The 127,030-nt window shown below is 39.3% G+C and overlaps 7 protein-coding genes and 1 long non-coding RNA gene across 12 annotated transcripts; 4 read left to right on the forward strand and 4 right to left on the reverse strand.

Annotated features, from left to right (window-relative positions):
• The first annotated feature begins 1,389 nt into the window (after positions 1-1,389).
• Positions 1,390-9,523, forward strand: xab2 (XPA binding protein 2). Its single transcript, XM_014983372.2, has 19 exons — positions 1,390-1,560; positions 1,871-2,019; positions 2,107-2,230; positions 2,369-2,566; positions 2,976-3,110; positions 3,216-3,380; positions 3,533-3,677; positions 3,761-3,912; positions 4,011-4,130; positions 4,233-4,364; positions 5,682-5,813; positions 5,921-6,034; positions 6,141-6,303; positions 6,417-6,607; positions 7,050-7,172; positions 7,260-7,431; positions 8,495-8,621; positions 8,716-8,825; positions 8,935-9,523. The coding sequence occupies exons 1-19, from the start codon at positions 1,525-1,527 to the stop codon at positions 8,994-8,996; spliced, it is 2,550 nt and encodes an 849-aa protein (XP_014838858.2). The 5' UTR covers positions 1,390-1,524; the 3' UTR covers positions 8,997-9,523.
• A 1,217-nt stretch (positions 9,524-10,740) lies between these two features.
• camsap3 (calmodulin regulated spectrin-associated protein family, member 3) lies at positions 10,741-34,058 on the forward strand. Of its 4 annotated transcripts, none has more exons than XM_088007619.1 (17): positions 10,741-11,263; positions 18,245-18,507; positions 24,379-24,519; positions 24,712-24,798; positions 26,074-26,212; positions 27,182-27,321; positions 27,407-27,482; positions 27,589-27,649; positions 27,751-27,806; positions 27,978-28,050; positions 28,132-30,151; positions 30,241-30,365; positions 30,597-30,877; positions 30,997-31,090; positions 31,347-31,471; positions 31,563-31,681; positions 31,771-34,058. In XM_088007619.1, exons 1-17 carry the CDS (start codon positions 11,131-11,133, stop codon positions 32,068-32,070), a joined length of 4,233 nt encoding a protein of 1,410 aa, XP_087863745.1. In that variant the 5' UTR covers positions 10,741-11,130; the 3' UTR covers positions 32,071-34,058. The 4 variants fall into 4 exon arrangements, with proteins under 4 accessions (XP_087863745.1, XP_087863746.1, XP_014838864.2 ...); XM_088007620.1 differs by having other exon boundaries at positions 28,014-28,050; XM_014983378.2 differs by having other exon boundaries at positions 10,742-11,263; positions 27,589-27,631.
• Positions 34,059-34,173: 115 nt separating this feature from the next.
• On the reverse strand, positions 34,174-37,961 carry nr5a5 (nuclear receptor subfamily 5, group A, member 5). The gene is made up of 7 exons (XM_014983381.2): positions 37,543-37,961; positions 37,011-37,126; positions 36,768-36,909; positions 35,252-35,973; positions 35,029-35,148; positions 34,791-34,938; positions 34,174-34,655 (listed from the first exon to the last, which is right to left on the reverse strand). The coding sequence occupies exons 1-7, from the start codon at positions 37,640-37,642 to the stop codon at positions 34,408-34,410; spliced, it is 1,596 nt and encodes a 531-aa protein (XP_014838867.2). The 5' UTR covers positions 37,643-37,961; the 3' UTR covers positions 34,174-34,407.
• Positions 37,962-39,229: 1,268 nt separating this feature from the next.
• soul5 (heme-binding protein soul5) lies at positions 39,230-41,154 on the reverse strand. Its single transcript, XM_014983383.2, has 7 exons — positions 41,047-41,154; positions 40,897-40,956; positions 40,699-40,780; positions 40,383-40,503; positions 39,830-39,966; positions 39,582-39,745; positions 39,230-39,488 (listed from the first exon to the last, which is right to left on the reverse strand). Coding segments are annotated over exons 1-7 (657 nt in total). The 5' UTR covers positions 41,049-41,154; the 3' UTR covers positions 39,230-39,397.
• Positions 41,155-44,393: 3,239 nt separating this feature from the next.
• On the forward strand, positions 44,394-47,734 carry LOC106915653 (retinol dehydrogenase 8). Of its 2 annotated transcripts, XM_014983384.2 has the most exons (7): positions 44,394-44,742; positions 45,895-46,019; positions 46,123-46,284; positions 46,370-46,549; positions 46,634-46,727; positions 46,877-47,060; positions 47,181-47,734. In XM_014983384.2, the coding sequence occupies exons 2-7, from the start codon at positions 45,923-45,925 to the stop codon at positions 47,388-47,390; spliced, it is 927 nt and encodes a 308-aa protein (XP_014838870.2). In that variant the 5' UTR covers positions 44,394-44,742; positions 45,895-45,922; the 3' UTR covers positions 47,391-47,734. The 2 variants fall into 2 exon arrangements, with proteins under 2 accessions (XP_014838870.2, XP_087863748.1); XM_088007622.1 differs by lacking the exon at positions 44,394-44,742 and having other exon boundaries at positions 45,740-46,019.
• Positions 47,735-48,954: 1,220 nt separating this feature from the next.
• notch3 (notch receptor 3) lies at positions 48,955-78,048 on the reverse strand. The gene is made up of 33 exons (XM_014983386.2): positions 77,331-78,048; positions 76,385-76,457; positions 65,744-65,886; positions 65,335-65,670; positions 64,560-64,682; positions 64,242-64,475; positions 63,992-64,147; positions 63,712-63,897; positions 61,883-61,996; positions 60,788-60,901; positions 59,672-59,905; positions 59,426-59,536; positions 59,138-59,330; positions 58,488-58,633; positions 58,054-58,287; positions 57,783-57,935; positions 57,437-57,665; positions 57,154-57,355; positions 56,872-57,028; positions 56,604-56,788; positions 56,325-56,457; positions 55,954-56,211; positions 55,760-55,872; positions 55,119-55,642; positions 54,701-55,027; positions 54,459-54,607; positions 54,132-54,372; positions 53,894-53,984; positions 53,625-53,793; positions 53,186-53,490; positions 52,917-53,064; positions 52,724-52,821; positions 48,955-52,627 (listed from the first exon to the last, which is right to left on the reverse strand). Exons 1-33 carry the CDS (start codon positions 77,389-77,391, stop codon positions 51,155-51,157), a joined length of 7,413 nt encoding a protein of 2,470 aa, XP_014838872.2. The 5' UTR covers positions 77,392-78,048; the 3' UTR covers positions 48,955-51,154.
• Positions 78,049-114,028: 35,980 nt separating this feature from the next.
• On the reverse strand, positions 114,029-119,529 carry rdh8a (retinol dehydrogenase 8a). Its single transcript, XM_014983387.2, has 6 exons — positions 119,395-119,529; positions 116,645-116,806; positions 115,636-115,815; positions 115,370-115,463; positions 115,066-115,249; positions 114,029-114,949 (listed from the first exon to the last, which is right to left on the reverse strand). The coding sequence occupies exons 1-6, from the start codon at positions 119,498-119,500 to the stop codon at positions 114,722-114,724; spliced, it is 954 nt and encodes a 317-aa protein (XP_014838873.1). The 5' UTR covers positions 119,501-119,529; the 3' UTR covers positions 114,029-114,721.
• On the forward strand, positions 119,085-120,152 carry LOC148158048 (uncharacterized). Its single transcript, XR_015763894.1, has 2 exons — positions 119,085-119,349; positions 119,426-120,152. It is a non-coding gene; the product is annotated as an uncharacterized LOC148158048 (long non-coding RNA).
• The last annotated feature ends 6,878 nt before the right edge of the window (positions 120,153-127,030 follow it).

Genomic DNA, 127,030 nt, shown 5'->3' on the forward strand with positions numbered 1-127,030 from the left:
ATCTCACTGTTTCAGTTCATCAAACCAATTTAAATATTAGTCAAATACAAGGAAACACCAAATGCAGCTTATTAATTTAGGTGTTTATTTTTAAAGGAGTACAAAAATCCAAACCTACCTATGTGATAAAAGTGATTTCCCCTAAAACTAATAACTAGTTGGGCCACCCTTAGCAGCAACAACTACAATCAAGCATTTGCGATAAGTTCCAATGAATCTTTTGCAGTGCAGTGGAGGATTTTCGGCCCACTCATATTTGGGGAATTGTTGTAATTCAGCTACATTGGAATATTTTTTGTAAGCAATAAAAGGTCACAACATCTCAACAGGATTCAGGTTAGAACTTTAACTAGACCACTCCAAAGTCTTCCATTGTTTTTCTTCAGTCATTCAGTGGTAGACTTGCTGAAGTGTTTTGAATCATTATCTTGATGCGGAACCCAAGATAGTTTCAGCTCAAGGTCACAAACAGATAGCCAGACATTTTTTTTCAGGAGTTTTGGTAGACAGCAGAATCCATTGTTGCATTCAGCACAGGAAGCCTTCCAGATCTTGAAGAAGCACAACATCCCTAGACCATCACACTACCACCACCATATTTTACTATCAGTATAATATTATTTTTCGTAAACTTGGTGTTACTTTTAAAACAGATGCAATGGGTTCACACACCTCCCAAACAGTTCAGCTTTTGTGTTATCTATCCACAGAATATTTTCCCAAAGGTCTTGTGCATCATCAAGATGTGTTCTGGAAAATTAGTATTTGGCATGCTATTGTACTGCTATCAAAGAAGATTCAATGCTTAAAAGGTGCATATCATAACATAACATATGTTTTTTTCAGTTCAGTTGTATAGGATTAAGGCAACATTATATCTGTAAAAAAAATATATATAATTTATCATATTTAATTTTTTTAAGTAACAGAATATTGGGATTTTTGTAGGGGTGTGTAGAATTTTGAGTACCACTGTAGATAAAAAGAAAAGATACCATGTTCAATAATTGCTTAACTGCAGCTGAGAAATTGTGATAAAAATCTTAAACAATTAAGAAAACTGATTAACTGGTTGATTCTGAAGAAATATGGCTATATGAAAAGGTGTCGGCTGTCTTAATTATATTTTACAGGATAAGAATTATATTTTTCATGAACAATTTTGTCAAAAGGAAAGAAAAAGAAATAACATAGATTTAACGTTTGACTGGAACAAAAACAGACACAAAGATATATTTTTTTAAGATTTCAGTGACATCTTTCTGGTGTTGGCCTTTTTTACTTCATTTCCTTTAAACACCACCTGGTGGCAGTAATAAACCCTGCTGTTCGTTGACAACAAGCCGCAGAAAAACTACAAACTTCCCCCAGGTTTGTAGTTCGTTTTGAATGCGCTTGCGTGCTTTGTAACTGCACCACCGGAAGTTACATGGAGGGCTACACGCTTTGAGTTTGCAAGCTAGTTTAGCTTTTCAAAAGTTAGCACTGAGTTTTAACTCCAGAGTTGATACTGTCTTGAAAGAAATGCCTTCCCTAAATGGAAAAGCTGACGTTTTATTTGTAAGTAATACAAATGAAAATACTATATAATATCTATCACTATATCTAACATTAGTTCTTGCTAGCTAGCTAGCGTAAATCTAGCCTGGCTGGGTACATAAAATTGAAAGAGACAGTTATGTTTTGTGTGTTTTCATGAAGTTATACTTCATGATAACTTTTTATTCCTGTCAAGACATCGTAGCAATTTTAACCGTAATACTTGCCGCAATACTTTATATTGCTTTAGTGAAATAAATTCAAACGTCACTCTTTCGTAGATTTTAACTTACATTGTCTTTCGTGTTTGCTGTTGGTGTTACTTTTTCAGGAGGATGATGATCTTCCCTATGAAGAGGAGATTATCAGGAATCCATACTCAGTCAAGTGTTGGATGCGCTACATTGAATTCAAACAAAATGGAGCCAAATCCACCCTGAACATGATATATGAACGGGCTCTGAAGGAATTGCCTGGAAGGTAACTTTTACTGAAAGATAAAATTGCACATCTTGGTAAAGATGGCCCTCTCTCTTTTTAAACCAAAATTTCCCTTCATTTTTACAGCTATAAGTTGTGGTACAATTATCTGAGAGAAAGGAGGAAACAAGTCAAAGGAAAATGCATTACAGATCCAGCATATGAAGAGGTCAATAACTGCCACGAAAGAGCACTTGTGTTTATGCACAAGGTAGTATTGACTCAAAATCCAGCAATGTAACAGTAAATAAAATAATCATACAGTGAAAACATTGTGGGGTCTTGGCTGTGTTTTTTTTTTTTTTTTTTTTTTAAACTAACCAATATTTTTTTTTTTTCATAAATGTAGATGCCCAGGATATGGATTGATTACTGTCAGTTCGTCGTGTCACAGTGTAAGATCACGAGAAGTCGGAGAACGTTTGACCGGGCTCTAAGAGCACTACCTGTAACCCAGCACCCACGAATCTGGCCTTTGTACCTGCGCTTCGTTCACAGCCTGCCCCTGCCTGAAACAGCCCTGCGGGTATATCGAAGGTACCTTAAGGTGAGATCATGGAGCACAAAGCATTTTTGTACAGCATCTGTCATGTAAGAATTCATGCTATAATTACATGTAGGGAAATTTTCTGTAATTTCACTGTGTGGTCGGTATTTTTGCTTGCGTGGTAACATTTTACGTGAATTCCTGAAAGCTCTTTGCTAAGTAAAAGTATTTGATTGTTTTTTTGTTTGTTTGCTTTGAGAATAGCTGAACTTATGTGTTTTAGTCAACAAAATATGTAGTTTTGATTCTGATTAAAAGAAGTTTAACAGCACATTTTCTAGCATTCTTCTGGTATCTGCATATCGCAACATCGCTGTTGTAAAGGTAACAAAGATTATGCTTTAGAGATCTAAGTGCAATAGTTCTGTACATTTTCCAAAGTATTCTGTCTTCTCTTCATACCTTGTAGCTATCTCCAGAGAATGCAGAAGAGTACATAGACTACTTGCGGTCTGTTGGTCGCTTGGATGAAGCAGCTGTGCGATTAGCAGCAATTGTAAACGATGAAAGCTTTGTGTCCAAAGAGGGCAAGTCCAACTATCAGGTAAAACGACATTTTAGGTCTAGCACCTTCAAATATGTCTCTATTATTCTGATCATAGTAACATACAAATCCTTTTTCTGCGTGTATTTTTACTTTTTTGTTTAGCTGTGGCACGAGCTGTGCGACCTGATCTCTCAGAATCCCGATAAAGTGACCTCTTTAAATGTTGGAGCCATCATACGAGGTGGCCTCACACGCTTTACAGACCAACTTGGAAAACTTTGGTGCTCTTTGGCTGATTATTACATCAGGAGTGGCCACTTTGAGAAAGTACGTTTCACTGAATTGCTTATATTTTTATGTATCAATCAGTTTTTAATTTAGGATTTTAAACCTTTGCTCCATATTTGTGAATTAAAGAGACCATTGTAATGACACATCATGCATCCCTTTTCAACAACCAAAAAAATCTGTTTCTTCAGGCACGGGATGTTTATGAGGAAGCCATACTTACTGTAGTAACTGTGAGGGATTTCACTCAAGTGTTTGATAGCTATGCTCAGTTTGAGGAGAGCATGATTGCTGCAAAGATGGAGACCACTGCTGAGATGGGACAAGAGGAGGAAGGTTTGTGTGAGTTAGCATTAAGGCACCTTTCTTCCACAGTACCACTTATAAATGGCAGATTTTTTTGTCCTTTCTCCAACCAGATGACATAGACCTGGAGCTTCGTCTGGCCCGCTTTGAGCAGCTAATTGCCCGGCGGCCACTTCTGCTCAACAGTGTACTGCTGAGGCAGAATCCCCATAATGTGCACGAGTGGCACAAGCGAGTAAAACTTTATGAAGGAAATCCACGACAGGTAAGTTTAAGGACCTGTATACATTTTATTAAAAATATTTCTATATCTCTGTCTATCACACATTACTGATAAATGGATCAAAAATGTGTCCACTCCAGATCATCAATACATACACTGAGGCAGTACAGACAGTGGATCCAATGAAGGCTACTGGAAAACCTCATTCTCTCTGGGTTTCTTTTGCTAAATTCTATGAAGAAAATGAACAGCTGGATGACGTAAGTTACCAAAGTCTTCCCTTCGGAACTGCATAGATTCTTTGAATTTAGGATGGATGATAGTTTTTCCTTTTAATTTATGTCTCATATTTCCTGACTCAGGCCAGGACAATCTTTGAGAAGGCTACTAAAGTAAACTACAAACAAGTGGATGACCTTGCTGCAGTTTGGTGTGAATATGGAGAGATGGAACTTCGTCATGAGAATTATGATCAGGCACTACGCATCCTGAGGGTAAAATTTTTCTAGTAGATGTTTTTGTTGTTTACAGATGCTGTATCAACATAATTTGTTATTTTTTTCTTCCTTTATTTCTGTTTGCTATTTCTATCTTTTCTTGGATGGGACAAGGAAAATACTAACATGCCAAACAGCAAAGCGTTTGAAAAGCTCTTTAAAAAAAAATAGTAATAATAATAATAATAATAATAATAATTCAGCATTAAGGTCATACCAACATAAACTATTCTTTGGATGTTATGTCTGATTTTTATCAATTCAGCATATTATTAGAACATCATCCAATAAGTCTAATCTATTGTTTCAGTTCATAACACTCCAGTTATAAGTTTATCAGAATATCCAGATTTCCTGTGTTATTTATCAAATCTTAGTGTGTGAAAGTTGTTTTTTCCAGCTCAGACCAACACTTTCTGCTCAGTCAGAGCTGTGAATCATTTCCACTTCATATGTATTCATTTGATGACAGGTAATAGTGGAGAGTTAAGGCTGCCTTGTAACAGAAAACACTTCCAACCAAGCCTGACTTAGGAAATCTGTCTTGACCCACTGGGGATTGATTAGATGAAATTGAGATGAACAAAAACACAAAAGCACCAAACAAGGGAGGAACAGTAAAGAAGTTGGAGTGCAGAGACACTGACATGTTGAATTAATTTTTTTTTAAATGATACATTATCTTAATGTATCATTTTCTGTACAAAGTGTGTCTTAAAATACTATCCTCCTCTGTCAAAAGCAACAGAAAGACTGTTCAAAGATAACTGTTCACACTTACAAACAGGCTATTTGAAAAGCTTCCTTATCCTGCCCCCCAGATGTCTACTAATATGCTATGAAAATATATTTGGTCTCAAAACAAAGAACTAGCAAATACATCGTGAAGCAGTACAAGTAACAAATGCATTGCTGTTCTATAAACTGGGTGCGTAGGGACATCTATTGGCAAATTCAGGAACTACAACAACACAAACGCATATGTTTGTTTCATTTGTCTGTAACAAATTAAAGAAAAATCAGGAAAATGACAAAAGTATATAATTTTTTTATTTGTCTGAAAGCATTGAGAGTGTAACAATATTTCATTGTTTGGTTGGTTTCATTGTGTTCAAGGAGACACCGACAACATTCACATGAAAACTGATTGTTTAGAAGTCATTAAAAAGAAACCTATTGAACACAAATTTGTAAAATATTAACATTTAAGGCAAATACTTCAAATGCATCACTGTAAAGGAAATGAAACTACTGTATTTTTATTACTATTGTAGCTACAACACTAAGTTTATATTTTTATGATTTTCGTATTAGAAAGCTACAGCAATCCCATCTAAGAAAGCAGAGTACTTTGATTCATCTGAGCCAGTCCAGAACAGAGTCTACAAGTCCCTGAAGGTCTGGTCTATGCTGGCAGACCTCGAGGAGAGTCTTGGGACTTTTCAGGTATGTATATAAATTTGTAGAAGATGACAAAGCACCTAATCAGATCTATAGTTTTCTATTTCAGTTCTTAATCCCTTATATCTTATTACTCTGGTTTTGATCATCAGTCTACAAAAGCAGTGTATGACCGCATTATTGATCTACGCATTGCCACTCCTCAAATTGTCATCAACTATGCCATGTTCCTTGAAGAGCACAACTACTTTGAGGAAAGCTTTAAAGTAAGAATGTTTGAACCAATTCAGGAACGTGTATTCTGTTACTCATAGTTGTATTTTTATTTGATCAATTTAAACATATTTTTCATTGTTTCCTTCTGTTCAAAAGGCATATGAACGAGGGATCGCTCTCTTCAAGTGGCCAAATGTTTATGACATCTGGAACACTTACCTTACCAAGTTCATTGACCGCTATGGCGGCAAAAAATTGGAGCGAGCCAGAGATTTATTTGAACAAGCCCTGGATGGCTGCCCTGCCAAGTTTGCCAAGAGTAAACAACCTTTATAGCACACCACAAAAATTTTTCAGTACTACATTTTATTTTCTCATTCTATCTTGTAAACTGATCTAAAACATTATTGTTTTCTTTCTATTTGTTTTTAGCCATTTATCTGTTGTATGCCAAACTGGAAGAGGAGTATGGATTGGCACGGCATGCCATGGCTGTCTATGAAAGAGCAACGCAGGCAGTAGAAACTGAAGAGAGACACCATATGTTTAACATCTACATCAAGAGAGCAGCTGAAATTTATGGCGTTACGTACACCAGAGCTATTTACCAGAAGGCTATTGAGGTGAAGTTTTGGTTACATAAAATAATATTTGGAAGTGTTTCTTGTCATTCTTCTCTTGGGATTCCCAAGAAAGTTGTTTTGTCACAAAATCGGTCAAATAAAGATTGTTGAATTTCTGTTTTCCTTAGAAAAAACATCACAATAGTTGCACATCAAGTGTAATACGTTCAAGACTTGTAATTCTAATTGCAATATTTATTGTATGAATAGTAGTTATTTAAATTATTGTATCTCAAGTTATGTTTCCTACCCACAAATCACACAATCAACTTGTATATTTATAGTTTGCGAACTACTGTGCTGAGCTTGCCTAGAATGATAAAACAAGTCTAAGATTGCAACATTTGTTTAATTTACATAGCATATTTTTATCTTCTAAAAGTGTTGTTTTATAAATGCTGAATTGTCCGACATCTGAGGATTGCCTTTTATACTCCGCCAGGTTCTTCCTGATGAGCATGCGAGGGATATGTGTATGCGATTTGCTGACATGGAGTGCAAACTTGGGGAGATTGACCGTGCCAGAGCAATCTACTCCTATTGCTCTCAGATCTGTGACCCAAGGGTGAAAGAAACCACCTTATCTTAATGTTCTTTTAGTAAAGTGTTCAAAAATATGGCAATTCATTTGGATGTATTTATCGTCTTTTAGGTGACAGCAAATTTCTGGCAGACCTGGAAGGAATTTGAGATTCGCCATGGAAATGAGGATACAATTAGGGAGATGTTGAGAATCAAGCGCAGTGTCCAGGCTACCTACAACACCCAGGTCAACTTTATGTCCTCGCAAATGTTGAAGGCTTCAACAAGCTCTACAGGCACTAGTAAGACACCATATTTGAAAGTTGGGCCCTTAGTTGTGGGTTTCCCTTGGTTTTAGTATCTGCTTAATTTCTTACTCATGAAGGTCTGTCATGCTATTACCGCAGTCAAAAGACTTGCCTTTCTGTTTTACATGTTTTTTGTACTATTGTAAGATTATTAGTTACAGCTATAAAAACAGCTGTAAAACTTGAATATTTTATAAATAAAATGGTGAAAGCCATGCACAGACAGGCTGAGGCCACAGCACAATAGTTGCTATCAGAATTGTTAGAAATATAAGTTATATAACATAGAAGCATTTGATTGTTTATATCTGGACTTCCTCTTTCAAAGTTGGAAAATTATACACTATGGTATTTCTGTGTTCAATTATTTTTTAAGCTATTCAGCTCAAGTTTGATTCTTTAGAAATTTAACATTAACAAAAGTAAATAGTTTAAATAAAGTTGAAAAATGCCAGCACTTATAAAGGGTTAATGTGAGGCAGATTATGTTTTTCCACTAAAATAAGGTAAACACTTTTGTAATCCCCAGAAGGTTAATTTACTTACCAATAAATCTAAGATTGCACCCCAAATTATTTAAACACCTGATAGATAAAGTTTTTAAAATTATTTTTATTTCAGCCTAAAAGGTTATTTCTGGCAGAAATTTAGACAATTTTGATTTATCCGTTTTATAAATTGGTTTCCAAAAGTGATGGAAATCTTTCTTCTTAATTAAAAGCTCCATTATGGGCAAAACTGCAATCAAACCTGTTTTGTTTTTTTATTTATTTTATTTATTTTTATTCTACTTAAACAGATATTTATGATCACAAAAGCAAAAATAAAGCACACTGGGTCAGAGAAAATCCACACATTTTCTGTCCACCAGAGTGTTTTTCCTCTAACTATTTGTCAGTTAATCTACTATTGATGATCTGTAAACTGTGTGGGATATTCAGAGAAATCAGTTATGGAAATTTTACCTTTAAATTTACAGAATGTTAAAGACATTCTTTAAAAATGTGAAACATTAATAAATGATACATTTGTCTCAATATTTTCTATTTGGTGTCAGTTTCAGATCTTGCTCCTGGCCAGATGGGAATTGATGATATGAAAATGTTGGAGCAGAAAGCTCAGCAACTTGCTGCAGAGGCTGAGCAGGACAAACCCAAACCCAAGGAGAAAATTCTGTTTGTCAGGTTTGTGATTCTGATTGACTAAGATATTAATTCACAGGCTTTATGAAAACCATCACTTTCAATGCATCACCATTTTCCTTATCTCTCTGTACAGGAGTGATACTTCTCGGAGTGAGTTGGCTGAGCTTTCCAAACAAGCCAATCCTGATGAGATAAATATTGACGACGACGAGGATGAAGACGAGGATGACCAAGGACCCGATGGTTAGTGTAAAACAAATTAAAACTCTGGTGTGAGGGGGGTGAGTTGCTTGTTTAAACATTACTGTGTGTCATTAAAAATGCGATTTTCTGTGTTTTTTTTCCTTTACAGAGGTGCAGCTTGAGCAGAAGAGTGTTCCAACAGCTGTCTTCGGAGGTCTTAAAGAGGACTGAAAAATGACTCATTAAATTTAGCAAAAATCCAAACTTATGTAATATTTCAGTGGCTACATATTTTAGATTACAGTGAATGTTTAGATGTATCATTAGTTTGACAGAATGATACAGACATCCTTAAGAATCTGCAGGAGAACTTTCCCTTTAAAGTTTTGTTTTTTAGGTGAAGAGCTGTATCTATTTTGACCACATGATGTCAGTAACTTAAAGCCCAGCATGTTCATTTTATCGGGTATTTTTTAAATTATGTTTTGTTGGAGTTGGATACTTGCTCACACTTATTTTTTTGAAAATAAATACATTTAATACATGTTTTTTACCAGAACAAAATTTAAATATGTTGGGGAGGAACATTGTTTCATTAGCTTTGAATGTTACAACTGATAATGTTAAGAATTTGCAAAAAGTTGAAAACTTGTAGATTAATTCTTTGTAGTAATTCAGTTCAAGCGGTGGTTGCATGTGTACATTAAACTGTTTGTTGTTGAATGGTGGAATTACATAAAATTTCAAATAATCATTGATTTAATAGTTTGATTTTTGTTTTGTTCCAATTGCATAATTCATTTTCTTATTATTCATATAGCTGGTGGGTAGCAATGTTATAAAAGTGGATAAAGAGACAAGTATGTAAATCTGAAATAAATAAGCAAACTTGCTCAATATCTCAGATTTAGACACCCCATCATCAGACACAAACTGATGTGTTATAAAGTACTGACTTGAACTAATTGTTTCAACAGATTAAAATAGCTGAGAAGTAATCCTCTTACAAAGTTACAACAGCAGTGCCTGTAGACCATTTTTGAGCATCATGTGATGACATGCTCTTGGGTGTGCTGTTTACCAAGGTTGTAGGTGCTGCAGGAACACAGCTTGGAAAACATCCACGCCTAAGTTAAAGTAAAATGAAGCACTCAAGGTTTTTGGTTCCTTACCTCACACAAAAAAGTGCATCACATTTTAATTGATTTTCTCTATAGTAATGTAGTATAAACTCCAGATTGCTATGTTGTGTTATTGTACACAAATTTGGAGCTGTTTAATCTTGCATTTAAAGGAAGATGCTAGATTAATTTTGTTTCATTAAGATATAGTTTATGAAATTTTATAAATTCTTTAAGATTATATTTCTGTGTTGCTGTCAAATATAATTTGAAAACTTTAGGTAGTAGGGAAAAATACTTTACCATGCAATATTTTTAGGATTAATTATAAAAAAAAAATATATATATATAAAACAATCACCACCAGTTGTGTTGATATTATAATAAGCTATTTTATTTATGGACCTATACATTCACTTTTTTTTTTTTTACCAAGTCGGCAATGGCAGAATTAGACTTATCATTGAATAAAATATTGTGAATAATCTCCAGGAACATAATACGTTTACTATTTTCAGTTTTGCGTAGGAGTGCATTTTGACTACTTTCAGTATGACTTCCTATACTTTTCAGTGTGATTTCCACACTTAAAACTTTTTTTCGTTTGGAGTTTATAAAGCATTGAAATGTAATCACAGAAGAGCAGATTTCGAATAATCTGCACTTTAAGTTAACTTCCAACAGCTTACGGCAATAAAATGCTGTCCCCTCAGGGGTTCATCTACATACCAGATGCACCTGTAGCAAAACTACCACCACACCTCTACCTGCTGTTTCCTTTCACAAGGAGGGCCCGCCCTCGTGGCGCATCCTTAATTCCTATTGGCCAGTTGGGTGAGCGAGCGATGCCAGTGTGGAGCACCTGGTAGTCACTCATCGCCTGGACTAAAGTGGAGCTGTGTACAGTGAACTGACAACACAGCAATGCGGACGAAGAGAGGCAGAAACGATTGGGAATAGTCCGGCTTTCTGAAACATCTCGGTGTTTCTGAGCTGTGTCTAATTGTAAAGTATAACTAAGCGGATATTTCGTCTTCGGGAGGACGTAGAAGAGGACATTAGCTGTCTGGAAAGCCAAACTGGGGCGGATATTTCCCGAGGAAAACCTGAAACCACATCCGTATTCCCAGCCCTGCGGTCGTGTGGAATACTCAACTAAAAGAATGGTTGCCTGAGTATTTTTATACACTCTTGCATATATTTTTTTGCCAGCATCGCTTCCGAATTTTTTTTACAGTGCCGCTATGGTGGACTCTCCCACTAAGAGGAAGACTTTTGTGGTCCCAGACATAAAGCCATTGGATTTGTATGACTGCAGTAAATCAAAAATATGCGCAAGTGTAGGATGGCTGTTGGCGAAGTCCTACGGGAGTTCAGGTAGGTTTTTGTTCGGGCCTGGTGGCTTAAAATCCTGTTTTACTCGGGACCTCCATTCTTTTGTTGTCTGGTAATGTGTTTACATTATATTAGTGAAACGCACATGCACATGCTTATATTGTTCGACGATTTTAGCACAAAGAGCCGCATGTGAAAAGAGGACGCTGGCACTGTATGCATTTTTTTGGGACAGTGACACATGTCATTTATTGTCTCTTTGGGTATGTATGTCAGAGAAACGGGCCTCCTCTTGTAGGCCTCCCTTATCAAGCTAACCACTCTGTCCTAATACCAGCCCTGAGGTCTGAAATGACAGGCTACACAGACATGGTACACAAGGCATTTGTGTTCTCAAATATGTTCTTTCATCTGTGATAATAGCAGCTTAAACCAGGCAGACTGAACTGTGGAACCAATAGGGGTAGATGAATTCCCTTGTTAAATAATATTCTGCATTCCTCCATGGCAGCTTTTAGATTATTAGACATTCTCCAGTCAGCAAAACTCCTGATTGACAAACCATCCAGCCGCTGTGATGCAGGAAACTTCCAACTTAAAATAAGTAGTATTTTTACATACAGCTCAGATATGTGTTTGGGTTGCTTAAGCTCTTGTCAGCTTTGACCCTGATATGTTGACGTGTGGCTTTGTTTTAGAACACCAACTAGGAAAACATTAAAACTCACACAGAGGAAATGAGACACCTAAGTAGTCATGTGTGCCTTTTCATTCTAGTTGACTTTAAATTTTACAAAAACGACTCTCTCATCAGTGAAGTGATATGCAATTGACTTTAAGGTAATTTAATCATATGTACTGAAAGGTTTAGAGAAGACTACAAATCTTTCTCATTTTGCCAATAAAGTTGTTTTATGTATGCGAGCTATTTTGTTACACAGTGCTACACTGATCCTGTGTTTAAGACTCCAGGCTGTTGCCACCTTTGTGTACTCAGTTTAGCACCTCAGCCACACCCTATGGTCAAAGTCATGCCAAGCCACGGGGATATAACAACAAAACACTGTGATCATGTTTAGTTTCTGTCTTAATCAACTCAATGGCCTTGCTGGTAGAATCATGCAAATTCAGGATGACATCAAGTCCTTTCCCAGAAATTCAGCTGGTTAGGACAGATAGCCCAGGATCATTTTAGCTTTTCAAGGGCAGTTAGCTTATTTAAAACGATAGACGACATTTTAACACATTTTAATGGCAGTCTTTAAAGACCTTTCTAAGATATGTACGAAAAGCTTTGTCATCGAATGTATAAGCTCCTCAAAAATAAATCTCTATTTAGTCATAATAATCTGCTTAAAAGGTTGAATTAAAATATTTATGTTGGCATGAAAAAAGGTATTAAGGCTCAGGGACCAGGACAAGCAAGTAGGTTAAACATAATCATTATTCATTTAAGCAAAGGAGCATTCAAGGAAATAATCAAAAGGCTAAAAATACTGAACTAGAATTTTAATTTCTCTTTTACCTTTTGGCAATGACATCTAGATCCGTTGCATGTATTCTTAGAGGACTGTGACATTGTTTCAAAAATGAACTTGGATATTTAAATAGGTAACGAAAACATGATCCACATGGAATGTCACTATGGAAAAATGATTAACAAATCATCTGAGGGTGACTCAAGCTAGTGCTCCATTAAGCTGGAATGAAACTCAAGATTTACCTGTTTAGGCTAGGAGGAAGCTTGTTTTTCAATAAGCAACACTTGCATGCCTTCAGTTTGCTTAAGCCACGTGTTTATGTCTATTTTAATGCTGTTGTATAATAAAACAGTTTTTTTGTTGTCTGGTAACATATTTAAAAAAAAAAACAATATTGCTGGTAATATCTAGGATGGGAGTATTCAACTCCAGTACTCAAGGGCCAATGTCCTGCAACTTTTAAGTGGGAATCAACTGGCTCAATTAAGCATACAGTATACAGTGGAGTTCTACATTGTCCTGCTAACATCCGGGTCATTTGACTCGGGTTTGATGAAGCAGAAACGCATCTAAAAGTTGCAGGATGCCAGCCCTCAAGGGCTAGAGTTGAATATGCCTGGTCTAGAATGTTTGCTTGTTGTTAGTGTTCGGTCAGAAAGTTTAAATTGTGTACAAGGTGATTTTCTTTAAGACCAAGCCTTTCACACTGTTGCTGAATTTTACTTTAAATTTCAGGGACTTCAGGTCAATTTACCCATTTGCCAAATCATACAGCCATTTTGTGCCTTTGTATTCTCCATTTCAAACCTATACACAAATCATTTTGTACCCATGGACTTAAGCCATTTTGTTTTAGTGTAAATGTGTATTTTATTGACGTACTCTCATGAGTTACAGACAGACGTTTGTACAAATTCTCAGATTTTATGTAAAATATCTTTCAAAGATGAGTTAATACCTGAAAATTGACTCCTTATTGTATGAACCACTGTAAGAAAGGTCATTTACCACTCTCTTATAGGGGACTTAGATTTGAAGTGCATCAAGATCTAATTTAGAGTTTGTTTCTATCATCTCTTCATATTGCATACTTGCCCTCTCCTCTAGTGTTGTCCTGTTTACTTCTGAAGCGGTCGTAACGTAATCACTTTCACCCTATAGGATGTAGCTCAGTGTACACTGGCCCTTTAATGCAATTAAGCCTCGCGTGCTGCAGTAGAGCAGTGCCTGTGTTAATGTTACAGGATACAAAGGGCTTTCAGGGCTAGCATGTTCATCGTAAGTGGATCTTTGAGGGCATGTGAAGACGAGACGCTTCATATGTTGTGTTTTCTCTCTCAATCGGATTGTGGTTCAGAGATCAGTATTTGCTTGCTTTCAACACTGTTTTAGTCACACAAAGAAAATGTTTTGTTGTATTTACTTTTTTCATCTTAATGTAAATTAAACTGGAGTTTTAACTTGCAAACCTCGCCGCTGCACATCGGTAATGATGATGATCAATGTGTGGTTTGAATTTAAATGTTCTGAAATATAGTTGATAAAAATTAACTATGGTGGTCTCTGTTGGTGGTGTTCTGAGATTGAGTGGTTACATGGAGTGTGGGCTGCTATCATTGCTCTTCTGACTAGAGCTAAGTTTTGGGACAACAGAACAGTACCTGCTTTGTTCTAAAAATAAAACCCGGTAATCATACGTGTTTGATCCTTTCAGCCACATGATGAGGAAATCTGAAACAACAAGCAGTAATACACTGAATGTCAGTGAATTATTCCCTAAATAACAGTTTTTAAAAGTTTTCAGCAGGCATTTGCCCATCAGACCTTCTTTAAATCTGTTGTTCTTAAACTGTAAGGATGCTGTTCTTTCATTCTGGGGAAACTTTCTTACTTTGAACATTTGAGTGCCAATGTTTTGCACAGAAGCCTGTTCTGCTGTGTGTTATGACCACTTTGAGAGATGTGTTAATGTTCTATGACCCCGCCGGTATACTAGCTCAATCCGTCAATGAAAAGGGACACGTTCCCTGTTATCCAACTGTCCACGTCAGTTTAGATACCAGCTAGCACAAGCAGACCTGACTGCAGCTTTGCTTGCAAATTGTCAGTTCCTCCAGACTTTTCAAAGCTTTTTACAGTTTTTCCATAAATAACTGTTTTGCATATCTGCTCAGTTACCTTTTCTGTTAGCATGAATAGGAAAAGGTCAAAGTGAGCTGCATCTGTTGTCAGGATTTACTGCATTTGATCCACAGATGGACAGTTGCTTCCTTATTTTACCTGGAGTAATCTGACAGTGGTACTGACTGAGTCAATAAACTTTGCAAACTTTTGACTTTTGCCTTCTCACTCAAGCTAATAGATAAAGCACCGACTCATGACCTGTAAAAACGAGAGGTTCTTGCACCAGCCTAGGCAAACTAATATATATATTTTTTTAAATAAAAATGGTTTTAAACAATTGTATGCATTTCAATACCAGCAAATTATGTTGTTTTGCTATGTTATAAGTTGAATTCATATCATAACCTCCCATTTGTTTCACTGTCATTAGGATTTAAATGGCAAAAATTTGACTTCATAGTGAGTTCTTTATGCATCTGCTACTTGAAATGTGCCACTGGCTTTAAATTGATATGTGACGGATTAAGTCATTGTTCATGGTAAGTCACATAGGGAAATTATTCTCAGATCAGTCTTTCTCATCTCGCTGAGTTGTGGTATTTGCATCCACTTTGCCTTCTAGGGGAGATTTTACAGCATTTTTATGTATGTATACATTAACTACTTTAGCTGCTGACAGGTATTTATAACATTAATGTGAGCACTGTTGGAGTTTTAGCTTTTGAGACTTTAATATTGGAACACATATAACGAGTGACGATCAGTTTTAGACTCAAAGGTCCAAATGTTTTCTGGGCTTTCATTGCTGATGTTTCCATTTCTAAAGGACCTTTGAACTCTGAGACACTTATTTACAGACACCATTGGGTGCATTCACACTGCAGCCTGAAGTGACCCAATTCCGATTTTTTTTGTTTGCCGGGGCCGTTCACACTGCCAGTAAATGCGATCTGTATGCGTTCTGCAGTGTGAAAGGGCAAACGACCTGAAAGTGTCCCGCATGCGCACTAGAGGGCGCAATAACGTCAGCGTTCTCAGTGTTCTGTCAACTGCCATAAAAAGAAGAAGTGCTCAGTGTTTGCGGAAGTAAACATGGAAGCTAACGGTGGAGCTTAGCTTACATATTTGAAGTTGTTGTCTGGCCGGAGCAGCATATTAACAACTTAATCTTCATATAGCCGTCATGGTTGTCATTTTCTTCTCGCTTGCGAGTATCAGGACGCAGAATAGTGAGATTTGTTGAGAATCAGTGACGTTCAGTTCGGATGAATGCGACCTGAACGTTAGGTCACATTTGAATCGGGTATGAGTCGCATTCGAAAAAGAATCCGACCTGTGCTGTTCACACTGCCATGAAAAGATCGGATACAGGTCGCATTACGTCAAAAAAATTGGAATTGGGTCACTTCAGGCTGCATTGTGAACGCACCCTATGTTTTTGTTCGAAAACTGCTTTATTTGTGGGTGTGTCGAGTACGGTTTTAACACATTACTTCTAGTGTAATGTTGGTAATCTAGATCTTAAATACTCAAAGACGTGCTTAGTTTTCTTTCTTATTAAGATTTTCAGGAGAAAGGTGTGTCATAACTCTTGGTGCATTAGGTGAAGGTTGGAACTGGGAAGTTATAGCCATTAGTTTGTTGCGTATGCTTATTCAGCAAATTCTTCTTAAGGTGTATTACTTGTAATTTTTCTTTAATGTTTTTTTTTTTCCAGTAAATCTAGTCACTTAAAACTTGCCAAGTTCTTTTGTATCTTTGTGTTTCACTTTGAACCATACATTTAAAATCCAATTATAAGTTAATATGCAACCACAGAGACAAAGAATTAATTTAATGTTCAGACTTTGTTTTTATGTTTTTGAATGTTGCTTTTCTTATTTTTTTGGGTCTGTATTGTTGCAAATACGTACATTGTAACAATACTGTGACTGAAAGATGACTCTTTATTAGCTTCCTGTGGTTGATGAGCAGATGGGAATTTTAAAAACTACACAACAAAACCTGCTGTATAGAACTCTCAGGTTATCTGTACTTTTTTTTTTTTTTAACGGACAAACTAAATTTTTTGATCTCCCCGTTGTCAGATACATTGAACGCTTCATGGTATTATATCCTAAGAGTAGATTCTTAAAGATTGCAACAGATCCTGAAAAGGTAATCAAAAATCAGGCTTCTCTGAAATCAATTTGATTTACTGCCTCTTGGTATTTTGACCTGAGTAAGTCGGGCACCTTCAATTAATATCTGAAAATTGTCAGCTAGTTTCAGAAAAGCACATGTACTCAATAAAAATGACATTGAAAAAAAGCTGCAGGGCATCTCGTAATTTGGGAGTGCCAACTTCTTGAGTTTATCGTTATGTTTGTTTTTCTACTTACTTCTGTAATTATAACTGGGTGGTATAAACAGCAGGCTTAATCTGCCCCTCTATTTGTCTGAAGGCAACTTTTGAAACCAGCTAACTGTTTTGTGTTGGTCTCTACCTGAAGTTATTGAAAATGGTAAGGGTGATAATTTTTTAACACATTTTTTGGGCTTAAAAATATATCAAGCAAATTCTTTTTCTTTACTGTTTTAGTTAATGTATGAAAATAATTTGCAGTTCTACTTAAGCACCAACTTACAATTCAATAAACAAGGACCAAGAATAACTTGTTCATATAAGGCACACATTTTTTTTCTACAAAAGTTTAAACCCATTCTACTTTCCGTATCACTTGACATCCAGGAAATGTTTTTGTTTCCATTTATGCCCTTCCTTGGGAGTTTTTCTGTCTTTTTCTACAAAAGTGTTTTGCCATCTGATATGTGAAGCTGTTTGGTTGTAGACAAATTTTCTCTGTTTACTTCATAAGTGTGACGGTCATGGCTAACCTTGAGTCTTTGGATTGAATGCAAGATCCCACTGTTATACAAATATATTTGTATTATTTTATATCTGCTTCCAGAGCCTTATTTCAAAATCTGGTTTGCACACTTCTGGCTTAATTAAATGTTCCCTCTTCCACTTGTTAAGTCGTAGTTTTGCTCAGTAAGTGTAGTAGCTCATTTCCAAACTCCTCAGGTTTGTTATTTTTGTGCTCAAGGCTCTGCTCTGCTTTGTTTACAGGTGTGGATGAACAGTGCATCACCTCTTAGACATCCGTTTAATCTTCCAGAAGGTGTTTCCTGGTTAAACAGGATTCTAGCTCAACCCTTTTTAATTTTATATTTTAAGTAGTTCCTCCATAACTTTACCTACACATATCCTTGTGACTTTAATATCTTAACACCCATTTAATTTGGGTTATTTATAATTACTCTTGAGTTATTTGTCTGTTATATAACCTGTACCTGCCCTACAAATGACCGTTACCAAACTATGGTTTTAAAATGCTAATTGATCTAATCATAATCTGTTTTTGTCCATTGATAGAAAATGTCCCTGCAGAGCTGCGTGACCCCTTCTACTGTGACCAGTATGAACAGGAGCATCTTAAACCTCCAGTCACACGCCTGCTGCAGTCCTCAGAGTTGTACTGTCGGACCTACAGCATCGTAATGGGGAGTACTGGATCGGAGGCACAGCCCAAAGACAATGTCGCCCTGCTGCAGATCCTCACCCAGAGAGGTGCAGTCGCCAAAGATCAAGGATCCACAGTGACCGAGGCAGACCTGCAATATAAACCTATCAAAATGGTAATGTCTGCCAAACTTTTTGTGGAGCATTTTTTTTTACCTGTTTTTGCAGAACAGGGTTAAATTAAGACTTTAAACTCAACTGATTTTTAGTTATGTTTAAAATATTTAAAATGGGTAATTGCACAGACATCTGCATCACCTCTTTATTCACTAAACTGCCTCCAAAATCCAGCGCTAGGCAAAAATGTAAAGAGCAGTTTTTGCTCAAATTCAGAACAGTAACGTAATGAACAGCAATACGTTGTGTGCATGATATGCTTATTATTTTTCGTGCCTTATGTTTCTCTACTGAAGCCAGTTCTGTTATTCAGAACAAAATAGAAGAGGTCAGATTCACTTTACTGTTATTGGGCCATGTTTATGCTTTGATTCTGGGGATTAAAGGACATCAAAAAGACCCTTACTCACTGAGCCCTTCCCCCAGTGCCATGCACGTCCCTAACTGATCTCAAAAGATGAGTGGTTCCAGCTGCAAGGACGAGGGCATGACTACTTTACTTTCAGGGTGTGAGAGGGAGATGGAGTCCATGTACAATAGAAGGTCCAGATCAGAACAATAGCTAGAGAGTTCTAGTGAAACTTTAGCTGCTGTGTTGAGAGAATACATTGAGCTGGCTCAGTGAGTTTAAATCAAGAGAAACAGGTTTGTCCTCTTAGCTGCTGACAAAGCCTCTCTGTATGTCTTTCACTCTTCTTGTGACATTATATTGCTCACAACTCTTTAGCCTGAAAATGAATTTACTACATATAGAGAAAATATAATTTTTGTATATTATTTGTGTTGGGTAGATGACATTTAAAACGGTTTACTGTGCAGTTTATATAAACCATACCATTTACACCGATCAAAAGCCCATAAAATTTGTGCACACACATGCTGTTTTTGAAAACGAGGCCCTCCTCTGGGATTTGTAGGGAACACTGTTGTGCAGGGACTCATGTTTGCTCCACTGCAGCCGATTGCTTGGTACCACAGCTTGTACTGTACACCTGATGGCAGCAGTCTTTTTTTGTTCTCATTTTCAGCCATTGGTTGCATTTCAGTGACATAAAAATGAAATCTTGCTGTTCACTGAATCCAGCAGAGATGGGTTAATACCATGTCAGTATGAGCTTACACACAACAAAAGACAGGAATGCACAATCAGTGGGACGACAGTGTTGTTGGTTACAGTGCTGTCCTGCTAGCTTCCATAGGCAGCACTTTGGATTTTGTTCCACTTTGCAAAGAATGCTTCTTAGGCATAAGAGTTGTTGGTGTTTGGAATGGGCTAGTTTTCTGATGATGAGCCAAATTTCAACCTTGGAGCAATATGCCCCACAATCAATTGAAGCAGTTCTTGCAGAAAACTGGTCAGTACTTCTTTTTTATTTTATTTTGATTTATGACTATTTGCTCTTTAAAGCTGGATCCTCATTCTAGTATAGATGAGCGGTAAACTGTTTTACAACTGTATAAAGCTTTTTCAACCAAAAGACGCCATGTTTTTGCTATTTACCCTTTCACGTCTTTTTCTGATTATTTACATCCGGCATATTTTCAGCATCATACTTGCACAATAACAAGCACATTGGAGCATCAAGTGCTTTCTTAATCCTCTCAAAAGCTTTTTGATAATTGCCATTTTCTTCTAATTTCATGTCTTGACACCTACTAAAGGAAAGCTAAAAGATTTGTAAATGTAAATACACAGGTATCTGTCATTCATGGTTGTCATTTAATGCATTTAGTGCATCTCTGTTTTTTCCACTTTAGACAATGGCTGTTCTCTGCGTTATCACTTAGACATAAAGCTCTTCTCTGACTGTCTCTGCCACTGCTCCAGTCGCTATTTGGTACTGTAGTGTATTATCCCCCAGTTATGGACCACTTTTGGAGTTTGTCTGCCAGTGACTGGCAGTGCAGCTTTTATGGCAAGCATAGAAAGTGGGTCATGCTGCAGTATTACAAGGATGGAGCATCAGTGTGGTTCCTTGCCAGTAAAACAGCTTTTGCAGCAGTGGCAATCTGCTGCAGGTTGGCTCTTTGTTAAAGCTTCACATTTCTCTCTAGATGGGATTCACAGCTATGCTTCTCTACTACTGCTGCGGCCAAGTAATTTGCTTTTACATTGCAGATTTCATGTGGAAAGGTCAAGGTTGTTGCATTAGCGTTGTTTACTGATTTTTGGAAAATTGGGTTATATTTAAATCCAAACACGGCAGATCAACTAAAGTCGATGTTTTGTTTCTTCTTGCATCTACATCAGGCTGGAGCTTTGGTTATCTGTAATAAAAACAGAGACATAGTTCCCCTGTTAAAGTGTACACTGTTTCTAATCAAGAAAAAATGTTATTTAGTTAAGATGGATCCTACTTTTTTATGTTTTATCTTGATTTTTCTTCATTTAATATTTTGTAAAATGTTCTTAATCAAGTAAAGATGTTTGTTGTTGTAATCAAAGTCTTCTATATTTTAGTCAATGAGGATCTATCAATATTTGGGTTATTCTGCTTGCATCTGCCCAGCCCCCCTTACTCCTCAGATTGAGGATAAAGATCTCTGAAGATTAGGCATAATCTAATATATAGACTGAAGTCGTCTTTCATGATTGGCCGACATCCTAGAGATGACCACTGACCCCCAATTTCACATGTTAAGTGGATGATTGCAGTGCTTTTTGAACAAAAAATGTACCAGAACCATTTGAGTAACTCTGAGCCATGTGAGTTATGCTTGTTAAGATTGTGAAATGAGAGGTGTGACTTGAAAACCATCAGCCTTGTTGTCTAGCTGGCTTCTCCCGCCATGCCAGCTCTGCCTTTTATGTTCACCTTTAGTGAGGGTTTGCCAGGATGGGTGGGTGCAACACAAACTGATTAGTCACACCTTGAAGCAGTTTTACAGTATCTGGTATTGACATTGATGTAATAAAGTTGATCCCAACGTAGCTAGATTTCATTTTTGTCCTGTATTGCGTTTGTTATATCAGACACACTGTCTTAGGGAGTCTTAGGGAGTAGTGCAGGTTTCTGGTTAAGCGAACATCAGTCAAGAACTTGGCTGAAACCGTTAATATAATGATAACCTTATACCATTTATTCTGCTTTGGTCTGTTGCTCTTTAGAAAATAATTGTTTTTATTAATTAATCTTTGAAATGTGCTGCATTTATTTTCGTGTACGTTTATTTTTGAGCTGATTTCCCGTGGTTAAGTGCAAGGTTCATGTACATATGGGTATTAACCTCTTTTCCAAAATCCCTGGCTGGGCCCCAGGCCTGCTTGATCCCCCTGTTTGTCTCCCCATCAAACAGGAACAAGGCAGGGACGGGGGATGGGGTTAAGTCATATTTCAGACGTAATCCCCTCAACATGACTTTGTCTAAAGATCAACATTATTCCTTTTTCTTTCCTTATTTAACAAATATCCTGTAAAAGTAGACTTTGTAATCATGTTTTAGATGTTTAATGTTAAAGTGATTTGTTGTTTATTTTTGCTCTCTGCAAATATATTGCAGAGGTGCAGGATGTTTCAGAGAACCAGGGTTAAGCCAGGAGCACAAATCAGTACTGCAGTCAGGCTTGTACTCAGATGCATTATGGGTCAGCTGGCTGGTTGTTATGGTGATCTGGCAGGCTCAGAGCTGTGTGCTGGAGTGGCTTCTCTCTCTACTCATTAGGGAACCTTGTGATTTAGCTTAGCAAACTCCCCTGGGCCTGCAGTGGCAAATCTGCAAGTGGCTGCAGCTCATTCTTCCTGTTCTGTTTAACTTTTTTTTTTTTAATATCTTAAATCACCACTGTCATTTGAAAATCACATAACCCAACAAAGGCAGAGTTGGCCACATTCGGGGACACATGTGGCTTTTGTTGTTGTTGTTGCCTTTCGTGTTGAGCTGTGGTAGAAATCTAAAGCTAAATGTAGAAATCTGTTATGATTAGAAAGTACTTTGTGTTTTATAGATTTTAATAATATTTTTATACATTACAGTATTTTTTTTTTCTAGAACATTTCCCTTTTTAGTGGAGTGCAAAATGTTTTGAGCTACGTCTCCTGAACAGGCAGATGTGGGAATCTCACAGGCAGAACATTTTTGAAACGTGCAAGACGCCACACTTGCATGTTTCATATTTGTATCTATTTAGTAGTGGGCATTGAGGGAATCTTTAATATTTGCATTTTTTTTCACTGTACTTTAAACGTTGTGGAAAAAAAATTATACGACAAATTACAACTGCTGCTGTTGTGGTCACAGCTTCTGAAGAGGACAGTAATACTCCTGACATTCATATGACGGCTTGTTTATCATTTCATTCATGCACTGTGCAGTAAGTAATATAGATTACATTTAACAGAAACTACCAAATCTATTAACAGATCATTTTGCAAAACACAAGAAGTGTTTTATCTGTTATTAACACTGGTTAATAAAATCATATGCACAATCCTCAAATCTAATAGGAAGCAAAGAGCTGGTCGTTTGCATTTACCAAAAAGGCAAGCTGTATTTCATAACCATGACAGTAACAGCTTCTTAGTTTGTCAACAGTATTTGGAGGGCAAACCAGCTAGGGCCTCAGTTGCTGCTCTGAATGACTCGTCTACAGAATAACCCAATATTATCTGACAAATGTTTCCTAGCACAGCCTGCTCTGCCAGGGGTCTGCCCAGGTCAGCACTTTACTGCTGGGTTCAGTAGGCAGACATGTATGCCAGGCTGATTGTCGGCTACACTGCTACTACTCCGTATCTGGGCAAAAGTAAAAGGGAAAGGATGTCTGGCAAGTGTATTTGTTAGTAGTTAAAGGAACTAGGCAATGATTTTCCCAGATTAAGCTCCAAAGTGTTGATCAACTGGGTAGCCTATTGACAGGAATGAGTTGATTTTGACCAGTCTTTTCTTTTGTAAGTAATTAACAAAAGCAGAACAGCTTTATATGTTTGAGGATGAGGGACAAGCTGTTAAAAGAGTAACCTTATGTGCAAATAATTGTAATCTTACTTTTTAAATGTTTTGTCCTTCTGTAAGGACTTGTAATTATATCTGGTCTAAATAAAAATTTCTTGTCTCTGGGACATTGATGGTAAACCAAAAAAAAAAATCATTATTAAACTTGAATAAACTAGAAAAAAATAGGTTTAGATATATTTGAATTGTAACACTGTAGTGCAAGCAGAGCACAACTACTAATAAGTTAACAGGTTTAAAGAATTAACTTTCTCGCTTTGACTGAGCTGATAAGGTTGGTACTACATTTAATGAGCTCTGTAATGACCTCCTGTGCATGAGGAAATACCCAACGGATATAGCTGCAAATATGAATGTTTTCATTTATATTCTGAACTCACATTCAACACATAATTTAGTCTTAAACCTAATAAGATTCACCTCTTCTTTCATGGGGTTTTTCTTTTTCTATTTGTGTTTTCTTGTTGTTGCATAGCAGCCTTTTTTTTTCATCTGGCATATCCTACATGTGTGTTTTTTACATGAGTCATATGGAAATATTTCACTGTGTAAAAGGTAACACAAAAAAAGGGAAAATAGATGAAGAGTGACGGCTCTAGGATGTGTGTGTTATCATATTACAAGTCTGCTGTCTATTTAATGATTTAATGAATGTACAAACACAGGTCCAAAGTTCACCCACATCTACTGTTTGTGTTTGCCTGCTGAAAAAAGTTTGAGACGTTTCTTTTTTCCTGGTCAACCAATGGGTTATAGTGACCTCTAGAGGATACTCCTAGTAAACAGTGACAGCCCTGCAGTGGGCAGAAATGATATCTATTGATTAAAAACAACTGTTCAAAAAATATTGTATTCACTAATTAGTTGATGATGAGTTTAATTCCTTTTCTTTGTCTTTTGGGATTTTTTTTTTGCAGAATGCCCATCTTGCAGTGATAGATGCCTTGATGGCGGTGGGAGCCATGGAGACTGTGACTGCAGTGAAGTCGTGTGGCTCTGCTGAATTACTGGATGGAGCTGCTAGTTGGGAGGATGCTCTGCTTCACTGGGTTAACGTGGTAAGGAGTAAAACAAGTCTTAAACTCAGATTTCTATTATTTTTGAACGTATTGATTTATTTTTATCCCCCTCTTGTTGGAGACATATTATGCAAATTCAGATGTACTTGTGATGTATGATTTTATTCTATGTTTTATTACAAATATCTATGGTTAGTATGGATTTTAACAGTTCTGATAATCTGTTCTTAGTTAAACCAGAAGCTGCGAGATCGTACTGAAGGAGCTCAGACTGACTCGTCTCAAGCAACAACAGAACCCCAACCTGTTGAGCCTTCTGTGAGTATTGCTGATATCCAGAACAACTCGGCACATGAACCTCTGAATCTTTTCAGGATTATTTAAAAGGGTTATATTTAAACAAGAAGAAGACATTTGATCCGTGCAATTAATTTTCTGTAAACTTTGTAAACTAAGTGACTTTTTTTCAGGTACAGTTAATCTTAAGAAGTCAGTGAGTTTTAGTATTGGCCAATAATTAGCACAATGCTACAAATATTAGTTTATGCCTTTTTGCTTTTGGATGAAACACTCACCTTTTTCACAAGAACTGTTTTTTGTAAACAGACGAAAGTTCAGGATCAGTAATATCTAGTAAAATAAAAGCAACAAGGGAGAAATACACAAAATAGGATGAAAGTGGACTTCTGCAAACTTTACAACAACCTCAGGCATGGAGCACTTGAAAAAGCAAATTTCTTTTGCACTTTCAAGAAGCTGTCCGGTTTGTCTTTTTCCTCCACTATGATCTTAATACCTGTCCCTGTGCTCCTGTTCTCCATTCTCCTCCTTTTTTTCTTTTTTTCTGTTACTCTCTCCTTTGCTCTGACAGTGTCCTACACGCTGGTATTGGAAACTTGTTCCTGTAAGTTCCCTCCTCTTTTCTGCATCCATATCCGTCCATCCTTCCAGTGTCCTCATCAAATTTCTCAAAATTCTGATCAGGTCTGTTCTTTTAATGCCCATGAGCCGGTTTGAGTTTGCATTTTTGCATCAAATCTTTGTTTGCACTGAACAGCACTTGATTAAAAGTATAACAGCAATGCAGTTTCAGGATAGGTCCAGAAGGCATTATTTATGGAGACATGAAGAGTGCATGAATCATTGTTTTAAAAAAAGCTGGACTTTGACTGCCATGTGTATGCCAGTTTCTTAGGTGCTTTTTGTTTGCACGGGTTTTACCATCGAGGAGTTTAGGCAGGTGGTTCCTGCCTTGTTTTGTATTCTGCAGTACTACCTGAAATTTTTTTTCCTCTTTCTCTTTCTTGAGGCTCTCTTGACCCCCTTTTCTCACTTCCTTTTATCTCTGAAATAGTTTTTGTCTTTGCCTCAATAACAAACTCAACCATTCTCACCTCCTTTTGCATGTCCTTAGTTGTACTTTTTATTTGTCCTCTTTCTTTGATTCAAAAGTAATTTCTGACCTGTCGCAAGCAACAGGTGGCCACAAGAGTGCACTCGTGTGTCCTTAAAGAAATGACTAACACGTCAGATTAAGTTATTAGTAGTCATATTAATTAGTTTGATTTTTTTTTTTTTTATCTGTTTTCATAGCTCCGCTACAGGAAGGATAAAATTCAGTCCAAAGTGAAACCGATCTTTCCAGAGGTGAATGAAGTTAAAGATCTCTCCAGTGGTTGTGCTGTTGCTGCTGTCATACATCACTATTGCCCTGGACTACTAAGGCTTGAAGGTACTGACATATATTTTTTAATTCTGTGCTTTAACAGAGTGGCTTTTAGCAGGATACAAATTATAGCTCAACAAGTGGATGATGGTAGCAGCTCATACAGCAAGAACAACACAACACTAAATTCCCATTGAGATTGACAAAATGTTTTTGATTTTAATTTAATTAAACTTTGTTTTATCTCTAGCAAAAAAGGCATGATCCAATTTTTTTTTGGTCAACTGTTTAATTAAATATATAAATTTGGACAAAAAACAATACCTTTAACTTTAAAAAATGTTCCTATTAACAAATAAAAACCTATAAATATTAAAATAATTTGTTAAATGTATTTGAAAAACTCAGAACAGATGAGACTGAACTTCCAATAAAGAAAAATTAATCTTGAGTGTCCTGTTTAGCGAAAAACAAAACTGAGACTTATTCTTGATACTTAATTGTAATGATGGTTATTTCACATGGAATTTAAACTTGGCATACATTTCTGGAATAAATAGACATTTCGAGGCATTTTGAAAACTATTTCTAATTATTATTTTTTTTTTTGGTACGGGTCCTCCTTGGTCTATTAACAGAGAACGCAAATCACCAACCATTTACCTGGTAAATGCCTCTTCGCACATCTGTTCACATGGGAACACTGAAGATGGCATATTGCTTGTAGTTCAGAATGTAAACGAGTGGAACGGCTCTTTAAATAACTATACTGGAATCCACAAGTAGTGTGATAACCTCAGTTCACAATTCAGTGCAATTCAGTTTATATCCAAAGCACCAGGTCACAACAAATGTTGTCTCAAGGCACTTTACAAAAAAGTCAATTCAACCCGATCAAATGTCAATTACATGCATTCCAAATTGACCTTAGTTACTTATTACTTGAGTTAATGATCCTAGTTACTTATTACTTGAGTTAATATAATGACTACAGGTCATGTCTATCAGTTTAACACTTTCACTCCTCTCTGTAAGATGTTTGTATGAAGGACTCCATGTCGGTATCGGACAGCCTGTACAACCTGCAGTTCATCCGAGAATTTTGTGACAGCTGTTTGAAGGGTTGCTGTCACTTGGCACTTGAAGATATGCTATACACACCACAGGAGCTTCAGGTAACCACTCTGTCATTATTTGACTTGTACATTAAAACTACATGATTGTTCTCTAATGTCTGACTTGATGCGTGTCATCCTGTAGCTCAATTTTCTGAGTTTCCTGTCTGAACTGCTTTACTGGTTTGAAGTACAAAGGCCAGAATTTGTTCAGCCAATCGGTGAGTGTCACAGGTTTGGGTTCTTTTGTAAATGTTGAGCATTACTCCGAAGATGAAATCCTAATGGATCTAACATGTACTCAACTGGGTTCTCCATTTTCATCAGATGAATCCACACCAGTGACGCAGAGTAACACCAGTGGTAACGGGTACAGAAATGTTTTGATGTATTTATTTATTTTAAATAAATTTAATAAATATTTATTTTGTATTTAGAGTTGTCCAACAATTAGAGAGCTAAAACTACATTTTTTTTTCTATTTTTCAGTACTTCTCCTAACATCTTCAAGAAGCCTTTTCTCCCCATTTCTTCTTCTGCATCAGGTATTAAGTCAGGCAGTTTGATTCCCCTCAGTCCTTGTTTTAGTTTCAGTTTTGTGGTGTTGTGTCCTTATTTCTACATATATATTTCATGCATATTTTGTTTGGTTATTGTGTGCATCCCTGTGATGTTTGCATGCCTTTACGTGTTTGTCTGTGTCCCATTGTACTCAGGACCTTTGACTCAGTCTACCTCAATGTCTCATATAGAAGGAGTTGGAAAGACATGGAGCAAGAAACCTCTCAGGTAGTGCCAGTACACAGAGTACATAAACGGTTACATCCACCAGTTTGTTTTTACTTGAACTTGCTTTCCTGTTTCTCTTAGTCGGCCCTTGTCAGCAGTATCCTTCAGCATCCCTTTTGGCCTTGACAGTGACGTTGATATAGTGATGGGCAACCCTGTAATAACCCGCTCTATGAGCTCAGATCAACTCAACCCAGCAGGCCAAAGCATGAATCAGCCCTACACTACTCCTGAAGACATTAGTCATTTGGTTGGTAAAGCCCCTGGACCAAACGGTCCTCAGAGAGCATCATGGGCCACACAGGCTCCCGTTATTCCAAGGCTGGCTGAGGAGAACGGACTTGAGACGAATGAAACTGGAGAGGTGCCCACCATTGAAGAGGCTCTCCAAATAATTCACAATGAAGGCAAGATGGAACCTAGATTACACCCTGATGGTGCTCCTGATGGCTTCTACCTCCACTCACCTGACGATCCTGCAAGTTCTAGATATGATGGCAACCTGACCCCCATAAGCTGCTCTGCCCCTACGCACTCAGGAATGATGTACCAGCCTAAAGAGTCCACCAGGGAGCCAGCTCGCACCAGAAACACCTCAGGATGTTCACGGGATGATGACTCAGTCTTGAGAGATGGCAGTTTAGATTCGGATGCCTTAGAAGACCTGCCAAAGGCCCAGTCGACTCCAAACACACCAGCTTCCATTGGCTATGTTAAGGATTCACCCGACAGTGGCGTGAAGATGACCAGCTTTGCAGAACGCAAAAAGAAACAGAGCATGGATTCTCCTAAAGGTAGCGACACGTCTTCCCCTCAGATGACCTCTTGGGCACAAAAGTCTGAAGAAAGCCCAAGCAAGAGCCCACAACTAAATAATGAGATGACTGAACTGGGAGCTCGGCTTGAAGAAAAAAGAAAAGCCATCGAAGCCCAGAAAAAACGTATTGAGGCCATTTTTGCAAAGCATCGTCAAAGACTGGGGAAGAGTGCTTTTCTACAGTTGAAAAAAGAACAGAATGATGTTGACTCTGAGGAGAAAGGAGAAGAAGATCTTTCACGTTTGACTTTGGAGGAACGACTTGCTCGAATGGAGGAGGAAGGGCAGGAACAAGATCAACAGCGCCTCTTCGTGGAGGATGAAATAAGTGGTAGAGGAGGACATGTGCTCAAAGAGGCCAGTCAGACACCTGGTGAAAAAACAGTAGCCCCTTTAGGGGATTATAACAACGCTGTGTCCAAGTTAACCGCAGCATTGTCCTCCCTGCAAACTGACATGCAGCGACTGAGTGAACAGCAGAATCAACTAATCAAGAAGAAACCTGCAGCGTCCACGAACAAATCTTGGGTTATTCCAGCCGACCCTAAGCCTTCCAACTCGGCTCCTCCTTCACGCGTCTCACGAGAATCCACCCGAGGTTTGAATTTAGCCTCTTCTTCTCCCTCACCATCACGCAAAATGGCAAACCCGTCTGCTCCTCCTAAATCTCCTAAAGTTCATCGACGAGCTCAGTCTGTACCCCCTAAAAGTCCAAAACACAGTCGCCAAATGGACACAAAGTTCCCAAAGGATTCAAGGGTTCTCACCCCACCCCAGAATGTGGACCGTATCCCCCATCTTCGTCGAGTAAATCATTTACAATCCCAGGTTCAGACTTCATCCTCCTTCTCTATAGGCAACTCTGAAAGCCTGGATGAGCTACGTTCATTTGGGCCCACTCCCGTCCCCACACCTTCGTTGACTCCTATACCAACTCCACCTCCTCATCCTGCAGCAGACGATGCCCTGTCAGAAGTAGGCTCCAATGATGGACAGAGTATTTTTAGCATGGACATGGAGGCAGGTCGCTCACACAGTCCCCTGGTAAAGAAGGAAGGGCTTGCTAGTGCAGGATGCAGCTCTGGTGCCCCTTCAGAATGCTCCTTCGAGAGTGAAGCCCCAGCTGGAATGTCTAATGGCAAACGGAGTAGTTTAATTGAGATCTCACTCTCTGCCTTGCGAGCAGAGAGGGGAGAGGATGACGAAGTGCCTGACACATTATCAGATTCAATGAGTGATCGAACGGAGCCCGAATCGAAGGCAGGAGTCGGTTTCTTTTTCAAGGTTGGTGCTACATCTCATTGTTTTGGTATCTGGTAAACCACGGTTTAGGTGAGTATGTTAATGGCTGTTCATGTCTACTTTTTTTGTAGGATGACGGGGATCGACCAGAGGATGAGATGGCACAGCGAAGAGCAGCTCTTCTTGAGAAGCAGCAAAGGAGAACCGAAGAGATGAAGAGACGCAAACTTGAGCAGGAGAAGGAAAAAGAATCAAAGTAAGACTTTTCTTCTTTTTTCCACTTATGCAGCTGGTCGTATTACTAAATATGAACAGCAATGGTGCATACAATAAAAACAATTTTAGCAAAGTAGGCACTCCCTAATGACTCAAGTACAGTCATATATGTTTAGATTATAGTTTTTAAATCATATTTGCATTTTTTTATATTTGTATCCCCAGTATTATATATTTTGACATTGTGCTCTCTGTCTCCCTCTGCTCTTAGCAAGCCGCAGTGGATGATCATTGAAGGCTGGGGCAAGAATGAAGAAACACCCCAGACCCCAGGCACCCCTCCGGCATCACGTACCCCACCAGCAGAAGGCACTCCCCAGCGCAGAGGAGACTTCACCAGGCAGGAGTATGAGAGACGACAGCAACTGAAGATTATGGAAGATCTGGACAAAGTACTAAGGAAGAAACCTACAACAGTCCGTGATGTGAAGAAACAGAGACCTAAGACGGTTTTCAGGGATGACTCGGTTTTGTCCAATAGTCCCGTTAAAGGTAAAGGCTTCCGACACCACCACCAAATTTCTAAGTTTTAGAAACATTTTCTCTGCTTTTGCTTGTTTTTTTTTGTTTGTTTGTTTTTTTATAACATGCTCCTGTTGTTTTCTGTGCAGGAAACAGGCTGAACAAAGGGAACTTCCACTCAATGATGAACCTGTCCTCTATGGCTAATGACTCTGGAGGGCTGACTGTCAGGAAATCTCCAAGGTAACATACACGGAGATGATGGTTTAAATTTATTCATGTAGGGGCTTTAAATGCTGGAACATTGCAATAGCCATCAGAGAAAGAGGACCTGGATAATGGATTTTTACAATGAACAAGTGGTTTCATTATTTGTTTGTTTCTCCGTCTCTAGCTACAGTTGCTGTGGTAGTCGTTATCAGTGCTATCAGGTGCAAAGGTGATGGTGACAATTAATGTCTGTAACCCACTTATAGTTTTGTTTTTGGTTTTTTTCTAGCCGATCACACTCTCCCTCTCGGTCACGGCTAATGTCACCAGGGCGAAGGAGTGCCCAGAATGGGGAAAAAGACTGGGAAAATGGATCCACCATTTCCTCCCCAGCTTCCATTCCAGAATATACAGGTAGCTGATAAATTCATGGCTAAAGTTTGTTGTAAAAATGTGAGCATTGTTTTATTAGAACAGCATATCATGTGTGAAAACTGTTTTTCAGGACCAAAGCTATACAAGGAACCGAGCTTTAAGTCCAACAAGTTCATCATCCATAATGCTATCACTCGCTGCTGCCTGGCTGGCAAGGTCAATGAACCACAAAAAAACAAGATCGTCGAGGTAAACAATGCTGCTACGTTACGGTCTCACCATGAGGCCCACGCGCTTACCTGCAAACTCTACGTGTGTGTTTTTGTTTGTCTTTTCAGGAAATGGAAAAAAGCGCAGCCAACCATTTCCTAATCCTCTTCCGAGATGCCAGCTGCCAATTCAGAGCAGTTTACACCATGAACCCTGAAACCGAGGACATGGACCGGCTGACTGGCATTGGCCCACGGAACATCAAACCTGAGATGGTGGAGTCCATTTACAAGTATAGCTCTGACCGTAAACAGTTCACCGTCATCCCGTCCAAAACCATGTCGATGAGTGTTGATGCCTTCACCATTCCTAACCACTTTTGGCAAAAGCGTCCAGGAACACCTAAAAAGTTGAACACCCCAAATTAAAGGCTCGCCTATGGTTGGGAAAGATGCTACAATTCAAGAAATATACACAGTAGACTCATTCTTCTTTTTTGGTTCACTGGCTAGTGTGGAGTGTCGGATCGTTCTGTTGGGGAGGGGGAAAAAATGGAACGACTGCTCAGGTATTTTCCCCGTTATCAGCTTGTACCCTGAGAACCGAAGTAGTGACTTGCCAAGAGAATGAGTCAATCACTCCTTAAATAAGCCACTCTAGCTAAAAGAGTTTATCTCCAGAGCTTCTGACAGGTTCTGAATGATCCATTCAGATTGTAAAATGTAATGGGACAAATTTCATTTGGATAAAAAAGAAAAAACTGTTTCCCTTTTCCTCCTCATGCTTTGCCTTACCCTGCCTTGTCCGAGTCTTGTTTTTTTGACTCGAAAAGGGAGGGGAGGGAGGAATTACACTGCCTTTGCCCGCACAACAGTATTTTGGGTACAAGCAGCTCCCACCCCTCAAAGTTTTGGTTTGGTTTCCTTTCGCTGCCTTTTCTTCTTCCAGGGCTCCGTTTCCCTCCAGTATACTGAGACACATGGCTCAGCTCTCTACTCTGATTGGAAATGAAGGCTGAAATGTATAGGCAGTTAACGCTGCTCTCATATGAATGTAGGGCACACGCTAGCCGCTCCTAGTCAGGACCAGAAAATACCATAGATTTACCAGAGGCTACTTTCACTGCAGATTGCTTTACACACTCAACTGCTTGTGCCCCATATTTTCTGCACTCCACTCCTTCAGCTGTAGACATCTGGATGTTTTTTTTATATACTTTTTGACATGTGTTTTGCTAGCAATTGATCGAGTCTTTGAGAGCTGAAAGAAGAATGAAATATCCTGTGACTTTTCTGTTGTTGTTTTTTTTTTTTTCATGGAAATAATGGTTTGAGCTTGTCTTGCAAGCTCCAGGGAGGGGACAAAGATGAAGGAGAGCTTCGTCATGTTTATCAATACTTGGATAAAGCTCTGTATGACAATGATAATCAATCTTGATTTAATATATACTGAATGCTGAATACTTTTTTTGACGATTTGTAAAAATTAAGTTGACCTTTGTGAGCTACAAATAAGCTAGCCTGCTGCTTAAGCATTAGTGAGATGTATGTTTGAGATGACGGTGAGTGAATGAGAACGAATTTGAATTGTTCAACAGCTGAAGTTCCTGATACTGTTTTAGGATAAATAAATCATGTAGGTCACTGAGCTTGTTTCCTAATGCATTATTCCCTGTTTATATGTCCAGGCATATAAACAGTAGGTTTCTTAACGAAGGATCATTCTGGACTGTAACAGCCCTCGTCTACCCCACAGTCTCTTGAGACTCCTTCATGTACAACTGGGGAATGTAAAATGCCAAAAGCTTTTTCTTTTTTTCCTCAGTGCTAGTAAAAAAAAATGACTCCAGAATTTCTTGATTAATTCAGTGCTGGCAGAAAATCTTGAAAATCAGCTCTTTCTTTGCAGTCTTGCAGCACTATTACAGTGCAGCTACCTTCTTTTAAAATCACAGAATGCCTCCATGTAATGTGCTGTTTGAAGGGGACTCCTGTGGATGATGCAATGTTGAAACCATAAATAAGAAATAAAATGTTGATTAAGTATGTGTGTGGGGGATTACGTGTAGATTTAATAGATGTTTGTATTTATCAACTTGTAAAGCTTCATATGTGGTAGTGAAGACTATATTTTGATTCTGTGCAATTCTCTCTGAAACTCCCCACATCATCCAGAGGTATATTTATTTCCATTTGAATTATTTGACAAATTTATTTTTTAGTTTGAGGTTCTCTGTCCTTTTCTCTCCATTTCTTTTTTTTTTTAAATGAAGGTTATATGTCAAATTGCCATTTCAGAAAAGATGTCATAAGTTTTTTTTCTTCTGTTTTCTTATTTGCCAGTACATTTTGTATGTTCATTTCATTAAGTGACTCCTTGACAACTGGACCAGAAAAATAAAATCCTTTTTAAATCATCCACATTGATTTTTTTTCCATTATTTAATCATTTTTATTTTTCCCCCCCTCATATGCATGTTTTAGAATTTGCATGTGGACTGGAGACCTTCTTTGAAAAGATATACTGCAGAGTGAGAGTGAATAACATGTTTTTTATTTTATATTTACAAAAGTTATTAGACACAAAATTGCTTGACTACTGAATGTATTTTATTACTTTTGTTGAACAGTTTAGCTTTTCCTGTTTACATGAAATAAGATGACACTTGGGTCCTAATTTAACACTGATAAAGAAACCTCATAGCATGACCCATCTTCATCTTAGAACATCTTTGAAGGTGATAATTTTTCAAACTTCAACACCTCCTAGTTGTGCTTAGCGTGCAGCATCTCCGCAAGTAGAGAGTTGCAGGGTAAATCTCCAAGAAGGTGGCGCTGGTACAAATAGTCCTCAACTTGCAAGCTAATGCTGCGCACTTCTGGGAGCCGAAGAAGCAACTGCCCAAACTTGTCCGAGTGTCCCGGGTGGCTCTGCTGGGTATGTTCCATGAGAGCTCTGTTCACCCTCTCCTGAGTTTGCTCTACTTGTCTGCGGTTCTGGACTGACTTCACATCTGATGCATTTAAATAAAAAAAAAGAAAAAAAAAGCACAAAAAGTGGGTTGAACAACTAATAGCAACTGCATTAATGGCAGATCAATAGTTGTTAAACACTTGACTTTAACAACTATTGAATTAAGAACACTAACCTGGATTGAACAGGACAAGGTATTTAAGACAGACAAACTCGTGCCTGTCAAACTGGAGTGCCTTAAGTTTGAAAACAAGGTCTTGGGTTCTTGATACTAAGCTACTTAACGTCGTTCCAGCCTGGGACATAATGGTTGACACTTCAATCTGCATCACAATAAATCACAGTAACAAGTGTGTGAGTGATGAAATTAAGCATGCCTCTAAATCTGTATAGATAAGTGTCTAATACTTAACCTGTTGACCTGTGACCAGATAAATACAACCTTCTTTTCCGTAAGTGACTTGTCTGCAGAGGTGGTCTAGGACCAGCAGCTCACTCCAACAGCTTTGCAGGAGCGACATCTGATCGTCCACCTGTCAGAAGCACCACGGTGTGTAAAGTAAAAGACTAAAACTCTAGAAACTGCATAGATATTATCCTGCATCTGACTGGTAGTGTAGCAAAAAATGTCCTCACCTTGAGCTCTTTAAAGAGATTGCTGTTTCTGGCCCACTCCACAAGTCCAAACAGAGTCTGGTCAGCTATTTTGCACATGATGCTGAATGTATTTAGACAGTCATGCTTCCCTCGATTGGCCTGCTCTCTTTGCAGACTAGCCAAGACTTTGGTGCATAGCTGACCCTCATCTTGTTCACCCTCCAGGAGCTGGATAAGGAAGCTGGGAGAAGGAGTGGTTGGTGGAGGTGTTATCTGAGTACCAGCCTGGGAAATAGCAGGAGCTGAGCTTGGTGTGGAGCAGGGGGAAGATGTCGGTGTGCATGTTGGCGTGAATGAATGGGCTGAAAAGTGTGTGGGAACGGGGTTGTAGCTGAAGCTGGGTTCCCCTTTATCCTGCAAGTATTCAGGGAAACCACAACAAAGTCCACGGAAAGGCACGGATGGAGGTGATAGCACTCTATGATTGTTCATGGTACAGTCCAGAGGCATGGGTTGACAACTTTGCTCCATCCCAGACGGATACATAATGTGGGATAGATGAAAAGCAGCTGAAGACGATGTATTGCTTGTTGAGCCACTTATTCGATGGTCATTTGGAGATTGGGGACCAGGCGTTTGCCTTGTTTCCATCTTAATCCTGTAGGGATCTGTGTTTGCCTTTTGTTGTTTCATCTGCCTGTCGCGTCTGTAAAGAGGCCCAAACTTATTCCTGCCACCTCTCATACGATCTGCTCTTACAGCTGAAGGCAGAAAGAAGTCATAATTAAAAGGGTTTGACACCAACACTTGTAACATCTTTGGCAAAAATAAATAAATACAAATATTTAAATAAACATTACTGGGGGCATAAGTTGAGTAACATATCATATTTGACACACATTTACAAATTTCTTTTATTGACATTTTGCTAATTTAGCCAACTCTAGAATGATTTAGTTTCATAAGGAAGAGATGGACATTTGCACTCCCAAGAAAATAGTATTTCCTCCTTTCAAGAGGTATTTTCTTTTTCTTTTTCTGTTTTTATTTAGTCACACTAAATAAAAACTAAATATATATACTATATAGTATATACCTCAATACTATGTAGTATTGAGATATGTAATATATCTCAATACTATATATCTCATAGTATTGAGATATATCAATACTATGATATATACAAAGCACTAATTTCTAATGATAATTTGAATTATTAAGAGAGAATAAGGTATCTAGCACAGCGGATCGGCCCAATAGATGTTAGTCAGTTGTTTTTTTTTTGTGGAATCATTTATAATTTAATAATAGAGGCAGTCATATCTTTACAAAGAATTGTATTGGTTTTGGAAGGCATTTTTCCTTTGATAGATAAAATCCTAATTTGAAAACTGCAAATTAATATACCTTTTGCATAACTTTTCAGTGTAATTGACATGAAAAATTTAAGTGTGACAAATAAAATCCCTGCAGAAGATATCTAATGATGCTTTTTCACAGCAGTGCATGTGGCAAAGAAGCACAACTACATCAAAAGTGTTGAGAGATCATATACCTTCTTTCTTCATGCCTACAGCCAGACACTTCTGGAAGCGGCAGAAAGGACAGCGTTTTCTTTGGGACCGGTTCATTGGGCAGCGTTGTTGCTCTGAACAGGTATAATGCTTGTTATTCTGCACTGAGCGTTTGAAGAAGCCCTGCGTGAGAAAGAAACACTGTCTGAGGGAGGAAAAAAGCCTAAATAAATCTGGGTCCCCATCATCACAGAAGGACCACATATCAACAACTTATTCCGTACCTTGCAGCTCTCGCAGGTAAGCAGTCCATAGTGGTATCCTGACACTTTGTCACCACAAACCGGACAGCTCTCCTCTGACTCTGACCGACTGTCTGCCTCAGTCTTTTGTTCTCGAGCTACCAAAAGACAGTAGATACATCAAAACGTGTGACTCGATTTTTGACACATACTTCTGGGCAAGGAAATATATTAAAATCAATACCGCTCACATGAAAGGGGGTTTATTGCTCAGCTATTGAGCAGACAAGGAATACTACAGGACCATCCCTCCACTGCAGAAAGTATCTTATCGCTCATCTAGATTTGTTCGACTTTGATAACATGCATGACCCTTACATAATTTCTATCTAGTGAATGAAAACTGTCCCACATACATTTCTGAATCTAAAGTCTTTTAAAGTTGTTTTTTTTCTCTGCAAGAAGGAGTCATTGCCTTGCCAACAACACATGTACATTTCACAAAAAGTATTACCAACAAAATGTTTTAACAAATTTGAAAAAAGTTTCACTTTGCATTCCATGCCGTACTCACATGTTGATGAGCCCTCCTGCGTTAACAAATCCTCCGGATGGCTACCAGAAAAATGGGCAGGAGGCTGGGGCTGTTGTGCGTAATAACCAGGGATGTCCATCTTCTTGGGACATGAACGCCACAGTCAGCTTAGTTTGATCCTCATTGTTGCAAAGACCAAGAGACAAGACAGTCACAGCAGGAGAGCCAGAGAAAAGCCAGGTGGTGGTCAGGCCCAACAGCTCTGATGGACTGACAACTGTTGGAGGCCCACATTTGGACTTTGGTCCATAGTGGGTGTCATAAAACCTCTCCTGACTGGCACTCCTAACCAGTCAGTATATCAGCAAGCAAGCTAGCCCGCCGGCCCCTTCCTGGGGGACAGATAGCCACCTGCTGGAATCTTACTGAAGTGAAATCACTTCTGGATCACTGAACCATTCTGAATCCCGGCAGATAAGATAAGAGTCCATTGAGGAGCAAACAGGACCACTGCTAAACTACAAACATGCAGATTTGACTTTAGATTCTCTTTTTTTTCCTATTTTAAGGGTTGCTAATTGTGGAAAGCACACCTCACACACTTTAACATTTATTCTTTTTTAAAAACGATGATTAAATGACTAAATCTTCGAATTGTGTTCAACTTGAACATTTTAATAATAGCTACTGCAAAAAAGAAAGCACAATATGTGGGTTCAGTTTTCTTCTTGCTTGCTTGATTCTCAGCTTCTTCCTTTTCTATAATTATTACTGGGTTTCAGAGTGAAAGTGGAGTTGTTTCTAAATATCACCAACACTGACGATAAATGTGTTCATGTATTACCGTTCACAATATCATTATAGAATAGCTCACTTACAGATGAATACATAATTTTCCACCTTTCTGGTTTTTTTTATTATTCAAAACACTCAACATTAGTCTAATTGTTGCATAGCTATCAATTTCTGCAACAATCCCCCTCCCCCCCAACAACCTGGTAATAATTGTCTAATGCACTGCCAGCGGTATGTTCTTTATTTCTATTGAACATGAAACACTTAAATTTTGTGAAAAAATAACTGCTTCAATCTGCTGTAATGCATTTGAAAGTATTTATGTAAAACTACAATTATTTATTTGAGGTAAATATATAAAAGGTATATATTTTGTCCTGCATAGTAGTAATATTGCAAAAATAAAGCTAAGGCCCATAATACTGCAGTTAATTCATAAACTGAGGTTTTCAAAAATGTATCCATTGCTTTTTACGGTTAGCTAAAATTGAACAAATCCCCAATTTGCAAATAATTCATGCATTATTACAGTGCAGTGTACAACAGGTTATGTAATAAAAATCTGTATGTATTATCTTAATCTTCCAGACAGTGGTGATAAGATACAGCTGAAACACAATTACCACAAACTGATCCAGTCACACAATGACGTCAAAGTAGAGCCATAACGGCAGCGAAGGTGCATGGTTTCCATGGATACTTTCAAATATTAAACAACATTGCATGCTAAGTTCATTATCTGCTTATGTTAAACTGCATGTTTACTTTGAGGTAGCATATACATAGATTTCATACAATTGGCCAAGCTCTTTCAAGATTTAGTTGCCATTAGTGCCATCTACTGGCTCAGATGTGCAAAGCTTTAATTGTACGTATAGTACATGTACAAAGATCTATCATTCACATATAGATAAATAAAGAAACAGAATGATTGCTGCAAAAAACTACTTTATTTTTCAACAACAAAAAATGAAAACAAAAACAAAATAAATTGTACAAAAGCCTGATAATAATGGCTTTGTTGTCTGTGTGTTCAAACAGGGTTTATGTTCAATTTTGAGCAACGTTCAGCTACAGCACAGACGTTGTGTTCAGTAAACTATGCAGATGGTTGAAGACCTGGATCACACACTGGATCCCCCTCAACAACGTACCACACCTCGCAGTGTCTCTTTTTCTTGGGCTTTGGACTACAAGAACACAAAAACACACAGAGATATTAGAATATGACTTCAACATACTGGGGTTGTTTTAAGCATTTGGACTACTTATCATTTCATCACCTGTCGTATCCAGCTGCGAAGTGGAATCCTTTCGTGTACTGTGCATTGGCAGAGTTGAGAGCTTTCAACAGTTTCTGGGAGTACTTGTTGTCAGACATGGTGCTCATGTAGGAGTCATAGTCGATTACATAGACATTCATAGCAGGCGTCTCTTGGATATAAACCTGCAAATTAGCAAGAATGTTTTATCTGCGGAAAGCAAAAGCAGATCTCAGAGAAGAAGTCTCAAGTTTTATATCAAAGCTTACATATTCGTTAGTAGGTTTTGGTGGATCCATCTGATATTCTGCTGGCAGCAAGAAACTCATTGTGATGACACCCGTCCTAAAAATGCTCTTTTCAGGCAATCCCATCACAACTGGAGCAGTCATAGGGATTTTTTGGTCTGCAAGGGAACAGAAATACTGTAAACAGAATGTGTGTACCAAAACGAAAATATGTACACACCGTCAATACACATGACAATTGGATAAATAAAATTCCACATTTAGATGGAGACCATTTATAGGATCACAATATTTCAGTATTACTAATCAAGACCAAGACAATTACCTTTTTTTTTTAATTGGAAGTCAAGTTTTGAATGAAAGACAGTGAAGAATTCAGAACAATATTTTTCTACGTGCTATTAAAGTCTGCTCTTTGGTTTATATTATACAAACAGTATTGCAGTTGTGTTTGTGTTTATAGGTCACATTGTGTGGAATTTCATTTGCTAAATGTATTTTTGTTTTCACAAAAATAGTTGTAAAAAAAAAAGAAGTGAGTGAAAAAAATGGTAGCATCAAATCACATACTAACTTGCTTCATTTTCTCCGGTGATGTACTTGTACAACCTCCAAAATGCCGGTACCATCATAAATTCCATAGCGAAGCTGGTGTAATTAGTCGTAACCCATTTCACGGAGTCATAATGCCGCACCTGAAAATTATTATTATTATTAATGCAATTCTTTTGTGCCGTTCTCAGGAATGTTCTCCCTCGAATGCTGATGGAGATAGGTGCTAGCCCCTGAGCAACCCTTCAAGAATGAGCAGGTTTAGACAACAAATAGGCACTTCCATGCAAATACAAACCATTTTTATTTTCATTTTATTTGTTCTTGCCGATGCTCACCTCATATATGGAGTTCTTGCAAATCGAGTCAAACAGCAGGCACTGCTCTGTCTCATTGCAGAACTCCAGCTGGGAGGAGTCTCTGTAAAGTCAAAGCACACATAAAATTCTCTTGCATGCATCCATGAGGACATGTTAAAGTAACATCTACTCATACCACATGCTGAATGAAAGTGTCAGTAAGATCATTTTTCATACCCGACTCTGGCTTCAGCTGTTAGAACCAGCAGAAGACCCACGAGACCTGCAAAACAAATCCTGAAACACAGAAAATGTAGAGCGCTTGTTTCAGAACTTCAATGCATTTCTGTTCAGTGAGAATGTAAGTCAAAATGAACGTCTACTTACATTGCAGCTCACTGTTGAGTTCTCAGCTTCTCGAACAGTAACAGTACCGACCCAAAGCAAGCATTTATCCCCTTCTGGTTATGAAAGGAAAACAGGCTCCTCCCTGAACTCCTAATTCAGTCCAGACAACAGAGAGGCAGAACATGTGAGAAAATCTTTACAGAGGCAAAAGAATGTGGGAATACTCACTTGTGTTCTGTAACCTCGCCTTTGTGTAATACAGATGCGAAACTTGCATTTATGTCACACCAACTGATGTAATAACAAAGGATAGATTTTGCATAATTTAATTATAACTCTTTTGCTTCACCTCAGACAACAGGCCACAAAGGTCAGCAACTGTAACCTTGACTGTAACATCATGTGTATACGTGCAGTCATGTAGGTGGACGGGTTACTGAATCAGAAACAATGATTCTCTCTTTGGACTAACAAGAAAACATGCTTTTTCTTTTCTGATTTGTTTTGTTCTGAAATAAATAAATGAATAAAATATATAGAAACATAAAAGCAATACCCCGAGCAGTAGCCCTCAGCTGTTGATCACTGATGGAAAAGCAAAATTTTGTTTGTTTTTTTTCTAAACCAGAAATTTGATCTTTAAATGTATTTTTTTTATTATTTTTATTTGAGTTCATTTTGTTTTTAATTGTTTCCTAATATGCATTTCTTGTTCCTCAGCTGAGACATAAAGGAGTGGACACAGCTTGTTGGATTGACACTTTAAGATAAATAAATATATAGTCTATCATCTGTTATCAGAGCGAGTTAGAACATTGTGTTTTGTCTGATTGTCTTGTTCACACGCAGTTTTGCACATCAATGAATTGCATAGAAACAATGTAAAAAATACCTTGGATTTGGTTAGCAAGCAGACAAAAACTTCCCTGGGAGAGAAATAATGGGACTGCCAAGGGAATTAGTGGCATTGACAAAATCTTTTCTTAAAGCTCTCACGATACCTGTTTTGTCCTCAGATGACACCTGATCTGGGCTGGGAGACAGAATGTTCAGTCACACCCTCTGCATTCAACTCAGTTCAAAATACTTTATCAATCACCAGACAGAAATTAAATGTTGTTATAACTCTAGACAATTTTCTTCAGAGTTATTATATATGCTCACATATTATATATGTCTCCTGTAGTGGTCAGTGTTGCAGAAACCATTTGAAAGCTCTGACTTAAGACACTCAGTTGTTTCATGAGGAGGATACTAAGAATTGTCCATCAATATCGGGATTTTATGAAGAATTAATCTTTTCGCATTCTCAAGGAGTAAAGTTATACAGACAGTGTAATGGATAAAAAAAACTATGATGTAACATTTAACAGAAAATACAATAAATATCACATTAATAAAGGTGATACATTTAAAAAGTGTCACCTAGTTTTTCAAGTTTCATAACGCTGACGAAAATCTACTCAGTCAGCAGAACTGGTTGTGTTGTGAATGTGCAGTCTTTCAGTCATAAAAAAGTGTGGGTGCTTCAAAGGAATGCACATGACCACATTAACTTTTCACTCAAAAAACAAACAAAAAAATAAACCTCTTAAAAAAAGAACAATTGAAATTAAATGATTACCAGGCAGGGTGATACAATCAAGCTTTTTACTTTATTAGGAAAAAAGTTTTAAGTTTCAGCAACAGAATTATTTTTTCCTTGATTCAAAATTATTTCAGGAGCAGAAAAGGATTTGAAAACTTTTGACACAGACACTAAGCTGTTAAACAGACAATTCAGATAAATATGCTGCTTTGTCTAACAGAATGCTCTGCCATTAATCATGAAAAAAAGAAAACAGTTCCAATTGCATAATGGTGCGAGCATGTAGAGGTTATATAACAAGTCAAACAGATGTGAACGATTTTTCTTTTGTCACTGAGAAAAAGGATTGGAGTAAAATGAAACCCTCCCACTGTTGCAAAAAAAAATTGACAGTTTTTTTTTTTATTTTCCTCATAAGAACAAGATGCATCCTTATATAACAAATGAAAGAATAAAAAGGAATCAGTAATGTCATGTAACGTGGTGGTTGTGTAAGTTACTGGATTGTTTTGGCTTTAAGGGAGCAGTGAAGCTGACTCATTATTATTACGTTCCTCTGTATGAGTTTTAGGATGAGAGCTTTATTTTACCTTAACACGTCTGTGTGATTAAATGGACCCTGAAATTATTTATTTCAGTTTCATCTGTAAAACACACATCTATTTTTATGTTTGTTAAACTAATTTTACTTTGGGCTTTGAATAAATGTTTTGAGTCAAGAGTTCTTATTATTCCATAATTTGAATTGAAACAAAGAAGTGGGAGCTATCAAATTAGAAATTATTGTGGATTTTGCTCTAGTTACTACAGAAGCATGAAAAGCTGATTATACATTATTTATTCACCTCAACCAGTTCAAGGCCAGTTAACTTCTCGTTGTGATAATGTGATAATCAGTAGCTGGTAGCTCCTCTTTGCCAACAATAAAATGATTTGTTTGATAGCACGCAATAAGCTGAACAATTCTCAAAACAACGGGAAGGCACAAGGAACGCAGTGAAGCTCTGAAAAGAATTGTAGATTTAAACAAAACATTGGAAAACAACATGATCATTTCAAACAAGAGTATGAAAGGACTAGATATTAATCATTATCATCATTTTGCAAATGTATGACAAATGACTCTAGCTATCATTCTCAGATGATACTAAGGAACATCACAGGAACCACCAAGACTGATATGCCACAAAAGTGAAACTTTTGGTGCTGCTGTTAGTAAAACTAGCTTTACATTTTCGTGGATTGACGGGGTGTGGATGAACCAAAATATTAATTACTTATTACAGTATTTACAAATAATATTACTTTTGAAAATTGGCTCTTTTTTTAAATCCTGACATATAGGTGCATATCACTCGTTTGGACTCTTGTTTTTTTTTTTTTTTTTTACTATTTCAAATGTCTAATTGGATTTCACCGCTCCAAATTTCACATTTTTGCTCTAAATCATTTGTATTCTTGCTCAAAGCTGCTATAAAAATAATGTATCTCGAGATGCAATAAATGATTCATGTTTTAGGAAAACGTACTACCATTAACTGGAAGTGTGGGAGCCATCACTCTTTCTGACCCAAAAGATAATTATGTTTCATTCATGCTGATTGTTGAACAGAATATTAGAGTGACGAGTCTGCCCTCCAGAGGCCAAAACAAAAACTGCAAGACTTAGTTAAAACTAGAGCGGTGTCTTTTTTTATTATTTTTTTATTTTATATAATATACATTGTTAGACATTTAGAAATATATTGGACATGACGATTATTTTTTTCTTCAGAAATTTAACTGGGTAAAAACTGCATTTCATGTGTAGGCGTAGTCTTTAAATAAAATTCCACGAAATGTTGAAGGATATAAAAAAGAAATATACATATAAGAGACGCAGTGAGTAATTCAGGGTAGAACATACCCACCAAGAACAAAAAACAACAGCAGCAATATAAATGGTCCTACAGTTTGTGTATTTGGAGTAAACCGAAAAACTACAACTCCCATAATACATGGCCGCTTGAGTAATCCCTGAGACTTTAGCTGCCTGTCCCGACATTTGAGACTTCGTTATGTTGTTCATTGTTTTTGCAGCAATTCATCGATGCACTGTTGACAAACTGTTTTCCACGTCAGTGAGGACCAAACAGCTCGCTCCGCAGGTGGGTACCGTGTGGAAAACAAACACATCTGCCTCAATATAGAGTCTTTTGTAAAGATTTAGCAGATAGTGACCTTGGTGTAATTTAAGATTATGCATAGATCATTGAGTGGCAGGTCTTGGATATTGTGCTTTTCTAAATGTCAGAAAGAAGTAGCTTTTCTACTTCTTGTTTGCAGACTCTAGATTCAGTTTAAAACCTACACAGCATGACTAAAATAGTTTTTTTTTATTCTATTGTTAACTATGTTATGTAGATGACTGCAGCAGGTTCAGAGGAGTGAAATCAAAAATCTAGAGGGCTACTCAGAATCCTTAGGTAAAATCTGAACTGGAATATTCTTAAGTTGTAAAAGATTTTAAACACCTTGTGGTAAAACCTTTCTCAGGTAAATTTAGATTGTGATAGGAATAATATAAACTGTACCAGTAGAACGTCTTTAATATCAGAAAGAACATCCAGGTCGGACAAACCAATATACTTCACAACAGCTTTTAAACTGGATCAAGTCCAAGTTGTCTGTGATTTTTAAAAAAATGTATTGTCTTATTTCAAAGAACAGCTATTTATTTCACAATAAACTATGTTTTAAACTGTCATTATGCAGTATACTATATTATACCTATTTCTATCCTGTACCATATTTAATCCTATTACAACTAAAAATACAGCTTTTCCCTTTTGAAGAAAAACATTTTAGTATTTCTTCTCAAGGTAATTACGTACAGCATAATTATCTTGTTGTCATGGACATTTTGTAACTACTGTGATTTAAAATTGGATGATATTTCTTTAGTTTTTACTTTAAAAACTACTATTGCTATTTGAATGAGTTTGCTTTTCTTTTGTTTGTTTACCTCAGCGAACTTTCTAGTCTTTTTTTTTAATATGAAAGGGGTTATTGGCCCAACCTGTGGCATCTTTATAGCCTTATTATGCAACGATCTAGAAATATTAGATATTATATAGGGATAGTGATTGATATACTTAAAATATACTATGCAAACATGGCCGTGGTAGACTCTGACTCACTTTGAGCACAGGGAAAACACCATTAGATTTAAGTAAATGTGGCTTATCACACCTTGAAACACAAGAAAGCCATAACAGTGTAGTAAAGATATTTGATCTTTTTTAAAATTATTATTATAGTCCACTAGTAAGTCTTGAGGTCGCCACCATGGGGAGCAGGAGAGTGCTGGTTACTGGTTGCTCCTCTGGTATTGGCTTGGCTGTGGCAGTACGCTTGGCCAAGGATGAGACCAAACGGTTTAAAGGTAAGCTGTTGATGTTCTTTGCTGCACCTTAAAAAAAAATTCAGTATCCAGTAGATAATAAGTAATCAAAGTGAGTGACATACTGTGTGTTTGTCTGAGCCAGTAGTTGCCACAATGAGGGATCTTGAGAAACGTGGCCCTTTGGAAAAAGCAGCAGGTGATTTATTAAATAAAACCCTGGTGATCCAAAAGTTGGATGCCTGCTGTGAAGAATCCATTAAAGAGTGCATCAACAGCATCCCCAACCGACAAGTGGATGTCCTCGGTCTGTTTCCTTTGCATAGGATTATTCAAAATAAATTTCACTTAACAAGCAAACATTATTAAAAGAGAATATTTCATTGTTGTAGTGAACAATGCGGGCATTGGCATGATTGGACCACTGGAGTGCCAAAGTATTACCTCAATGAAAGAACTCTTTGAAGTCAACTTCTTTGGCCTGGTGCGATTGGTGAAAGAGGTGCTGCCAGACATGAAGCAAAGGCAGAGTGGCCATATCGTGGTGATGAGCAGTGTCATGGGGATACAAGGTGGGTTTTATTTTAATGAGCTCAATTTCAGACAAACATAATAATTGTAAAACACTTTGATGTTCTCCCAATGTTTCCACAAAGGACTTCTGTTCAACGACATCTACTCTGCGTCCAAGTTTGCTGTGGAAGGATTTTGTGAAAGTCTGGCAGTGCAAGCAATGAAATTCAACATCAAGTGATTACATGTCCCGAACAAATGAACATTTTTAAAAATGCAGCTCTAGTCCCCAAGTAAAACTTTAGCTATCTAAAAGTCTACATTGGTAAGAATTTACAGCTCAGCAAATGCATCGCTTTTAGATTTACGTACTTTTGTTTTCCTAGGACTACACTGGTGGAACCTGGTCCTGTGATGACAGAGTTTGAAAGAAAAGTGTATGAGGATGCAGAGAACACAGATCTGTCTGAGACAGACGAGGAGACGGCCAGGATCTTCCGTGACATTTATCTTCCATACTCTAGGAAGGTCTTCACAACTTTAGGCCAGACACCAGAGGATGTGGCCGAGGCAAGTAGTGACAGTGTCCTTAAATCTGAGAATTAAAGGTAACACATTTCCTTTTCAGTTAAAATGCATAACCAGAAGACTCCTTTTGATGCAATGTTTTGTTCTTTTCTCACTGTTTAGCAAACACATAAAGTGATTACAGCCAAGGAGCCTCCTCTACGGCACCAGACCAACCGACTGTACATGCCCATGACTGCACTAAAGCATGCAGATCCCACTGGCAGACTTCCTCTGGAAGCTTTCTATAAAATGATCTTTAAACATGACGCTGTTTTTAACGCCACCTTGGGGATTCTGCGCATGATGAATCGGAGGAAGGGGAACAAATAATAATTTAATGGAAGTAGATGCAATAGTTGATTAGGGTTACTGCAGTTATTCTTGTAAACAAATAAATCTTTTGTTAGCTTTGTTACCCTTAGAAGAGGATTTAATGATTTTTCTTTTTTTTTTTTGAAGATATAGACTGGATGTATGTGATCCTTTAAATTTATTGGTTTGATTTTGGTCATTAGAAACTCAGGTGTTTTTTTTTAACCCTTCAAAGCCTGATAGAAGAAATTGTTCTATACTTTTAAAAACTGCACTGTCTATTATATGCTTCTGTCAAATTATGTCTATTTAAATATTCCTATTTTATGTTATTGCATTAATAAATTATATCTTGAAAACTGGTCCTTATTTTAAAGACATTTATTAAGTTCTTATCAAAGTTGATGAAATTCCTTCAGTATATATTGCCATTTTATTTTAGTATTTAAAGTAAAAACTACTTTAATCACAATTGATTCAGACATTGCTTTTGTCTACAGAACATTTATTGATGCTTAATTTAAACCCTGGTTCATGACTTAAAAAAAAAAGAAGTTCTGAAGTTAATTAGTTTAATTTCTGTACCATTAAAAAATGACTTCAAAGGTAAATAAAAGTGGTACAAAAAGGCACAAGATAAGTCTAGAATTAAGAAAAAAACAATTTTTTAAAATTAAAAGTAAAAATTTTAGCAAAAGAAAAGGTCAATATATTAAAAATATACTTATCTCTCTATATATGTGGACCATCATGGAGTTAAATTCTTAGAAAGGTTCTTTCTGGGACATAAAGAATAATTTCGCTTGAAATATAATTTCCACACAGTTATTCTTACATTATGTCAGATCAGTTTACGGTGATAAAATTTGTATTTCTCTCAGATGGCTTGAGGATTGTTTAGATCATTTCTAAAATGTAGGTCAGCACATTTTCAATCTGAGTCTAAATCTGGATGAGAGTTTCCATTGTGTGTTTTCTCAATAATTTTTTTTTTTTACATAAAATATGTGAATGCACAGAGGAAAGTTTTACAATGTTAGCAATGTGTTACATTTGAAAGAAAATAGATTAAGCCTTTACTTTAAACAGGACAAAGGTCTATGGCATTTATCTTCCAGCGCGACTAAGTGAAGTAATCTCTGTCTCATCCTGGTTATAATTACCTCTGTGAAGAATCCATTGAGCCAATATCAGTGTGCTGACACATGGTTGGTCTCATCTTTACACTATATTTAAAGAACAGCTTTTACATTGACAATATCACCCAGTTTTGACTTTGGCAGTAATAAATTATACATGCATGCTGAAGTTATACCAAATAGCTGTGTTTGGTAGTTTCTACTACTTGACTGAGCACAGGTTAAACCTGATCAGTGTCTGATTGGAAAATGTTTAGGATATTATCTGGAAATAAGTTAAAGTTAATCCCTTTAAGATTATCATTAATACCTTGGGAATATGACAGATCTGAACTTGTCATTCAGAACAGCTGCTCTGTATATTAGTGTGATATAAACACACTGCTGAAACACACGGCTAAAAACAAATAATAATAATAATAATAATAATAATGTACTGAAAATTAGTTCCCTGTATTTTTTATTACAAATATATTTAACAAGTTTGATAAAAAAAGAAAAGAAAAACTGCTGAGAAATGTTGACAGTGACTTTAAACTACTTTTGAACAATTGTAGGAATAAACTGAGGATATATCAACATGTGCTGTTGTAACAAGATTGCTAAAAAAATATTCATTAGTCTCAGTTTCAAATAATGCTAAATGAAATACACTTTATTTCTGTCTTTTTAGTACATAACAATCACTTTAGGAAAATAAGACTTCTTAAGCAACGATCTACCCAAAACAAACAATATTTACAATCTGCAACTGAAATTTTGTAACTGAAATGGTGAATGCACAAAACACTTAGTGTGACCTGGCAGGAAAATTTTAAGACCAGAAAATTAGAAAAAAACAGACAAACCAAACATTTTCACCTGCAAATAAGATGCAAACTGGACTGTGAAAATCAACACTTTCCCAGGTCTGAGAGACCAGCACCTGGTTCTATAATGAACAAGATAAAATAGGAAAACAAAAATAAACTCAACTGATAACTCAACTAGACGCAGTGTTTAGGCATTGTCACCGTAAAAACAATAACTAGAAGTGATGAGCTAATTTGTCTCTGCTCAAAAAGCATTAAATGAAAATGCCAAAGTGTCTTTCTTAAAATGTTACGATACAAAAAGTCTGAAATGTGCACAAAATGTTATAGAGAGGCGACCGCCCCCCCAGCCCCCCTGTTCTACATGGCCAGGTTATATGAAAAACAAAATACTTGTTCAGACATAATACAAGTGGTTAGCTAAATGACTTGAGTTTCATCTTAGAATTACGGAACATAAACACTACACAGTAGTGTTGTTTCACCCCCCCCCCCCCCCATTCTTATTTCACTAGCTCGCAACTTCGTGAGCCCTGGACGTGGTATCTACTGTAGATGCAAGGGAATCATTCCTCTGCATGCCATAAAACACCTCCCTGAGGAGTGACAGGGCAGCAGCAGTCACAGTCCAGCAGCCCCACCCACACTGGTCACCACTCCCAACTTGATCTCAGCTGCAATAGTCCATTTAGTCCACTTCAGGTTATTGGGGTCAACAATTTCAAAAGGTTTTGTTGTCTAGTTTGGTTACCTTTTAGTGTTACCTTAAGGCGGTGGTCCAAACACAAAAAAGCCAGAAACAGCAGAGGAATGTTTGAAACAAAGAGTGATATAAAATAGCAGCGGATATAAGCATAGCTTAATACATCTGAAGTGATGTTTGACAAAGAACAAAGTATTTATGCTTTTCCACAAATATACAGAGTATAAAACAATAAAAAATATAATGTAAGGGCAGTGAAAGGCTGATTTTTAAAGGCCAACACATTTTCTTTGAAGCATAAATAAAACGAATGCTAAAGGTAATAGACTCGGCAGTAAGACCATCAACAAATACTCTAGTGTCAATGAATAGTTATATAAAATAAATGCATCACACTTAATATTGTCTCTGATTTTTTTTTTTTTTTTTTAAAGATTATATGTAAAATTCACAGCGATTAAATGCCCCTTATATTATAAATATCCAATCATGCCAAATGTATTTGACAAAGACTTGCCCTTTGAGGCTGGTCAGTTGAAGTGCTTTAAAGACACTCATCTACATTCTTGTTCATAACACTCATATATAAATTTGCTATTTACCACAACTCAAACATAACTACGGCAGAGCAATTTTTGAAATGTCGTTGCTAGAACCATTTTAACATTACAGTGGCAGTCTATATGAGAGGCTAGAACAGAAAAAAAAACTAAAGAGCAGTTCAGATAGATAAAAACAATAAATAAAAATAAACAAATTCCCTTCAACAATTCACTTTTCCTCTGTTCTACTTTTTAAATGTTTGTTAGTTTTCTGGAGAGTTTCCCTAAGTCTTTGAAATTAAAGACTTGGTTTTCTTCATATACTTTTTTTTTTTTAAGAATCAAAAATAGTCCATCCGTGACAGAATTACTTCATTAAATTGTCTGCAGTTTTTTTCAGACAACACACATTTCCCTTTACTTTTTTATTTCTCTGCCGTATTCACTAGCAGACGGTCCTCTTACACATATTGCCAGCCCAACTCCAAAGAAAATCTTGGAAACATGCTGACAGATAAAACATAGACAGACCCAAGAGCCAGTCTTTTTAACCCAGGTCCTTTTTCAGGTCGAGTCCGAATGACCTTCATGCAAACACCTGCATCTTGCCATTGGCCTCTGGGATTTGAGTAATTTGGGTCTGGTTGGGGACAGCGACGGCTGGGCTTGGCGTGGAATCTGACCAATCGGAGACGCAGTGGGGAGAGGGACTGGACCAGTGCTCTGGAGACTCTGGAGAGGGTGTCAGATAGGGGTGCTCACTGGGCAAATTGTGGAAATGCTTGGGTGTGGCATCTAATGTGGATGAATAACTGTGTTGGGAAGGAGGCGTTGGGTAATCCTCGTTCCCTGCAGCGCTACCACTCGGCTGGGAGGAAAGGACCTGAGCTGGCTGGGCTGCTGCTGCTCCTTGGGTGGGCTGAACAGGAGGCTGAGAGGACTGCTGAGGCAGCTGCTGCTGATGTTGCTGGAAGAATGATGGTGGAGGCTGCGAGGTTTGTGGGGTAGATGGAGTGGACGTTCCCATAGGACCCATGCTTGGCTGGTTGGTGATGTTGTGATTAATGAGCTGCTGTTGCTCTGCAATGGAAGGCAGCTTCACTGGGCTGATGGTCGGTGTGGAGGTAACCGGTGTGGGCTGCAGCATTGGACTGCGGTAGAGCTGCTGTTGGTGCATCAGCATGTTCTGCTGCTGCATGGCTGGGCTCTGGACATGCATGCCTGCTTGACTACTCTGCACAATATTCACAACCTGCTGACCACACTGAGAGGATGGAGGCATGCGACTGTGCCAGTCAAACGGCACACTGACAGGACTGACCATGCCCATGTTGATCCCCAGCTGGCCAGAACTCAGCACATAGCCGTGGTTGACATCTGACGCCATAGAGACACGGCCCTGCATGGACATTGCTCCCGCTCCAATGTCATTAATTTGGGCAAGAGATACAGCAAATGGGCCCCCTCCTTCCAACATGCTACTGTGAACCATTGGGGTGTTTGGAACAGACATGGAGGAATGGAAAAGGCCTGGTGACTGCATGGCAACAGGTGACGTTGGATTGGTGATGTAGCCAGCATTGCTAGCTCCCCCGTGCGGTGAGTCTAGGGAGTCCACTGGGGACAGAGTAACCGAGCTATCCAATAAGGCACTCTGCATGTCCAGACTTAGCTTCTTATTGCGAGCCTTTACTGACTCCTTGAGACTTGCAGCATGCTGGGCTCCAAGGCTGGAACCTTTGGCCCCAGGCCGGCGGTTCTTCTTGCTCTGAGGGGTGTTCTTCAGACTAGGGAGGAAGGCACTGGGAGGGCACATGAGAGGAGACAGAGTGTGGCCTCCTGCGAGTTGGTGTCCAGCTGCTCCATGACTCTGGGGACTCCTCACTGTGTTGTATTCATCAAGAAGTTGTACAATATCGTGGTGCATACGCTCTAGAGCAATGTCTCTCGGCAGCCTGTCCATGTGGTCTGTAATTTCTCTGTTTGCAAAGTGAGCGAGCAGCACCTTCACTGCCTCACAACTTCCTTCGCGGGCTGCAAGGAACAGAGGGGTCTCCTCCTGAAAAACAGACAGAAAGCACATAAAAATTAACAAGCTCTCAAATACAGACATATGCATCATGTATGGATTCCGTGCTTGTGTTTTTAAAATTACCTTGAGATCTTGCATATCTTTGTTGGCGCCATTTTTCAGCAGAGCAATAGTTGCATCTACATTATTTACAGCTGCAGCCCAGTGCAAAGCAGATTTACCTAGAAGAGACGTCAACCATTAGGATGAAATATTTTGGTTTTGCTTAAGTATTATCATGAATTTAAACCAAATGATTTGGAGATCTGAGACTTACCCAATTCATCGACTGCATTGACATCTGCATGGCATGTAATGAGTTCCTCAACCATGCCTTCCACTGCCAGTCGCGCAGCCAGGATTAGAGCAGTAGAGCCATCGTACATACGGGAGTCCAGATCAGTGGCGCGATTTCGAATCAAAATCTAAATGAGTGGAAAGAACGGGAAAAAAAACCTTTATAGTTATACCATACATTTTGGGAGAGTTAAAAGTCTTTATACTGCTAATGTCATAAACGAACACAACGTCCTAATAATCGATTACCTGGAAGACACCCTGTGCATCTGCAGCCACAGCAGCATGTAGCGGTGTTCGCCCCGTGTTGTCTTGAGCATTGGCGTCTGCTCCGGCATCCAGCAGGCGCTTTGCAGCATCAGCACGTGCATAGCGAGCAGCCAAGTGGAGTGCTGTCTCACCGGTACGGTCTGTTTGTGCAGCAAGCGACGCACCCTGGTAGATTAAGTCAGAGATAATGTTGGCAGAGCACTCTTCACTCTCCTCCTCCTCTGTCACCTCAGGCTCTAGGCCGCCTCCACAGAATGATGCCAGCATCAGAGGTGTAAAACCATCTGGGATGTGGACAAGTGAAAAAAAAAAAAAAAAGTTAGTCATTTCAAGTGACCACCACCATGATTGGTGAAGAAAGATTAAAATGTATTGTCAAAAGACAGCTTTCACCCTAAAATTAAACTTCTACACCAACCTGGGCCTCGGACATTAACGTCCATGCAGTCACTTTCAAATTCTCCTTGAGGTGGTGTGAGGGCTATTGTGGGTGGTACACGGATGTCTGCAGCTACGAGATGGTGCTGGGTCCACTGTCTGCAGTCCACTGCATCTTCGCTGTCTGAGAGCATGCTTGGCTCCTCAACCTGAATTTATATAGAAATTTGCTAATATAAATTCTCGCACTAGCATCAATTTAAAAGGATGCAAAATATGTACAGTAAAAAAAAAACTTGTGTGACAAACCTTGAGTCGTTTGGCTTCTGGGCAATCTGGGTCCATCCACTGATCACTGTGATCACCGAGGAGAGATTCTTCAACTGTTTTTGGCATGTGTCTGATTACAAATTTAAAAAAAAAATGCAACAGCATAAGTTCCAGGAAAGCCACTGAAACTCAAAACTGATTCCTACGATAACAGCAAGCCGTTTTGCATTAACGATGAACTCCAAAGTGTTTTAAGTTCTATTTACAAATAACTTACTTCAGTCCAAGAGCATCTTGACCCACAGGTTCCCTGCGGTTTTTGTTACTGCTGGGTTCCTTCTTGAGAAAGAAGCCTTCAGGGAACCAAAGGGTGCTGTGTTCACGCTTCCGACGAGTTATCAACATGCCAATCACAAGGATGACCAAAACAAAAATAAACACTAAACATGGCACCATCCATTGGGTAAGTAGATTCGGCCATCCTGTTGGTGAAATGGGATCCATGGGGATCTTTTCTCCTGTTGTGGAACAAGAAAGCTTGGATTTGCATATGCCTCATTTGAGTGACCCATCAATCTTGTGTTAACTCAGAATTCACACTTGCCTCTAACTTCTCGAAGAGGATAAGGGAAGTCGAGCATTTCTGTTGCAGACAGAGCTCCAAGATACTCTGCCGCACTTTTAGCAGTCGGGAAACAGTCTTCTGAATCCCGAATGCACAAACGGTTGTCTATCTCCAGATAGACTATGGACCTACAAAAAAAAAAGACATAGGAAAAGGTGTTTTGTGTACAGAGCAATCCCCAGGTAATGATTTATCGTTTATATTTACAGTGTCTGACTAACCCAACAACTTCATGTTGATGTCCAAGTTCTCGTTTGAGACGTGCCTCTCGACGGGTGTAGGGAAGGATCATTGCGTCTCCATTTTTGTCCAATCTGAAGCGTACTGAAGTGTGCAGGATAGCACTCAATTTCTGCAAAAAAGCTTTGCCAGTGAGGAGAAGCTTGTCTGGAGGCAGAAGGACGACCAACACCAAAACACCATTGGCAAGATCCTCTGGAACCGTCTCTGCACAATCTAAGCCATCCCAACCACACTCTTCTGTGTTGCAGCCCTGGTCACACTGACCATCAGCATAATGGGCGTCGCAGTAACTTGCATATATTGGACTGGAGAAAACAAAAGCACATGGATCATCTTAACTAATTTATGCTACTGTTAAATGAAAGGAATCAACCTTATCAATCAAATCAAACTCACTTGCAAATTTTCTCTTTGCTTCTGCAGTCAAAGTTGTCATACAGACACTCAGGGTTGTTACAGAATTCATCACACTGGCTATTGTTGAAGGCACGCCAGCAGCGGGGGTCTGTGCAATGAGCCCAGGGATTCACTGCCAGGGAGCAGTCACCACCATCCCAACGACAAGGAAGTGTATTACATTCCTTGTCACAGACACCGTCGTTGGCTTTGCCTGGACAGTCTGCCCTAGGGCAGGCGAGAGCCGGAAGCTCAGATTTGCTTTGTTCGCACCACTTTCCCATAAATCCACTTGGACACTGGCAATGGAAAAATGGGTAGCTGGTTTCTTCGGTGCACAGGCCTCCATTCTGGCATGGCTTGGAAGAGCACCCATCATTACTGTGATGCTGACATTGGGGCCCGCCATAGCCTGTCAAACATACGCAGCGTGTTCCCCTCTTGGTAAGGGCACAGCTTCCGCCATTGTAGCAGGACAGCTCCTGACAGGACATGCTCCTTTCACAGTTTGGACCAGCATAACCCTAGAGATAAACATTGTTCAGGAAGTTTGTGATTACAACCTTTTGATATTGTCCTGTCATTGGCAAACTGTAATGTGAAATTAGATGTTTGAATACTCAAAACTATTTTAAACTTACAAGTTGACATGTACAGGTGTATCCCAGAGGGGTGCTGCTAGTTACTGAACAGGCACCCCCGTTATGACAAGGCTGAGATTCACACACGCTGAACCTGTTCTGACACCTTCGTCCTAAAAAAAACAATTTGTCAGTGGTTACGTTTCCAAACAGAATGCACTGTTACAGACCATCAAGAAGGAAGATTGTCTAACCTGTAAACCCAGGCTTGCAGACGCACACGTAATCATTGGACAACTGGATGCAGTCAAGACTGTTGGTGGAACTACAAGGGCTCGAGAGACACTCATTTATGTCTCCCTCACATCTGTCTCCTGTGAAACCCGGTGGACAATTGCAGCGATGACCACCAACTCTGTCTACACAGGTTCCGTTATTGAGGCACTTGGGTGGAACACCTTGTGGCCTCGGTGGTGGCGCACAGTCATCCTCATTAATCTCACAGAGAACACCTTCAAAACAGAAGATTATCACACACTAATGAATATAGGCACTATCTATTCGACACAGAAAGTAAACTCTCTAGTGATATGCATAAGTTTCTATTGCTTTTGTTCTTGCGTACCCAGTGTGCCGGGGGGACAGGAGCAGATGTAATGTCCAACTAGATCAATACAAGTGCCCCCATTCTGGCATGGATGAGACTGGCACTCATTGATTTCAATCTCGCAGGTCTGTCCAGTATAGCCAGGCATGCACTGTAATGATATGATAAGCTCATTATATTTATGTAGGTTTAAAAAAAATTAAAGGGCAAATTTAAATCCCCTGCTAAAATTATCTTTGGTAAAATCTGACACTGAAGAATCGACTTGTTTCAGAATAGATAAGGGATTTGACTTACATCACACTGGTACCCGCCAACATATGACCTGCAGGTGGCACCATTGTGACAAGGTTTGTCTTCACATTGGTCCACTTGTGTTTCACAATAGCTCCCAGTGTAGTCAGCAGGGCATTTACAAATGTGTGAATTGCCAGAGTTGACACAGTGACCACCATGGTGGCAAAGCTCATCTGTTTGGATTCCTAATTTGAAAGATATTTGTAAATATTCGAGTTGCAGTTAAGAGTGCAGGCTCAGCGATCAAGAGCATAGAAAAGTCAAATACCCCTCTTGCGAGCCGCTGTTTCACAAGACATGTTTGGGATGTCACAGTAACGTCCAGACCAACCATTAGGACAATCGCAACTGAAAGACGCATCCTTTTGGCGGCAACGTCCTCCATTCTGGCACAGAGACAAGCGTCGGCACCAGTCAACTGGCGTCTGAAAAGCCAAGAAGCAGAAATCAGAGACAAAAGAAGCAAATCTGAAATACTGAGCCTACAGAATAAATGTTTTATGCCTCAAGCTCCTAACTTTACATTTCAAATGTACTTAAGAGCTTATACCTGGCACCTGCTGCCTTCAAAGCCCTTTGGACAGGAACAGCGGAAGGACTCCAGGGCATCTTGACAGGTGCCTCCGTTTAGACATGGCTGAGAGTCACACTCATTTACTTCATACTGGCAGTGGGAGCCAGTGAAGCCAGAGCGACAGGTGCAAGCATAGCCATTGATTTTGTCCGTGCAAGTCCCTCCATTAAAGCAAGAGCTGTAAAAATGTGGAAAACAAGTTAAATTCATACTTTTTATTAGGAAATTTGGTTCAGGTTTACCTTTAGCACACACTTACCTTTCAGTGCAATCCGGAATGTTGGTTTCACAGTGGATGCCAGTAAAGCCAGGTGGGCAGCTACATGTGTAAGAGTTGACATAGTCTTTACAGGTGCCTCCATTTTTACAGGGGAAACTTTGACATTCATTGATCTCCAGTGCACATCTAGGGCCTGTGAAGCCAGGCAAGCAACTACAGTGAAAGGAGTTCACACCATCTGTACACGAACCTCCACTTAAGCAAGGGTCTGAAAGGACAAAGGGAGAAAATGACCTTGATCAGAACAGTGAATGTAATAGTATTATGACAGACAGGTGCTGACAGATATAATATTTGTACACAATATATTTAAAATGTCACTTACTGGGAAAACAGTCATTGATATCTGTTTCACAAGTCAGCCCTGTAAATCCGGCTCTACAGGAACACACAAAGCCTCCTAGCGTGTTTGTGCAGGTCCCACGGTTTTTGCAGGGATTCGACATGCATTCATTCATATCTATGTCACACAACTGACCTGTAGAGTGCAAGAGATCAACAAAATGAGATATGCTTTGTGAAAATGTAATGTTGTAAAAATGGATTATCTCTCAATAAATTGTAAGTACTGGTGCGACTGAATCGGGTTTTCTAACCTTGCCATCCTGGCTGGCAGTTACACTGATAACCCAGGTAGTCTGGGGTGTGGGTACAGACTGCATGATTGGCGCAAGGGTTAGGGAAGCAAGGTGTGAGGACCTCAGCACAGGTAGGTCCACTATAGGGGAGCTCACACAGACATGTGAAACTGGCAACACCGTCCACACAAGTTCCCTTATTTAGACAGGGGCTGGAAGCACATTCATTGTTGTTCACCTGGCAGAGGTTACCTGTAAAGCAAAAAGGTGACACTTACAGTGTATAATAACACTTATATTAAACTGTAGACTGGAAGTGTATAGCAACACTTACATCTAGCCACAGTCTACAACTTGTGGCTAGATGCAGCTGCACATTTTATTCACCACTAGGGGGAGGCAGACAACTGTAACTTCAGGTTTGTTTTTGAGTGACTTTATCCAGTGCTCACCTCTGAAACCTTGGCGACATTTGCAGGTAAAACCATTAAGTTTATCTATGCAAGTTCCAGCATTTTGACAAGGACTTGGTAAACAGTCATTCCTGTCCAGGTCACAGTTCTTCCCAACCCATCCAGGTTCACAGTCACAACGGTATCTGAAAACACAATAGTACAATCAGAAAGCCACAGATACAAGTTCATAAAAAATGAACGGATGAAGACTAGGGACCTGTACTATAAAGCAAGATCATGGATCTTGTTTTGATAGACCTGCTCCAGAGCAAGTTAGGTTTCATAAAATTAATTTATTTCAATTCCTCTTTTTCTCCAAGCCTTCTGTTTGGCTTTTCTAGAAACTCTGTTGAGTTTATCCTTTAAATGTTAACATTCCCATGTTGTTTTGCTGTAATGTTAGCACTTTTGATCAAAAATATGTAGCTCCAGCTCAGTGACTGTGATTGGGAATCTGATTATTCTTACATAAATGCATTTTATTCATTTTTAGAAAACATGGGTTTACCTACTAAGTTGGTAAGCATTTTCATATCTAGTTAATTAGGATCATCTAAACATACTCCAGATATTCCAAACCTGCTTTGTTGTACAGGGTCTTAATGTATAGTGCGGTAAGCATGTTTTGCTGTTAAAACGATTCATACCCGTTTATGTCCTCTCTGCAGGAGCCATGGACACATGGGCTGCTGCCACACTCATCCACCTGGGAGTAACAGTAAGGGGGTTTAAAGCCTTCAGGACACTGGCAGTGAAATCCATTTTCTTCATCAATACACGTTCCCCCATTTCTACAGGGGCTAGATGCACACTCGTCTATTTCCACATTACACTTAGGACCTGGAATGAGAGACATTAGACACATTTCAGTATTTCCAGTTTGAAATCATTGTTTGCTCCATGAAACTTGTAGTTTTAATTCCAGAGAGACTTACCTGTAAAGCCAGGTTTGCAAACACAATCATAGCGGTTGATGCCATCTTTGCAGATGCCATAATCACAAGGGTTACTGGCACAATCATCAAAGTTTATCTCACAGTTTGTACCTGAGGTAAGAAAAGGGAATCACATTATTCTGTAAAAATAAATAAACCTTTTAACAATTAAAGAATGCAAAATTCAGCACATTCTGTGACTGAACAATTCGAATAACATCTACTGTGTATGGAGTTGTCTCCTACCTGAAGTTCCATGCTGGCACTGACAGATGTACTTATTGACCCGGTCCACACACTTGCCCCCATTCTGACAAGGATTGCTGTGGCACTCATTAAGTTGGTTTTCACAGCGATAGCCTGTATATCCGGGATCACAATTACATGTGTAGGTAGCAATGCCATCGATGCAAGTACCGTGGTGGCATGGGTCTGGTTGACAGTTGTTGACATTTATTTCACAGAGTCTCCCTTCGTAACCTAAAAAGGAAAAATGCACACATGATTAGGTTTCTTGTGTGTAACAGCAAGTCACCTTACTGCTTTCTCCCATAGCTCATTGTCTTTTTTTTTTTTAGTTTATCCATTGCTATGTTTAATTTATTGGTTGTTGTTTTTTTTTTTCATAAAACCTTCTGATGTTTGTACTCTGATGACTATGGTTTCTATTTTACCATGCATTTGTCTGCACACCAAACTGTTGGTTTGTGCTGTGTTTGTAGTGAAATGTTAAGATGGTTGAAGTAATAAAGAGGGCCTTCCAGTCCTGTGCCTTTGTTCTCAGTGGTGCAGGGAACAATAGACAGCACCATGTCAAACAGGGCCACTTCAGTCAACAGAAGGGGCCCATAAACACAGCGAATACCAAGCAGCTGGCCACTGAAACAATGAAGCAGGCTCCTCCATTGGCATAGTTACAAACAAACATGTTAAATTTCAAGACACAGTCAGCAAGCTTAAACAAACAAATTTTACGACAAACTGTATGTCATTGTGAGTTATGTGCCTTTGTGTATGGATGTGACTAAACACAAAAGGGTTGATGTCAAAACTGCAACATAAGGTGTTGTGTGGGGTTTTAAGAAATGAACAGATGTAGGGGTGATGACCAAGGCTCTTTACTAGGCAAACTGCTGGTCCTCTGTGACCTCATGATCCTGACACCCAATGAGAGGAAAAAGGAGGATCAGGGGCCACTTGGCCAGCAGACACCCAAAGAAATAATTCACCCCCCAAACAATGAATACTTATTAAACACCAAATAACTGTTTAAAGATCATCTGCACCACTGTCTGAGGAGACGCTGGTTTGTGTAGAGCTAACACCTATCTACTGAACACAATTATATGTAAAGACCCTTACCTTCAGCGCACCGGCACTCAAATCCATTGGGCCGGTCATAGCATTTTGCTCCATTCTGGCAGGGAGTGCTAGCACACTCATCTATGTCAATTTGACACATGGTGCCAGTAAACCCTGGGACATGCAAACACAAAGGTTAAAGGTCAGACAGACGGTCCAGTGAAAGGGTCCAAGCCTAGGTCAGAGGGCAGCCGCAGAGGCCTGTAGTTCGGTTAGTCATGTCTGGCTAAGGTAGCTTTAAAGGCTTCTTTCTTTGTTAGAGACTAGTGATATTTTCATTGCAACCAACACTTATCTGACCATTACTAGGCGGTGATTAGGTTGTAAAAAGATTCCAACAATTGGAACAATTCTTAAACAAATGAAATAAGGATTCAAATCAATTTTGCTGTCATGCTATTGACATTTCCATTAAGCTACTGTACATATTGTGTGAAGAATCCACATTCGAATATAATAATACAAAAAGAGTTTCCACGCTGAGAGAGTTGAACAAGCTTTAAGTCTTTGAGCACAGTGCCAAGTGATACATTGGTAACACACTGTTCAGTTGATTAACAGTGTCAAAATGGTTTCTGTGTTTGGTTCTTGGGCTACTGAAGGGGTGTTTGGAGGAGACGGTGGGATTGTTTTTCTTTTTCTTTTTGGGACCCCCACACCTCCTCCTCTACTTCTTGCTTTAGGTCCACCATCTCAATAGCTAGCTAGGGGCTGGAGGAGGGGGGACGTCTGTCCCAGATGTAAATTGCGGACCTGGAAAAGAATCTCATTAGCAGAACTGCTGTCCCCCCTCAGCAGCACTACCAGGGCAGGATGAGGGAGAGCTGTCCCTTCCACATTCCACAGAGGAGGGAAGCAGGGGTCACAATGGTGCCTTTGTTCTGGCAGGAGGATCGGCAGTCTTTAGGGCCGGCCTTTTTATGAGTGGTGGCTCTGTATACCAACAGGCAGAAGTAGTGTGTAGCCCATTGGTACTTTGGTTTTTACATATATTTAAACTGAGTTTTTCACTGCTTAATTAGAATTAAAACTGGAAACAGACTCAATGGACCCAAAGAGAAGCAACTGATATTAGATTAATTCATTGAATCCTACCTGGCTGACAGGTGCAAGTGAAGCCGTTAACCATGTCCCGACAGATGCCATCATTCACACATGGGTTGCTCTCACAGTCATCAACGTCAATTTCACAGAAAGTCCCCATATAACCTGGAATATAGAAGTTCAATCTTAATTGCCTACTTTTCTTATTGTTGCTGCAAATTCATAATTAATGTAAAAGTAACTCTGTTTAAGAAAACACGGATTGATGTGAATCCGGAGGAAGATCTAGAAAGAACTCATTAGACGGCCCAAAAGATTCCAAGACCATGTCCAGTGGTGCCACTTCACTGACCTGGAATCACCACACCCAGCTGTCCACAAAAAATGTCACCTCCCTGGGTCAATGTCCCATTCACCAGATACATGTTATACATTCTACATTGGCAAACTATGGCGGGCTAGTCCTTTGAGATGAAACAGAATGTGAATGAGAGTGCTGCCCCTGTGGAGAGGCTAGCGTGGAATCAGAAATAATCAGAAGCTCCACATGAGCTTTGCCAGGCTGACGATGAGAACGGTGATGAGGAAGGTCCTGTCTCTGGAAATGAAGGAGGGGGAGAAGGGTGGGCTCTGGGAAAAAGCCTCTTTCCCTCACCGTGTCTATGAGGGGTGCAAAGTGGAGCACAGAGGGGCCTTATTGTTCCACTCCATTCCCACCACTCTACCTCTCATTAGTATTCACAGCACACTCCTCCCCCTAACTGTTTGCCCTCTCTCACATCCAGTCCTATAGACCAACCTCCCAGTTCTAATTTGTATAGTACCAAAGACCCCACGACATACATGTAGGACTGTGTGTGTTATTTTGACTATGTTTTAGGGTTCAAATAAAACTGTACACAAACTAATACCCACTGGGAGTACAGTGTGGTACAGAAGCAACTGATCTCCTAATGTCTGATGTATTGTGTTACATAACAGCCTACAGTTGAAGTCTTTATGGCAGAACAACAAATTATGTTTAAGGTCAAGTTTAAAAACATTGTTCTCCTTGGGATAATGCTAACCTTATGGTTTACTAATTGTCAATCCAACATTTTGTTCTGAGGGCTAAGGCTATGATGGTAGGAGTTCATGCCGTTACTGGTGGGTTGCCCGGTTCAAACCCCCACTTGGTCCGTCTCAGTTATTGTGTTCTTGGGCATAGACCTTTACCAGCCTTGCCTGCTGGTGGTGGTCAGAAGTTCAGGTGGTACCAGTATATGGCAGCCTCACTTCTCTCACACTGAACAGGGCAGTTGTGGCTACAATGTAGTTTACCACCATCGATGTTTGATGAGTGAATGTGGTTTGAAGTGCGTTCATGTCCAGCGAACTTGATAAAGCGCTGTACAAGTACAGGCCATTTACCATTTGGTCAGATGATTTAGATCCAAATCATCTGACCAAATGATGGTCAGATGATTTGACCATCATCTGGTCAAATCAGACCAGATTTGACCAGATGATGGTCAAATCATCTGGTCAATGATGTAGTAGTTCTTGAAACTACTACAATGTAGTAGTTTCAAGAACTACTACATTGAAATTTTTAGATGCATTCTTCTCTAAATACCTGAATCAAATGAATGGCTCATTATCTCTGCAGAGATAAATGACTGTTGGTGAGACTATTCAGTGTTGGATCAGGAGTGCATCAAAAAGTTGCTGAATGGTAGCTCTCCAAGAATGGACTTGGGCAATAATGGTTTAGATTTACTACCAAAATAATATCTTTTTAAGAACTTTGTTTTAAAAGTTATCAAAATGTAAAACTGTATCAATATGGAACTGTTCTTTTATCAGTGAAGAAAAATATACATGTAAAATAGTATGAATACCTGGCATGCATATGCAAGTGAACTCTCCAATGCGGTCCAAGCAGGTGGCATCATTCTGACAGGGCATGGAAAGGCATTCATTGATGTCAATTTCACAACGTGGGCCAGCATATCCACGACCACACTGACACTGAAAGGAGCCTTCTGTGTTCACACATTTTCCAAAATGCTCACAAGGGTTTGCACCTGTCACCAGAAGGCATATGATCAGTAACCTTATATATTTGGTACAGTCACAGATTGAGACCTTAAAACATAAAAAAGTTAGGAGGAACCTTACCAATGGAACACTCATCCATATCTTGATTGCAGGCACCACCCACAAAACCAGCAGGACAGGTGCAAATAGCACGACCATTAAGGGGATTGGTGTCACACACGGCGCCCTCATTACAAGGGTTGCTGACACATGCATCGTCCAGATGACAAAGCAGACCTGTGAAACAGCAAACAAGAACAACAACATATTCACTTATTTAGCTCACAGATAAAAGGCAGCCACAGGAACAACAATAAGCCAAACAACATACCTGTCTTCCCAACTGGACACTCGCAGAAGAAGGATGCTACACGGTCATGGCACGTGGCACCATTGAAGCAAATAGCTACTGCACAGTCATCGATGTTCTCACTACAGTCATCTCCAGTCCAACCATTGACACAGACACATGTATGACCACCGATGGTGTTGAAGCAAGTGCCTCCATTATGGCATGCATTGGGTTGCATGAGGCACTCATTGACATCTTCAGCACAGTATTGTCCTAAAGTGGAAAATCAACACACTCGTTCAAATACAATCATTGTGTTTTAAACAATACATTTAAAGTATGTATCATAAAATGTACCCGTCCATTCTGGTGGACACTGGCAGTTGTACGTATTGACTCCATCCACACATAGTCCTCCATTCATGCACTTGTGACCTGGGCAGTCGTCCACATTGTTCTCACAGTTGTGTCCCTGAAACCCTGAAAACAATTAACAGAAAACCAAATCAGTTTTAAAAGACACAGCCACACACTCTAGCTGATCAAATGTGAGGTGTCATCCAATAACAATACTAAGCAATTCTACTCCTAAGCACAAGTTACATTTCCCACACAGTAGAGGATGTGGGGAAATGTGGGTAGTAAAAGTTCAGAAGGTGAGTGAATGTTTACATCTATATTTGACTTTTCCCACACAATGTCAGCTACAGGAGTGATTCCTGACTGCTTCAGAGGTCTGACCTACCCTCCATGTTTGCTTGTTTTATAATCTCTCACAGTTTCAATGACTTCCTCCCTGGCAAGAGACATTTCCTGTCAGGTCCCCAGTGGGAAACCAGAAAGCTCATAAAGTAAATTCCTTCTGTGGTGAAAATAGTCGACTGGAGAAGAGAGCAGACATGCAGCCTCTTCAACTTTCCCACTGCCCATCTACCACCAGAAGCCATTATTAATGGGCAGGAAGAAAATCTGAGACACGGGATAGAATCCCACGAAACAACTCTGCTAGCTACATTATATTACAGAGCTAGAGAAATTGATTTAATTCTAGCACCCTGCAAAGAACCAGGAAAACAAAGAGAAACAGATATAGACTGAGTGTGTTGGTTCTATAGAAAGGCAGCTGTTGTACCTGGTAGGCAAGCACATTCGTAGGAATGGTCACTTGTCTGGCGACAGGTGCCCCCATTGAGACACTGAGATGGGGCACAGGGCAAGGTAGACACCTCACACGTACGACCACTGTACCCCAGTGGACACTGGCAGCGGAAGGACCCAACCAAGTTAAGACACAGGCCACCGTTGAGACAAGCACCAGGTTTGCGACACTCATCAATGTCACTGCGGCAATTCTTTCCTTGATAGCCAGGTGGGCAGGAACAGTTGTAATGGTTATTCCAATTGACACAGCGAGCCCCGTTAGCGCATGGACTTGTGGCACAAGCGTCAATGAGGGAGCAGTCTTGACCTGAGGGTCATAGAAATTCATTCAGTTAAAAATTGGAAATTTCTTAAACCAAATTATTGTAATGAAGCCTTACCTCTGAAACCTCTTTGGCACACACATTTGTACTGTGGAATATCATTGACCACATCACTCTTGCAAGCTGCTCCATTCAGACATGGGGATCGATGACAGGGATCCAGGTGTTGACAGAAAGGGCCAATGAATCCGGGACGACATCTGTACAAATACATTGGAATTAATTGTATCTCAATTTCCAGTGTGCTGATCATCGGATAATTCTGTCTCTATAACACCTTGGAGAGGGTGGATATTCGCTTTGCACATTCAGCAATGAATCTGAGCCCTGGAATGATTTGTGATTTGGTGTTTACTGCATAAGTACACATCATGCAATGCATTATTCTAGCAATGACCACATAAACCAAATTTAAACTTTTAAAAACTAAAGACAGCATTTTCAATGGATATCCATTGGTTCATCAAGATTCAAGATAAATCGGTTACTTTAAGATGCAGAGCATAATTGTATCTACGTCATCCAACATTCTTCCACTGTGTCATTTTTTCCGGATCACAGTTTGTACATTTTCCCAGACAGGAGGAAAACACACACGCACACTCACACACACAGATCCTGAAACAGCAGTCTAGAAACCTAACAAATGTCAACAAATCGTGTCTTAAAAAAAAACAAAAAAACAAACAAACATGAGCTATAAAGTTACTTTTGATGAAAAAAATAAAACAGCTGTGGTGTGGGAATGAAATGTCTGAGTTCTGTTTTATTGTAGGTGAGGAAGGTATCTCTGACAGGTGGGTCAATCAGACAAACATATCTTTAAATCATTGAAAACCTCTAAAGGTTAGAATTAGAATTGTTTTATTGTCATTGTGCAAGAAAGGACAATAAAATTTAAAAAACAGCAATTTTTGAAGAAAGTTCAAATAAATAAATATATATAAATAAAGACATTTGTGCAAGCATTTTCTCTGGTGTTTATTTCTGTTACTTGTGTGTTATTACAGAACAAGACTTTGATCACTGCCAAAACATGGGTAGCCAATGTGTTTCATACAAAACCTGCATAGACACAGTTGAAGAGCTGTCGCTAGGTAAACATTGTCACCAAATCTGCCAATTTCAGTATGACATTGGCAAATTTAATCTGAAATGCCAGATTTTGTTGAGTCTATGGTAGAGTCAAACAAAATATTGAATTGCAATCTTCATTGCAATATCATCCACCCACCTACCCACTTTTTTGGTTAATTGTACTTAAGCTCCTCATTGCAGTTTTTAACAGAACTATCACAATTACATATCCTGATATTGGAAACATTACTTTATAGTCATTTGGGACATCAGATACAGTTTGCTGAGCCGTTAACAGTATACCCACAGTTAGAACTGGCTAAGGCAAAACCCTGGCTTTTAAGGCTATTTGATGATAGTAGCTGGACAATGACAGCTGGGTTCCAGCCCGCTGTAGATTTTCTAAATTTAAATCAACTCTTTAGATCAATGCCATTTTCGCTGGCCTTTCTTATAAGCCAGGGCTGTATGAAATCAGAAAAAAATATGTAAATATAATAATATTTCTGAAATGAACAATGACAATACAGATTACAATAAACTCACTTTTTTATTATTTGTTTACTTCCTTTAACATCACATATTGTCCCACCACTTTCTGTGTGCTTTAGCATTTCAACTGCTACATCAGGTATGGATATTAGACTTAGAATGCACTTCAAATATATAATACAACCAAATATTACATAATTAGGGATTAGAATATTGCACTCTCTGATAGATGCAATGATGACTACAATTTAATATATTGTACAGCGACACGATAAGTATTCATTACTAACTGTAAGTTGAACATTTTATCTTGAAAGTTCATATGTAATAACTGAAGTGCTATTATCTCCTCTGAGTAGATGAGCGGATCCAAATCTACAACTTTCTAAAACTGTTTTCTGTCTGAGAAAATCAACAGATTTCTTGGTTTAGTTTAGATTTGGTCTTTCTTGGCTTTACATGGAAGTCAAAACAGGAGAGCAGCAGCGATTAATGCAAATAAGGACATTCACACATTTACACAAAATATAATAAGCCTGCAAATATGAAAATATGCAACATGTTCTTAATAAATGTACTATTTTCTTAATAAATGTACTATTTAAGTAGTAACGAAAAATCTGGGACCAACAAATGCTTTAGAGAAACATTCCACAATAATTTGCCAAAGGCAAGCAGTAAAGAGCTGATAATTAGTTAGGTTGTTAACATGAAGCTGCACTCAAGTACTCGTGCTGAGAAAATGTGTCTGCACAGATACTAAAGCATCTTGTCCCTCCCGCAAATCCTCTCTGAACACCAGCTTGGCTTTTCCTTCCACAACTCCCTCCTCTCACGCGCTGAGAGGTCAGATGTCAGAGGTCCTCTGTCTTATTGTGATGATAATGTCACTTAGGCAGCAGAGTGTGATGTGGTTCTGCTAGGCAGGAGAAATTGCCTTTTATAAGACGCAATTGATGGTTAGAAAGACTTAGAGGTGAAGAGAGTAGTCTGGTCCAACAGGAATGTCATGTCATATTTCCTGTAATCCCTGGTTCCTTGTTCGTTCTGAAAACATGGCACTCACTCCTAGTGCACAATTGCTGTTGCCCTAGCAACCAACACAGACGAACAAGTGAGCCTGATAGCCAACCAATCTCCACCTCCCCCACCCTTCGTCCCCATGGCTATTTGTCATGGCTTGGCTGGGTTTATTTAGAGGTCTGGAATCTGGAGTTTTACAAAAAATGGAACACAAATGTGGCACAAAGAGAACCTTGAAAGTAGCAAAGAGGAAAATTGCTTATAAAGCTGCAAAAATACAGCAAAGACTGTATTTTGGACATTGGATGTTAATAAAATCAAACAGCTTTAATGTTATCAAGCTGTTGTCCCCATTCTCAAATAACCACAATTGTGTTTAGAGCAAAAATGGCAACTCAACAACTCACCCTCAAATGTAACCTGAATGTCAATGCCTAGTGATGTCAAGTCAAAAGTATTACATCAGATGGAAAAATAGGTCTGGCATTATGTGAGAATCAAGTTCACTGGTATTTATTTGTGTCTGCAGTAGCTGACATGATTGCATGAACGTGTGCATGTAGGCCCACAAGAATGCCTGATGAATTATTTGTCCTCCTTTACAAATCCAGCCAAAACACACATTCTTTTGTCTAGACCTGACTCAATGCCAACATGCTACTCCCATAACACACAAATCAGAATGCTATCGGAGTAGAGAAGGCGAAAGACACGCAACTTCCCTCGTATTTCTGTTCATATCACTCTGAAAAATCAGCTTGTCAAGCTCCCTTTAACCTTGTGGATTCCATGGCTCATGAGAACAACAGTCCAGGATCTAGGCTTTTCTCATTCTACTTATTTGTGTCAGATTTTTGCAACAGGTGCAGGAGAGCTATTGTGCAACAGGCTTCTTAGTCATACTTTTGACTTGCCAACATTTGACTTTTGAGGAAGCAAATACAGCAGATGAGACGGAGGTCTGTGAGTGCAGCCTGGTGATGGCCAGAATGGGTAATCTTCCCGTGTCAACACATGTGATTGCTCTTGCCAGCTGCAATCCTGCCATCTGTCCACATCTGTCAGAGCACCTCTGGGTGTCTGGTATTTACATCTTCGGCCAAACTTTAAGCCAAAACAACTGGTCTGTTTTGCCCATGGGACTGAAGCAGTAGCCAAGACTCATAGCTGGAAAACTCAAGAAATGTGGTCTTTCTGCACAGATGCATGCATTAGCTGCTCTACGGTTTTGACGTTTTTCAGACTAGAGGACAAAATCGCACTGCAACATAGTAAAACCATGCAACACTCAGTACACACTCAGGCACAAGGAGGGAAAACTTACAACAAGGCTCAGCCCTTGAGGAGCACGAATGCTTAAAAGAGATGATGAGAGATAAAAAGAAATGAGACATATTAAAGTATGGCATTGAAAGTGTTTGTATTGATGTTTTGAATTTTCTGTGTCAATCATAGAAACCCTGAAAGGCTTTAATTTATGCGAGTGAGTTTTAGCACATCTATGTGGGTAACAAAATGCTAATTTTCCTGCTTTCTGGTTCACTTGAGCAGAGTAACCTGAGCTCATCCTCTTCCACACAATAGTAACTATTCTCCCAGAGGTCAAAAGGTGGCTCACCTGTGGACAAAGAGGCTGTAATCTTTTAGATAGTTCAAACACACAGTCATGCTTCACAAGACAACGAGTACACAAAGAAAAAGAGAAGGAACAAAACAATATTTTCTCTTGGAGCAATGTTTCAAAGTTGTCCATTACATGAGAGGAAGTGATAAATGTTTTGTAAATTACTTTACAATTGCCAAAAAAAAAAGATATTGTAACATCAGCCACTTTTTCACAATGCAGCCTTCTTTCCCACCACTCTTTCCACAAGCAAGCAGTGACCAGTTGTTCTTCTTTATAAGAGACCATACTGATACCACACTGCCAACAAGAGCCCATGGTTGCCCCCTCCCTCCAGCAGTCTCTTCGGCTTGGCTCCTCTCAGCTTGGCTCTCCCTTCTTCAGCAAAGAGCCAGATTGGGGGTTGGGAATGTTTTGTGGCCCAAATAAAAGAGCTAAAGTAGTCAGAACCCTTTTGTATGAAAGTGTTGGGGGGCGATAGCTGTGCAAGGGGGGTGCAGTGACCCAAACAGCTAGTCTTTAAAGGCCTTGGTCGTAGCCTGGCAACAGTAACCCATGGTAAGACAGGTCCCGAATGAGAAAAAGGGGGTGATGAGAGGAAGGGTTTCATAAGGACAGTTGGATCTGCTCAGAGGATTTGTCCATGTCCGAACGCAGGTAGCTCTCTCTGGAAAACGTTAGTGTTGTAATCATCCATAATCATATCCACAAGCATGTGTGTTTGTGTTTCACAGAATAGATAACTAGATTTGTTTAAACACTTGTGTTTACATGCACACTGAAGAAGTCTCCAGAGGCCTTCCAGCTTGTCAAATGGATGAGAGTGTAGCGCGCGCGTGACTTCAAGAACATTTTCTAATGAAAAACTGAATCTGAGAAAAACCAAAAGCTAAAGTTGATTAGTTCCCTAAAATAGCTAAAGAGCAGTCAAGTCAACATGTACAGGAGTGAATATCAGGGGCCTAGCCAAATGGCAGACAGACTGGAGATCACTATAAATCTATCTCTGACAGAAAAGTGAAACAATGTTTTGCTGTGTGCTCAACATAGCTGCTGCACAAATATCCGGACACATGTTCACAATTTCATTACTTCACCATCTTTAAAAATGTGAAGCCAATGTCAATTTGGAAGAGTCCACCATCACATTTTTCAAATAGCAATGCTTTTGCCCATTACCACATTGCATGAATCCTAGAGTCGAAGTCCTGTAAAGCATTCAGAACTGAACTCAACCACAAAACCCCACCCAACCACCTAAACCGAAACAGATTTTTGTTCAACTTTGAAACTTGAAGGACCCCATGGCAGCATGACAACTTTTTAAAATTATGTTAGTTTCACTTAGAACTGTAAAATATAAGTGGAGGTAAACCTCTCAATTATATTCTTTTGCTACACAGGAAAAACTTTCTGTACATTCAAACATCTGATAAGCAACAGTCCACACTTGAATCTGTTGACAGAAACTGTCCCACTGATTGAATGAGACCAGCATAGCCTCTCACCTGCTTATGGTCTTGAAAGAAATGAAGTTTGTTTATGGGGCACTGGCAAAGGTTCCTTATGATAAGCTAAGGAAACCAGCCAGAGAATGTTTACTATCTCGAGAGCTGTCACCCAAAGGAGCACTGGAGATGTTACAGAAGTGTGTGTGTCAGTCATATGTGACACCTTTTGTAAAAATGGAACAAATGAGAATAGAGCTGCAAAGTTTTCTTGTTTTCAGTGTTCCAAAAACATATTAAAAACCCTCTAAATTAAAAAAAATATATAGACTGGGTTAAAGCTGCCTTATTAAGTTAGGTTGTTTATAGAATGTCTGCTTATTTGAACAGTGAATGTCTTCCTGAATCATTTAGAGTTGGATCCATCCCTAAAGGGAGGGGAAGACTAGGGAAATTTTGCTGGCAGAGCTCTCTACTTCTAATCAGACGTGTCTAAATTTCTTTACAGAAGTCACTGTCTTCCAGAAAGTAACAAAAACCCAGTGGATCAGACTTCAAAGGCAGGCTCATCCCTACAAAAGCAAGATGGCCAGACACATGTTGACACCATAGGGGATATTACACAGATTCCAACATGACGTTCCTAAAACAATTAAAAGTTATTCAAAACATTAATTTCATGACAAGCCTTGCTTTAAAGAGATTATATAAGTTTCATCTCTGTATTTCTGATTTACTTTCAGATAACAAAGGAATAGGGAAAATGAGCAGAGTCTAGTCAAAACGTAAGAAAAGGTAGAGATGAAACAAACCCAGGCAAAATTGGAAAATAAAGGCCTCGGTACACTCAGTAAGCTGCTTAAGCTTCTGAGATAAGACAGGATACGCGTAGCAGGGAGGTCAGAAGGCACCACTTCCTTTGACAGGGCCTGGGAACCAGCGCTCCCCGTCTCCAAACACGACCCAGAGGAAAGTCATGTTAAGAGGTTGGGACAGAGCTCATCTCCTGAAGGATGATGCCATTTGAATCTACTCAGTCTGCAATAAATCAGTTTTCCTGGGTAATGACATGACAATGGATCCATCTGCCTGCTGGGGCTCCATGAGTTATGTTGCTTTACAAAATTGTAGAGTAACTAATTGCAAATCAAACAAGTTACTCCAAACATCTAATTTAAAAAAAAAAAAAAAACAGGCTAACGGTATTGTTAAAGGCATTCCTGAAGGGGCAAACAGGGTGAAAGGAGGGGAGACAGAGACAATAACCTGAAAGCACCAGAGGGAGAGGAGGAATCTTCCTCACTAAACATTCCTTTCTAATCCACCATAAAGATGGCAAAGAAAACACTAGCCCTGAGGTGCCGTGAACTAAGCCAACGATATAGTCTGTCCCTTTGCTATGGTCTTTCTCTAAATACATGCCTTGGCATGTACGTATAGTTCTACTGAATTATATAAAATGCATTTTTAGCCTTTATGTAACAAAAAAGCAGTTTTTCCGTTTATTTGTGCAAAGATACACTCTTCCTAAAAGATACTATGCTTTTTTTTCAAGCTATGTAAGCATCTTTTTGTTTCCAAAACTAATCAAAGTAAGCAATGTGTTAGATGGGTGTTACTAAGGGTGGCACGCTGTGCCATTTTCATAAATGTGCCTTATACGTCAAAAAAAGACTTAAAATAAATGTTACTTTGTATTTTGTAATTGACCTATATCTCTTTATGAAGCTCTTACTGTTTCTGACACTCTTGCTTCAGCCCATCATAACAGCAATGCTCCTCCATGATGCCTTTTACAGTTGTTTTTAGGAGCGTTGGACTGAGAAGTAGTTTGTATGATAAGCTCAGCAGATGCACAGTTTCACCAGGTGTTTGCTAATGGCACCTCCCTTTTTTCTCCACCGTGGGGGAGGTGCTCTGTGAGGCAGAAATTCAAGTGGGTACTGCAGCTTCAAGGCGGACCTTTGGGTAACTAGGCGGCGCATTGTATGAGCAAGCCCTTAGGCATCTCCGAATGGCTGCCACAACAAATTCAAGGATTTCTCAAACATGCACGTACGAATCAAAGCAATACTCTAGGTATGTTGATGATGATATCATGACATGATTTAAAGCTCAAATAAGTTGATTTTACATGATACTGCCCTCTTTAAAAGAAAAACAGCTCTCAAAACTGTCTAGCCAGTCTATTCCTTATCAAAAGCCCTCTTTTATCATGCTTTAAAAGGCTGGGAGTTGCTATGGGGTCATGACTAAACACCCACTATTTATTTGCCGCCTCTGCTCCTGAGGCCAAAGATAAGGAATTTGTAAAATAAAGAGGACTACTGTATCCATGTGTCTAAAACAGTAGAGCAGGTCCAAATTTATTTCTAGTCAGCTATGTAGATTTGGGAAGAAATAGCTGTTTGCCGTATATGATCTGATGCTGGACTAAGAGCCTTAAGCCTGAGCTTGGACAACATGCAGTTAGAGAAAAGGAGACCTGGTAGCTGTTGCGCTGTGAGAGAGGCAACATGTGCAATGAAGCCTGTGGGCTACCAGCTTCATTCCTCCACAAGCTTGTCTCTCACAGTATGGGGGCGACTGACTGCTCAATGGCAGCACCTGGTCCTGTGCTTTCTCTTTGTCAAGATCTGACTTCACTGGATTACCATCACAACATCCACCAGCTGTCCTATACGCAGCCCCTCCCGCCCACTACCTCCTCCATCCCACTCAGCCTCCCTCAAGCCAGTCCCTACCCCCCCCACCCCCCCCAGTTCAGTCCCTCCAGCTGGATCCTCTCTGAATGACACCCTCTCGATCTGCCTAATTATTACTCCTCCGGCAATACCGCAGTGGCCCTCTTCACACAGTATTCTCAGCAAAGTTGAGGGCCAATGGCTCTTCAGTTGGACTCCCTGACTGCTCACCTTGAAGGCCACACTATCCATGACACCATCAGCCTTTCACTGTCAAGTTCAACAATCTGAGACCCTGAAGGATAAAAGAATGAGAATACGTGGAGCTCGGCGGAGGAGGCTATGCATGTGATGGAAAAAAAGTGAGTCATGGAAAGCAGATCAGGATAACTGGTATCTTAGTGTTTGAACGTTGCGCAAAGAAGTTTACTTGAACTTTATGCACAATATAGGATTAGCATTGGTTTTATTGTTTCTTCATAAATTTGGCTTTAGGAAGGCACTCCAAACTGTTATGTCTGTTTAAACTTGCAAACTCTTTTGTGGTTTTAAGCTGCAGAATGAATTAATGCATTGTTTCCCCTTTGGTATTGGACCGCAACACCACAATACCACCAACAACTGTACAGTGTGTCGGAAAATAAAAAGATGTGTCCATCAATATTTGTCTACAGTCTTTTGTAAATGCCACCATCACTAAAAAAGACAGGTCAGAAGGCTTCTTATTTCAAACAAAAGAAGTTATTTAAAGTATAAATTAAAATTTAAAGTATATATTTAGTAGTCAGCTAAATATGATATCGTCCTAACTGGGAAAGCAACAATAGCACCAGCCATACCCACACAGCATTTTTGTTACTAGTAAAGCCATTTCCTGTAATGGAAACAAAATACTACAATAGCTTCAAAACAAGACATATAGTCTCAACCAAACAATGTGTGAGGCTTTGAAGCTCAGTTGTACTTTATGGGTTGTTTCAGCTGTTATTTTTATTAGCAAATAAAAACCTAAATCTGCTTTGTTTTCATTTCACTTCATGTTCTTCTCATTTTTGCTGTGGCCTTTCTTCTCTCCTTCCCTTCAACCCTGTGCTGAGGTGCCAAGTTACAGCCAGGTATCTGGGGGAAGAAAGGATCTTTTCTGCTGTTCTGGATCTCCTGTTTCTGCAGGGTCTCATGGGAACGGGTGGGGTGCCACCACCACTCATAGGACTGGTCTGACCACTCTCATGTGTCCGTGATGTGCTCCACTGCTCTCCACAGTTAGGGGGCTCTTCTACTGTCTGATATTTGACATCCCACTCCATGAGAAATACTTTGCCACTCAAATTAGAATATATTCTTTCTTAGCACACAACAATTTCTTACTGTGACTTTAGTCCTTTAAAATATGCACAAGTACATTAGAACAAAAGACAAATAAAATTATACATTTACAAAATGATACTAAAGCGTTTTGACTATAGGTAATGATTGATAAATTGTGGGTAATGGTTACTTGTTCACATGCAGCCAGGTTACACATTGGCCAGCATGCGATGACTACTACAGACAGAATAAAGACTTTACAGAGCTATAAACCACAATAACATACATTCCTGCAACAAGTGCATTTGTGGTTTCAGAGCAACTTCGACCTCTCCAACTTAATAAAGTGAAAATACAAGTTTAAAAAATGCATTTGCTGTTTTGAAGGGAAGCAGCAGGAAACCCAGGGATTTTATTTTACCACTGTATCACCTTCATCTGAAACACTCAATGTTTCTTAAACTAAAGATGAAAAAAAAAAAAAAAAAGAAGGGCCAATGACCCCCAGGCAAAACACTGTAGGCTATTTAACTTGACTATTGCAAAGGGCTCCCACACACCCCCGCTCTTACCAACTGGAAAAACAAAAAGCCTTATCATTGTCAGAAGATCCAAGAGCTCAACGGAGCATGGAGCAGGAAACTGAGACAATTCACCAGAAAGTTCAAAAAGCTTTCGAACAAACTAAATAGGTCCACACATTAAAAATTACATCTTCATAGAAGAAATAAAGTAAAGTTTAAAAAGATTCAGCAAGCCCTTTAACAGGTGTAAAGGATGAAACCTTTTAAGGCTTGGTGATGCTATTAAGTGATTGCCTAATCAATTAATTGGAGCTTGCAGACAGACAAAAGGCTATGACAAGATTTTAAAATGATATGAAAAGATTTTAAGACAAAAAACAAACAAACACTTTCTGGATTTTTGAAAGAACCATCTGACAAAAAAAATAAATCCATTCTTACAAACAACCAACACACTTGAAAGCTTGTCTGTCATCTGTGTCATCTGCATGTCTGTGTCTGTGTTATGTTTTACTTACATGCATCTAGAAGGGGAATCTATGCATGTCGCTCCATTTTGACAGGGCCTGTTTTTATCCACACAGCGGAACCCTGTAGAATTTCAGGAAATTTGTTAGCAAACCACACAGCTAATAAATCTTCATGCCATCCAGCTCAGCTTTTAAGAAGTCCCCTTTCCTGACTAGGATCTGAATAATGAAATAAACAAAAAAATATTTGGATTTTTTATTTTTATTTCTTTTTTTAATATCACAGCTATAGAAAAAGAAAACTGAGCCAACAATTCAGAGGACTCTGATAGATTCACATGCAGTGATTTCTGAGTGCAGGCTGGGACACTCCCGCATGTTTGCTGTTGACTTTGTCCCAAGCAGATAAACTTTACTATTTCCTTGATGGCGGTACAAACTTACAATCGTTAGAATTCATAAAAGAGCTTTCCTTGGCTATATAATTATTCATATTTACCAGACTTCACCCAGACCCACAAAAACTATTTACGATGCCTCTTAAACTCACCTCCTCTACAATTAGGGTTTAGAAGCGCAGCATGGATAATAAATGACCTAAAGTCTTAATTTACTACAAAATGAAAATAGTTTTTCTTTAAGACATGAATCTACTTTAATTCCCAGGAAGTAAAATTATAGCTCATTAAAAAGATTGTGCAATTTAATTCTGTTAACTAGCATGCAATTATCTGTTGCGCTTCTGTTTATTCCAAGAAGTACAAGAAAAGTTAGGCAAGTTTTAAAACAACACACTACTAAGATAATGAACAAACTAAATCATAAAAAACCCTAATATAATCTTCTCGTAAATGAGCTTGGTCAAGAATAGGGCAATTACCCTATAATGGGGGCACCGGACAATGGGTTCGCTGTCCTGACATGCCCAGGCTACCTGTGGATTTAAACACACTTACACATTGTGGGCTGCTGTGAAAGATTTTTTTTTACTCACCTTCACCAATATGAATGCACAATAAAAACGAGAAAATAATCCATTGCATATTCCCTTCCATTTCTGTGGAAAAGTTTCCAACGTTTTGAAGAGCGCTTTTATTAGAAATACATCCTCTGTTTAATTTACAGGACAAAAGTAAGTCTCCAAAAATATTTCGTTAAGTCAGCCGGGAAGCGAAGCGATAAGTCCCAATCCCGTAATATCCTCCGCAGCACGGCCACGGGTGCTGTGATTCTCCTCTCACCTCCAGAAACTTTTGAAAAGTTTTCCTTTCCCAATGATTTCCAGCGTCTGGTATCACTCCGCCTCCTCCTCATCTCCCGTCACCTCCTCCTTCTTCACCTCTCTCTCTCTCTCTCTCTCTCTCTCTCCCAATCTCACTCTCTCCTTCCCGCACCTCCCCGCCCTCTTTCATATCAACACAGGCGCACAAACATTCATGCATCCAAGTATGACAATAGCTAACTTATGAAGTAAAAAAAAAAAATAAATAAATAAATAGAGAGAATCAGCTAAACGCAAGAATTAAAAAAATGACTAATTACAAACCTCCAAAGCGGATGAAAAGTAAGACATATGGTTGTATTCATCACAAAAACACAATCGTGAATCACTGAAAGATTTAAGTCCTACACTTTTTGAGAGACTTTCCACAGGTATTTAGAAAAATGCTAAACTATAACATAAAAACATTACATTTCTTTCACTGCACTAAATGTGGAAAAAACACTCCCACACTGTTGTTTCTATAACGTTGGGGCAGACTGGACTGTGTCCAACACTCTGTAAGCTTGTTTGTTTGTGTGTTTAGAGCTGATTAATTGCTGATAAGGGACTGAATTGTGTTTACATGGTAGCAGACACGCAGTCTGCAGGCAGCTCTGTTGTCCCCATGCCTAGTGTACTGAATCTGAGTCCTAATTTCTTAGTTCATCTCAAACTCAATTCAGCCAGCAGCCTCCAATGAACTCATTTTCTGCAGGCGGCACATAGTGCCTCAGTTGTTCTGCTGCACGGCGCAGAGCCTTTTGCTTTCAGAGACAATAGGCTTGATTTGAATCATAAAAGCAGTGCTGCATTATGACACAGTTTTGCTCTGCAGGGGAGGGTTGCACGCTAATATTCAAGTGCACTGCATCTACGCCACCGTCTCCCCCTTTCTGTTACTCTATTCCTGGACCTGGCCTTGCATAAATTACAGGGAGAAGTTGGGCTATGAATGCAGCAGGCCGATTTGGAGACAGCTTCGTTAGTACATGTGACGTCACCTACATGGGCTTGTTAGGCCTTGGAGACACCTGCTTCCTCTGGCACTCACAATGTGAAAAAGATTTAACAGAAAATGTTTTTGGTAGCTGCATTTAACTTTCCATGCAAATTATTTTGTCCTTTTGTCCTCTACTGTTATTTGAATAATACTGCAATAGAGAAGATCATTATGACAAGTCAAGATGATGCAGTTCTTACTCAGATTAAGGGTTTTCAGCTGAGTAGCAGCAAGTACAAACAAGTTTTATAGAGAAGAGTGTAATTTTCTGTTACTGTTGCAAGTAAGTGTAAGAAGATGTGTGTGTGTGTGTGTTTTTTTTAATCTGGTTGTGAAAATGTCTTTCACCCTGAGAGTTAGTTACTACATGGGCAAAACTCTGGCAAATGTCTTCAGTATTTTGTCTGGCTTCCAGTTGGAGGACATCCCATGGAGAGTGAGTTCATTACACTTGCCAGTCAGTTGCATTTTTAAAAATCTTGCTATTTGTACACAAATACTGCAAATGTGTCATGTGTCTACAAAAAAAAAAAAGAAAAAAAAATTGGTACACATCTCAAGGATTGCTTGAGCATTCACAAAATAAAGACCTACTAGGTGATCAAAAACAACAACAAAAAAACAACCAAAAAAATAAATAAAATAAAATAAAAAAACCAAGGAGCCAAAGTGGAAACTCCACTTTGCATTGGCATTCTCCAATTTCTCTTTAGCGCAATTCTATATCCGAAACTTCCCTTCCAGAAATATGATCACTGTCATTGTTTAAGGAATGAAAGAGAACCTAACATATGATCGTGTCGATACTTCAGGACACCCAGTATTTTCTTTGCACCAATTATTTAGTTTTCCTACTAGCCCTGCAGTTTATATACACATAAAAACTCTGATTATGTAAGGATTTTGTCGTTTTATTTAGTATGTGTCACACCCTTGGACAAACACACATAAATTGAACAAATAAGTTTGTGATTTGTTTGTTCTGGAGGGAACCTGTGAGAGTGAGAGTCTTGGTGACAAAGTTCTCACACAGGACTCCAGGGAAATCTCCGGTCGCAAAAACAAAGAAGAGGCAGGCAAGAATTTATAACCCTCTTCTCTGTTGAAAACAGAGCTGTGCTTCCCTTTGATCAATGCTTGTACTGTCCTTGGATGATAAACACAAAGAGGAAACAGCTATTCTAAATTTAACTCAGACATTTATTAGCAAAAAGCCTTTAATGTATCACCTCTTCATTGCAGTACTTCTCTGCATTTCTGGTTCCAGCTGTACTATACCCTACTGCGAGGCACGGAGATAATGTAAATGCTGCTACTCAAGACTGTAAATGAATGACTAAGGTTTGTGGTGTTAGGAATAAAAGTGGACCAATGCCCATTAAGGGAAGACCACCCATTGGTGAAAAGGAAAATTGTATGTATGTGCCGCCATCGCAACTCTCAAGCCTGTATGGCCTTTTCAACAGCGGCCAAGTGTGTCTACATACATTAGGTACTTAGATCAACTCATGAGATCATATGGTCAAATATTAATTAACATTACATATAGTTACATTTTATGCTAGCTTAAAAAATATTTAAAAGTTCTTGTATCTCCCTTTTTGTTATAAGTACTACAAATAAAGATTGGCACCATCACCAATAAAAAATCAAGTTTGTTAAAACAGATTAACAGAAGTAGCATATAGATGTTAATCACTGGGTGTAATACGCAAAATACAGCTTTTTCATACACAAATCAAGAAGTGGCCATTACCCTCCCTTTGGGGTTGGTGGCCTTTAGAGCGAAAGTCCTCCAAGTGATATGGGCAGTAACTGGCCATGTGTGTGGACACAGTGGACGTGATGACTTTACCACCCAGACCAGACTGATTTATGTGGGAAAAACCTGAGGAGCACCCACAGAGCGTGTGGAGAGGATTAGAGGGCCCTCTGCAAAACGGGTCACGGCCAATCACCAGCCAAGACCCCCTACAGACAGACGTTGGGGCCAATTGAAGACCAGAATCCAGATAAGTTGTACGCTTTAAAGTTTGTAGTGTATTTTCAAATTTTAAAATTTCATGCCTGTTTATTTTAACATTTTTCCATTTACTTTTTTATTTATTTATTCGGTTATTTTAAATATATATATTTATATATATTGATAAAATTAAAAGGAAAAAGTAATTTACTATCACGTGAAATAAAATAAATATTTTAAGAGAGAAATGGGGGGTATAGCTTAAAACTTATTTTAAAATGTATGTCAGGACAATTTTAAAAACCATCTTTTTATTTATTTATTTATTTATTTATTTATTTATTTTTAAATGTCATGTCTTGGCATTGCAGGCACACCATATTGAGGAGCTGGTTTCCTACATGTGCCAGGACACTTTTAGTCTACAAAAAGGAAATCTGAAGAAGGCATCCTAATTGCTTCACTGATATTGAAGCAATTAGAAATTCTGTTCAGAAACAGAATTTTGAAGCAATCTGAGAAATGAATGTAAACTAAAAAAATTTCAGGTTTTAAAACAACTTCAAGACAAAGAGCAGCAAAAATTCAAGAAATTACTTTTATAATACAGTGAAATTGTTACATTTTGTTTTTCCTTTTATTAATTTTACAATTTTAATTTAAAAAAAAATCTAAATATTGTTTCAAACTGTGTAAATTAACAAATCGGTGGGAAAATTTATCTATAATTAATATAGACGTTTCCATCTACTACTTCATTTACAAATTCAAAGCAAATATAAATAAAGCAAACAAAACAAATTACAATAAAGATAAAATAAACTTGCTGTCACTGTTATTAATTGCACTGCTTATGTTTCCAGCTCTGACACCCTCAGATTTATTAAGGAATGAAGACAGACTCTTGATGTTGTCTGCATGTTTGCGAACAGCCCAGCATCCCCCATTGAAGCTCACACCCAACTGCATCCCGGAGCGATAAGATTAGAACTCTTTGGTTCTGCTCTGTTAAAGACAAGTGACCATTTTCACAGTGGAAAAAAACACCTCTGCTTTTCCCAAGATTTTTTGAGAGTTGTTTGTGCAGCCAGCGTCCCACTGCTGTAAGTTTTTCCACACAGAAATACAGAACAAAGAAGGAGGGTATTGTACCAGTTGGCAGTCGTGTATTCGTACAGTTTGTCATCTAAACCATTGCTTTTCTTTCTTAATGTTGTTTATTTTAAACAATTTCTGGACCTGGGTGGCTTTGTTGCATTGAACATGACATTTTTCTTACTCATACTTAACCTGTTATTCCACAACTGAATAATTTGTCATGAGGCACTCTGAAAAAACATTTCTGCAGCTTTGTTTGTATTCATACATTGTGTATCTTCAGTTACTATGAGTCTTTGGTTTCGTTTTTTCCTTCCACCCACTCTGACATACAGGGTAACTTAGAGACTGGATTTTTTTTTTTTTTTGGCCCAAGAGTAAACATACAGGAATGATGGATCTTTCTTTGGATTGTGGGAAGAAGTGTTTGACTTTCACACAAGGTCTCTAAACGGCTATTAAATTGTGAATGTGTGCATAGGTCTTAGTTCTTCTAAAAACTGGGACAGACAGTAGAAAGAAAATATTTTTCACAGGACTCTTTTGTTTTTGTTTTTTTTTTACTACGCGTTTCATGCTAAATTGATGTCCGCCAAAAACACTCCAACATTTTGAGAGTTTATCTTGACCTCTCTAAACTACACACAGCCCTATACCCCCAAAAACCAGAACTATTTTTTTTGGTGGACAGTGGATTCAGAGACAGGTTGCATGCATGTGTATCCAAACATGTGAGAGGCTGCAATCAATATCACTGTAAAGGAATGCAAATCGGAAAGAGCTGTAGGCTCAGCAGCTGGGGGAATTGAGAGCATTATGACTCTGCTTCCGTGTGAAATAGCTGCTTAAGACCACTATAAACAGCTGCTGGGCAGCACCCCCGTCCCCACTTCCACCCTCTATACAATGTTCCAGGTCCTCTCACCCTATATGAAGCTGTAAATCTTAAATAAGAACAGAGGTGTTGGCGACTTGCTGAAAGGGATCCAGGGAGAATCCCGGGGTTCAGAGCAAGAGGTCAGGTCTGTGTTAGCAGGCCCCAGCGCCGAGTCTTTAGTTTGATATCTACTGATGACCTGACGCACACACTTCAGGCCACCGCACTGTCCATCCTAGCTCAACCATGCATCCTGGCCTCTGTTGTAAAGATTAATTGATTTTTTTTTTTTCAAAAATAGGGAACCAGAATCCTATTTGCAACAAGTGGCCTTATCTTAAAAAAAATGCAGGTCACATGTCAGAAAATCATGTTTGAATCTGATCCGTGTGATCTGTCTAACTGAAAATAACTTGAATTTGTTTGCACGTTTATGACAGTAACAGCCTTTAAAAGTCCTCCGGGTGGCATATGCTGCATTAAAAATGTCAAATAAAAGACATGTTGAGAAAAATGAGTGAATTATAACTGGGTCTGATCCCACATTTGCCTCTGAAAACCAGAAGAGAAAGACATGGAGGGGTCCCCTGCACTCTGTTCATCCTCTTTCCCTCCTGAGTCAATTGTTGGTGAAGCATGGTGTCAACCCTGCGCCATCAATCACCCCTTTTCAGTGGAGGGCAGACAAGGCAGGGACCCGCCCCCCAGGACAGGGGGGTGGAAGTTCTCATGCCCTCCCCGCCTCCTGAAGCCCTCCGCCCCTACAGACAGAACTCCGACAGCTGGTCTGGCCATTAGGGATAGGCCAAGACCTGAGGGCCCCCGCACAGCAGCAACAGCTGCCAGCCTACTGCACCCCTCTGCCCCCCCCCAACTCCTCTCTATAAAATTTGTATTTTATAGAACCGATTTTTTTCTTTCCTTTTACATTTCTGTACAAACATTCCTACATATCATAGCTATTTTTTTTCTTTTACTACCCACAGAACAGAGAGTTGATGGAAAAGTTGTGGTTAAAATTTTGTTACACATTACTCAACCACACCCTCAATTAACAATTTTAACAAGTGTCTCCGTCAGCAGGCAGCTGTTCTTCTGTTGTTTTGATGTCAGATTTTCAGTCTCTTCTCTTTTGAGCAAATTAGCTTCCAGGAAAAAAAATACTGAATCATTAGTCAGGACAATTTAACAGAATAAATAGATAATGAGAAAACAAGAGTACAGTACATATTTATTGTACTGTTTTTTTTTATGTTCATCAAGGAAAGTCGAGCTGAGTCCTGCTCAAGTGAAAAGAAAAGCAAAAAATCTGCAATATTATTGGAAATTTGTAATATTATAAAGTGCACATAGGATGATCCATTTCCCCCCAGCATAATATCAGCAAGTTTGTTCTTGAGTGACTTTTCAGCCATAATTTTACGTCACAGTTAATTCAGAGTGATTTGTTTTGCAAGCTTCCTCAGCAAAGCTCTGCTTTTTAACAATGAATTCACTGCAAGGTAATGTTTACCTGGCTGAGACTACATTTACAATACAAATATGTCTTTACGTGCCTATCTGTGTGTGTGTGTGTGTGTGTGTGTGTGTGTAGGTGTGTGTGTGTGTGTGTGGGGGGGTGTGTGTGCGTGTGTGTGTCTGTAAGTTCGGAGCGGGCTTTCATTTGATGATTGCTGTTTGCAAAAAGTGTTGATTGAGATAAATGCATGAGTGTACCTAGTCTTCTGGCTAAATTTATGTGTTCCATTGAGTGAGAGAAAGACAAGAGACAAGAGCGTTAGAGGAGATTACGACACACTCCCTCAGGATCCTTGTTATTCATGCACTACTGGCGGCTCAGAGGTTCCCACACTTATACTCTAAGGTGAGTAGGCTGCACCCACAGCCCCACCTGTCCGACTTCATGTTTCAGCAGAGCCCTCCTGATCCAAGATCGTCATTAGGTAAAGAGCAGGGAAGAAAAACAGACTCAGTGTAGCCAGTGTTTAATCAAAACAAGTCAGTACATAACAATGCAAGTTCACCACAAAGAAATTTGCAATTTTGAAGCAAACACGAATGGATTGATTAACGGGTACCTGCTCTTGCACCTTCTGTCTAGTTTATTTCAAACTATTTTCATCCCATTTTATCACCATTTAACTTGTTTTCACTCAGTTGAAATTTTTGATGTTATCAATTTTTTATTTATTTATTTTTTTACAAGTTTAACCATACAAGTCTTAAATGCTTGCTTTGATAACACTTTGGCTGTATAGAAAGTCATCAGTTATTTTTATTTTTTTACTACATTCAACAAACCATCCTACTTTGTCAGCCAAGCAACATCTTAAAGAAAGCCTCCTGGCCCATTTATGACCAATGAGGTGGTTTGTGATAACATACCCTAATCTTAAGCACATTCAATGGATGAATCTTAATTTGGCAGTTGCAAGGAAAAAGTCACTCTCCTGAATGCATTGTGTCAAGTGTAAAATTTGGTGTAGAGGGAATCATGTTGTGGGACTGTTTTGCATTAGTTGGGCTTAGCCACTTAGTTCCAGTAAAACATGCTTTAGCACATCATTTAATCATATCTCATGATAGTTTTTGCTTGGACAAAAAAAAGAAAAAAAAAACTGCTGCAGACAACCTAGATATTTCAAACTGAGCCAACTGTTCAGCTATTACTCCGTGTTTTCTCTTGACATGGTTTTAAAAGATTAAACCTACAATGAAATCATTAAGTACTTTAAATTGACTGAACCGTGCAGACGGGTTTCCAACAGCAGAATACAAAGTTGACTGGGGAGACGTCACTGTGCAGAGTGAACAAGGATTGAATTCAAACAACTAAGATTTTAGAAAATCTACCAGTGTTGTGTAACTTAGCTATTTCGGATAAACTGAGTTATATCCTGTGCATTTTGTCATAATTAGTGTTATCAACAAAAATCTGTAAAATTAATTCATTTAATGTAAGTGCACCAACTTTATTTGGTGGACTTTATGGTGGACTTTGTCAGGCAAACATTCTCTCATTTCATGATGGAATCTCCCCTGCACCCATCTTCCGAGACCAATGAAGAGGTCTGTGATTACATGTGTGGTATCCTCATCATCGTCACATTTCACTGGTAGAAGCAGGACCAGATCTAGTGAAAGATCCTATTGTATACGGACATGCCAGAGAGGGTGGCTGGACTTCATTAAAGGAGGCCGATGGAGCGCTCTGGTCATTTTGGGGAGTGAAAGCTGGGATCAAGTCCAGATAAAAGGGTGAATGTGGGAAATGGCAGGCTTACTGGACACAGATTGAAAGGTGCATGCACATTCCTTTCTCATTCTCTGCATGGCCTCAGGGCATGCTTAAATGATAAGGAAGGCAGTATTGAAATACAACAGGGCTGGGCTACTGTTGGGGGTCAAAATGGTGTTATGTGCCTGGGGTTACTTTAGGAAGAAGCTTTTTTTATTGTATGCTGTTTGTAATTTAGTTCAAAGACAACATTCATGCTCAGTAAGGGAAATTGTCTGTATGCTAATTGCAACACTGTGTCGACCTTCTTTTGTTTACTGTCTGAAAAAAAAAAACATTGGTCACATTGAATTGTAGGTTCATTTGAAAGGAATTTCATGGCCTGCTCAGCGTTGGTAGAAAATTATCAATATGAGTCAACTGGGTCAATTTTCAGAAACAATAATAACTCTTCTTTGAGACCAGTTGCGGCATTGAGTGGATGAAGTAAGAGGCGGTATCTGCAGACATTCCACACCACACCACCAAAGGGCAAAGAGGAGAAGATGAGTTGCAAGTAATTCCACTTTTATTAAAACATGTTGAACAAAAACAAGCAAGAAAATGACTAAATCTGCATGACAGATCTGCATGGACATCTTATCTTTGCCCTTTAAAGCTCTCAGTTTCCATTCTTATCTTCAAACAATGCATAGAACTATTCAAACAGCAGTTCAGCAGTCACTAATGAGCCCACGACTTCAATCGATCTTAATTAGTTTGTCCTAGCCCACCCGTCCTCTCACCCCCAAACTTTCATGTTGCTCCCTCTCCTCTTCATCTTTTGTGGGCTTTGTAATTGTGATCAAAATGACACACATTTGCTATCTGGAAACCCTGAAGCCCCCCACAAACCCTGTTCCCGCAGCTTAAGGTAAAGGTTGTGTTCCAGGGCGGGTCCCGGCCTGTGTCCTGCTAATCTCTCCTAAATGGCCCCAACATCATTATTGAGGCTGGCTTTATTGTGTAGGCAATTTTACAACTATGTCTTCAGCCACGCTGACCCTGTGGCCTGGTCACTGTCTCTCTGGCAACCAGTAAAGGAAGCTTGATAATGCACCGCAGAGGATTTTCTGGATGATCTGATTATTGGAGCCGTTACAAAAAGAAAAAAAAAATCTGACATTCTCATTTCTTCTGTTCCTGCTGTTCAGTCATGTTTACACCCCCCAGTACGTATTGACTGGATGTGGACAAGTGACGCTTCCAAGCAAGCTAAAAATTCCAAACAAAATCCATGAGGCCAGGAATGCAGAGATATGATACACTGGATTATCTAAGATCCTGTCAAAACTATGACTTAGGTATAGCCATTTTCCAAAGACTTTGCGGAAGAGAAAGGCAGTCCAGACAATCCAGACATTCCTGGGTCTTGTAGTGTTCTCTCCTAGTCTCTAATTTGAGAGCAGCTGTCAGGCTCTGCAGACCCTCCACCATCATAGCTGGGTGAGGAGGTGGGGTTTGTGAGCATAACTGATGCCCCTCCACGCTCTTCTGGTTTGTGGCACTTGCACTCAACTGAGCAACTTTAGAGTGAAGGATGCACAGCAGATTGTAGGCCAGAGAACAGCCACTGCAGTCCTCAGCAGTGAAAACAGAAGTCACACTGCTGATGACGGTCATAACTCCTTTGAAAATTATTTTTCCTCTGCTGTCAACAAGTTTTGAGTAGATTTTGGAATTTTTCACCAAAGACATATATTACAGATTGTTGTTTACAATTTTGACAGCTCTTTGTTTATTCGTTTTATAAAACAAAAGTGGTGTGATAAAACCTCAAAATGTCTTGTTACAGTATAGAAGATAAATAGATAAATGATTAAATCAGTTCCACATGTTAAGCTCTTCTTGTCTGCAACAAACAGACGTTGACTTTTATGCATCCCTGTTCTTTTTTTTGTTTTTTACAGCACTTCTTCTGGTATTACGAATGACAAGCAATGAAGTTTTCCAGATGTTGTTTTATTTTTTTTAATTCTCCCTGCAAACACTTTGTCAGCTGTAAAACGGGACATAGTCTGCATTTCAAAATCAGTCATGATTGCTGGAAAAGCCAGTCCTAAGCTCTTTTCTTTTTTGCTACTTGACGGATTGTTGTGTAATATGTACAGACTGTGGGTTTGCATTGGCCAACTCACAAAGGGCATGGATGTTTTGGATAAAAATGTCCTAAAAACATTTGCACTGCTTTAAAGAATTTCTATTCTTTTCCAATTTTCTGTCATCTCAGAAGAGTAAATTATTTTGGTAAATCAAATGATATGGTCTCATCACTGAATAATGGCTAGTTATGGATGTTTGATCTAGAGCACACAGTGTTCATGTACTTTAAAAACAAGGATGTATCAATGCAGTTTGGGAAATTGGTGATCACTCATGTTCAGGTCAGAGATTTTTTTGCACTGAAATTCCTTAAGCCTTCATAAATCATTTGGGAATATGCACTCAGCAGGGAGAAATAAACATCTTCTTTCCATTGTTTCAGTCATGGATGTTTTCAAAAATGTTTTCACCATTTTTGTAATATTTATAGTGTTGCCAAATAGCAAACTCTATTGTATACGGACATGCCAGAGAGGGTGGCTGGACTTCATTAAAGGAGGCCGATGGAGCGCTCTGGTCATTTTGGGGAGTGAAAGCTGGGATCAAGTCCAGATAAAAGGGTGAATGTGGGAAATGGCAGGCTTACTGGACACAGATTGAAAGGTGCATGCACATTCCTTTCTCATTCTCTGCATGGCCTCAGGGCATGCTTAAATGATAAGGAAGGCAGTATTGAAATACAACAGGGCTGGGCTACTGTTGGGGGTCAAAATGGTGTTATGTGCCTGGGGTTACTTTAGGAAGAAGCTTTTTTTATTGTATGCTGTTTGTAATTTAGTTCAAAGACAACATTCATGCTCAGTAAGGGAAATTGTCTGTATGCTAATTGCAACACTGTGTCGACCTTCTTTTGTTTACTGTCTGAAAAAAAAAAACATTGGTCACATTGAATTGTAGGTTCATTTGAAAGGAATTTCATGGCCTGCTCAGCGTTGGTAGAAAATTATCAATATGAGTCAACTGGGTCAATTTTCAGAAACAATAATAACTCTTCTTTGAGACCAGTTGCGGCATTGAGTGGATGAAGTAAGAGGCGGTATCTGCAGACATTCCACACCACACCACCAAAGGGCAAAGAGGAGAAGATGAGTTGCAAGTAATTCCACTTTTATTAAAACATGTTGAACAAAAACAAGCAAGAAAATGACTAAATCTGCATGACAGATCTGCATGGACATCTTATCTTTGCCCTTTAAAGCTCTCAGTTTCCATTCTTATCTTCAAACAATGCATAGAACTATTCAAACAGCAGTTCAGCAGTCACTAATGAGCCCACGACTTCAATCGATCTTAATTAGTTTGTCCTAGCCCACCCGTCCTCTCACCCCCAAACTTTCATGTTGCTCCCTCTCCTCTTCATCTTTTGTGGGCTTTGTAATTGTGATCAAAATGACACACATTTGCTATCTGGAAACCCTGAAGCCCCCCACAAACCCTGTTCCCGCAGCTTAAGGTAAAGGTTGTGTTCCAGGGCGGGTCCCGGCCTGTGTCCTGCTAATCTCTCCTAAATGGCCCCAACATCATTATTGAGGCTGGCTTTATTGTGTAGGCAATTTTACAACTATGTCTTCAGCCACGCTGACCCTGTGGCCTGGTCACTGTCTCTCTGGCAACCAGTAAAGGAAGCTTGATAATGCACCGCAGAGGATTTTCTGGATGATCTGATTATTGGAGCCGTTACAAAAAGAAAAAAAAAATCTGACATTCTCATTTCTTCTGTTCCTGCTGTTCAGTCATGTTTACACCCCCCAGTACGTATTGACTGGATGTGGACAAGTGACGCTTCCAAGCAAGCTAAAAATTCCAAACAAAATCCATGAGGCCAGGAATGCAGAGATATGATACACTGGATTATCTAAGATCCTGTCAAAACTATGACTTAGGTATAGCCATTTTCCAAAGACTTTGCGGAAGAGAAAGGCAGTCCAGACAATCCAGACATTCCTGGGTCTTGTAGTGTTCTCTCCTAGTCTCTAATTTGAGAGCAGCTGTCAGGCTCTGCAGACCCTCCACCATCATAGCTGGGTGAGGAGGTGGGGTTTGTGAGCATAACTGATGCCCCTCCACGCTCTTCTGGTTTGTGGCACTTGCACTCAACTGAGCAACTTTAGAGTGAAGGATGCACAGCAGATTGTAGGCCAGAGAACAGCCACTGCAGTCCTCAGCAGTGAAAACAGAAGTCACACTGCTGATGACGGTCATAACTCCTTTGAAAATTATTTTTCCTCTGCTGTCAACAAGTTTTGAGTAGATTTTGGAATTTTTCACCAAAGACATATATTACAGATTGTTGTTTACAATTTTGACAGCTCTTTGTTTATTCGTTTTATAAAACAAAAGTGGTGTGATAAAACCTCAAAATGTCTTGTTACAGTATAGAAGATAAATAGATAAATGATTAAATCAGTTCCACATGTTAAGCTCTTCTTGTCTGCAACAAACAGACGTTGACTTTTATGCATCCCTGTTCTTTTTTTTGTTTTTTACAGCACTTCTTCTGGTATTACGAATGACAAGCAATGAAGTTTTCCAGATGTTGTTTTATTTTTTTTAATTCTCCCTGCAAACACTTTGTCAGCTGTAAAACGGGACATAGTCTGCATTTCAAAATCAGTCATGATTGCTGGAAAAGCCAGTCCTAAGCTCTTTTCTTTTTTGCTACTTGACGGATTGTTGTGTAATATGTACAGACTGTGGGTTTGCATTGGCCAACTCACAAAGGGCATGGATGTTTTGGATAAAAATGTCCTAAAAACATTTGCACTGCTTTAAAGAATTTCTATTCTTTTCCAATTTTCTGTCATCTCAGAAGAGTAAATTATTTTGGTAAATCAAATGATATGGTCTCATCACTGAATAATGGCTAGTTATGGATGTTTGATCTAGAGCACACAGTGTTCATGTACTTTAAAAACAAGGATGTATCAATGCAGTTTGGGAAATTGGTGATCACTCATGTTCAGGTCAGAGATTTTTTTGCACTGAAATTCCTTAAGCCTTCATAAATCATTTGGGAATATGCACTCAGCAGGGAGAAATAAACATCTTCTTTCCATTGTTTCAGTCATGGATGTTTTCAAAAATGTTTTCACCATTTTTGTAATATTTATAGTGTTGCCAAATAGCAAACTCTATTGTATACGGACATGCCAGAGAGGGTGGCTGGACTTCATTAAAGGAGGCCGATGGAGCGCTCTGGTCATTTTGGGGAGTGAAAGCTGGGATCAAGTCCAGATAAAAGGGTGAATGTGGGAAATGGCAGGCTTACTGGACACAGATTGAAAGGTGCATGCACATTCCTTTCTCATTCTCTGCATGGCCTCAGGGCATGCTTAAATGATAAGGAAGGCAGTATTGAAATACAACAGGGCTGGGCTACTGTTGGGGGTCAAAATGGTGTTATGTGCCTGGGGTTACTTTAGGAAGAAGCTTTTTTTATTGTATGCTGTTTGTAATTTAGTTCAAAGACAACATTCATGCTCAGTAAGGGAAATTGTCTGTATGCTAATTGCAACACTGTGTCGACCTTCTTTTGTTTACTGTCTGAAAAAAAAAAACATTGGTCACATTGAATTGTAGGTTCATTTGAAAGGAATTTCATGGCCTGCTCAGCGTTGGTAGAAAATTATCAATATGAGTCAACTGGGTCAATTTTCAGAAACAATAATAACTCTTCTTTGAGACCAGTTGCGGCATTGAGTGGATGAAGTAAGAGGCGGTATCTGCAGACATTCCACACCACACCACCAAAGGGCAAAGAGGAGAAGATGAGTTGCAAGTAATTCCACTTTTATTAAAACATGTTGAACAAAAACAAGCAAGAAAATGACTAAATCTGCATGACAGATCTGCATGGACATCTTATCTTTGCCCTTTAAAGCTCTCAGTTTCCATTCTTATCTTCAAACAATGCATAGAACTATTCAAACAGCAGTTCAGCAGTCACTAATGAGCCCACGACTTCAATCGATCTTAATTAGTTTGTCCTAGCCCACCCGTCCTCTCACCCCCAAACTTTCATGTTGCTCCCTCTCCTCTTCATCTTTTGTGGGCTTTGTAATTGTGATCAAAATGACACACATTTGCTATCTGGAAACCCTGAAGCCCCCCACAAACCCTGTTCCCGCAGCTTAAGGTAAAGGTTGTGTTCCAGGGCGGGTCCCGGCCTGTGTCCTGCTAATCTCTCCTAAATGGCCCCAACATCATTATTGAGGCTGGCTTTATTGTGTAGGCAATTTTACAACTATGTCTTCAGCCACGCTGACCCTGTGGCCTGGTCACTGTCTCTCTGGCAACCAGTAAAGGAAGCTTGATAATGCACCGCAGAGGATTTTCTGGATGATCTGATTATTGGAGCCGTTACAAAAAGAAAAAAAAAATCTGACATTCTCATTTCTTCTGTTCCTGCTGTTCAGTCATGTTTACACCCCCCAGTACGTATTGACTGGATGTGGACAAGTGACGCTTCCAAGCAAGCTAAAAATTCCAAACAAAATCCATGAGGCCAGGAATGCAGAGATATGATACACTGGATTATCTAAGATCCTGTCAAAACTATGACTTAGGTATAGCCATTTTCCAAAGACTTTGCGGAAGAGAAAGGCAGTCCAGACAATCCAGACATTCCTGGGTCTTGTAGTGTTCTCTCCTAGTCTCTAATTTGAGAGCAGCTGTCAGGCTCTGCAGACCCTCCACCATCATAGCTGGGTGAGGAGGTGGGGTTTGTGAGCATAACTGATGCCCCTCCACGCTCTTCTGGTTTGTGGCACTTGCACTCAACTGAGCAACTTTAGAGTGAAGGATGCACAGCAGATTGTAGGCCAGAGAACAGCCACTGCAGTCCTCAGCAGTGAAAACAGAAGTCACACTGCTGATGACGGTCATAACTCCTTTGAAAATTATTTTTCCTCTGCTGTCAACAAGTTTTGAGTAGATTTTGGAATTTTTCACCAAAGACATATATTACAGATTGTTGTTTACAATTTTGACAGCTCTTTGTTTATTCGTTTTATAAAACAAAAGTGGTGTGATAAAACCTCAAAATGTCTTGTTACAGTATAGAAGATAAATAGATAAATGATTAAATCAGTTCCACATGTTAAGCTCTTCTTGTCTGCAACAAACAGACGTTGACTTTTATGCATCCCTGTTCTTTTTTTTGTTTTTTACAGCACTTCTTCTGGTATTACGAATGACAAGCAATGAAGTTTTCCAGATGTTGTTTTATTTTTTTTAATTCTCCCTGCAAACACTTTGTCAGCTGTAAAACGGGACATAGTCTGCATTTCAAAATCAGTCATGATTGCTGGAAAAGCCAGTCCTAAGCTCTTTTCTTTTTTGCTACTTGACGGATTGTTGTGTAATATGTACAGACTGTGGGTTTGCATTGGCCAACTCACAAAGGGCATGGATGTTTTGGATAAAAATGTCCTAAAAACATTTGCACTGCTTTAAAGAATTTCTATTCTTTTCCAATTTTCTGTCATCTCAGAAGAGTAAATTATTTTGGTAAATCAAATGATATGGTCTCATCACTGAATAATGGCTAGTTATGGATGTTTGATCTAGAGCACACAGTGTTCATGTACTTTAAAAACAAGGATGTATCAATGCAGTTTGGGAAATTGGTGATCACTCATGTTCAGGTCAGAGATTTTTTTGCACTGAAATTCCTTAAGCCTTCATAAATCATTTGGGAATATGCACTCAGCAGGGAGAAATAAACATCTTCTTTCCATTGTTTCAGTCATGGATGTTTTCAAAAATGTTTTCACCATTTTTGTAATATTTATAGTGTTGCCAAATAGCAAACTCTCATGCCCTTCTATTCCCTCAAAGACATTTCATTCAAAATTACTTACATACTATATTATGTTCATAACCAACCACCTTTTAGTTACACACAAAATTTCTGTTTCTATTTGTAATTTCTTTTTAAACTTTATCGCTAGTGAAGAGATTGAATGAGTGTAGTACTTTTTTTGCACACATTTATGCACTGATATGCAGATCAGCAGGCAACTTGCATTGGTCCACATCACCATGTGCCCGAAGGAAGCTGCAATAGAGCCTTTAACTTTGTTATTGCAAAAACATCAATGAATTGGATACCTATTAAAAATATATAAATAAATAAATAAATAGTTCTCATGGGATCATTGGACTGAAACATATAGGACCTGAATTGATGCATCCCCTGATTAGAAAGTATTGGTTATAACAGCCTAAATATTGTCATTTGTTTAAAAAACCTGCAGTTTTTAAATTTAATTCTTGACACTTTTAGAAATGTCTTGTTGGCAATTTAAAAATATAACTGCAAGCAAATGGGTTTTTCTTCTTCTCCAATAAACTGCGTCAAGTATAGTTAAGCCTGTCATATACAATTCACAATGTGATGCTGTGTTTGGAGCAACTGTGTATTTAGGTGTGCTTAAAGGCTAAGTTCTCACACTACAGCAAACTTGCAGAGACACGAAGTCCCCGGGGGATCCCAGATGTGGGCCACACTCTGCTTTGTACTAACCCCTAATTACACTATTGGGTGCCTTATGGGACATAATTGCTAGGAATATGTCTGTGATTCAAATTTGTGGCTTTCAATTGATTTATTTTTCTTGTCTCTACTTCCAGTGCAAAAATGTACCTTCCCACAAACCCATGCATTTAGGCATATTAGTTCCAAAATAAGAATATGACAGGGTAAACAATTTAGATTGAGCCTGTAGGTTTTCTGTAATAATACAGCTGACCGCTTCAGTCCATAGATCGCCATGTTTATCTGGTTGGGTTCACTGTTTGTGCACAGATTGAATGATAAGTCACTGACAGAGGCTCAGCATTTAGTCACAAGGCATTTCTAAAAATTCTGTTTCAGGTCGGAAACCTTTGAATGCTTTAATGCATCATTCTTCTCAAAGTTGAGAACTCCTGATGAAATTGCAGCACTGACGCTGAACACTAACAGTTTTCATCACAATTACAATGTCTACTTTTTCATAAAATTACCGAAGTGACAATGACAAATTTCCCCAGACTCTGAGTTGGATTTTGTGACAAATTCTTTCATAGTAGTCGATAATTGTAAAGTGGAAGGATAAGGATACATGATTGTCAACATTTTTCACAGATGAAAATCTGCAAGGCAGAAGTTTTATCCAGTCTCTCTGAGAACCGTTGAAGCTGCACGTTGTTTGCGGTATGTCTCAGTAAGCTTTGTTCTCAGTTTTGGTTGAAGGAATGAAGTGAGATGTACAAAGCTTGGGATATTGACTCTGCTTTTGATTCCTTCACAACGTCCTCCCTGACTTGTTTGGTGTGTTCCTTGGTCTTTGGTATATTGTTCTGCTTTGTTTTTACAAATGTTCTCCAACCTTCATGATAGAACTATTTAGGGATACACCAGTAATTGCTGAAACGTGCATGCCACACATTTCAGGTTTTTTATCTGTAGAAATAGATACTGAGAACTGTTTATCATTCTCATTTCCCTTCACAATTAGAGCTAATAAACAGAATCCCAGTAAAGTGCATTGACATTTCTAATGGTATTTGACATAATATTACAAAAGTTCAAGGGGTGTTAATATGCTTTATAGATTATTGCTAAGCACTTTGTGTTATGAAAAATATTTAAATATCAACTAATGTTTAACTGATAAAGTTTCCCTATACATTCAGGAATTATCTATAAAATCTGTTTTTGCTCATTAAACCAATTATTCCCAAAACACGATCACTTTGTGCCTTTAAACGTCCTTCGATTCTAAGTCAGAAATGGACTCAAAATTATTTTTAATCTCAAGATTTTCACAATCTTAAGGATCCAAGCAGGTTGTTATTTTCTAGCGGACTTTGGAATTGCATTTCCCACACATATATTGCAAGGGCCACCTTGGGGGTCTTCTGGACTTGCACTCCCATGGAACTGCTGTTTCAACAGCTTGTTCTAATTCCCATTTCTCCTCTAGGAAAAAAAAAAGGGAGGCGGAAGCACTGAAGGCCAACATTGCAACAATAAGAGTTGCCTCGAGGGCACAAGGAGGAAAAGGGTCAATGGAATCACAGTGGTGCTAGAGGCACAGGAGTGAAAGAGCTACAAAAAAGAGAAGCTGTTAGCTCACACCCTCATGTAGGGATTTCTCATTTTAACACAGAGTCTAGTCTTTTTCCCCTTTTGCACAAGCTGGCCCCCACTTCACAGTAAGACAGTTGTAAGCTCTTGTGAAATTAAAATCCTTGACTCTTCTGAGTGCAGTGGTCTTAACCTCAGATTTCCTTTGCTTTATGTTGATCTCGGAGACAATCAGTTGGAGTAAGCTTGATAAGCAGCGGGTTAACCATCTAAAGCAGCAACACAAGAAAGAAACATCCATCTCTGAAGTCAACTCCTGGATTTACTCCAATTCTTTAAAAAAACAAACCACTTCTCACAGGCCACAATCAGACACAGCCACCCCTGTGGTTGCTGAAATCAAGGCAGCATGAATGAAAGCAAAGCACAGTTTTAAAAAGGGATCACATATGATTCTCTGCACCGAGACATCAAAGGAGGGCAAAATGCATCAAGTCCTTAGGAATCCTTTCATTTCCTTGAAAAAAAAAAAAAAAGAAAAAACAGAAAGTCTTTCCTGTGACACCACTGAAGGGGCCTGGGTGACTAATGCCTAGATTTCCTCTTCAGCACAAGCCACACAAAGTACATTTTCCATCATGTCAGGCCTTATCCAAGCAGGGCTGAGTGGCTTGTTGAATCTACTCAGTGATAGTGTTTGCCTGCAAAGAAGGAGCATGGTAAGGAGAGCGGTTTATTGTGTGGAGAAAAGACGTTTTTGACCTCGACAGAGATGAGGGAAACCTCTGGACAGGTGGTGGTTTCATTGTGAGACAGTGGATTTGGATGTTAGGTCTTGACTCCGCACATCTGTTGCTCACACGGGCTCTGTCTAAGCCCGCTTTAACGAGGCCAGAACCTGTTTCATGTTTCTGTACTGATGAGGGCTGTGGAAATAAAACACTGCCGTGTTCAAAGCAACATCAACTCACGTATTGGCAGGAACGCTGGACATATAATCTCCCTGATGACAGAAACACACACTCCGTTTGGACCAATTACTGGCTTCATGGCAAAGTAGCTCGGCCCGCTCTGCACATGCGAAGATTTTCCAACATCTAGTCACCAGCAGCATCCATCTCACTCCATCCTTCCATAAGCTGTCATCTGTCTTTTCTCAAAAGACATGCCAACTGGGCCTTTTCATGGAGGTCTTGGTAACGCTGATGTTTCAAGGAGTGACCTCTCAGTGTGTCTCGTCTTGGATTTGCAGCTCCACATCCAGATGGCGGGCTGTGTGTATTTGTTTAGGCTGCTGGGTGCAGGGACTTCATGTGGGAAAAAACTACTTTCTGCCACTGGATCGATGACGTAGAGATAAGAATACACATTGCCCTTGGGTCAACATGCAGAAAAATTCTTGTTTTGCGTGAGAACTTTTTCCTCATTCTGCTTTATTTCTTCTGGTTATATAATGCAGCCTGGTCCACTTGCTAAGCGTTGTTTAAAACACAGAGGCAGAGATTTACATAGTTTGTTCAGCTCCACTAGGTTATGTCAGAGGCATCATTGCTCATGCTGTTTATATTTTATATATTTCCAAAACAACTGCAACCAACACGTGACAAAAACGATTAAATGATTCTTTAAGAATACGGTTCCTTCCACTTATAATTGCCTAGTTACAAAACTGCAATTCATGTTTGAGTTTTCCGTTAATACGCAAAGCATTTTTCAACTCAGAGTTACCACCCTTGCTTAAAAAAATAACGCGGATGCAAGTTTCAGTGGCACCACTTTTCATTTTTCTTTCTCTATATGAATTAAAATAGATTCTGAAACAGGAAATTAGCTTTTGCAGTTTGTAATTGTGCCCATCTTCCTTTCCTTTGCAAAGCCACAACTAATTTAAAAACACCACAAGAATCCTGGAATTTGAGAGTGTCCCTGTATTTTTGGATCTTTCCCATCGCTGCTGGTGCTCAGCGTGGGAATCAAGGGCAGCGATAGGAGAATGTGGGAGAAAAAGAACTCTCTGCTCTTCAAACATACCAACATTTAGAAGAAGGGGCACAGACGGGAAAGGCACCCTAACCTGTTTTTTCTATCCGACCATCATAATAAACAGCAAACCCGCTTTGGGCGTGCCAGATCGGATCGCTAATAAGTTTCTCAACAATTGATGTTACTGATAAATGGCCGACCTGTCTATACGTGCTATCAGGCAGATCACTATCTCTCACTTACTACAGTTGAATTCTGAAAAAACACTAACCAAAGACAGTATCTTTGGTGTGCAAAGATACTGTCATGTTATATCTTCCACTGGGACTCAACGGTCTGAAAATGTTTTGTTTGAATCGTTTCTTGAGTTGCTGGTTTCCACACTCACTAGGTTTTCCATCTGTTTTAATCAGCGATGATGTGCTTCTTATTATGTCCAAAGACAAAACTATACCAGCTGAAACAGTCACACATTCCAATGTTACTACCATTGAAAAGCACATAGCAGAATCGGGACATTATTTCCAGTGAAAATAACAACAGAAAGAAATTAAAAAACATCTGTGTTAGAAAGGAAACAAAACCTAACAAAAACGAATAAGATATCGATTGTAAGAACAATATCTGCTGTTTTAAATCGATATATTTACGTTTAAACGAGTAAAAACAAGTCATAATGATAGCATAGGCAAAGTTTGTCAGCTGCTGTTCTGGTCCTCCTTTGTGGTGGTTGAAGAGGCCCTGTGTGTGGTCTGAGTGGCTCCCGTCTTCAAGGAGCGAGCCGAACCCTCAGACACTTCAGGCTGCAGTCTCACACATGGCCACTGTCGAGCGAAAAGAAGAAGAAGAAGTCCAATAAGCAGGGACCTGTTTGATCCGGCTGCAGCCAAGCAGCCTGCCAAGACGCCTTTGTCTTAGAGAGCACACCGCAGACTGCCGTCTACCATTGCTCTCTGCTGCGGTGAGGGGCATCATTCACATGCTGCCGTGCCAGAGACAGCAACAGAGGGAAGGGAAACAAAAGCACGGGGAAGTTGGAAAGCAAAGACGACAATCAGAATGTGTATTGCATCATTATGTGGCTAAATGTTATTCTGTTCTCTGTGCAGTTGCACAAAAACAGTTGTGCAACATGCAGGTGATTATATTGTCATGCTTTTCCAGAGCTATTGCGCTTGGTCCGAGTCAAGCATGCTATTTAATCAGAGCTTCGCTGTGTGGGAGACACTGGAGGGGGGGAAATGAGTTTGTCTTGCAAAATGCAAAGAGATAGAAAGACAGACTCAATAAATCTGATATTTGACGCAAGTGGAACTGGGATATTTTTGACCCTTCTAGACAAAATACTGCTAAAATGTGATTCCTATTGTTGTCAATCTACAAAAGACTGAACTGTGAAATGGACAGATGCAAAAGATGGAGATGCTTCAAAATACTCTGACTTAAATGCTTTCCTGCATGTGTGAGAGGCTCCAATTGAGAGACAGCACTTCTAAAGTCGGGTTTGATGTGTAAAACTATCCCGTTTCTGTTCAGACTGCACAAAACTCTACAGAGAGCTGTGGATCAGGTGTAACAGCATGCCCATTTCCCACAATCGAGACCCAGAACGTAGCTAGATATCTGACACTAATCACCCATTAAAACTCTAATGCTGGTCCTGCCATGCTGGAAAGAGCAGCGCTGGCAGCTGTTGCTGCCACATCCAACTAGGCAGAGAAAACACTTCCCTGGAGGATGGAGAATTTGGGGTATTGTTCTTTTTTTGTGTCCTAAAAATGTTATTCTGCATTTCTGATTCAGAATTTAAGTGTATGAAACTGATTTAAATAAAGATGGACGTATTAATGAAATTAAAACAGACCTTTAAGGATCCAAGATGGAGGAAACACAAAATGTATTTCAAGTTCAACATCAGATTTTGCTCAGGCGTAAGCTTTTGTTGTTTCCAATCTGTTTCCTTTGGTCACCTTCTTGAAGCCTGATCTTTTGCCAGCCTCTCCTCGGGACACAGATAATTATTGGATTCTAACTGCAAGCCTTCAACAGTGCCATTAGATCAGTCTGTGTGTGCAAAGATCAACTTTAAGACTGGGGTTTTAGGCAGTTTAGGAGCACCTGTTAGGGCTCAGCTCAGACCCAGGATTCTGCCAGACCATAGTCGTGCAGCTGTTGGTCCAATCTTTCACCTCAGCCAGGAACATCATCGTCCCGTCTTCTCTCCTCCGTTTGGCTTGTGATCTGAAAACATGCACAACAATGAAGCTGCTCTGTGGGTGCTTTGACCTCAACAGGCCTGTAATCTCATGATATGGAATATGTCGGTGGTGATCTAGTGGGCCCTGGAATGCAACTTGCACAGGAAGACTGGGTTTCCTAAAAAGGCTGGTGGAGCTGTAGTTTTAAACTGCAAGTGAGCAACAAGCCCAGTTTTTGCCAGAATATTCCCTCATTGCTGCTTTCTGGTTGATTTTTTTGTTTTTTTTATTTTCTTAGTGTATATTGTAAATATTAATGGACAATTTACTACGAGAAAGAATTTTAGAACTAAGCAAGTGGGAAAAACAAAATGCTAAAGTTTACAAGTTTATTAGACAGTCTAAACCAGCATTATAAACATTTCAAACATTCACATGGATTCCCCCCCCCCTCCTCCACCCCTGCTTTCTTGCATGGAAAAATGTGTGGCCCCCAGCACCTCTCTCTCGGAGCTCGGGTCTCTTGAGATGGGGAATATTAAAGAGCCTAATGTGACTGGGCTGTCCTTTAAGGGCTGCCTCCTTGTGAATGTCCATTTATAACCAGATTGGTCCAAATAAGCAGAGGAAACGCTGCACTTTCCCACAGTACTGCAGGGGCACAACACGACTTCGCCTTTAGAGTTCATGACTGCATGGAAACTGCACTCCCACTAAGAGCCCACAGAATGGGCGGACTGGTGGAGCGTAGCAGCCCGGATAACTTGACTAACGCTGAATCTGACTAACAAACTTGAAATCAAGTATGCACATTGTGCTCAGCGCTGAATTAGGAAATACAATAGCATGAAGTTAGATTCCCACCATGTTTATTTGTTAATGATTTAGTTCTAAACATATTGGCGCCCTTTCGTTTCTAGTTTAGCATTCATTAGAAGCTAGTTTGACTCCCTCTAGACGCCTGATATTTAAGTCTACTTAAAAGTACAGGATAACGCGAAACGCCTGTGCCGAGTTTAACTGTGTGTTGTTTTTTAAGAGACAGCTTCACCCAGCTGCACTTTGAAATCGTAAGTGCTTTGCAGCCCAGGTAACAAAATCTGACAGCCACCTGCTTCCACCCACTTGATTCCAGCTATGCTCTCTAAGACAAAGCCAGTGTGACCTCTACATTAATAGACCCTCTGTTCTCTTCTCATCTGCATGCCTGTGTCTTTGAAGACCCTTTTGTCGGTTTTTTTTGTGTGTGTGTGTTGTTTTTTTTTTAAGTCCGTTTTGGGTATCTGATTTCTAATGCAGTGGCTTGAAGCCTGTGGCTGGACTTTGACAATGTCGTTCTGCTTTTCAAAACTTCTGTAGTCATACAGCGGGGAGGTTGCAACCTCTGCGCGCATGTGAGTGACAGGAAGGAACAGAGTCTTTTAAGGGGATTTACTGTGAATTAGCACGCTGATTTGATGCTCTTTTCCACTGCGCTGTGTTCCAATCTGTGCATGCCCCCGTACAGATGGGCAGATCTCCGTTCAGCTACTGCAAGCAAATGCATCTAAAAATATAGTTTTATATCTCTGCACACAAATGGAAAAAAAAAAAAAAAATCTACTGTTCCTCCCCGCCCCCCCAATTCTCTGTTCTGAACTGACATATTGTTCGGATTAATTTGAAACCTTTAGACAACAATTGTGGAAAAAAAAACCCCACCACAGTTGTGATTTTTAGACTTTTCTGTAGCTTAAATTGGATAAAAGAGCACAATAGTGGCCGGTAAAGTGAACCAGCTTGCTCTAATCAGTTTTTAGGGCAGCTGTGCAGCAAAGGCTTTGCTGCACAACCACCCAGCTGGCTCAGACTCTGGGAACCAGCAAGAAGGGCTAAGATTCACTTTATGCCCTTACAGACATGCATGGTCTCTGTCTCCGGATAATTTTTTTTCGTACCTTGCACTCCAGCTCTTTCTCTCTGCTTTCACACACACACACACGCACACACACACGCACACGCACACACACACACACACACATGGGCTTTATAAATGTATCAAATACAAGACCACACACACTCACGCACTGAACTTAATTGAAAACCTCGTGGTTTTTCCACCAAATATTGATTTCTGAACTCTCCTTGAGTTAAAACATCATTACTGTTGTTTCTACATGAATATGAACTTTTTTTCTTTGCATTATTTGGGGTCTGAAAGCACTTTATTTTGACAATTTCTCATTTTTTACAAATAAATACTACATTTATTTGCAGAAAATGTCATGTCAGCAGTTCATAGAATAGAAGAACAATGTTCATTTTGTTCAAACATATACCTATAAAAAGTAAAATCAGAGAAACTGATCATTTTAAGTGGTCACTTAATTTTTTTCCAGGGCTGTATATACATACACATACATATACTGTTTATGTACATAGATATATACAAGCACATATGTACGTACATAAACAGCACATCAAGATCACACCATTTCTTCTTCTACTTTTACCCCCTGGTTAAACTGTAATCTGCGGTTCTGTTCCAGGCCTTCTTCCAGCGTTTGCAGCGTCATGTGGTTCAAGATTCCCACATTACAGAGAGCAGCATGTGGTGTGGGCTGCATGTTCCGCTTCCTGCAGATTAACTTTGCGAGCCTCTCTCCTCTCTTTACTGTGACAGACTGCATCAGGCTAATGTAAATAAGCATTCTTAACTTTCAACAAACCGATGGACCCCAAACCCCCGAAAGTCCCTCATGGTTGAAAGTGGGAGAATTCCACCAGGAGAACTAAATTTCCCTCTTTCCCAGATCTCAAGCTTGCTTTTTCACAGATGCCTCAGGCTCAATGAGTTTGACTTCCCACATTTAAGAGTGACTAAAAAAAGCATCCTCAAATTGCAACCATAAGTTGCCCCTCTTTCCCTCCTCCTCCCACACACACATGTTCTTGCAAGCTTGATGGGGGTCCTGTACATTTGGGAAATTCAATTCTCAGTGGAATAAATTAGTTGGATTTCCCATTTCGCCAGCCATTCCCAGCGCAGTAACACGCTGAGAAAAGCCAGCAGTGTTGTTCTGTGGGATGCATACTAAGTTCAAGCCTCAAGGTGGAAAACAAAGGAGGAAGCTGCAGGCTTGCTTCACAAACAAGTAGAGGTCTCCTTCCTGAAGACGTATCAGCTTTTCTATATAAAATGAGAAATAGAAATAATTGTAGTGCAATGAAAGGGTGATGCAAAATTTGAGAAGTTTAGTCTTCCACTGTATGACAATTAATCTGACTGTAAGAAATATATATTTTTTGGATACGCTATGAAGCCATTCTCTTCCCTTTTGTAAATATATCTACATTGCAAGCTTCTTCCTGCTCCAGTAAACTTTTTTTAGGCCTGACAGTGTGGTATGGAACTTGATCTCTGTGAGACAGTTTGACAGTTTATCCCTCACTCTCACTCCAGCAGAGAAAGAGGGGGAATCAAGTGTGTTAGGTGTGTTATTAGTTGCACTTTCAGCAGAAGTATGCTGGCTCATTCACGGGTCCTCTCAGATAAAGGTGGTTGTCAGACAAACTGTTCCACATCCAAAGTCTTATCGCTCTTATCATGATCTGGACCCACATCAGGGTTCATGAAATTGCTTAAAAAAGTCTTTCATGCAACAAAAGCTACTGGCAAGAGAGAAAAGTGAAAATGAACCAGTCGAAGATACTACACAGCACAGGAGGTGTGAGACTTCATGGCGAGCCAGAAAAATGTACATCCTGATATTTGTAATGCAGTGGGACCTCCTTCTATAAACTACTTTTAACCTATTTTCTGCTCTTTTTCACAAATTAAAATCTTTTTAAGTTTTTTCAAATATATTTACTTGTGGTTAAATTTGACAGAAATAAAATTTCAGTCAAATCAACTCAACTTGTTAGAGTAAAATTTGGCTTGAACAGCTAAGCAATGCTACTTTTGCAGAATTGGGCCGAGGGAGGAAGCCAGAACACCAAGAAAGAACCAATGAATGAACAAGCGAACACACAGAAAGTTACCAGACAGGATTTGAACCCACAACCTTCTTATTGCAATGAAATAGTGTGAAACAACGACCCCAACATGCTAACAGAATAATTTTCTTATTCAATGTTGCACTTAAATATTCACTCATATGATTACCATAGATGTTCCATTAAAATCTCTACTTCCTGAATGTTAGTGTAAAACAGAGTAAAATGAAATATTACATCTCATTACACGCAGAAAAGTCACAGACGACCTAAAACCAACATAAATTTGTGCAAAAGCTGATTTCAGCCTGAGAAAAGTGGATAAGTGGTATAGAAAGATTATATCTTCTGGGAGTCATAAATTATATCTAAAGTTGGAAACTGAACATTTTATTATAGACGTGAGAGTTAACCTGTCTCATCATTTTTTGTCTCTTCCCATTTAAAATACTGTGAAAGCTTGAAGCCATGGTACTACTGTCAACAGTCTCAAAAGCAATGTGTCACACATCACTGATGCTGAAAGGCCCCCCGTGTCATACCGTCGGCTGTTTTAAAAACACACAACTCTATGAGGGTCTTAGTCAAACAGAAATATTTAATAAAGTCTGTCACGGTCCATTACTCACAATTCAAATGACCTTTGGAAACCCTGCCATCTTTGTACCTTTATGCATAGAAGTGTACTGCCACAAAACCATTGTTAGGTACATGAAAGCAAAGGAATCTCTGAGGTATGAAGAAGTTTCCTGCACACAACTTAAATCATGCAAGCGACAAAGCAGATTTTCTGCCAGAATAAAGAAATTTAAAAGCACCAAAAAAGATAATTATATTTCTTATTACAGAAAATGATAGCATAATATATACGTACAGAAGTAGGTAGGTAGTGTTGGCAGCAGCTTTGTTACCAAGGAAGTAAAAGAACTGTGTAAACAGAAAAAAACCCAAGCCTTTTAGCGCAGTTCTGTTCTAACGGTTTAACTTTAATTTGTGTTTGAATGAGGGGGTGGTTGGGAGGAGTTGTGGTCCAGTGTTGGTTTAGGTTATAACCTCATTCTTGGCTATCTCTATCAACATTGTGAGAGAAGTTTCGTTCCCCGAGGATCCCTCCTAGTTAACACCCCCGTCAAACCCACCCGCAATCCCTCATTCTAATCTATCTATTAAAATAACTATAAATAACAACCACAATTCACCTCCAACATTTCACTTCTGTCATACGACCATGCTTTGTCTCAGTGGTCTTAGTGAAGACAACTTTGGCAGTAGGGTAAAGTTATGAGTATTGAGTCATGACTCTTTGGGTAAAGGCTTCAAATTTCCAAATGCAAAAACTGTTCAAGCAAGTAGTCAGAGACTCAGACATGCAGACACTCACACCCCTTCTCCTCTCCTTCCCTCTGACCAAAGGGCCAACAACAACTATAAACCTCTCTTGGGCTTCATTAGACGGAAAAAATATAAAAGATAAATAAATGAACTAAAAGTACAAAATTGTTGTGCTTGCGTGGGAGACTTCAGAATGCCCCAAAATAGCAGTTAGTAAGACAAGAGGAATGAGGGTCTGCAACTTTTCACCATACATGGGCCTGTTTTCCATACCCACTTTGTGACCAAAACACTCCACCACCCTCACCACAGTGACCAGGCTGCTGCCACAGACTGCTGTGGCTTGTGCACAATTTCTTTGTGCTTTTGTTCTCAGAGCGTTGTCCTTTGTGTGTGCACACGAAGCCATATTTGATGGGGCGTCCGTTTTTTGTTCTGCAGTACGTTCCTGGTTTCTATTGACTGAAGTGGCTCCTTGTAGGCTGGCTGCGTGGAAAGGCGCTCCTGTTTCTACACGCACATACTGTGGAGCAAACAAAATAATAAAATTGACTCATATCGCCCGGTTTCTGAGAGATGTGAGTCAAAAAGACGGATGGCGACACACGGCACAGGTTTAATGAAAGTGGGAGTGTGCATTTAAAAAGCAAACCGAGGAGTCTTATGACTTTGCACAAGTAGAAGTGAAGCAGCCCTTCACTGTGTGTTAGCAGCCAAAGCCTTCCACAGTCCTGACCTTTTACACAGAAAATTCCTGCAAACAACCAGTTCCCATTATCGCTTGAATCTTTTTGTACGGACATTGCTATCTGCTTATTTTAGGCATGCTTGTGCTCTTTTGCCTTTATAGCTTTCATCAATCAGTCATCCGTTATTTCTGTCAAAGTGTTTTGCAAATATAATCAACCAACTATGATTGCTATGTTTATCTCCTGATGACCTTCAGATGGATCCAACTGCTATCGAAGCATATACAGTTAGAGCCAACAGAAATGCTTGTCAGGCCCAAGAAAGTCAGAAGGGGTAATCCTTCGTTTCTACACCCTCTGACCTCCAGTCGTTTCGCAGTGTTGGCACGTAGCTGGAGCTGTCAGCCCACCATCTATGGGAGATCTGTGTTTAATTTGCAAAAGCGGACTTTGCCAGAATACTGAGGGAGAATAAAAAGAGGGAAAGAGTGGAGGCGGTAGGGGTTGAAGCCAGTACTTTTTCCTTTGTATTTGAGAGAACATTTCTGTGTTTCTGAATGCGCCTCTGAATGCTGATGAGGCTGAGGCTAGACATCTTTGGGGTATGTGACTGAGGTGTTTTCAGTCTTTCAGAAGCTCTTTGAATGTATTGTGCATGAAAGAGTTGTCTATGTTTTGTGCTAAAGTTTGTGGGTGTGTGTGTGTGGCAGGGTGAGGAAAAGAGGTAGTTACTGCAAGTTAGTCCGTAGATGAATCTCTGCCTAGAGCACGGCAGTTCAAAAGCGGCATTGGGACCCCACTTACTGGAAGATGTTTGTCACTAAACAAGAAGTACTTGGCAAGACATTGACGAATATTCATGGTAGAAAGTCAGGTGGGTTGTTTTAATCTCAGTTTCCCTGTCTGTGTCCAGACTTGTGAAGAAGTGTGTAGGTGCGTAATAAGTCTTGGATAAGAGTGACAGGTAACGGTGATTTCTGACAAGTTTTTCTAGTTCTCGGTAGTGAATAAGGAATCAAGCTGAGGCCTGTCCTCTTGCTTCGAGCCTGGGAACCAGAGGAGTGACTCCAGCTTGCCTAAGTGCGTGGATGCTCTCACTGGGAGCAGTTCCCATCCTACTCATCTGTTTATTATTTTCCTGTGAGGACTTGTGTTGTAAGAAGAGAAAGGAAGCGGGGTACGGGTGGTGGAGGTCAAGATGGAGGGAACGTTCTCCCATGTTTCACTGACGGCCCTTCTGCAGAGATGGATGGCGTGTCTTGAATGTAAACGAGTCACAAAAACAAACAGCAAGCAACAGTGACACATGTTATAGGTGCAGCAAACTCTTGACACGGTTAGAACAAGATGCTTGAGAAAGAGGGATTTTGTGAGGAGGTTCCAGTGATTGGATGCATGCGATACATAGAAGAGAATGAACACAAACCCCATCACAAGGAAGCTGGAAATTAACATGGAAAGAAAGGGAATGGCTGGAAAACCACTACCATGAAGTAAAATAGGAATAATATACATAAAAGAGTGTAACTGATCCTGTTTTACTTGACCACAAAAATGGTATACTCTCTGTTTAAGAGAGAGAACTATATTTGGGTAAGAATTCATTGCAGAGATTGTACTCTTAAAAATCAAGATGAGGGTCTTTAAACTCAGATTAATCTTCCCTGTAACATTCTCTCATGGACACATTTGTTTTTTTTAGGCTCAGTACAGGAAGAATCGTATGGCTTTGCTTTAACTATTTCGCACTCCTGCCCTCGGGGGTCTGTGGTTGGAATTGCACCATCATCTGTGGGTTTTGTGCATTGCAGGGAGTGGGCACAGAAGACTTCTGACCCCTGACCTTCCCGCAGCCTCAGGAGGAGAGGCTGTTTTACTGAGAAAGGGAAGACCCTCTTACTGGTCCCACACAGTCCTCGCAAAGTCACATACCAGGGGATGCTTTTCCCACCATATACCAAACACATCATTCTGTTCTCTCCTGGTTTATAGCCAAGGGAGTGGGCGAGCTCATGAGTGGGGTCCTGCCCAGAGCTCATGGTAGACCTGACCTCCTGCAAGTACCACAGTAAGGCCATTCTCTGCAGGTCAGAGAAAATATGGAGAGGGGAAATGTCAAGTGCTGCTAAAAATACAATAGCATTTTGTTCTTATTTTATCAAAACTTTTTTTCTTTTTCAAATGTTTTTATGACCCAATTCTAGGACCTGAGATATCGACATTTAAGGTGTATGATGAGCTTTGTCATGTACGGAATAAACATACGTGATAGAGAGAAAAATGCTTTCAAAATTATACTTGTCATTTTTGCAGATGGGTTTCATTTCTGGGTGTAATTATTCACAGAACTCTTATTGAACAGTGACCAGTATTAGAGGTGCTAATTTTATTTGAAATGTATCATTTTACTGATGTTAAAACTGAAATAGAGTCAGTAAATTTAGATTAAACAAAAAGCAACATAAATAGTTGACGTGGAGCTTTTTAACAATACACAGCCAACACACACTCTAAAATAGTTGTGTCTGAAGGGTCAGCTTGTGACATGGTTTCAGATGTTTCCCTGGCTCAACACCTAAATGATATATACATCCATCCATTCTTCCATCTGTTATCTAAACTCAAAAGTCCTTGTAGGATCACAGGGCCACCGCTGCCTGTCTCCAGTAGGGATCACTGGGCGAGAGGCGCGGTACACCCTGGACAGGTTGCCAGTCCATCGCAGTGCAACACAGAGAAACACTGGAGTGTCTCTGTGTGTACTGTATGTGTTTTTATGAGTGAGATTCATGGTTTCACCATTATTGGCAGCCCTGCTGCTAATACTTTGTGCAAATGACTTTCGGCAGCCCATATTGTTGGAGAATGCAGTGAGAGAAGGATCTTTGATCTCTTTGTTGTCCAGAGTCATGGGTGTGTTCTTATCCTCAGGCTCTTATTGCCGTAGGGGCTGAAATGGAATGTCCTTAACATTTAAATGTGATAAGACGAAAAACACAGACGACATCTCTACAGGGGGAAAATACACTTTTAAAGTATGTAATAACACAGAAAAAAATGCATTACAAAGCAGCGTGAACCTCAACAATATCAGACTTTACCCCTCACAGGCTGCAGATTATGTAGTCTTAGCCTACAGTATGAGGGTGTGCATGCATGGTTGCTTGTTCTGGGTGTCTCCGCTTTGCCTTTGTGATGAACGGGTGGCCTGACCAGGGTGTACCCCGACTGTCACCTAGAGACCACTGGAGATAGGTACCAGCCACCCCTGCCATGCTGCATTGACAAGCGGGTATAGACCATGGATAGTTGGATGGATCTTTTAATGTATGCTGTATTGTGAGCTGTAGTAAATACATTCCAATTTCATTTAGTCACCATATTTACATCAGTTAAATGTAGCCACACTTAATGGCTGGTTTCATAAAGTACAGCCTAAATGTTTTCATTGTTTTGTATTTGCCAAGAGAAAAAAAAAAATACACAGAAAATTTGAACAAAATCACACTTACGGTGAAACCACATTGCTTTTCCATAGAGTACAGTACTTTGCAACTCTTCCCTCGAGCAACAGAAACAGCGCAATGCACAGACAATCACAGTTAATGCATGCCACACCTTAAAATAAACATGTGATGGTCATTGCTGTAAATGTACAAATGCCTGTAGACAAATGTCGGCATGTGAGGCAAAAATAAAAGAATGTGAAAAAGAAGTGAGGAGGAAGACATAAGTTTGCTGTGTTGATAAATACAGAGTGAGGGAGAGGGGAAAAAAGAGGGGGTGAGAGGGACAGCAGCCAAATGACAGAGGCGTGTTTGTGTTCTGATTAGGCTGAGCCAAAAGAAGGCGGCACACCAATAGAGATAACCAACAAAGACATCTCTTCACAAGGGACAAATCTGCGAACATCTTTTCATAGTCAAAAGAGGTGGGTACATTTGTAGTTTTCATGTCGAAAAAATGAAGGAATAAGAATGTATAGAGTGATTTTGGAGTCTGGAGTTCATTTACTGCTCCCATATGTTGAAGCTGGCCCCAAAATCTATGTTATCATCATGTTCTGATGAACCTCCAAGTTGCATATCTATCCATTCTCACCCTGGCTGCCAAGATGGGATGCACTCAAGCTGAATAAACAATGATGTGGGCTCTTTGGGCTAAGGCAGGCTTCCTGGCATGGGTGTGCCTGCGCCCCGTTCAGTTTCTCATCTTTATGGTTGGCGACAGTGAATAGATCAAATCAGTGGCAGTGTGGATCAGGTCCTGAGTGAAAATTTCTCTCTGGCAAGGAAAAGAGACTGGGTTACAGCCAGGGTTGTCTTGCCTGGCAACCCTGGCTGTAACCCAGGACACTATTGGTGTCTTGTCTTTGAGTCCTCTAGGTCTGATTCATACACACATGCCCACAAGCTCCCAGTAAATTCACTCTCACACAGCGAGAGGCATGAGAGAAAAACTGTGCCATCCTTGGGAAACAAATTAAAAGGATGATGTTTCCCTAGTTAAAAGTACTCGTTCGTTGGTGTCGGTTAAAACCAGAAAGGAAAGCATGTTGTAATTTGTCTGTAAATTAAAAAAAAAAAACCCATCATATTCCCAGACATCTAATTATAACATTGAAAGAGAAAAACAACTGAACCGTGGTGGCAGAGGTTGAAAACCAAATGAGAAATGATATGTTTGAGACAAAAATGTGAGGACATAAATGGTAAGAGAGCATGTTTGAGTGTATTGCCATTTAGTTTTATTTCTCTTTTGTTTTCTAGATTTTGTATCATGTTTTCGATTCAGGCATCTTGCCTCGTCTTGCAAAGAAACAGGAATTTCAAGTTTTAAGAAATATTGCAACGTGCTTTCGTGTTCATCCAATGGAATATTACACTCATCTGACCTCATTGGTGGCCTCTTTTTTTTTTTCCAAAAGAAAAGAGATGATCAAATTACCCTAACTCAGATTACATAATCTTTAAATCCTTGGACAATGAACCACTAACCACTCTTCTTTGAGATCTCCAGAGCATTTACACAGACTAAAACCTCTAATCACAGAGTTTCACTCTGAACCGAACTGGTAGTTTTGAGAGAGTGAAAACAGCGAAACAAAACAACACAGTAGAGGGCAAAGCCGAGTACCAGTCTGGAAATTCCTGTTGGATTGTTTATGTTCTGGAAGCGCAGTAGGGAAAGAGAACAGCACTGATGGCGAAATGATTGGGACAATTCAACCTCTGTGTCTATAAAACAATGCGCACGGCTGGCCAGAGGGAGCCAAGCTACTTCTGATTTATTTGTGCTCCAGTCAGCTCCTGAATGACCTTACAAACAAGCACATAGACTGAGAATGAGAAATGATACCTCCTCTATGAACATGTGAGCATCGCAAGCGACCTAGGCTGTATGTCAGAGGTCGCTTGCGATCACGTGGACTGAGGATGAAAAGGAAAAGAAATGGACAGTAAGAGGGGACCGGGGAGAGAATAAGTTGTGTTTGTTTCTCCTTGTGGAGTCTGCTGTCAAAGAGCAACCTGGGCTTCCCCCCATGTTGACTGCGAAAAGATTAATAGCCCCCCTTAGGTCTGGGTTCAACTCTGTTGATGGTAATATGTCCCATGTGGCTACATTTGTAGTCACATTCAGCCGTGCTAAATGATGATTAACCCCAAACTTTTTTTTGTTTGTTTTTTCAATTCTCATTTGTCTTTCCTTTGACATCAGCAAACTGTTACTGGTTATTTAAGCCGATCTTTGAAAACAAGGAAAATGTCAATAGAAACAGATAAGTGGAGTCTTGTTTGAAAGCGTTCTGACCTGGGATCAGTCTGAAGCACCTTTGTCTAGACACCAGCTTCACTTAACACCCAACTCCATATATCTGGTCAATCCTCTGGGACATTTCCCCTCTTCCCGTTAGTCTTTTTTTTGCATTCGGTTCTTATCCATATTCTGACCTGGCACCGAAGAACCCATACGATGTTTTTAATTTTACGACAACATTGAAAAAAAAAAAAAACAATTGCATACTTTTTTTTTTTTTTTTTTTTTGGAAAATACAATATCCTCATAAAAATGCAAATTGCTCATTAGGAAATATGGATGCAGGCAAACGCAATGTTTGACAATTGTACATTATGTCAACCTCATTATAACGAAATCACATTCCTGATTGTAAAACAAAGGTACACAACAATGGTTTGATAAGATATCTTGTTTAAAGAGACTTTGCTGTAACTTCTGTATTTATTCAGTTAGTAAATAGGTCTTCTATTCATTTCCAGGGATCCCAACTCTCATTTTCCCAAGTTCAAAACATCCCACCCCTTACTAACCAAAATTCTGTGCCCACTCCCTGCCAATAGGCTTCCGTGTCCCACTTTGGATCTTGGCACCCCTCAGAGCATTCAGGACTCCTCCCCCACCCTTCTCAGATTCCGTATCCCCCTTCTTCACCAACCCGCACACACACGCATACATGCACACACACACCCGTTTGATTGTGATTGACAGTGTCTTTGTTCCATTGTGTGGAGCTGTCGCCTCTGATGAAGACACATACTCAGAACTGAAGCGCAGAATTCATTGTGAATTAGACACTACAGGTTCAGCAGCAGTTGCACGAACTTTTTGCAATAAGCTCAATGTGCATTCTGACTCAATAAGTAAGATTAGCTTGGGCGTATTCCTACAGCATGAGTTTAAGAACAGAATGTAATGCTGATGTACGCCAAACTGGACGGACCACGCTACGGCGGGGCCACAGGAGTCCGGACCAGAACCAGGAGGTCCGGGCATGATGGGTTAAGGGGGCCAGCTGGAGAGGGAGGCTCGAGGCTGTGCAATGTGTCTGAGGTTGTCATTAGTTTTCACCCCTCCTCGGGGATGGGAACCAGGTCACATTCTCTCACACGGCACAAAGCCGGGTGTATGTGTGAGAGGGTTGGGGGTTCAAGGGAAGGATTCTGATGGGGTAGTGGGGTGGAGGTAGGGGGGCAGGCCATGACCTCTTTATATCCATCAACAGATCACTAACTTGGCCCATAGGCATGCTCCAGCAACACATTCCCAAACACACATGCACACACAGACATTACCATCCATGCAAATACATGCTAATATGTGCGCATGTGCACAACCGGGCCCTCTAATAAAATCCATGAGCAAAGACTAGGATATCCTCTCCTGGTGGCCTAATGTGCTTCTTGTATGAAAATACGTTCCAAAAGTTTTTACCTACTGAGATATAATTTTTTTTTCTTTTGATAACATCTGCTGCTATCAATATTTGTCTTCCCAAATGAATCAGTAATAAAGTTTGTATGTATCACTGCTGAGACTGCATCACCAAAAAACAAGTTGCTAAAAGATGAGTGATTAATTACCGTCTGAGTAAGAATGAATAATGGTTGCAACATAAACATAAAAGCACACACCCAACTATTTCAGAAAACTAAACTCAAATGACAAACATGACATAAGCTATAGTCATGTTGCAATAAAAATGTGTCCATGAGTGCCAGAAATGAGTTGGAAAATAAAGGCTTTTAAACATATAGCACACAATTATAATAAGGCATTGATTTCAAATACCAAAAGTTATTTTCGTTTCATAACACACATACATTTCTGCATGAAAATTTACAGTTTTTAAGTTCTGTCAGGAAAAAAAAAAAAAAGGAAAAACAGTAAAACACTGCCCTCTCTTGGTAAAAGATATGTCCTGCAGGCTGAATTAAACAGTCTACAGGCTGTTTAATTCAGCCTGCAGGTTAGTTTTAACCTAATACTAATCTAGTTTTAGGTTAGTATTGTGGTGACATTTGTAATTTCTATTCTTAATAAAAAATAGTAATAAAAACTTTTGGGGTAAGTCAGAACACTGTTTATTTAAAAAAAAAAAATCCAGCTTGGACCTTTTTGAATCTTTAAAAACCAAAAACATTCCATTTGCCAAAAGATTAAAAACACGATTCAACAGCAGTTATGACCACAACAACACTACATTAAACCAAACATAAAATTAGAGACACAATACATTAAAGGCAAATTTGTTTATGACTCTGTTATTAATGCCATAACTCTGAGTCTTAACATAGCGTTATCTTGACTACAATTTACTTCTAACCTGACGTTTCATATAATGTCACTGTTTCACATATTAACCGAGTTCAGTTTTGTGCTTTTATATTAGTCCATAAGATTTATATCTCATGCTGTTTTTATTCATTTACTTATTTTACCTCTGAGGTTCTCATTTAAAAAAAAAAATAAGTATGGCATTTTTTTTTCATAAAACGTATGCTACAACCAATGTTAGTGTTGTTGTATTGTGTGATGTGTGCCTCTCCACTCAGGGCACTCTGGATATACACCATCTCCTCAGAAGAAAACTTGTGCAATTGCGCATATCGTCTGTCAAAGCTTATCATAGTAGTGTCTTAGATCTAAAAGTAGCCTCCTCGCATTGAGCTTCACGTTCTACATTACCTGCTTAGACCCAGAACCTCAAATAAAGACACAGGGGGCGTCAGATGAACTGAATACTGTATTATTCAGTTGGGAGAGATGGTGCGTCTGCGCAGGCAGCTACACGTCAGGCACTTCAGGATGCTCATGGTGATGTGCATGAGAGGACCAAAATTGAAAAGCAAGTTGTAGAAGGTGTTTACAGACAGGCCGCCGGTCTCATCTGCGTACTTTAAGGCCACGATGGGTGTGTAGAGGCTGTTGGTCAGATTCCTAAAGCGAGGCCTCTCCGACTCAATAACCACCTTTGTGCACTGGAGAGATAAAAGTCCATTTTAGATGAGGATTATTCAGACGTTGTATCCGTCAGTGACTACATAACTCAAACTTTAAACTCTGAACAAGTTTTAGTCGGACTCAGCTGGCTTACTTTAGCTATGTCCTCTGGAGTCTGGCCCATGGCTTCAAATATATCTATGGATGATGGAAGGTAAACATCTTTAAAGTATCGAACTGTGTCTGCATCGACTCCAGGAAAATCCATCTTAGCTACATCTTCCATCATTTTCGTCTCAAACTCGGTGTGAACAGGGCCAGGTTCAATCATGGACAACCTGAGGCAAGCAGATCCAGAAAGGTGCAGGGAAGACAGCAAAAGATTTTTAAAAAATGAGAAAAAAAAAAACAGATAAATTACGATAAACTTGGCGGACAGAAGAAAGAGGTCATTTTACCGGATGTTGAACTTCAGCAGCTGCACAGCCATACTCTCACAGAAACCCTCCATTGCAAACTTAGAGGCTGTGTAAACGTCATTGAACACCACTCCTGGTTGGAGAACAAAGCACAGAATATCAAGATAACATATTACTAAATCAGTAAATTGAAGGTTTAATTTACGCATAGTTTAAATAACAAGAGAATGATCCTCCTCACAGAACTGGTAACAATTAGTCTCTTGGATCGTAATGTCTTTACAAAGAGGTTTGAAAGCACCTACCCTGGAGACCCATAACGCTGCTCATGACAACAATGTGTCCTGAGCGCCTCTTCTTCATGTCCGGCATCACTTCTTTGATCATGCGAACCACACCGAAGAAGTTGGTGTCAAAAACTCTCTTCATTTCATCGATGCTGATGCTCTCCACTGGTCCAAGCAAACCCACACCTGCATTGTTGACTGAGAAGAATCCCAGACACAGATAGCACTCTACTCAGAATTTAAACAGTTTAGTTTGTTTAGCTTGTCTCATAAGAGTAAACACACATTGATCACACGAGTTATTGCTTGCTAATGCCACCAGATGTCAGTGTGTGACAGTTTCAGGAAGGTGTGATGTAACAGGAGTCCTTGCTGTGGGGCCTCTGGGTTTTGAGTAATTATGCGAAGGGGGTGTAATATGGGATGGAAGCAGGTTTATAAATAGATGCTTTATCCGGACTAAAGGTTTTAACAAGTACTGAAAAGATGTTCTTGTTCGAGGATCACTAATCTGAAAACATGCAGCATACTGCACATTAAAATCTGCTATTAACCAAAGAAGGCTTCTCAGTTCTAAAACTTTTTCCAGCTTACCTTTCACTTTAGGGAAGTCAGTTATGACAACAAAGTTGAACCTTTAGGATAGGTGTTTCTATCTATATGTATGATGGTGTACGGCGGCCTTTTCTGTTTGGGTGCAAAAAATATCTGGCCACTGGAATTTCAAGACTTCCAATCCCCTCCTTCCACCCACTCAACTGCAAAACCACAGCGAGTAAAACTACCGTCTCAACAGTCTGAAACACTGCTGTTATGGGGCTTTACAAACTTTAACAACTAAATTGGTATTATTCTATTAAACGTTGACTATTGCAGAAGGAATTGCTCATTTAAGCCATGAACAAAACGTGTGAACTGAGCAGCAAAAGACAAAAACGCATGTATAATAATAAGTTGAGACACATATGGGTAACGGATCTAAGAGACGAGGAGCAGTTTTAAATCCTCCTCAGTGTGTGCCACTCACTCAGAATATCAATGTGGCGGTCCTTAACATTGTTGACGCACTCTTTGACGGACTCGTCGCTGCAGACGTCTAACGGGAGCAACATCAGGGTCTTCCCATATGCATCTCCAGCTGCTTCCAGGAGCTTATCCTTCTTCTTTAGGTCCCGCATGGTGGCAATGACTGTTTGACAAAGACAAACAGCAATACAAAACTAAAACGTCAAAAAAAGAAAAAAAAGAGCTTTTAAACTGAAAAGAAGGATTTCCCTTTAATTTAATATACCTAAACGTTGTTCAAACTTGTCCAATAATGTGCAAGATTGCTTTAATGTGGTTTAATGTTGAAAGCACTGTGGGAACAACACTGCTGGATTTTGGCTTTTTAGCCCTGCAAATCTCTACAAACTTAGCAATTTATAGCCAATAAATATTTTGTTTAGGATGCCAAAAGTGCCGGGACTGGGTTGGGTTACATAAAACAACAAACAAAAATGATTTGGCTTAAAAATGGAGAAAACTCTAGTTGTCCTTCACCAATTTCCACTAAAATAACATTTGTTTCTATAGCGACAACAACAAACCCCCAGTTATATATAACTTGTTTTATTCATAATATGATTTTTTTCCCTCTCTCTCTCCAGTGACTGGACTTCTGTGATCACAGCCTGCAACAGCAGCTATTATGAACGGATGTGCAGGACACACTGAACTAGAAGATAATTACATTCTGACGCTCACAAAACTATTGATGAGTCACTGCAGGTCAGACAGAGTGACACATAGAGATGTGCAAACGCAAGCAAATCAAACTTTCAAAATGGAAACACAAGCAAGAAAACCCTCATACGGGGTCAAAGTTCCTAAAAAAAGGCCACACCTGTTGGCCACCACAGAATTGATTTCTTTTGAACTTTAAACACGGGAGAGCGCTAACCTACATACGAAGCAGAAATCTATCACAGGCTGCAGTTATCAGCACAGTGCTGTCGGGGCTTTGTTGGCGTCTTCCCCGTCCGGTGTTATGATGTTGCTTAACAGGCGAATGAGTGGCAGAGCTGTTGCACAATGACAGTCAGCAGAAATAAACAGCCTTTTAATTCCACATTTATCTAAATCCACCTGTTGTCCTCTGTAGATAAAGCCAAGGTCTTAATCTAATGCCTCCGTGAACATAAACTGGGCTGGATAACCAAGGTGAAAAATGGGATTACTTACCAACTCTATGCCCTTGTTTCATGAAACATAGCAACGGAGGTGGACCTGTATCTTTAGAATTTGTTTATGTGAAAGTAGCATAATTTGTCTGCTACACAGACACCTTGTGAGTTCTACATAAAGCTGTTAGTAGTATTATTATTTAAGATGCCTGTGTGTAATCAACTGAAGGATTTACGTCTTGACTGAGACGTAAACAAGGGATCCATTGTTCTTCTAGTTCCTGAAGGAAATAGTTCTGGGCAGCTCAAACATTCTGGAAAGAGCTGCATTTGAGTGAAAAAAAAAAACAAAACACAAAAAAAACAAAGGTTTTTCAGGGGCCTTCTTAGAGTTTAAAACATGTCACTGCAGCTAATTGTGACTCAATGCACAATGCAATATCTAATCTCTGCTGGGTTTCCTAATGAACAGAGCAGAACAGTCCCATTTCTCAGATGTGGTTTCGCTCAAAGCAGCTCACAGCGAGGAACACACTGGGAGGGAGGGTGCAGTCAACTGTTTTTGTTTTGCTCATCTATTCCACAGCAATACATTTCATCAGATCCCAATGGCTGAAAGAAGAAACGGAGATGTAAAACTAAACACTGCAGAGTTGCCCAAAAGCTGATAGTAATGGCTTCCTTCACCTACGATTGTAATTTCAGGATTCGGACTGTGAGGCTAATGATGAATGGTTTCTCCAGTGACGCGTTTCATTGTGGAGCGACAAACAACATCAGTTCTGTGGAGATTCACAGCTAGCAACAAAAAAATCTTTTCATGTAGGTCTAGGAAAACTCCCACAGTGGTCTCACACACTCGGGAGGCTACACAAAGCAAAAAACAAAACAAAACCAAACAAAACAAACAAAGAAAAGAAAAACAAAGAAAAAAGAAAAAGAAGACTCAGATTTTAGCTGAAATCTCTAAACTCAGATTAATGATGCCTGGGAAGCTGAGAGGAAACACACAGACAGACAATGTCAAAGTGGGACACCGCAACTCCCCTGTGTACCAATGGAGACTTCAAACGAGGCCCTTGCTCTGGAGTGAACCCATGCTTGTACAGGTCTCAAACTTTGTCCCCCCTTTTCACACTCACTCCAGTGTGGGGACTATAGGCGCATTAGACACGGCACTAAACTGGAGCAGGCCCTCTACAATTCACAGCAATAAAAGAGGGCTTTGTGCTGGAGAAGTCACTTGAAAGAGAACTGACAAGACTCCTTTTCTGAATCCTGCCTGGCAAGCGGCATCCTTGCAGAGCCCTACCCTGGAAGCAGCCCTTTCGGATGACAATAGGTGAGCCAAAGGAGGGGGTGGGCTGGATCTCAGCGCTGACTAAACTGTATGTTCCCATGTTGAATTGGGAAACTGTTGCAAAGGGCTTCACAATAAAATCAACGTGTGCATGTAAAGTCAATCAAAACAAACTTTATGGTGGTGCGATAGCAGACTGTTGGAGGACAGTAAACACGGACAAACCAGACTTTAAAACGACTCAAGTCTATTTCAGCCCTGCTACTGGTAGGTCTGGTCAAAGAAATAATGAATAATAAAGCGTGTTTTTACCATGGTAACGCTTCTTTTCATCTTTGGCCAGCGTAACGGCGATTCGTAACCCGATGCCCGATGAGCAACCAGTGATCAGCACAACTTTCTGCCCACTGCTCGCCATGATCCGTCCGGGTAGGCGCTGTGTTTTCCAGCGCTCCTCTGCCCCTGATGGTCGCCGAGCTGCTGCGGGAGCTACCGATCACCGGACTTTTAAAAAACTAAAGCGGATCATGAAGCCATTGCGGCCATGTGAGTGCCCAAGCCAGTCACATGTTCACGCTGAGTGGAATCTGGAACTCAAAACGGCGTGACATAAGACCTCCTGCAGTTTAAAACTAAATAGGTGTCTCTGTGCAAGAAAAGTGCAGCCTTGTTAATCCTGCAGAAAAGTGTGGACGTGCATGCGCGCCAGTGCGCGTTGTGTGAGTGGGCAGAGCTTATTTGATTTGTGAGCTGTTGACCCCACCAACACATAACTGTAATATTCACTCACTAACCCCGCACTATTTCTCTAGCGTGTCTGACATATGATTTTCAATCTAATATTTAGATCAACAAAATGAAAACAATTTTTTGGAACATAATTTATTTTATTTTTTATTTTTTATAAATATGTGCTCGTTTGTTGTGTTCCGAATATTTGTTCTATTTGTAATAATAAAGTGTTGATTTTATCTTAGATTTTTGCATTAGGCTCAATGCGTATTTGTTGTAACTTTTATTTTACTGATTCTGTTGTTTTCAAAGTAGTGATTAAAATGTAACGCAGTTAACTGTGCTGTACCGCCATCTTGTGTTTAGAAAGCGAGTTGCACAGTCAGGAAGCACGTTTTGTCGACTGGTTAACTTTTTCTTTAGTTAGGCCATAGACTACAAGGGGTCACAATTGCAAAGATAAGAACTCAGCCACGTCGACCCTCATTTTCTCCAATGAAATCACATAGACTCCTTAAAAAAGCCTGCCTAGTCTGGACTTGTTGCTAAATGTGATGCAATTGCTTGCAAACTGCAGAACCCAGCCTCTGTCAGACAGCCGAGCTTTCAGTCGAATCTTTGCTAACCAAAAGCATAAATAACTGAATGATCTAAATAATACTGATAATTTATGGTGTTTGTAACTAAATAGCTTTTCTTTTTAACATTATTTTGGGCTAATTTGCTTTCAGCCTTTTTAACCCTCGTTGTTTCTCTGTTTTCCTTGTCATCATCATCAGACTAATTTCTGATTGAGATTTTGTGTGCTGTATTAAAAAGCTGATGCCTGAATATTTCCAAAATCCCCGAGCAAAGCAACCGATTTCTTCCACAGGCAAACATAAAGAAAAACAAAAAGTCTTTCAGATAAGCAAGATTTAATTTAAAACTGACAAGATTCTTTGCAAAGTAACAGGTTCAACCAACCGTCTATCCGTTATCTAACATGCTTATCCTTGCAGGATAAAGAGGGGGGCTGGTGTCTAGCTCCAGCAGACAATAGGCGAGAGGCGGGGTGCACCCTGGACAGGTCACCAGTCCAACACAGCGAAGCAACAAGAACAATTTATTTATCTAGTTACAAATAACAAACTGGGTGATAAAGTCTAACTGGGAATGACACTTGCATAAAAATATATCAGGGGTTGTAAACTTTTATCTAAAGTGCCTTATCTTGACGAAGAGTTCTATCCAGTACAAGAAGCTAAGGATTCTCCATAAACTTCCACCTCTAAATAAGATACAAGAGCAGAGTTTTCCACCGGAGCAACATCCAGGGCATTTGTCTCATGCTTTTTCAAGTGCCTTTAGTTAAAAAGGACAGATGGGAATGGAGATAAGAAGGACTGCCGGACATCGATTGGTGTCCATCAGCCTTCAAGCTACTGCTGAGGAATTTCAGACGTTTGAGACTGTGAATGAGACAGAACAAAGAGGAGTGATGCATGTCCGTACATGCTTTATAAAGCCACGTGCTTTTAAAGTCTTTTTTGAACCTACCCTAAACTTCCTCTGCTCCACTTTCTCTGACACACATTATTTGTCTCACTGAAGTTTTCCGAGACTTTCAGAGAACCTTTCACACTTGCTTTGACATTTCTAAAGGTATTCCAGCAGTGCCTTGAGCTCAAACTTTTTTTTCTTTCAATTTACTTGAGTCTCAGACTCTCCAGTAATGAATCCTCTGACCATCTAAATGCTTTTTCTTTTTTTTTTTTTAGATTTATAGTTTAATTATTAATTTCCTGTATTCTGAGTACTGGCGTAAATGAACAGATGATTCTCAGACTTTACTTTTCTTGCTGACTAGGTCACAGCTAATTGTAATTGGTAACATTTAAATTGGGTTATGTTATTAGAGATGTTGTTGAGGATAAACAATGCAACCGACAAATAAACTGTGCGCTTGCTTAGGCCTTCATGCTAATGAAATCTCTATGCAGTTTTCCAGGAAAAGAGACACACAGTGCCACTGAAAGGATAAGGGACTGGAATAGAGAGAGGAATGTTTGCCACAGTGCAGGAGCAGTTCTTTCTGCTCCTTTGTGTGCAGTCTGCAGATGAGGTGTGGAATGCAAACTTCATGAGAATAGAGGGGTGGAAAGAAACTGAGAGAAAGAATAGCTGGGGGTCAGTGCATGGGAGGACCACTTAAAGAGGGGAGAAGGAAGAAGGAAAACTGTTTCTAGCTCCTGAGGCAGAAAGACATTGCTGAAAGACAAGCACTAGCTGATGCAGCTTTATGCACACAGCAGCACTGCAGTAACTTAAGAGTAAGAACACCGATTTAATATCTAATGCAGCATTTAAAAAAAAAAAAAACATTAATTGTACCTACGCGTTAATGCTCTACAATATGTTTATTGGAAGAGACGTTCAAATTTGTCCTTCAGAACCCCAACGTGTCAATACAGAAGCAAACCCCAAACAGCTGTCATTCATGGGTTGTTAAACAGCTGAAAAAAGAGAGAGAGAGAAAAAAAAACAGAATAAAAAAGATAAAAACAACAGATCGAGGTAATGCAAACCCTCCGAACTGAAACACAGAATATTCCTACTCATTTACAAAAGCCACTGAATTTATTTCTTTTCAGCATTAGAGTCACAACAATGTTTGGCTCTCTGATCAAAAGAAAAAAGGCAAAGAATGTATATTAGCGGATTCTCTCAAGGGCTGTTTGTACAGCCTCTGCAGCATGTTGCAAAACTAATCTGATTAAATCACTTAGTGGTCTTGAAAGTCCTTGTATGCTTTCAACGAATAGATCATTCTCAACAAGAGGCATTTAAAATAAACATTTTCTTGATTCACATTACCATACGTGGCACTTAATAATGTCAGTTTATGAGCGTCAAGGTTTAGAAATACGAGCTCTGTTAATGTACTTTAAGATTTCAATCAGTGTTTTGGACAGGTTAAACTTGTGACCCCACGTTAACTCATTTAGTCTATTTTATTAATCTTCTTAAGCAGGATGAAGTTAAGGTCCTTATAAGCCTATCCTCCATCGTCAATTTTGATTGTAAGTTATCATTAATCTAATTCCATAAGGGGACATTTTTTAGATTTCTAATGCTCCCAAAGCTGGTTAGGCAACATTGTTAAAGTCATAATGTAAAAACTTGGTTTAAATAAGTACAATGACATCACTTTACATCCAGGTTCTTTGTTTAGAGATGTTCTTTTCCCTTAAAACAATGTATAAGTGTAGTGCAGTATTTGTCCATACTAATTACTCACTTAATTACTAAAGCTAGATTAGTTAAACACAGTGACATATCAGTCTCTGTCCCACAGGATCAGTCTGCCTGACTTGCGGCCTTTGCTCACTCACAAGTCAGACTGGCAATCCTGGAAGTTAATTTGTGGAAATTGTTTGATGATGAACTGAAAACATTTAAAATTCTGATGAAAAAAAAAGTCCCACCTATAAAATTGTGTTAGAAACTGCCAAAAATATTAGTTTTTTGCAAAGTGAAGAAATCACTTTTTTTTGTGAAGATAATGGATAATGGCACGCCTTTTTGGTCACTTTAGGTTTGTGTGTAAATATACTTTTCAATACAAATAACAAAAGCAAAATGTATGAAATGAAACGAAATAAAATCACGAAGTGGATTTGGGCTAGGACTTATAGGTTTATTTAAGACTAATGTGAACACTTTTGTTCCTTTACTGTCACCAGCAGTCACTGGAGTTCATAGTCTCACTTTTTCCAACTAAAGTTTAATCACACAGATTTCGACCTGGAGTCTTAGACTTGCTATATGAATAACAAAATAGTTTTACTGAGGGAACTGATCTGAACAACATAAGGGACGTTTGTAGATATCAAAATTCAAAAAGGTCTATCTCGAATTACAGGAGTAAATGAATTTTTTGTAACAGTAATTTGTGCGTAAGATTGGTTGAATTCCAATTTCAAAAGGTCTACGCTGGAAAAGTAAACTTTTGACATATTTGTGTGACACATTAATCAGTTTATTGGCAGAATGAAAGCGTCAGTAGGATCTTCCCTTTTAAATTGTACATTCATTTTTTTTTTCCTGAATTGTGCTCTGTTGTCCTGTTAAGGCATGTCCTCCAAGCAGCGGATAAACTGCAAGGAAGCTAAATAAAAGCCCATCTCAGGGTCTCTAATCTTTGCTCATCTGCTGCTCTGCAGGAGGCTTGACAGTGAGGCCCGAAGGGCCAGGTGATAACTGACAACTTCACTTTCAACTTCCATGCAAAATGTTTCTAAACAATATGAAAAGTGTGCGTTTGTTCATCAGCGTGTTATCCGGAGGGAGACAGAAAATGGGTAATGATTTCAGTGTCTAAAACTGCATTATTGCATGTGTGATAAATGTCGAACTTCTTTACTGAAATCCTAATTTACTCACCATCAAAATGAGACAATAAACAATAAAAATGATGCGGAACGAAATAATAATCGGACTTTTTCTTGTTGAAAGCCGGAGAATGATTTACTCTCTGCAAACTGTGAAGTTTTTCCTCCAACAATAATGCACGAATACGTGCCAAAACACATTTGAGGTGTGATTTACTGTTTGAACGTTTCCTGCTGTATGTTAATGAGAACAAAGTAAATACACTCGACTGGTTTCTGCTGATTTGATTATGAGGATAAAATGATTGCCAACATGATTTTGGATCGTACCGGCAGTCTTTTCATCAGCGCGAACATGCTTTTATGAACTTGACAAATAGAATCTATTTACCTTCTACTATTTGTTTGGATTAATCAGAACCTCTTGATTAACACTGGATGATGAAATATGAGATAATTGGACTGAGGTACTTCCAATTGTAATAATTATGGTAAGCGCAAGACTGTGTATTTTTACAGAACCTGAGCATGCATCTCATTTTAGTTGTGGACAGTATTTTTCATTTGACCAAAGATGGTTTTTCTGACATTAGCGGTTCTTTTGTTGGTGTGGTGTATGTGGCAAAGGTTAGACCCGTCTAGTAGATGGATAAAGCTATGTAGCACATGCTCAAGAAATATTTCTCACCAAGACTTTAGATTAGCTACTGGACTCCTAGTAACTATCTGCTAAAAGCTGCCAGGAATGTGATCCTGACTCAGTCCGGCTGAGCCGTTGCTGAGTGGGGACACTGTAGGAGGTCAGAGGTTAACTCCAGCCTGTTTAGTTAGATATCTTTGTCAAACCTCCTTTAATCTCTCACTTCCATTATTTTCTGATGGGTTCAATCGGATCAACACATGGCTTCAAATTTTCAACTTTTGAGTTGAGAAAATATTTTTCTAAACCCAAATATTTCTGGAAAAATTTATGAGTCAACATAAATTCCAGAGCTTTTCAATGTTTGACATTTTTATACCATTAGAAAGTGGATTAGAAATTTTCATGTTAAGTTACTTTAAAAGGTAAAACAAGTTTGAAAGAATACTGGCATACTGAGATGGATGTGCTTTTTTAATTTTTATGTGGTTAGTGAATCTTCTCCCATGAGATTTGGCTCATTTTCTCTCTCTCTGGAGTTTCCTTTAAAAAAAAATCCTGCTGTTGCCTGGACTGCCGCAACATTATCTTTGGTCATTTTCCAATTAGCAGAGGGTTTTACATACCTTATCTCTGAGCATGTCTCCACTGAATATAAGAGTCTGAGAATCAATTAAATTTCTGGCAAGCTTAATTCAGTCCACATATATTGCAAATTTTCTACTGTCAGTTCAAGCTTTCAAAGAGATTTTAATAGATGTCACGGGTGTTTACAGACCGTAAGTGGGTTGGGAGTTGATTTTTTTTTCTGCAATGTTTTTATTAAGTATTTTTTGTTTCCTACAATACAGATTTGAATTGGCAGAATCTTTAATCTTCCCTCTACTCATTTAAGAAAATGTACATTGAGAAAGATCTTTTCTTCAGTTGATTCTCTTTTTAATCATTTGAAAAAACACTGCTGAGAGGTGCAGATTTGCCAGGAAGATGTGTCTTTGTTTATATAATCCATAATTTCAACTGGTTAGCAATCTGTGGGTAATGTCGTTTTTCTCCTCATCATAATGCAAAACACATTTTCAGAAGGAAATAGACATATGGACTGCAGGCCAGCCAGCAAAGCCCATTCTCCTTGATTTCCTGAGTGTTCCTAAATATTTTCCTTATTTTAGGTATTTTACACCACTGTAAACTTGTTATTAGCAATCTTATTTGCAGTTTTGCTTTAAGGGATATATTTTTTAAAGTGACTGTTCTCTGGTGAAGAGACAAAGCTGAGAATGCGGAAAAAAGTTGCAAAGATTGACAATGCTGACTCTGGAGCGCAAAGTACAACAGCAACAAACTTTGAATTTAAATAGCAAAGTCTCCAAGTTGAATTTATGGTAAGGTAAAGATTTATATGATGATGTTTATATGATGATGTGGAGAAGTGTTGTCTGAGGACAAAGCGTGGAAAGCTAACCAGACTGGGGTTTAAAAATGCTTAGATGTGAGCACAGTCTGTCTGTTATTCACTACAGAAATGAATGAATGCAAATCCTGGCATCATTCAGATAAACAGTTTTAGCCCTGGCTCTGACCTCCACTGTTTCTCTATTAATTAATCCTGGAGTAAAAAGTGTTTCCATCAAACAGACCTTTTTATGTTGGTGAGGAGAAAATCAGTTCCTTCATTATTTACATTTGTGAAAATTATTTTTGTAGCAACTCTGCTCGCAAGTCCTTTTTCTACAATAAGCAGCCATCCATTCATTTGACATATTCTTTTTAGAAAGGCCCACTGCTATGGAGAGTTGCTGTTACAGAAGCTACATGACTGTGGATCTGAGGAAGGGCTTTCTGTTTTAAAGGGCATGAGACAAAAGTTACAAAAGATGGAAATGTAATGTTACATATCTGTTTTGATAAAGCAACAGGAAGGTTGATTGTAATTTATTTCTGTTTTATACTTTTGACAATGTTAGGTGTCCAGCTGTAAAAAAAATAATATTTGGCCTTTAAGCATGAAATCACAACAAAGCTGCCTATGTTTTTCCACAATTGTCAGCATGCATCCTAACTATTTAAAAATTCAACCGTTACTCTTTGAAAAACCAATCAATTATAAGTGGTGAAAGATTCCTGAATTGTTGTTCTGACTGCCACCTATTGACATGTTTGGGATTGCACCTAAGGGGTATTAAAATAAACTAGAAAACAC

Source organism: Poecilia mexicana, unplaced genomic scaffold (assembly GCF_051168715.1).
Source record: "Poecilia mexicana isolate PSO_F unplaced genomic scaffold, ASM5116871v1 scaffold_8, whole genome shotgun sequence".
NCBI lineage: Eukaryota > Metazoa > Chordata > Actinopteri > Cyprinodontiformes > Poeciliidae > Poecilia > Poecilia mexicana.

Coding starts and splice junctions, on each gene's coding strand:
- xab2 (XM_014983372.2), top strand. CDS start 1,525: ATGCCTTCCCTAAATGGAAAAGCTGACGTTTTATTT. Junction 1,561..1,870: donor GAAAAGCTGACGTTTTATTT/GTAAGTAATACA, acceptor TTACTTTTTCAG/GAGGATGATGATCTTCCCTA. Junction 8,826..8,934: donor GGATGACCAAGGACCCGATG/GTTAGTGTAAAA, acceptor TTTCCTTTACAG/AGGTGCAGCTTGAGCAGAAG.
- camsap3 (XM_088007619.1), top strand. CDS start 11,131: ATGGTGGACTCTCCCACTAAGAGGAAGACTTTTGTGGTCCCAGACATA. Junction 11,264..18,244: donor GAAGTCCTACGGGAGTTCAG/GTAGGTTTTTGT, acceptor GTCCATTGATAG/AAAATGTCCCTGCAGAGCTG. Junction 31,472..31,562: donor TTCCATTCCAGAATATACAG/GTAGCTGATAAA, acceptor ACTGTTTTTCAG/GACCAAAGCTATACAAGGAA.
- nr5a5 (XM_014983381.2), bottom strand. CDS start 37,642: ATGGACATCCCTGGTTATTACGCACAACAGCCCCAGCCTCCTGCCCAT. Junction 37,127..37,542: donor GCAGGAGGGCTCATCAACAT/GTGAGTACGGCA, acceptor GTCTTTTGGTAG/CTCGAGAACAAAAGACTGAG. Junction 36,910..37,010: donor TTACCTGCGAGAGCTGCAAG/GTACGGAATAAG, acceptor TTTCTCACGCAG/GGCTTCTTCAAACGCTCAGT.
- soul5 (XM_014983383.2), bottom strand. Junction 40,781..40,896: donor ACAGCTGAAGCCAGAGTCGG/GTATGAAAAATG, acceptor TTGACTTTACAG/AGACTCCTCCCAGCTGGAGT. Junction 39,746..39,829: donor CAAAACCTACTAACGAATAT/GTAAGCTTTGAT, acceptor GCTAATTTGCAG/GTTTATATCCAAGAGACGCC.
- LOC106915653 (XM_014983384.2), top strand. CDS start 45,923: ATGGGGAGCAGGAGAGTGCTGGTTACTGGTTGCTCCTCTGGTATTGGC. Junction 46,285..46,369: donor CCGACAAGTGGATGTCCTCG/GTCTGTTTCCTT, acceptor TCATTGTTGTAG/TGAACAATGCGGGCATTGGC. Junction 47,061..47,180: donor CACCAGAGGATGTGGCCGAG/GCAAGTAGTGAC, acceptor CTCACTGTTTAG/CAAACACATAAAGTGATTAC.
- notch3 (XM_014983386.2), bottom strand. CDS start 77,391: ATGGAAGGGAATATGCAATGGATTATTTTCTCGTTTTTATTGTGCATT. Junction 64,148..64,241: donor GTGTCCAGTTGGGAAGACAG/GTATGTTGTTTG, acceptor GCTGTTTCACAG/GTCTGCTTTGTCATCTGGAC. Junction 60,902..61,882: donor CACTTGCACCTGTCAGCCAG/GTAGGATTCAAT, acceptor TGCATGTCCCAG/GGTTTACTGGCACCATGTGT.
- rdh8a (XM_014983387.2), bottom strand. CDS start 119,500: ATGGCGAGCAGTGGGCAGAAAGTTGTGCTGATCACTGGTTGCTCATCG. Junction 115,816..116,644: donor CCGCCACATTGATATTCTGA/GTGAGTGGCACA, acceptor GATTCTTCTCAG/TCAACAATGCAGGTGTGGGT. Junction 115,250..115,369: donor CTGCTGAAGTTCAACATCCG/GTAAAATGACCT, acceptor TGCTTGCCTCAG/GTTGTCCATGATTGAACCTG.